The following is a 144,179-nucleotide window of genomic DNA, read 5'->3' on the forward strand; positions in this document are numbered from 1 at the left end:
ACCGTGAACAAATTTCTTGATCTCTCTGTGCCCCCTTAGTTTTCTCATCTCTAAAATGGGGATAGAAGATGGCGGAAGAGTAAGACGCGGAGATCGCCTTCCTCCCCACGGATACACCAGAAATACATCTACACGTGGAACAACTCCTACAGAACACCTACTGAAGGCTGCCAGAAGACCTCAGACCTCCCAAAAGGCAAGAAACTCCCCACGTACCTGGGTAGGGCAAAAGAAAAAACAGAGACAAAAGAATAAGGACGGCACCTGCACCAGTGGGAGGGAGCTGTGAAGGAGGAACAGTTTCCACACACTAGGAAGCCCCTCCGCGGGCGGAGACTGCGGGAGGCCGAGGGGGGAGCTTCGGGACCGCGGAGTAGTGCACAGCGACGGGTGCAGAGGGCAAAGCGGGGAGATTCCCGCACAGAGGATCAGTGCCGACCGGCACTCACCAGCCCGAGAGGCTTGTCTGCTCACCCGCCGGGGCAGGCGGGGCTGCGAGCTGAGGCTCGGGTTTCGGACGGAGCGCAGGGAGAGGACTGGGGTTGGCGGCTTGAACATAGCCTGAAAGGGTTAGTGCACCACGACTAGCCGGGAGGGAGTTCGGGGAAAAGCCTGCACCTGCCGAAGAGGCAAGAGACTTTTTCTTCCCTCTTTGTTTCCTGGTGCGCGAGGAGAGGGGATTAAGAGCGCTGCTTAAAGGAACTCCAGAGACGGGCGCGAGCCGCGGCTAAAAGCGCGAACCCCAGAGACGGGCGCGAGCCGCGGCTAAAAGCGCGGACCCCAGAGACGCGCACGAGCCGCGGCTAAAAGCGCGGACCCCAGAGACGCGCACGAGCCGCGGCTAAAAGCGCGGACCCCAGAGACGGGCGGGAGACGCTAAGGCTGCTGCTGCCGCCACCAAGGGGCCTGTGTGCGAGCACAGGTCACTCTCCACACCCCTCTTCCGCGGAGCCTGTGCAGCCCGCCACTGCCAGGTTCCCGGGATCCAGGGACAACTTCCCCGGGAGAACGCACGGCAGGCCTCAGGCTGGTGCAACGTCACGCCGGCCTCTGCCGCAACGTTACGCCGCCTCTGATGCCGCAGGCCCGCCCCGCACGCAGTGCCCCTCCTTCCCCCACCCCCCACCCCCGGCCTGAGTGAGCCGGAGCCCCCGAATCAGCGGCTCCTTTAACCCCGTCCTGTCTGAGCAAAAAACAGACGCCCTCCAGCGACCTACGCGCAGAGGCAGGGCCAAATCCAAAGCTGAGATCCTGTGAGCTGTGAGAACAAAGAAGAGAAAGGGAAATCTCTCCCAGCAGCCTCAGAAGCAGCGGATTAAAGCTCCACAATCAACTTGATATACCCTGCATCTGTGGAATACCTGAATAGACAAGGAATGATCCCAAATTGAAGAGGTGGACTTTGGGAGCGAGATCTATGATTTTTTTCCCTTTTCCTCCTTTTGTGAATGTGTACGTGTATGCTTCTGTGTGAGATCTTGTCTGTATAGTCTTGCTTCCACCATTTGTCCTAGGGCTCTATCCGTCCATGGTTTGTTTTTTTTATAATTTTTTTCTTAATAATTAATTTTAATTGTAATAACTTTATTATACTTTACCTTCGTTCTTTCTTTCTTTCCTTCCTTCCTTCCCTCCTTTAGACAACGAATCACCCCAAATTGAGGAGGTGGTCTCTGAGAGCAAGATTTATGATTTTTCCCCCTTTACCTCTTTTTGTGAAGGTGTATGTGTATGCTTCTGTGTAAGATTTTCTCTGTATAGCTTTGCTTCCAACATTTGTCCTAAGGTTCTATCCGTCCCTTTTTTTTTTTCTAAATATTTTTTAATTCAATAACTATATTATACTTTATTTTATTTTTACTGTATCTTCTTTCTTTCTGTCTTTTTTCCTTCTTTCCCTCCTTCCTTCCTTCCTTCCTCCCTCCCTCCCTCCCTCCTTTCTTTCCTACTTTGCTTCTTTCTTCCTTCCTTCCTTTCCTCCTTTCCTTCTTTCTTTCCTCATACTTCTACTAATTCTCTCTACTTTTTCTCCATTTTATTCTGAGCCGTGTGGATGAAAGGCTCTTGGTGCTCCAGCCAGGAGTCAGGGCTCTGCCTCTGAGGTAGGAGAGCCAACTTCAGGACACTGGTCAACAAGAGACCTCCCAGCTCCACATAATATTAAACGGCGGAAATCTCCCAGAGACCTCCATCTTAACACCAGCACCCAGCTTCACTCAACGACCAGCAAGCCACAGTGCTGGACAACCTATGCCAAACAACTAGCAAAACAGGAACACAACCCCACCCATTAGCAGAGAGGCTGCCTAAAATCATAATAAGGCCACAGACACCCCAAAACACACCACCAGACGTGAACCTGCCCACTAGAGAGACAAGATTCAGCCTCATCCACCACAACACAGGCACTAGTCCCCTCCACCAGGAAGCCTACACAACCCACTGAAACAACCTTAGCCACTGGAGACAGACATCAAAAACAACGGGAACTACGAACATGCAGCCTGCAAAAAGGAGACCCCAAACACAGTAAGATAAGCAAAATGAGAAGACAGAAAAACAAACAGCAGATGAAGGAGCAAGATAAAAATGCACCAGACCTAACAAATGAAGAGGAAATAGGCAGTCTACCTGAAAAAGAATTCAGAATAATGATAGTAAGGATGATCCGAAATCTTGGAAGTAGAATGGACAAAATGCAAGAAACAGTTAACAAGCACCTAGAAGAAATAAAGATGAAACAAGCAATGATGAACAACGCAATAAATGAAATTAAAAGTACTCTAGATGGGATCAATAACAGAATAACTGAGGCAGAAGAACGGATAAGTGACCTGGAAGATAAAATAGTGGGAATAACTACCACAGAGAAGAATAAAGAAAAAAGAATGAAAAGAACTGAGGACAGTCTCAGAGACCTCTGGGACAACATTAAACGCACCAACATTCGAATTATAGGGGTTCCAGAAGAAGAAGAGAAAAAGAAAGGGACTGAGAAAATATTTGAAGAGATTATAGTTGAAAACTTCCCTAATATGGGAAAGGAAATAGTTAATCCAGTCCAGGAAGCACAGAGAGTCCCATACAGGATAAATACAAGGAGAAATACGCCAAGACACATATTAATCAAACTGTCAAAAATTAAATACAAAGAAAGCATATTAAAAGCAGCAAGGGAAAAACAACAAATAACACACAAGGGAATCCCCATAAGGTTAACAGCTGATCTCTCAGCAGAAACCCTACAAGCCAGAAGGGAGTGGCAGGACATACTGAAAGTGATGAAGGAGAAAAACCTGCAACCAAGACTACTCTACCCAGCAAGGATCTCATTCAGATTTGATGGAGAAATTAAAACCTTTACAGACAAGCAAAAGCTGAGAGAGTTCAGCACCACCAAACCAGCATTACAACAAATGCTAAAGGAACTTCTCTAGACAAGAAACACAAGAGAAGGAAAAGACCTATAATAACGAACCCAAAACAATATAGAAAATGGGAATAGGAACATACACATCGATAATTACCTTAAATGTAAATGGACTAAATGCTCCCACCAAAAGACACAGATTGGCTGAATGGATACAAAAACAAGACCCTTATATATGCTGTCTACAAGAGACTCACTTCAGACCTAGAGACACATACAGACTGAAAGTAAGGGGATGGAAAAAGATATTCCATGCAAATGGAAACCAAAAGAAAGCTGGAGTAGCAATTCTCATATCAGACGAAATAGACTTTAAAATAAGGACTATTAAAAGAGACAAGGACACTACATAATGATCAAGGGATCGATCCAAGAAGAAGATATAACAATTGTAAATATTTATGCACCCAACATAGGAGCACCTCAATACATAAGGCAAATACTAACAGCCATAAAAGGGGAGATCGACAGTAACACATTCATAGTAGGGGACTTTAACACCCCACTTTCACCCATGGACAGATCATCCAAAATGAAAATAAATAAGGAAACACAAGCTTTAAATGATACATTAAACAAGATGGACTTAATTGATATTTATAGGACACTCCATCCAAAAACAACAGAATACACATTTTTCTCAAGTGCTCATGGAACATTCTCCAGGATAGATCATATCTTGGGTCACAAATCAAGCCTTGGTAAATTTAAGAAAAATGAAATTGTATCAAGTATCTTTTCTGACCACAACGCTATGAGACTAGATATCAATTACAGGAAAAGATCTGTAAAAAATACAAACACATGGAGGCTAAACAATACACTACTTAATAATGAAGTGATCACTGAAGAAATCAAAGAGGAAATAAAAAGATACCTAGAAACAAATGACAATGGAGACACAACGACCCAAAACCTATGGGATGCAGCAAAAGCAGTTCTAAGGGGGAAGTTTATAGCAATACAAGCCCACCTTAAGAAGCAGGAAACATCTCGAATAAAAAACCTAACCTTGCACCTCAAGCAATTAGAGAAAGAAGAACAAAAAAACCCCAAAGCTAGCAGAAAGAAAGAAATCATAAAAATCAGATCAGAAATAAATGAAAAAGAAATGAAGGAAACGATAGCAAAGATCAATAAAACTAAAAGCTGGTTCTTTGAGAAGATAAACAAAATAGATAAACCACTAGCCAGACTCATCAAGAAAAAAAGGGAGAAGACTCAAATCAATAGAATTAGAAATGAAAAAGGAGAAGTAACAACTAACACTGCAGAAATAAAAAAAATCATGAGAGATTACTACAAGCAACTCTATGCCAATAAAATGGACAATCTGGAAGAAATGGACAAATTCTTAGAAATGCACAACCTGCCAAGACTGAATCAGGAAGAAATAGAAAATATGAACAGACCAATCACAGGCACTGAAATTGAAACTGTGATTAAAAATCTTCCAACAAACAAAAGCCCAGCACCAGATGGCTTCACAGGTGAATTCTATCAAACGTTTAGAGAAGCTAATACCTGTCCCTCTCGAACTCTTCCAAAATATAGCAGAGGGAGGAACACTCCCAAATTCCTTCTACGAGGCCACCATCACCTTGATACCAAAACCAGACAAGGATGTCACAAAGAAAGAAAACTACAGGCCAATATCACTGATGAACATAGATGCAAAAATCCTCAACAAAATACTAGCAAACAGAATCCAACAGCACATTAAAAGGATCATACACCATGATCAAGTGGGGTTTATTCCAGGAATGCAAGGATTCTTCAATATACGCAAATCTATCAATGTGATAAACCATATTAACAAATTGAAGGAGAAAAACCATATGATCATCTCAATAGATGCAGAGAAAGCTTTCGACAAAATTCAACACCCATTCATGATAAAAACCCTGCAGAAAGTAGGCATAGAGGGAACTTTCCTCAACATAATAAAGGCCATATATGACAAGCCCACAGCAAACATCATCCTCAATGGTGAAAAACTGAAAGCATTTCCACTAAGATCAGGAACAAGACAAGGTTGCCCACTCTCACCACTCTTATTCAACATAGTTTTGGAAGTTTTCGCCACAGCAATCAGAGAAGAAAAGGAAATAAAAGGAATCCAAATCGGAAAAGAAGAAGTAAAGATGTCACTGTTTGCAGATGACATGATACTATACATAGAGAATCCTAAACATGCTACCAGAAAACTACTAGAGCTAATCAATGAATTTGGTAAAGTAGCAGGATATAAAATTAATGCACAGAAATCCCTGGCATTCCTATATACTAATGATGAAAAATCTGAAAGTGAAATCAAGAAAACACTCCCATTTACCATTGCAACAAAAAGAATAAAATATCTAGGAATAAACCTACCTAAGGAGACGAAAGACCTGTATGCAGAAAATTATAAGACACTGAAGAAAGAAATTAAAGATGATACAAATAGATGGAGAGATATACCATGTTCTTGGATGGGAAGAATCAACATTGTGAAAATGACTCTACTACCCAAAACAATCTACAGATTCAATGCAATCCCTATCAAACTGCCACTGGCATTTTTCACAGAACTAGAACAAAAAATTTCGCAATTTGTATGGAAACACAAAAGACCCCGAATAGCCAAAGCAATCTTGAGAACGAAAAAAGGAGCTGGAGGAATCAGGCTCCCTGACTTCAGACTATACTACAAAGCTACAGTAATCAAGACAGTATGGTACTGGCACAAAAACAGAAAGATAGATCAATGGAACAGGATAGAAAGCCCAGAGATAAACCCACGCACATATGGACACCTTATCTTTGATAAAGGTGGCAGGAATGTACAGTGGAGAAAGGACAGCCTCTTCAATAAATGGTGCTGGGAAAACTGGACAGGTACATGTAAAAGTATGAGATTAGATCACTCCCTAACACCATACACGAAAATAAGCTCAAAATGGATTAAAGACCTAAATGTAAGGCCAGAAACTATCAAACTCTTAGAGGAAAACATAGGCAGAACACTCTATGACATAAATCACAGCAAGATCCTTTCTGACCCACCTCCTAGAGTAATGGAAATAAAAACAAACAAATGGGACCTAATGAAACTTCAAAGCTTTTGCACAGCAAAGGAAACCATAAACAAGACCAAAAGACAACCCTCAGAATGGGAGAAAATATTTGCAAATGAAGCAACTGACAAAGGATTAATCTCCAAAATTTACAAGCAGCTCATGCAGCTCAATAACAAAAAAACAAACAAGCCAATCCAAAAATGGGCAGAAGACCTAAAGAGACATTTCTCCAAAGAAGATATACAGAATGCCAACAAACACATGAAAGAATGCTCAACATCATTAATCATTAGAGAAATGCAAATCAACACTACAATGAGATATCATCTCACACCAGTCAGAATGGCCATCATCAAAAAATCTAGAAACAATAAATGCTGGAGAGGGTGTGGAGAAAAGGGAACACTCTTGCACTGCTGGTGGGAATGTGAATTGGTTCAGCCACTATGGAGAACAGTATGGAGGTTCCTTAAAAAACTACAAATAGAATTACCATATGACCCAGCAATCCCACTACTGGGGATATACCCTGAGAAAACCAAAATTCAAAAAGAGTCATGTACCAAAATGTTCATTGCAGCTCTATTTACAATAGCCCAGAGATGGAAACAACCTAAGCGCCCATCATCGGATGAATGGATAAAGAAGATGTTGCACATATATACAATGGAATATTACTCAGCCTTAAAAAGAAATGAAATTGAACTATTTGTAATGAGATGGATAGACCTAGAGTCTGTCATACAGAGTGAAGTAAGTCAGAAAGAAAAAGACAAATACCGTATGCTAACACATATATATGGAATTTAAGGGGAAAAAATGTCATGAAGAACCTAGGGGTAAGACAGGAATAAAGACGCAGACCTACTGGAGAACGGACTTGAGGATATGGGGAGGGGGAAGGGTGAGCTTTGACAGGGCGAGAGAGAGTCATGGACATATACACACTAACAAACGTAGTAAGGTAGATAGCTAGGGGGAAGCAGCCGCAAGGCACAGGGATATTAGCTCCGTGCTTTGTGACAGCCTGGAGGGGTGGGATAGGGAGAGTGGGAGGGAGGGAGACGCAAGAGGGAAGACATATGGGAACATATGTATATGTATAACTGATTCACTTTGTTATAAAGCAGAAACTAACACACCATTGTAAAACAATTATACCCCAATAAAGATGTTTAAAAAAACAAAAAACAAAAAAACAAACATCCATACCATGGAATGCTACTCAGCAATAAAAAGGAATGGACTATTGACACACAACTTCAATGGATCTCAAAGGTATTATGCTGAGTTAGACAAGGCAATTTCAAGGGTTTTATATTGTTTGTTTCTGTTTATATGACATTCTCAAAAAGACATAACTATAGTGGTTTCCAGGGGTTGGGTGGGATGACCATAAAGAGACACCATGAGAAAAATTTTGGGAGTGGTGGAACTGTTCCGCATCCTGATTGTGGTGGTGGTTATATGAATTTATACATATGTTGCAATGCATTGAATTATGCAATTTTACTGGATGGTAATTTTTTAAATAAAATAATACTTTCAAAATTAAAAAAAAAGTTGATCCTAAAACTGACATTGAAGGGCAAAGGTCCAACTTCAATTTATGAAGATAAAGAATAAAATGGGGGATTTGCATTATCACATATCAAAATTTGATATAAACTATAGTAATTAAGAGAACTTGATTTTGATGCAAAGTAGGATAGCCATACATGGAATAGACCAATATAATAGAGTCATCATAAATTATCTCCAAAAAACTCTGTATAGAACACAGAAGCCAGGTAGACAGAGTTTAGTTTTTTGTAGAACAATTCTTCAAGCTAACCAGTTCTTGAAGAACTTGACTTTTTTTCTTTTACTTAAGTTTTATATAGGAGTGCTATGCAGTTGAAAATTATACCTTTCTCAACATATCTGCTGTCAGTTTCCCATTGTCTTTCTCCACAAATTTCAACAAAAAGTAAACTGAATGTGCTTAGGAATTTCATAAAGTGTTCTTTGTGGTATTACCTTTAACATCTCATTTAAGGTCTCCACTCAGTTGGTAAAGTAGGCAAGAACTTACAAGGGGAACACTAAAATAAATACATGGAAATATTTTAACATCATACAATGGGTATAGTTTCTAGTTACCTGCTCTATGACACTGAGATCTACCATAACCATACTGGTTCACAAGACTGTGTCCACTGGACTGATTAAAATACAGAAAGTAAACTAGCCACAAGGCTTTAGGAGTCACTTCCCATGGAAAAAAAAGTAAGGCCTTATTTTGGAGTCCCATGAATGAGAGGACTGTAAGACTGAAGCCTGACTTATACATAAGGATTGGGAAGGATGTCCTGTATAAACTAGGCACAAAAATCTCAAATCGTGAAGGAAAAGATTGATCATCACTGACTATATAAAAATTGAGAACTTCTGTATATTAGAATACACCATAAAGGGAGTGAAAAGACAAACAACAAGCTAGGAGATATTTGTAACCCTTATAACCAAGTAGGCATTAATATCTATAATACAAATAGGACTCCCATAAATCATAAGAATAGGCAAACAACCCAACAGAAAAATAGGCAAAGCCACTAGGAAGAGTCATTTCAAAAAAAAAAAAAAAATGGAAGAAGAAAATGGCCAATAAATATAAATATGTACTCAGTTCATTGGTAATCTGGAAAATACTAACTAAAGCCCAAATGGAAAAAAGAAATGTCCAATAATTCCAAATATCTGCAAAGTGGTAGATAAGTGTAAGTGTGTAAACTGGCACAAACATTTAGGAAAGCAATTTGGAATTACCTAGTGAAAGACACATACCTGACAACCCAGCAATTACACTCCTAAGTATATACCCTGGAAAAATTCTTACACATTTATATCAGGACATATGTACAGAATTGTTCATAAGCAGCATTTTTTATAACAGCAAAATTCCGTACACAGCCAAAATGCCCACTGACAACAGAACAGAGAAATAAAGTGTTGTATTTGCATATAAAAGAATACTATGTAATTAACCACTGCTAGGTGCAACAAAATGAATGAAAATTTTAAACGCAATATTGTGTGAAAGAAGAAAAACACAGCAGAATGCATATAGTATGATTCCATTTATAGAAATATCAAAAGTAAAAAATTAAATCATGGGAATAATTAACACAAAATTCAGGATAGTGGGAACCTCCAGTGGTAGAGCAAGGAGTTGGGATTAGATGAAAATAGTGTCAAATAGAGGTTTTAAGATACCAGTAATGTTCTATTTTTTAACCTAGGTGTGGATATAATCTACATAACAACAAAGTATTTTTAAGAACATGTTTATATATTCCATCTTCAAAAGCAGACTTACATGAACTTTTGGGCAACATATAAAGTAAATAAAGCATATAAAAAAGAATGGGAGTACAGACCGCCCTGACTTGGTAACTGTTGAAGTGAGGTAGTGGTTCATACGTACACAGGAGTTCTTTTTATTTTCTCTTCTTTTTCTATGTTTGAAATTTTCCATAATAAAAATGCTTTAAATAGTCAGCACTTAAAATTCTTAATGAGCATTTCTTGCCTCAAGAGTAAAAAACAGATGGCGGAGTAGAAGGACATGTGCACACTCCCTCTTGTGAGAGCACTGGAATCACAACTAACTGCTGAACAATCATCGACAGGAAGACACTGGAGCTCACCAAAAAAATACCCCACATCCAAAGACAAAGGAGAAGCCGCAATAAGACAGTAGGAGAGGCGCAATCACAATAAAATCAAATCCCATAACCACTGGGTGGGTGACTCACAAACTGGAGAACACTTATACCACAGAAGTCCACCCACTGGAATAAAGGTTCTGAGCCCCATGTCAGGCTTCCCAACCTGGGGGTCTGGCGATAGGAGGAGGAATTCCAAGAGAATCAGATTTTGAAGGCTAGCAGGATTTGATTGCAGGACTTTGACAGGTCTGGGGGAAACAGAGACTCCACTCTAGGAGGGCACACACAAGGTAAGTGTGTGCAACAGGACCCAGGGGGAAGGAGCAATGACCCCATAGAAGACTGAACCAGACCTACCTGCTAGGGTTGGAGGGTCTCCTGCAGAGGTGGGGGATGGCTGTGCTCACCATGGGGACAAGGATACTGGCAGCAGAAATTCTAGGAAGTACTCCTTGGTATAACCGCTCCCAGTCAGCCATTAGCCCCACCAAAAGGCCTGTAGGTTCCAGTGCTGGGTAGCCTCAGGCCAAACAACCAACAGGGAGGGAACTCAGCTCCACCCCTCATCAGACAAGCTGATTAAAGTTTTACTGAGCTCTGCCCACCAGAGCAACACCCAGCTCTTCCCACCACCAGTCCCTCCCAACAGGAAGCTTGCAGAGCATCTTAGATAGCAGACAGCAGAAGAACTACAATCCTGCAGCCTGTGGAACAAAAACCACATTCACAGAAAGACAAAATGAAAAGGCAGAGGACTATGTACCAGATGTAGGAACAAGATAAAACCCCAGAAAAACAACTAAATGAAGTGGAGATAGGCAACCTTCCAGAAAAACAATTCAGAATAATGATAGTGAGATGATCCAAGACCTTGGAAAAAATAATGGAGGCAAAGATCGAGAAGATACAAGAAATGTTAACAAAGCCCTAGAAGAATTAAAGAACAAACACCTAGAATAATTAAAGAACAAACAAACAGAGATGAACAATACAATAACTGAAATGAAAAATACACTAGGAAGAACCAATAGCAGAAGAACGGATAAGTGACCTGAAAGACAGAATGGTGGAATTCACTGCCACAGAACAGAATAAAGAAAAAAGAATGAAAATAAATGAAGACAGCCTATGAGACCTCTGGGATAACGTTAAAAGCACCAACATTTACATTATAAGGGTCCCAGAAGGAGAAGAGAGAGAAAGGACCTGAGAAAATATATGAACAGATTATAGTCGAAAACTTCCCTAACTGGGGGAAGGAAATAGCCACCAAGCCCAGGAATTACAGAGTCTCAGGCAGGATAAACCCAAGGAGAAACATGCTAAGACACACAGTAATCAAACTGACAAAAATTAAAGACAAAGAAAAATTATTAAAAACAATAAGGGAAAACGATAAGTAACATACAAGGAAACTCCCATAAGGTTAACAGCTGATTTCTCAGCAGAAACTCTACAAGCCAAAAGGGAGTGGCACAATATATTTAAAGTGATGAAAGGGAAGAACCAAAAACCAAGATTACTCTACCCAGCAAGGATCTCATTCAGATGTGACAGAGAAATCAAAAGCTTTACAGACAAGCAAACGCTAAGAGAACTCAACACCACCAAACCAGCTCTACAACAAATGCTAAAGGAACTTCTCTAAGTGGGAAACACAAGAGAAGAAAGGATCTACAAAAATGAACACAAAACAATTAAGAAAATGGTAAAAGGAATATACATATCGATAAGTACCTTATATGTGAATGGATTAAATGCTCCAACCAAAAGACACAGGCTCACTGAATGGATACAAAAACAAGACCCAGGGCTTCCCTGGTGGCGCAGTGGTTGACAGTCCGCCTGCTGATGCAGGGGACACGGGTTCATGCCCCAGTTCAGGAAGATCCCACATGCCGTGGAGCAGCTAGGCCTGTGAGCCATGGCTGCTGAGCCTGCGCGTCCGGAGCCTGTACTCCGCAACGGGAGAGGCCACGACAGTGAGAGGCCCGCGTACCGCAAAAAAAAAAAAGAAACAAAAACAAGACCCATATATATGCTGTTTACAAGAGACCCACTTCAGACCTAGAGACAGATACAGACTGAAACTGTAGGGGATGGAGAAAGATATTCAATGCAAATGGAAATCAAAAGAAAGTTGGAGTAGCAATACTCTTAAGAGATAAAATAGACTTTAAAATCATGTTACAAGAGACAAGGAAGGACACTACATAATGATCAAGGGATCAATCCAAGAAGAAGATATAACAATTATATATATATATATATGCACCCAACATAGGAGTACCTCAATCCATAAGGCAAATGCTAACAGCTCTAAAAGAGGAAATTGCCAGTAACACAATAATAGTGGGGGACTTTAACACCTCACTTACATCAATGGACAGATCATCCAGACAGAAAATTAATAAGAAAACACACGCTTTAAATGTCACAATAGACCAGATAGATTTAATTGATATTTACAGGACACTGCATCCGAAAACAGCAGATTACACTTTCTTCTCGAGGGCACACGGAACATTCTCCAGGATAGATCACATCTTGGATCACAAATCAAGCCTCAGTAAATTTTTAAAAATTGAACACATCAAGCATCTTTTCCTACCACAATGCTATGAGATTAGAAATCAATTACAGGGAAAAAAACGTAAAAAACACAAACACATGGAGGCTAAACTATACGTTACTAAATAACCAAGAGATCACTGAAGAAATCAAAGAGGAAATAAAAAAATACCTAGAGACAAATGACAATGAAATATGACAATCCAAAACCTATGGGATGCAGCAAAAGCAGTTCTATGAGGAAAGTTTATAGCGATACAATCCTACCTCAAAAAACAAGAAAAATCTCAAATAAACAATCTAACCTTACACCTAAAGGAACTAGAGAAAGAAGAACAAACAAAACCCAAAGTTAGTAGAAGGAAAGAAATCATAAAGATCAGAGCAGAAATAAATGAAATAAAAACAAAACAATAGCAAAGATCAATAAAACTAAAAGCTGGTTCTTTGAGAAGATAAACAAAATTGATAAACCTTTAGCCAGACACATCAAGAAAAAGAGGGAGAGGACTCAAATGAATAAAATTAGAAAAGAAAAAGGAGTAACAATGGACACCGCAGAAATACAAAGCATCCTAAAAGACTACTACAAGCAACTCTATGCCAATAAAATGGACAACCTGGAAGAAATGGACAAATTCTTAAAAAGGTTTAACCTTCCAAGACTGAACCAGGAAGAAACAGAAAATATGAACAGACTAATCACACATAATGAAACTGTGATTTAAAATCTTCCGACAAACAAAAGTCCAGGACCAGATGGCTTCACAGGTGAATTCTATCAAACATTCAGAGAAGAGCTAACACCCATCCTTCTCAAATTCTTCCAAAAAATTGCAGAGGAAGGAACACTCCCAAACTCATTCTACAAGGCCACCATCACCCTGAAACCAAAACCAGAGATACTACAAAAAAAATTACAGACCAATATCACTGATGAATATAGATGCAAAAATCCTCAACAAAACACTAGCAAACAGAATCCAACAACACATTAAAAGGATCGTTGACCATGATCAAGTGGGATTTACCCCAGGGATGCAAGGATTCTTCAATATATGCAAATCAATCAATGTGATACACCATATTAACTAATTGAAGAATAAAAACCATATGATCATCTCAATAGATGCAGAAAAAGCTTTTGACAAAATTCAACACCCATTTATGATAAAAACTCTCCAGAAAGTGGGCAGAGAGGGAAGCTACCTCAACATAATAAAGGCCATATATGACAAACCCACAGAAAACATCATTCTCAATGGTTAAAAACTGAAATCATTTCCTCTAAGATCAGGAACAAGACAAGGTTGTCCACTCTCACCACTATTATTCAACATAGTTTTGGAAGTCCTAGCCACAGCAATCAGAGAAGAAATAGAAATAAAAGGAATACAAACTGGAAAAGAAGAAGTAAAACTGTCACTTGTGCAGATGACATGATACTATACATAGATAATCCTAAAGATGCCGCCAGAAAACTACTAGAGCTAATCAATGAATTTGGTAAAGTTGCAGGATAAAAAATTAATGCACAGAAATCTCTTGCATTCCTATACACTAACAACGAAAGATCGAAAAGAGAAATTAAGGAAACAATCCCATTCACCATTGCAACAAAAAGAATAAAATACCTAGGAATAGACCTACCTAAGGAGGTAAAAGACCTATACTCAGAAAACTATAAGACACTGATGAAAGAAATCAAAGATGACATGAACAGATGGAGAGATATACCATGTTCATGGATTGGAAGAATCAATATTCTGAAAATGACTATACTACCCAAAGCAATCTACAGATTCAATGCAACCCCTATCAAATTACCAATGGCATTTTTTACAGAACAAGAACAAAAAATCTTAAAATTTGTATGGAGACACAAAAGACCCTGAATAGCCAAAGCAATCTTGAGGGGAAAAAAACGGAACTGGATGAATCAGACTCCCTGACTTCAGACTTACTACAAAGCTACAGTAATCAAGACAATATGGTACTGGCACAAAAACAGAAATACAGATAAATGGAACAGGATAGAAAGCCCAGAGATAAACCCACATACGTATAGTCAACTAATGTATGACAAAGGAGGCAAGGATATACAATGAAGACAGCCCCTTCAATAACAGGGAAAACTGGACAGCTACATAAAAAAGAATAAAATTAGAACACTCCCTAACACCATAACACAAAAATAAACTCAAAATGGATTATAAAGACCTAAATGTAAGACCGGACACCATAAAACTCTTAGTGGAAAACATAGGAAGAACACTCTTCGACATAAATCACAGCAAGATCTTTTTTGACCCACCTCCTAGAGTAATGGAAATAAAAACAAAAATAAACAAATGGGACCTAATGAAACTTAAAAGCTTTTGCACAGCAAAGGAAACTATAACCAAGACGAAAAGACAACCCTCAGAATGGGAGAAAATATTCGCAAACAAATCAACGGACAAAGGATTAATCTCCAAAATATATAAATGGCTGACGCAGCTCAATATTAAAAAAAAACAAACAACCCAATCAAAAAATGGGCAGAAGACCTAAATATACATCTATCCAAAGAAGAGATACAGATGGTCAAGAGGCACATGAAAAGCTGCTCAACATCACTAATTATTAGAGAAATGCAAATCAAAACTACAATGAGGTATCACCTCACACTGGTTAGAATGGGCATCATCCAAAAATCTACAAACAACAAATGCTGGAGAGGGTGTGGAGAAAAGGGAACCCTCTTGCACTGTTGGTGGGAATGTAAATTGATACAGCCACTATGGAGAACAGGATGGAGGTTCCTTAAAAAACTAAAAATAAAATTACCATATGACCCAGCAATCCCACTACTGGGCATATACCCAGAGAAAACCGTAATTCAAAAAGACACATGCACCCCAATGTTCATTGCAGCACTATTTACAACAGCCAGGACATGGAAGCAACCTAAATACCCATCGACAGATGAATGGATAAAGAAGATGTGGCACATATATAAAATGGAATATTACTCAGCCATAAATAAGAAAACTGGGTCATTTGTAGAGATGTGGATGGACCTAGAGACTCATAGAGACTGAAGTCAGAAAGAGAAATACAAATATATATTAACGCATATATGTGGAATCTAGAAAAATGGTACAGATGAACCCATTTGCAAAGCAGAAATAGAGACACAGATGTAGAGAACAAACGTATGGACAGGAAGGGGGGAAAACGGGGGGAGGGGTGGTGGGATGAATTGGGAGATTGGGATTGACATATATACACTAATATGTATAAAATAGATAAGAACCTGCTATATAAAAAATAAATAAAATTCAAAAAATAAAAAGCAACTCAGATTTCCCATTTTAGAATGTAGAATGGTAAAAAGAGCATTGCCCCCCCCCTTACAGTAATGATGAACACCATACAATCTGCAAATTCACCCTGGTTCTTGAACCCAGCAGAGAGTTGAGGTTGCAGGGCCAACTAACCCAAAATCTAAGGAGAAAAGGGACATAAGCACTTGCTTACCTGAGACAGACACTACTGGACAACAGCAAGAACTTAGCTAATATTTTAAACTAATGGCTAAAGGCTGAGTGTGAGCTAACAAAAGCCTATCAAAACCCTGGAGGCCACAAACGAAAAGAGGAATTCACATTTACTCACAGGGTCTTCTCGAAGGAACTCACAGGAAGTTCACCAAAAAAAAAAAAACAAAAAAAACCCAAACGGGAGACATGGTGGCAATCTGAGAAAGTGTCCCGTGTGGTTCCCTGGAGAGGAGAATAGCAGCAATTACAGGAAAGGCACAAAACCCCCACCTGGATCCTTCTTCCCTATTTCTCACATGAAACAAATATATCAACAAATCAGTTGTATATCCACATGCAAAAAACCTCCAGAAAACACTTAAGACTCTTACCTCACCCCATTAAAATTAACTCAATATGGATCACAGACTTAAATGATATAAGAGCTAAAACAATATAACTTCTAAAAGAAAACATGGAAGAAAATCTTTAGGACTTTGGATTAGGCAAAGATTTCTTAGATATAACAACAAAAGCATAATCCAGAAAGACTTGATAAACTGACTTCATCAAAATTAAAAATTTCTGCTCTCCCAAAGACACCATTGAGAAAACGAAAAGACAAGCCACAGACTGGGAGTAAAGCAGTATATACTATTTGAACACAGGCTCTGATTAAAGATATATATTGTAAACCATGGGTAATCACTATAAAAAAAATTAAGGTATAAATAATAAGCCAATAGCGGGGATAAAATGGCCTCATTTTAAAAAACACCTCAATCAATCCAAAAGAAAGAAGAAAGCATTAAAAGAAACATAGAATAAAAGCAAATAGAAAATATCTGGCACGATGATATATTTTAACCCATTTTCATCAATAATTACATTAAATGTTAACACCTTAAACAATTAAAAGAGAAACTGTCAGGTAATCCAAGATCCAATTCTAAGCTGTCTATAAGAAAGAAAAATTATTTTAAGTATGTAAGAAGGCTAAAAGAAAAATGATAAGATATATATAGACCTTGCAAACTTTAAAGAAAAACTGAGTAGCTATATCAAATAACTAAACTGAAATAACTAAATTAATATCAGACAAATAACTTCAGAGCAAGAAATATTACCAGGAATAAAGAAGGACAGTATATATCAATGAAGGGATCAATTTTTCAAGAAGAAATACTAATCCCAAATATATATATACCTAACAAAAGATCTTCAAAATGCATGAAGCAAACTGATAGAAATAAAAGGAGGGGAAAAAAAGCCATAATTCAACACTCCTCTCTCAGCAATGTAGAACAAGTAGGCAGAAAATTAATAAGGATATAAAAGACCTGAGCAACACTACCAATTAGATGAGCTTAACATATATAGAATTCTCCATACTATAACAGAAAAGTGCACACTCTTTTCAATTACACATGGAACATTCACCAAGATAAACCATATACTGGACCATAATGCAAATATTAACAAATTTAAACGAACTGAAATATAAAATATGTTCTAGAAATACAACAGAATTAAACTAGAAATCAATAATAGATACCTGGGAAATCCTCAAGTATTTTCAAATTAAAGAATACACTTACAAATAGCCCATGGGTCAAAGAAGAAATCACAAGGGAATTAGAAAATATTTTGAACCAAATGAAAATAAAAGCATGGCATTTCAAAATTCCCTCCAAGCAGTGCTTTGAGGGAAATTTTTAGCATTGATGCCTACATTAGAAAGGAAAGCTTTGAATCAGTCTATGCTTCTATATTTAAAAACTATAAAATGTAGAGCAAGTTAAACTCAAAGCAAGAAGGAAGGAAATAATAATAAGGGTAGAGAAGAAAATGAGAATAACAAAACTACAGAGAAAAATCAATGAAACCAAAAAGCTGGATTGGGGAGGGAGCTGATCAATAAAAATTGATAAACCTAGCACAGACTGACCAAGAAAAAGAGAAGATAAAAATTACAAATATGAAGAAGAAAAGAAGGGACATCACTACAGGTACTACAGAAAGGATAAAAATGGAATACCAAGAACAACTCTATGCCCATAAATTCAACAACTTAGAGAAAATAAATTCTTTGAAAGGCACATGCCAAAGCTCACTCAAGAAGAAACAGATGATCTGAATAGTCCTAAATTCATTAGGTAAATAAAAATGTTAAGCTTAAAATCTTCCAACAAAGAAACCTTCAGGCCTAGTTAGCTGCATCGGTAAATTCTACCAAACATTCAAGGAAGAAATAGTACCGAATCTAAACTCCAGAGTATAGAAGAGGAAGGAATACTTCCTAACTCATTTAATGAGACCAGCAATAACCTGATACCAAACCCAGAAAAAAGCATTACAAGAAAGCCAGAGACCAACATGCCACATAAATATGGAAACAAAAATCGTTAACAAAATACTAGGAAATCAAATCCAACAATATATAAAAAGAGTAATACATCATGACCATATGGGGTTTATCCCAGGAAACTAATGTTGATTCAACATTTGAAAATCAATTACATAACTCACCATTTCTATAGTCTAAAGGAAAAAATATATATAATCACCTCAACAGATATGGAAAAAGCTTCTGATAAAATACACCATTCATTCATGATTTAAACACACACACACACAAACTCTGAGCAAACCAGAAACAGAAATTTTCTCAACCTGATAAAGGGCAACTACAAAAACCTACAATTATACTTAATGGTGAAAGACTGAATACTTTCCTCCTGAGATCATGAATAAAGCAAAGACGTCCATTCTCACTACTCCTGTTCAGCACTGTACTGGAAGTCCTACTGCAATATGGCAAAACAAGCAAAAGGCATACCGATTATAAAGTATTAAATAAAATTATTTCTATTCACAGAAAACAAGACTAAGTAGAAATACTCAGACTGGGAATTCCCTGGCAGTCGGTGGTTAGGACTCTGTGCTTTCACTGCTGAGGGCCCAGGTTCAATCTCTGGTCAGGGAACTAAGATTTCACAAGCCAGCGTGGCCAAAAAAACGGAGAAATACCCAGAGATTCTACTACAGTCTTATGACAAATTCAATTACCATAATTTGATAAAAATGTAAAAAGAAATGAAAAATAGAAATCCGATCCCAATTCTTAGGAACTTAAAAATAGATTAGGAAAATATTTCTATCGATCTAGATATAATCAAACTTTTTAATACTTCCTTTTGACTCAATGAAATTTACAAATTATCTCATAAGAAGCAACTGGTTGTAATACTTTAAAACAAGAAAGTAAAATAAATGCAAAAAATTATATCATCTTAAATTTTACTTTAGAATGTAGTATCTTGAAATATCTCAATGTACAACTGCTTTTTACCCATTCTCACTAAACGACAATCATAAACAGTAAGAAAACTACTTGTTATTCATCAAAAAAGTATCAAAATATATTAGTCTCTTAGATTGACATATTTTATAATTTCTCCTTTTCCTGGATTTAGGGTTCCAAATGAATTAATACAGTATCTACTCATCCAACATTCAAATCAATTAAAAAAGTAACAAGTTGGGCTTCTAAAGGGTTTTATAGAAGATACAGTTGACCCTCCATATCTGCAATTTCCACATCGGCAGATTCAACCGTGTACCTAAAATATTAAAAAAAAAACAAAACAAAACAGGAAGTTCCAAAAAAGCAAAACTTGAATTTGCCTCGCACCAGCAACTATTTACATTGTGTTTACAACTATTTACATGGCATTTACAAGTCATCTAGAGATGATTTAAAGTATATGGGAGAATGTCTGTAGGTTATTGCAAATACTGTACCATTTTATATGAGTGACTTAAGCATCCAAAGATTTTGATATTTGTGGGAGGTCCTGGATGACTGTAGTTATTTTAAACCCAACAATGTACATCATTCAGAAGTCATCAAATGACAGGGTAGACTATACCCATCTTGATTTAAAGTTTCTCACTACTTATGACTTAAATTTTAATTTAAATAAGGAATCATGCTACTTACTTTAAAATTCAGTACACACCTAAGTGTTCTGGCAGCAAAGCCTTTAACTCTTTGGTCAGCAAACTAGCTTTTCAGTGGTAATTTTTAGCTACTGTGACTTGGTTTATGGACCCAAATTTAAAATATAAAAGCAGGTATTAAATAACCATAACTGAATGTCAAGTTTTCTACTTTTTAAGACATTCTGTTTTGAGGGTGATTCACTCAACACTAGAGAAAAACAAGACCTCTATCAAAGAGATCCATAGTCAGTAAGTCTTAAATAAGAGTAAATATCTCAACTTGGAATAAACCACCATTGTCTGCCAAAGTTTCTCATATTAAGATAATACAGCCAGCTGTAATGATTAAGATTAAAATATCAGAGCCCATGTTGTTGTAATATCTTTATATCCAAAAAGCTCGAAGAAAAAAGTCTAGATTTTATATACTGAGTAGAGAAGGTACTTGTTCTATGAAATAAACGTTATGGCATTTTTTTTTTTTCTTTTGCGGTACGCGGGCCTCTCACTGTTGTGACCTCTCCCATTGCGGAGCACAGGCTCCGGACGCGCAGGCTCAGCGGCCATGGCTCACGGGCCCAGCTGCTCCGCGGCATGTGGGATCTTCCCGGACCAGGGTACGAACCCGTGTCCCCTGCATCGGCAGGCGGACTCTCAACCACTGTGCCACCAGGGAAGCCCTATGACATTATGAAAAGAGCATCATTCAGTATAAAACAAGCATACAAAAATACATACCAAAAAAAAAAAAAAACTGTCATAAAAATTGTACAAAAGCACAGGTAACTTGGAATTTTTTATTTTAATAATAAAACAAATTACAAAATTAGTTCAGGAAAATAATAAATAGCACTATAGTCAAAAGGGAGCACCCAAAGTTTATGTGGGACTTGGGCTAAGGAGAACCTAATACATCCCTTATAAGGTATAAATCTATAATCTTAAAAAAAAAAAAAAATGTAGTGTTCCTTAAAAGCCAAACAGATGCCAGATGCCTAGGTTTGAATTCCAACTCTACCATTTACTAACCCTATGACCTTGGGCAAGGTATTACCCATTTTGTGTCTCCATTTCCTCTTCTGTGAACTGGGAATAATAACCTTCATAGTTTTTGTAAGGATTAAATGCATTAAAATGTCTGGTACATAAAAAGGAATATAGAAGTACTACTATTCTAGACATTTTCAAGAAATTACTTGTACATCTGACTTTTATAGCATCCCTAGATTTACATAAAATATTAGAAAACTTGAAAGAAATACAGCATATAATCTTTTATGCTTATGTACAAATTGATACCTCTGTGAAATCTATCCTCCCTTCCCCACAAAAGGAATAAAACAGCATTATTAAAATATTATTTTCTCCAAAAAGAAGTTTCAAAAAAATAAGGTCCTTGAAACTTATCCCTTTATCAAATGTAAATTATAGCTGCTCTGATAAAATGTTATTAAGTACAATAAAGTTTAGATAAGAAAAATGCTCTTAAATGGTAATCTGTTCCAGGATTTAATCACTTTGTAATCATGCGCATTTTCTAAGTGCTCACTGTTAAGAACATTCTTCCCATGACCAGGTTTACCATGCATTACATCTAGCAAAGTAATCTTGGGAGTATGGAATACAAATTATTGCCTTAGAAAAGACACTGTTTAGTCCATGTATAAAGCTCAGAGAGTAGCTTTCAGAAAGATGGAAAGAAAGTAAATACACCGGCCACACAGTTGTTTGAGCTTTATTTTTATATGCATACATGTGTCAAAGAAACCAAAAATTTCAAGATATAGAGTACAACATATCAAATGAAATCATTCAAAATTATTTTAATGTATACACAAATAGCAGTATAAGGTATACGATACATTACGTAATTTGTTTTGAGGTTGTGAAAAGCAGTATTTTTGGTTTTAAAATTCTGATACCATTATCTATTACATCATTCAAGTAACATATATTTCAAAAGTTAAACTTTTTAAAAATAATAACTAAATTAACACATAACTCTAAGACAATCTGATGGATGAGCTGACTTTACCAAAATAGTGTTGTTCGATTCTTCTACAGAAAGCAAGGAGGTTGCTATAGTTTTTCACCTTCTCAGAAAGTTCATCGTTGGTCAACTGTGTGGTAAGAATGGTGTACAGATGGCCAAATACCAGTGCATCTAGTTCAGTAGGCCTAAGACAAAAGCAGAAATGAGAGTAACATGAACAGTGTTTAACTTGTATGGTAGACTATATACTATTTTTTAAACACTTTATTCATCTATTTAAAAGAAAAAAAGTCATGTAAGCAATAAATCCTACCCCAACTTGATAGAATTTATTCTATTTTATTGGAGTTTCTAAGATATGAAAGAAAAAAAGATCTTTTAAACTACGATTTGCTAGTTGTGTGACTTGCTTTTTTAAATAGCATCATTTAAATGTGTTAAAATAATATTGGTGTAAAAAAAAAGAATGTCATACAAATGGAATTATACAGTATGTAACCTTAAAATAATAATAATATTGGTGTAAATGATCATATTCATTTTATTCATTAATTTATTCACTAAATATATACAACAGGTCTCCAGTGTGCCAGGAACTATGCCAGATGCTAAAGATATAAAAGCAAGAAAGATATTCTAAGACATGGACACAAAACATAAATTACCACAACACAATTTAGTAAGTGCTTTTGTAGATGCATAACCAAAATGCTGTCAAAGCAGAGAATTTCACTGTGGTGCTAGGAAAACAGAATGATACCTGATTACCTGATCATCATATCACAACATGATTTAATTTTAATTTTACCATTTTAAAAGTAAACTTAGATTTCTGAAGGAGATGTAAGAATGGCTTCAACAAAATTTTTTCTATGTTTTCTTTCCCTTTAATTATATATTACTAACAAAAGATGAAATTTATCTACCTTGCTACTAACGGTCTATAAATGGGACATCACCAATCTATACTACATTAAAATAATTACAGTAGACCCTTGAACAACACTGGTTTGAGGGCTTCCCTGGTGGCGCAGCGGTTAAGAATCCACCTGCCAATGCAGGGGACAAGTGTTCGAGCCCTTGTCTGGGAGGATCTCACATGCCGCGGAGCAACTAAGCCCGTGAGCCACAACTAAGCCCATGCACCACACCTCTCTGAGCCTGTGCTCTAGAGCCCTGAGCCACAACTACTGAGCCCGTGCTCCGCAGCAAGAGAAGCCACTGCAATGAGAAGCCCGCGCACTGCAACAAAGAGAAGCCCCCACTCGCTGCAACTAGAGAAAGCCCGTGCGTAGCGACAAAGACCCAACGCAGCCAAAAATTAATTAATTAATTAATTTAAAAAAAATACTGGTTTGAACTGTGAAGGTCCACTTACACGCAGGTTTTTTTTCAATAAATACGTACTACAATACTACACAATCCAGGGTTGACTGAATCTGCAGATGTAGAACCACAGATGCAGAGGTCTGACTGTAAAGTTATACATGGATTTTCAGCTGCAGCAAAGGGTCAGCACCCTGAGCCCCCTCATTGTACTGTACTAGTACAATATTACTAAAAGGAGAAAATACCATCATTATTATGAACTAATTATTGCTGTCAGCCCTACAGTGAAAAAGTTACTGAGAAAACATATTAGTCGACCTAAACTGTAAAAATATGTTGCAGTAATCCGGTTTGGCAAAACAGATTTGGGGGTCCGTCAAATCCTAATTCTGTCACTTACTAGCTATGTGGCCTTGATCGCCACTGATGAATGACTTCTTTTAATAGTTGCATGGCTTTGTATCTCTTCATGCCACTAATTCCTAAAATATTTATCTCCAATCTGAATCTCTCCCCTAAAGTCCAGAATCATACATTCAAAGGCCTATATAACAATTCCACTTGAATGTTGAATGAGCATCTCAAACCTGCTTGTCCCCTCATCTTCCCAAAATAAAAGTCACCACTACCCACCACCTGTTCAAGCCAAAAATCTGAGTTACTCTTCAGTCCTCTCTTTCTCTTACCCTCCCATATCCATTAGCAAGCCTGGTGAGACACAACCACCAAAATATGTCCTGAATGCCACCACTTACCTATATCTCCTCCAAGCATAAAACATTGGAATGAATTTCCACTCCACTTACACTAACATGCCAAACTCGTTATCCAAAACATACAAATCTTAGAAGATCTGGCTCCTGTTTACCTCTTCAGCCTCATCTCCTACCATTCTCTACACACAACCATAAATGGTTTTGCTTCTTCCATTTGAACATAAACTCTAGCCAATCTTAGGGCCTTGACCCAACTATTCCTGCTGCCTGGAACACCCTGCCCTTGACTTCATACTGCTGGCTCCTCCTTGTTTTTCAGAATACAACTTAAATATCACATCTTAGTTTGAGTGGTCAGCGTCCCCTGACCACTCAAACTAAAGTGGACATATAGCTGCTTATTGTGATGTGATTCTATTTTAATTCTCTATATGGCACTTAAAACTATCTAATATTTGTTGTTAACTGTCTATCTCTTTCTACCAGGACATAGTCTACTTGTTTCCTGCTGTGTCCCCAACACCTGCAACAATGCTTGGCCCAAAGTAGGTTCTCAATAAATATGTGTTTAATGAATCGATGAAAAGGTGAAGTACTTCTCATACCATACTATAACTGTTTACTTAATGTTTCCCCCATTATACTCTAAGTTCTCTAAAGATAACACTGCATATATCTTTATAACCCCAGTTCTTGGCAAAGTATCTAAGGAACTGAATGGTTATTTGCTGAATGAATACACGAAAGAGAAAGAAAGCATCCTGCCTAAGTTGTATAGGATATTTAATTTTTCAATAGTAGTTATTCACATTCTTCCAAAGCCTTCCCTCTTTTGACACATTCATGAAGTATTAATCAAAGTCAAATGTGCAATTTATGGCCATGTTTAAGAGGGTAGTCAATAGGATAGTTTAAAAAAATCACAAGTGTCCTGGGACTTAATAGCACCATGATCCTAGCATTACAGATGAAGAATCAATAACAAATGGATACCTGAAAAAACCCAAGGATGTAGAAGGTGGATAAATATTGAGCTGAGGCACTTTGTGAGAAGTAATATAAACACCAACTCTTCCAGATCCCTAAACATATTTCTTAAAACGTGTATCTTACCAATTTAGGTTTTATTTTCCTAATCCTTATTTAGGATTAACTACCCTCTGCTTCTTGTACTAGAGCCTAAAAAAAGGTGAATATATTCTCTGATGCAACTTCCAGTAGGGTAGATGGGCATCTTTTATCAATAAGGGAAGGCTCTGAATGAGCTCAGGTATGAAGGTATGTTCAAGCCAGAGTAGTCTAGAAGTACCCCTGAAGTGGTCAAAATATTATTTGCTTCAAATACACATCCACATAACTCAAAAGGTGCTGAATTATGTAGGGTAATGAGCATACAAAAACTGATCTGATGTTGCCTAAAGATAGCAACTTCGTGACAAATTACTTTTAGAACATCTAACAGGAAGTAGAATACACTATACTAAATCAAACAAAACACACACATAACTTAATGCATATTTTTTGTAATCCTTACAAATTTCAGCAACTACTTATATTAGTTGACTCTGACATATATGTTATCAATTCCCACAATTCTTTCTTTTTAAAAAGTAAACTGTGGGCTTCCCTGATGGCGCAGTGGTTAAGAATCCGCCTGCCAATGCAGGGGACACGGGTTCGAGCCCTGGTCCGGGAGGATCCCACATGCCGTGGAGCAACTAAGCCCATGAGCCAGAACTACTGAGCCTGCGCTCTAAAGCCCATGAGGCACAACTACTGAGCCCGCATGCCACAACTACTGAAGCCCACGTGCCTAGAGCCCGTGCTCCACAACAAGAGAAACCACTGCAATGAGAAGCCCACGCACCGCAACAAAGAGTAGCCCCCGATCGCCCCAACTAGAGAAAGCCTGTGCGCAGCAACAAAGACCCAACACAGCCAAAAATATATTAAAAAAAAAAAAAAGTACACTGTGGTAATGGGGACACAACTGTATACCACTGCTAAAACTCACAGAACTATGCACATAAAAGCGTCAATTTTACTTTTGTAAATTATGCCACGATAAACCTGACTTTTAAAAAAGGCAATAAGCTCAGAAAAATATTTGCAACTCCTGAGAGACAAGGACAAAAAATTACACTTTAGCCAATACTTCCACTGAATTGTTTAATCAAGCCAAGATTTCATGTACCTCCAGTTTTAATTACCTTTTCTATATAATATGGAGAGAAAACATAACATTTCCACCCTTCTGCTTACTAAGTAGTTTGTAGATTGTAATTTGGATATAGATAGCAACTCTCCTCCTAAGACCTTCAACAACTTTCACATTGTTGCCTTCTCATCTTGCATTATCATTCTTTCCACATTTCTGTTGGTTACCTACTATTCTTATTTTTTCCAGTTTTATTGACAAATAATTAACATACTATTCTTATTTTTTCCAGTTTTATTGACAAATAATTAACATACATCACTGTATAAGTTTAAGGTGTACAACATGATGGTTTGATTTACATAAGTATATAGTAAAATCGTTGCCACAACAGGTTCAGCTAACATCCACCGATTATCTACTATTCTTTCATTTGAATATCAAAATAAAAACGGTACCATAAAATGCGAATGTTTTCCTAACCTTTCCCACTAAAAATTTTTTTGTACTTATCTTTTCCTTCAATTATTATGGTTCCATATTTATTTCTCTCTTTCTGATACGTTTCACAGTCTAGTTTCAAAGACATTAATTTTGTCTGAATGTTCCCCAATTTTTCTTTCCCGTTATACTATTAACTTGTCATTTCTTCATACTAACAGAAATAATCTACATATCCTTTCTTTATGTATCAATCACTGATCTTTAGGACTATCATTCAAATTTGTAAATCAAGCCCCTTGCCATCAACTTTGCTATATTTTGCTTTTGGACATTTTTGAGCAATTTCCCCTTAATTTTCTTAACTAGTGATTTCTCAATTGAACAAACTTCAATGAAATCCCATTACCCCCTGAAATTTTTCTTAAGGTTCCCAAGTATAATTTTTGCATCATTTCTTCAAAATACTTTCCTATCAGTATATGAAGGTATATTTTCAAATTTTACCATTTACTTAATGGTTAATAGCAGTATTTTTTCTTTTTCAAACCTAACTCCTTTTCCAATTTCTCATTCAATTTAATCTAGTCTTAACCAACATTTACTGAGCTTCCTCTAATAGGTTTTGTTTGGAAAACACAAACCCTCAAGGAGCTCATAAATGCTTTGGAGTAGTATTAACTCTTTCTATTCTGATTACATTTAGAAAAATTATTTTTTTCTTCTTCTTCCCCTTTACTAAAAAGGTAACATGAAAATATCACTTCAAGAACAGTTCTGGTTTTTTATTCCAAATCCACTCACCAGGTGAAAGGGAATAAATTACCCAGTCTTTGTGTAGGTGTCTTAACAGATATCACATCAGCAAGATCACAGATACAACAGATAACACAGATTTTGTTTTGAGTTGCATTTTAGAAATATGATTTAAATATTTAAAAGCTACCAACTATATATTATGAAAGATAAAAAGGACAATTGTTAGTATCTACTTTGTATTATTTCTAATTTTTTTCAAATTCGCTTTCCTTTTTCCTTTCCACCATTTAGCTTCTTTGCCCTCTTTTCCCAATTACTATTCTTGCTGCAAGATCTCCCTCAACTATCTTTCCCTTTCTCACATCAAGTAAAGCTACTGAGTTTCTTTCATGAGGCCTCTCAACATGTCTAGCAGGTAAGCTAGAAGAAAAGCTGATTCTAATTTTAGAGGGTAAGGAGAGGATACACAGGGAAATAAATTTTAATATTAAACAACTGGGTAAAATTAAAACTAAAAATTAAAACTATTCTATACTTCAATCATAAAAATGTTTATCTAAGTCTCATATAAGGTAAAATTATTTCAAAAACCTACATCTTAATACCAGTTAAACAGTTTCTCATTTGTTTTTGTACCTATTCTAAATTTTGAATTTTTCATTACAAGTTTAAAAATAATTATACCCGAGCTTATCTCCCTGGGCTATGCAGCTGCTTCCTACTAGCTATCTATTTTACATTTGGTAGTGTAAAATAGCTCGGTGTTTTGTGACCACCGAGAGGGGTGGGATAGGGAAGATGCGAGGGAGATGCAATAGTGAGGAGATATGGGGATATATGTATATGTATAGCTGATTCACTTTGTTATAAAGCAGAAACTAACACGCCATTGTAAAGCAATTATACTCCAATAAAGTTGTTAAAAATAATAATAATTATACCCTTATGAAGAAAAATATTTTTTGATATTTCCACTGAATCACATGCCAAATGATACCTGGTTACTAACTCTCTGACACTGAGTTTCAATGAGGAGAAAAATAAGTTAGATCTATTATCCTGGCTTCCCATGGAGACAGGGTGCATAACAAAACTAACTCCTAAAACAGAGTGATGCACTTCAAACAATAAAATGCACCCCTTCTGAGCTTTTCAGCTCCTAAGAATTCCTATATCAGAAAGAAAGGGGACTACATAATACTAACATTTTGATACCTTTCTTTTGTATTAGAGACTAAACAACTAGAATCAGCATAGCAAACATCACTAGAAATAAGAACATAGCTGTAGAAACTTTACCTACCAGTATTTCATGGTTTGAACTCTATGACCTTTCTGCTTCAAAGATCAACAGAACCCAATTTTATTTTAATATCAGTTGTATAGCACATACATTAATATAACTTTAATATTTCCAAGCTATCACCATAGTCATTTTTGCTACAAATATTAACATCTCTACCAAAAGATGTGTGATATAGCTATAGATGAATGCCTATGAAGATGTAATAAATAATAACAAATAAACCTTTTTAAAAATTATCAATCTAGGGCTTCCCTGGTGGCGCAGTGGTTGAGAGTCCACCTGCCAATGCAGGGGACACGGGTTCGTGACCCGGTCCGGGAAGATCCCACATGCCGCGGAGCGGCTGGGCCCGTGAGCCATGGCCGCTGAGTCTGCGCGTCCGGAGCCTGTGCTCCGCAACGGGAGAGGCCACAGCAGTGAGAGGCCCGTGTACCCCAAAACATGAAAAATAAGAAAAATTTTTTTTTAATTATCAATCTAAAAGTCAAGAGATTTTTATTAAAAAGCCAAGAAAAGATTAGAATTCTAAGCAAAGCAATGAGGTTAAAATGCTAATTTAAACCCATCTTAAACTGGATCACAGGATAGCTGATTCTGATATACTAAAATTGTAACTTTAAAAAAAAAAGGAAAATTCATTCTTTGCCTACGTTAGATATTATTTTCCAAATTACAAAAAAATTCTGTCTTAATAAAACATGAATTACTCAATTTACATATATACACATACATATATTTAATCTACATCCTTCACAATTATTTCTATGCTTTACAAATATTTTCATTAAATTTTAAAAGAAAAGTTCATAATAATGCTTGTCCATCCAACAATATTGTTTACAGTTTAGTTTTATTCACTTTTCTAGTCCTCAGGGTATCATCCTATACAGACAAGTATGGCTACACTTCACGTTTTAATAGTAGTTTGCAAGCTCAGATTTTGTTAAGATGTCATAGTTCCATACAAAGCACCTTGAACTACCTCTAGTAGAACCTCTATCATATCACACAATAATGACTGGTTTACATTGTCTACCCTCAGGAGAAAATTCTTAATAGCTAGCAGTGCATTTTAGAAATCTTGGTCTCCCAGAAGCTAGTGCTATGCCTGACACCCAAGAAATTAAATGGTTAATGAATGCAAAAATGAACTTTAATATAACTAAATCTTTTCATAAATATTTCTTGATAAAACAATTCCTCTATGATAAAATGTTTGATACGACATGTATGATAAAATAATAATATAGAAAAGAAACTAACTAAAAAGAATAAATTCTTACTGCTTATTGAAGAAATACGGTTGTGTTCCCAGTCTTTGAGAAAGAGCTTGACAGCACTGGTCTACATCTTCTAAGACCTAACACAAGCAACAGACCCCAGAGAAAAATATTTAAATTAGCAAAGCAATAAAATGTGTCTAAAACTTAATATGTATCATAGTTTATAATAAAAATATAAATTTAGGTAACCATTTATAGTATATTTAAATCAGACCATAGACCACATAGAGAACATACGTAATAATTTCTATACAAGAAACAGGAAGAAAATTTGAGAGCAAATTTCCTTTAAATACAAGTACATTTAAGTTACTTATAAGGATTATGATCAAGAAAGTTTTTATCTCAAAACTCTACTCCCTACAAAAATGTTTTCCTGAATCCATATAATCAAATGACTTCACATATATTAAAAAATCTGCTTCATAAAGATGACACTGCTGACCTACCATGAGTAAAAATCATTTGAATTGTTTTCCCACTAGTGGAAATAGATTTTATTTACTCCATCCCTATTCATTTACCCAATCCCCCTTGTGGCCAATGGCACACATCAATGAGCTGGCTGACTAGGACTAGGGGTATCCTTGAAAATGAGACATTAATTAGCTCAATGATGCTCAAACTCATGACCTTGACAAGATATATATTTTTATAATTTTGCTACTTCAGTAAATTTAAGACCAAAGAAAAGCAGGTATATTAAGCACTACATCTAACAGGGTTGGGTTTTTCTTTTTAAGCCCTGATGCAGCAGATCTATATTTATTGGCATAAAAAAATGTCCACAATGTATTGCTGAATGGATAAAAAAAATTAGGTTATAGAGTGGCAGTTTTACTATGACCTCATTTAAAGAACATGTTATTAAGAGACACCTAGAAGAATGTTCTCCATATAGTTAACAGTGGCAATTTCTAGATGGTAGGATTCCAGCCAACTTTTATTCCGTTTTTGAAGTTTTCGGTATTACATAATTTGTTTTACAATAAGCCTGTGTGATTTTTATAAAACAAAAAAGTACTTCATGTCAGAGAAAATAAGAGCAAATGTTTTGTTAATTTTTTTTTATTATGTTGGGAGTTTGTTTTTTTTTTTGGCTGCGCCGCGCAGCATGTGGGATCTTAGCTCCCCAACCTGGGATGGAACTGGCACCCCCTGCATTGGAAGCGCAGAGTCTTAACCACTGGACCGCCAGGAAGTCCCCTGGGATTTTTTTAAAGGACCAACAATTAAAAATCTTTTTTCTTTATGTATTAAAGTTGAGGGTTTTACCAACTTCAATCTGAACTGACCTGGTCCAGAGTCTTGTTACCCCATCCAATAGCTTTCATCTTACGTTTGACTTCCCACTGTTTCTGATAGGCCAAAATATGATTCAGAGGCCAAGGGTAAGGAGATCCATACCTAGCATGAGTGATCTAAAGCAAAAAGATTATGTTAAAAACATGATTCTAAAGACACAGCCTGTTTTCACAAATAAAATTCTAAGGGAAATATATTTCCAGAGACCACAAACAGAGCAATCTGAAAAAATAAAACAAAACATAGCTTGCAATCTAAAAATTAAAATTTTAAACCATTCTCTTTAAAAATATATAAACTTTCACATACTCTGCAACCAGTTATATCAAACAATGACACACAGCTTCCCTAAAATGTACGTGCAAGCAAAATTAAAGTGAAAAACTATATCACTAATGGTATAAACCACAATGTTTCATTTATGAGCAGGGACTTACGATTCTGAGCAAAAGTGTTTTTTCATTAAATTTTAATTAAGATAAATGTTGCAGAACCACTCACCTCCCCTACAGTAGCTTCATCACACCACTGAAGATACAACTAGGAAAAAAAAAACAGTCACCAAAACTTTAAAGTATCAAAGAGAAAATGGATAAAGAAAGTTACTTCTTGCCAGGGTAATTTTTTATAAGCCAATGTCATAAAAGTCACATATGTGAGGGTTGTTTTTGTTTTTTCTTGGCTAATGTTGCTACATAGAATTATTAAACTTAATGGTGGTGCCTATAAAAATATTTCTTATTCATAGAATACATCCATAAATGCCATTAAAGTATTTTACAGATGCCATTTAAGTGAATTTCACAAGACCAAAATAAAATAATGAGTGGGCAAGAGTCACTCCTGTTTACAAACAGAAAAACTAGAAATGATAATATCAGGCAACTTGTTCAATGATAATGATCAAATTATTTGGGTAACGACACTAGCCCTAGAAGTGGCTTGACTGTTTTCCTATTTTTCAGTAACTTTAACATAACCCATAAGAAAGATGATCTTTTATGAGAGAAAAAGCTTATTTTCAAGGCCTATTATCTTCTATTATACCTCTGCAGTCAACAGCATATTGTTGACTAATTCCATGTAGGCTTTCATTTCTGCTTTTTGGACTTCATCCAGCCCATCACTAAGAGAATGGCCCTAAAGGGAATTTAAAAAACTTTAAAAGAGCATCATATTAAATATACAAAAACTTTCAGTTATCTTACTACCAAGTAATACAACGTCAATGTTTTACTGCAAATGTCCAATGGATTCATTTCCAAAATGCCCCCTAAAACATAATTATTTTATGTAAAAAAATAATACTTTGCTATCACTACAAAATATTAATAAGAAGTATTTACTTGTCATTATAAAAATGTATCTTTCAAGAGACAAAATTACATTATTATTTCACAAAAGAAGGAAAGAGCGATGGTCGGTAAACCTTGTTGTTTTTAAGAGACTAACCTTTGTAGTAATAAAATAAATTCCAAAGATTGACATGTGTTACTTATGAAGTGGCCAAAGATTTTTTTAAATGTTATTAGTAAAGGATAGGGAAATAGACACTAATTTTTAAATTCTAATACAGTATAGTAATGAGTAGATGCATAAAATAGTATAAGCTTTAGTTGTAAGATTTTTAAAATGCATACCCTATAACACTGTATTATCACTCTTAGGAATTTATCCTAAGGAGATAATTTAACGAGTGTACAAAGGTGTATGTACAAGAATATTTGTATTAGCACTCAATAACAGCAGAAAATTGGCAACAACTTCAGTGTCCATCAATAAAGACTTAAATAAATTATAATACATCCATATGATAGAATATTATACAACAATTTAAAAGGATAACATATATCTATAGTCATTAAATGGAAGAATTTCAAAACAAACTGATGATTTTAAAAGGCAGGTTGCAAAATAATACATAACAGTATGACCTGTATTTTTCTACATATGCAAAAAAAAATTCTGGAAGCATGTTCCCCAAAATGTTAATGGAGGTTGTTCTTTGATAACTATTAAAATCTAAACTGAATAATAATTCAAATGGGTAAATTAGCATTGATACATTCAACTTTTTAAACATATTCTATAACTCCCTTCTCAAAGGTTAACCTGATATTTTACAACAATGAAGAGTTTTCATTTGTGACCAAAATTCTCTTAAGCATGAGTTAGAAAATTATCTATCACTTTGTAAAGATCAAATGGCCTCTTCTGCCACTGACTTACATTATGAGGGGAAAAAAACTTACTCTTTAGAAATATTTCTCTGGTAGTTTATATCAGCATTTTTTAAAACTAGGTTAAAATCAACGTAAATGTTACAACACCCTAAAGAATGATGAATGACTTACTTAAAAGTAACTGTGATCAAATGCATTTAATATCTTTTTTATTACCTTGGCTTTAACGAATTGGACTATTGGACCAAGTTCCGATACTACTTGATTTCCTACGTGAATAAAAGGTACTTTACCTGTTGAGGGGGAAAAAAATGTGAAAACACTCTCCATAAATTAAAGTTTGTGCTAAAAAGGAAATGAACACAAAACTGGGATATGTTTTATTAATACACACAGTTTCCTAACACTATGACTTTTGAAAATTATAGCTAAATGTGTACGTTAAATTCTAAAAATTTTTAAACATTAATTACTAATTTTAAAACAAAAGAAAAAAAACAAGGAGATTCATTTCTAGAGTTCTTATATGTAATAACAGATCAAAATATTCCCTTTTCAGAGCTAACACTAATAAATCACTATATAGCAGTAAATACTAATTATTCAAATTATATGAACCAAGCCTAGTCATTGGTACATGACCACTGATAGATCCGAAAAAATTAAACTGAGCCTTCTCTTCAGAGTACAATGAATCAATCTATATTTAAGCTACATTTATGAAGCTTATTTTTTTTTTTTTACATCTACTACTTTCAAATCTCAGGTACCCATTCAGATCAATTGTTTAAGCACATAATGGTGCATTAATAAATGTATCTGACTCAAAAATTTCAGGAATTAAGACAATAACAATCTTTGAAGGTATGCTAGCTTATGAATTATAATACAAAGTATGCTCCCAACACATGTGGGGAAAAAAGCATTAGTATGCTTACAAAAACTGGTTTCCCTAAATAAATGCCACATTAAAAAAGTAATATTTCATTTTTTTAAATACTAATAATAGATGAAATTATCAGAGATGACGATCTCCAAATAGCAATAAAGTCTACCTCAAATGCTAGAGGATGAAACTTTGTCAGACCTAGTTCAAATAGAGTTCACACTAACAGCTGGCTTCTTCGTGGTCCTTTTCAAGAGATTCACTCCTCTCTGGCTTAGACAGCCTGAGGGTAATGGATGAGGTGCACAGCACCAACAAAAGCTTCATCTGCGTCCACAGGACATTACAAAGGAAAGGCAGGCCTTTTGGATACAACTCAACAGAGGTATTTAGAAGACATTTCCATTTACCAATATAAAAACACTGAATTCTGCATTCCTTTTTTCTACCGCTTTATAAATCTTTCAAAAAAGAAAAAAATTTCTTATCTGCATTAAGAATTAGATCATACTCTTTTTTAACTTGGGATAATATCTTTGTAACTACTATACTGATAGAAATAGTGCAGGTCCTCTGAGATAATATGACCAGAGAATGAAAACGATTTGTGAATGAATGTCTAGACTGAAGAGTATTTTGTGGTGGTACATTTTGAGATCAAAGTATATTTCTCATTTTCATTATCCAGTCTGGAGTTCTTGGAAGACAGAGTTTATACTGGCATGCCTTGCCTTATTGTACTTTGCCTTATTGTGCTTTGCAGATATTGCGTGTTTTTACAAACTGAAGGTATGTGGCAACCCCGAATTGAGTAAGTGTATTGGTGCCATTTTTCCAACAGCATTTGCTTACTTTATGTCTCTGTATCACATTTTGGTAATTTTCACAATACTTCAAACATTTTCATTATTATTATATTTGTTATAAATATAAAACTTTAAAGGATGAGGAGTTGCTTCTTATGGATGAGCAAAGAAAGTGGTTTCTTGAAATAAAATCTACTCTTAGTGAAGATGCTGTGAAGACTGTTGAAATGACAACAAAGGATTTAGAATATTACATAAACTTAGTTTATAAAACAGCACCAGGGCTTGAGAGGATTGACTCCAATTCTGAAAGACGTTCTACTGTGGGTAAAATGCTATCAAACAGCATTCCATGCTACACAGAAATCGTTTGTGAAAGGAAGAGTCAATCGAAAAAGCAAACTTCAATGCTGTCTTATTTTAAGAAATGGCCAGGGACTTCCCTGGTGGCACAGTGGTTGAGAATCCGCCTGCCAATGCACGGGACACGGGTTCGAGACCTGGTCCAGGAAGATCCCACATACTGCGGAGCAACTGAGCCCGTGCGCCACAGCTACTGAGCCTACACTCTACAGACCGCAAGCCACAACTACTGATGCCATGTGCCACAACTACTGAAGCCCACACACCTAGAGCCCGTGCTCCGCAACAAGGGAAGCCACTGCAATGAGAAGCCCACACACCACAACGAAGAGCGGCCCCCACTGACCGCAACTGGAGGGGGTCCGCGCACAGCAACGAAGACCCAACGCAGCAATCAATCAATCAATCAATGAGTGAATGAATGAATGAATGAAAGAAACAATAAGAAATGGCCAGAGCCACCCCAACCTTCAGCAACCACCACCCTGATCAGCCAGCAGCCATCAATATGGAGGTAAGGCCCTCCGCCAGCAAAAAGGTTTTGACTCACTGAAGGCTCAGATGATGGTTAGCATTTTTTAGCGATAAAATATTCCTAATGGAGATATGTATAGTGTTTTTTTAGCCACAATGTTATTTCACATTTAACAGACTACAGTACAGTGTAAACATAACTTTTATATGCATCGGGAAACCAAAAATATCCATGTGACTCACTTTATTGCGATATTCGCTTTACTGTGGTGGTCTGGAACCAAACCCCACAGTATCTCAAGGTATGCCTGTATTTTATTTCTTTTCTTAAAAATACTTTGAGCATTGTAGATTCTGAAGCAGGGAAGCAGTGTGGGTAGCCGATTGAACACTCATATATCTCTAAATACAAAGAAATAAATAAAAATCAAGGCAACAAGGGACTTACCTGGTGGTGCAGTGGATAAGAATCCACCTGCCAATGCAGGGGACACGGGTTTGCGCCCTGGTCCAGGAAGATCTCACATGCCATGGAGCAACTAAGCCCGCATTCCACAACTACTGAGCTTGCGCTCTAGAGCCCGCAAACCACAAATACTGAGCCCAAGTGCCACAACTACTGAAGCTCAGGCGCCTAAAGCCCATGCTCCGCAACAAGAGAAGCCACCACAATGAGAAGCCCGTGCACCGCAATGAAGAGTAGCCCCTGCTCACCACAACTAGAGAAAGCCCGTGCACAGCAACGAAGACCCAACGCAGCCAAAAAATTAACTAATTAATTAATTTTTTAAAAAAATCAAGGCAACAAATTAGAAGTAAATAATGTTTTCTGTCACTAGCCTGACTTAAGGTGGAGCCAGTGTTATATCCTTATTATTGGAGGTGATCAGGCAAAAGCAGAGTGAGACAGTTATTCTCTGGCACCAATCAAAGGTCATAAAAAAAACCCCAAAGGCCCTGCTTCTCATTTTAGGCAGAATAATCATTTTTGGAACTTTTATATTTAAAGAAAGCAAGATGCTTCCAAGCAAGTTTATTTATTCAGAGAATATCAGAAATAGAAAGGACCTTGGATGTCATCTAATGCAACCACCTCATATTACAGATGAAGCCACTGAGGCTCAAAGAAAAGAAGTGAATTTCCCAAGAAAACTGTTAACATGTGACAAAGTCACAGAAGGGTTAGACTAAAAATTTCCTAACTCTTAGCCAAGTGGTCTTCTGACTATTCCATGATGTTCTCTGCTTTAAAAATCTACCAACAACCAGATCAAACAAGCAAATAAAATATAACACATTCCCATGGTCACCCAAATCATATGATAAAAGAAATACTAGAGACGATGAAATTTAACTACCTTAATAGAAAGTGCCATTTTCATCTACCTATGGGAGACTTCTCCTATGCATATATGTATATATGCATGTATTGTAGTCTCTATACTATTTATGTTTGTCTTTCCTAGAATCTATAAAGATGGATAACTACCTAGGTAATACTACATATAGTACAGTCATTTTAGGAAATAGGTGGATAAGCTATATGGCTTCTCCTTGATTTGTCAAAGATATTAACTTTAGTATTAGATTACTAACCTTTTTATATGTATATCTACACTCTTTGTATGACTACACAGAGGAAAAAGGTGGACAGAACCCAATATAATTCATTTCACCAGAAGTCAATAAAGTTTATAAAACCTATGTATAAACTTAAAACAAAATGATTCAATTAATAGCCTTCAAGGATCTAAAAGATGTATATGTTTATAAGTCTAAAAATTCATTTATTGAAACGTTTTTAAAATGTATATTCATAAACCTATAAATGTAATGGTATTCATATAGAATTTTCAGTGTGTATAGAGAGGGTGTCTTCACAGCTGTTGACAATTATTACCACCCTTAAGAGTTTATGATGAAAAAAATGTCATTCCTAATGATCCAAGTCATTCCTAAATTATCACCACAATAAAGAGATCGATAAATGTCTCCCTAAAAAGCAACGTAACACACTTGTACCAATCAGTTATATTCAACGAATTTATCCATAAAGCAGTGGTTCTATGTGTTATTATTGCTCCAGCAAAACCATAATTATAATAACCCATACCAATTCTATTTATTTATCAGATTTGGTGGCACTATATTTTTATATTAAAAATTACCTGAATCATGTTTATTTAAAACTGTACCTTAATCTACTAATACATGATACACAGAAAAGGCAATACTGATTATAAAAAATAGCAGAAAGGCTAAAACCTTAATAAGAAAAAGTAACTTAAAAACTTAAAATGAAACAAAAGGAATCAGAAACCAAAGACATTCAGATCTATGACATGTTAATTTAATTATTCCACAATCTCTCTTCTTCCATTGGCATAATGGGAGAATACAATTTAGAGAAGTGTATTTAATAATAAATGGATTCACATATTAAAATTTGTTTTCTGAAGAAGGAACAGTCTTATGTAAATAAGACTGGGGGAATTCTGAGATTATATATTTTCTTAACATTTAATATTTGAAACAATTCCCCTAACTTTCCAGTAATCATCTCTGACCACAGAGTTGAAATGAGTAGACATGTCACCCCAAGACTGTCAGGTTTGCAACTGTTACTTTATAGAATGGGAAAATTCTTCAAAGGGTAAACAAAAAATATAGGCATTTTAAAAATCTAGGTACAAACTGGACTATCACTGCAATTTTATCAATGCAGAATATTAACAGAGAAGAAAAACAAAACTAAAAAACACTTACCAGATGGAGACATATATTCTGCATTTGCCCTGCAAACCACTTTGACGGGCAGATTACACATCTGCAAAAAGGCCTGTCAACCAAGAGAAGTCTACAGTAAGTCTAGTGAAAGTATATGCATATTCGAACACAAATTTTTATTTATTTCTTTTCCAAACTTAATAGCTCAGGAAAAGAAAAAGAATGAATCAACTTAGTGAAAGATTTGTACTCTAAAACAAAATGTCATTTCAATACTAAAAGTCAATATGACTTAGACACCAGTAAATGTATAAAACTTAAAGCATTTATACATACAAATGTAAATTATCCACTTATTTTACTGCATTAGTTTATGTAAGTCAGCAATACTGTGTATTTATTTAATTTTCTTTAACAGATGACTAAAGTCCAAACTTTATAAGCTATTACTAAGTTCCACTACTCTTTTTTTTTTTTTTTTTTTTTTTCTTTTTTTTTTTTTCACTACTCTTTACAGAATCCTTATCTTTCCTGTCTTAGGGGAAAACTCTCAAAATGTTATTTTTACTACTTCAAAGTTCTCTCCAATAATACTCAACATCCTAATGTGTAGCTTTCATGCTTATTAACTCACTTTTTAAAGATATAGAATTGTTTATTTTTACTTTGTTTATAGCAACAAAAATTTTATAAGTCTAACAATAGGGAACTGTTAAATTATTTATGGTAAATGCAAACCATATAATTTTATACAATTTTTAAAAATCATTAATTATATCGTCACACATGACTGCCTGAAATAAGAACTTTATTTCCAAAGCTTCCTTCCAACTGGGTGTGACCAATGTCTAAATTCTGGCCAACGGGACTCAAAGTTCCGGGCAACTGCTCGGGAAGTTTCTTTAAAAAGAAGAGATATGACCTCTCCTCTTTTTCCTTCTTGCTGACTAGAATGTAAAAAAGATGACTTACAGCCACCATAGCCAAACTGAATCACAGTAGAAGCTGAGTGTTGAAGATGGTAGAGCAACAAGAAGAGGCAGGAAGCCTAAGTTTTTGATAATCATTCAGTCCCAAACCTGGATTACTTGTGTTAAAAAAAGAAAGAAAGAAAAGAAATAAACTTCTATCTTTTTAAGCCACTGCTATTTTGGGTTTTCCATAACTCACAGCCAAACCTAATCCTGACTAAGTTACCAACAATTACTGTTTCTAGGTTTAAACAGCACCTCACCCAAACAAAAGTTGACTCTTCTATGTCTACGTAAGTATAACTAACAGTCCTCTAAATACTATAACCCATGCTCCCAATTTATAACAATAATACTGAGCTTCTTGGTTGGCCCACAAGTATGAACTCCAGGTAGTGGTTCTCAAGCTTCAGTGTACCATCAAAGTCATGTGGAAGGCTTGTTAAAACACGGATTGCTAAGAAGGGAAGAATTAGAATAAGTATAAAGAGACCTTTCAAGAAGACTGAGAAGGAAGAAGGGAATTAAGAAGGGTCAGCTCCCTTCTATTATATATGTATCTGTACCCAATGATGGAAAAAGGTTGAGCTCATTAAAACATATATAGGAAATAGGCTGAAATGACAAGAACCAGGCAGAATAACTGACATACAAGATCCATGAGAAGATAAAAAGGAATGAAATAAGAGCACAGGTGGAAGCATCTGTTTTTTTCAGGAAACAGGACACTTTTTCCACTGTACTTGCAAGGGGTGGTCAGCATCAGTGATGATGACTGCAAGCTGATAAGTGAGAAGGACAAGAAAATGAGGGAGTGCTCATATTCTGTGCAATGGGAGAAAAAACCGTCTGCCGAGAACATAGGACCAAGAGGGGGTTTAGGCCTTCAGAAGAACAAAAAGAATTTGAAAGAACTGCTTAATGCATCTTCTCAAAGGTCAGAATAATACTCAGCTGTTAGTTAACAATCACAGTACTATATAAAATAGTAAATATGGCATATTTTGCTAACCTCCATGTATATTGGTAACTGTACTAATCATTGTTCCAAAAAGCTGTGTTTCACTAAAAGAGATTAAGCAAAATTGTAACGTTCTACAATCAAAGCCGTGTTTCCAGTCCTGTGAATTTTTTACTTCTTTACTAACAAATAACTGGCTTAATTTTAACCAATTTAACAACATTCAACTTACCACAGACCTCAATTGATGGCACAATTCTACTTAGCCAAAGATTAATTTTATGGCATTTACTGCAATTATTCTTCATCCCTGATTCAAAAGAAATTTTCTGAATTAATCTGAATTAATCACAAAGAAGTCTGATGTCACAAACACAGTATTTTCATCCAAACATTAAAAATGCAAACTAAAACCTTACCATTACTGTCTTCAAGAATATAAAAATTCCAAATCCAAAACAGACTTTGATTCAACAGTATTTCTCCTTTCTCTTGTAGCACAGGAGAAAAATCTCTGAGGCTCCAGAACAGGACTTTCACCTTTCACTTGCATTTTCAATCTCTTATCAGCACCTCAAATACTCTAATTAAAACAGGTATGATACACCAACCTAAAACACATTTTATTTTCAATTCTGAATAGCAATCTGCATACTTTTATTCTTATGTAAATACAAAGAAAAATGTAGTTCTAATCATAATAAGGAAAGTTAGGAAAATTCAGCCAACTCCTATTCCTCTGTTGGATACATTATTCCAAACTAATTCAAGTGATTGACAACATAAAATAATTTAAATAAAAAATTTAGCACATCCTATGAGGACAATGATTTATAACTGTGCTGTCCAGTATGGTAGCCACTAGTCACCTGTGGCTATTTAACTTAAATTTAAATTGATTAAATTTGAATAAAATTTTTAATTCAGTTCCCCAGTCACACTAGCCATTTCACATGCTCAATAGCCATTTCACATGCTCAATAGCCATATGTGGCTAGTGGCTACCATATTTATTGGCCAGTACAAATAACAGAACATTTCCATCATCTGGACATCATCTACTAGACATTGTGGGTCTATTGCAATAGCAATGATAATAGCAATAGCAATGGTAATCAGTGCATAAAAGGTACCTTAGCAAAACAGGCTGACGTCATCTGAAAGAGATTAGGCTAAATATTATAAAAACAACCTGCATAGTATTACAGTGATGACTGTGAGACATTAAACACCATAATATTTTCAATTTTCAGAAAGAACTAATACAGTTTACTCATTTGCTGAGCAACCCCAATTGACAAAATGGGTCAGGTAAGTTTATTAAAATGTGAAAACTAAGAACTTCAGAATGAATAAATTAAAGCACAGCCAATCAATATATTCTTTGAATATAAATTTACTGAGTACCTAAACATATGACATGGTAGGACTTTTTTAAACACACACACACACACATGCACACAGAACATAATACCCAGTACCTAAAGTCTAAGACCCTGAAATTTAATCAGCTTCATGTAGTTTCAACATATTGAGTGAATTAATTAAGTTCATAGCATCAAAAAAATTCATTGAAGGGTATGTCTGTATATTTTCTTATTTCCACAAAAAAATTCAAAGGAAAAAAGTAATACTAGATCATCGAGAACCAGTTAAACATGAAGGATTGAACTTACACATTTATCTCTGCAACCTTTCAAAAAATCCAATGAAGTAACAGTGAAGAAGCAGAAAATGTGTAAACCCAGAAAAACACAAAGAATGGAAGAGGAAACCAAAGCAGACCAGAGATGTCAACCCATTTTTAAAGATAAAAAGCAGACTTAGCAGGGCAGAGGAAGCTGAAACCTAAGGGCATGCAGAGGAGAAAATCAATACATTTGCAACACAGAAACTGGGAAGATTCCGAAACTGGAGGCACCAAGTACCACAGAAGGCAGAGGTGAGGTAAAGGACTAAAAATAGGAGAATTGGATGAAAGTCTGTAAAAGCATCAGACAACTAGCCCGCCCCCAATCTGGCAGGAGACAGGGGTTCATTCTCTGGAGAAACCCAACCAGAGAGGCTCCTGACTCGGGACCCAAGCACAGCAGAGGGCCCTGGGTAGAGGGTCACACTGGAAGGAAGGTTAAGGGAAAGTATGTACACTGTAGAGAGCCACAGTACCCTCTCCCTCTCAGCTCCCAAACACTGGCAGCCACATTAAGTACTCCAGAGTACCACTCCATAGAAAACACCTTCCAATACTGAGGATTTTAGTGAGGGGTAGGGACAGTGGCCAAAAAATGGCCACTGTGCAATCAGTCTATAGTGAAGCCCGCATGCCAAAAAGTTCCTCAATGCCCCATCACCTTTTTAGTGCCTCACTCTTAAATATAAATTGTTAGCAGAGATCAACAGATATTTGAGGAAAGCCTCAAACATACAGAGCCAAAACAAACTACAAAAAAAAGTAGTTGAGGGGAAACAGAAAATGCAGACAGCAACTTCAAAGAAAAATTATAATGGCTAATATTCATTGAGCACTTACTATGTGCCAGGTACTTGCATAAGAGCTTAACTCTATGAGGTAGGTACAAAAAAAAAATCCCTATTTTAAGATGAGAAAACAGAAGTACAGGGAGGTCAAGGAATCTATTCAAGGCATATAGGAAGAAAGGAAAGGAGGGAGGGAAGAATGGAGAGAAAAAGGGAAAGAAAGGAAAAAAAGAAAGAAAGAAAAAGGGAAAAAAGGAAAATGAAAAGAAGCAAAGCATACAAAGGACTGAGATGACACTGAATGTCTCAAAAGAAGCTCCAAAAGCTAAAGGATGACAAAAGGCTTTCAAAATTCTAACAAAAAATCTTGCCAACCTAAAATTCTACATGTGGCCAAGGAATCAATCAGGTGCGAAGATAGAATTTTAAAAAAACATAACACAAGCAAGGTCTTCTTTAAAAGCCTAAAATAAAAATAATAAACCAAGAAAAAAAGAACATAGGATGCAGAAAATTAGGGAATCCAACATAAAAGGAAGGCAAGAAGAATTTCCTGAATGATGATGAACAGCAGTCTTAACAACGAGCTATGACACCAACCAAGAAAGAAACTGTCCCAATTAAAGTAGAAGGAACAGGGCTTTCAAAGGTAATAGTTCCAAGAAATAAATAAATAAAGGACCTGACGTGTTTGACCATTGTGAGGGGGAGTTTTACAGTTCAGTCAAAGAGTTTAGGAGAGAAAACTACCCAAATGAATTAAATAAAGCAATTATTTACTCAATGGAAAAAAATCATATAGAAAGAATATGTTCATTGTACACTAAGCCACTCAGCTGGGGTCAATATTTACATTCTAATTATAATATAAACACTGAATATTAATTTAACAAAAGTTAAAGAACTATTGGGAAGATGGGGAAGGAGAAGCGGAAGAGAGCTGCAAATGGTAAATTTCATAGTGGAATTCAATAGATATATTTAAATTAAAAAATGAAACAGCAACACAAGCATCTTACTTAGAAATATAGAGGTAAATACCATGGGAAAAAAAATACAGCTGAAAGAACAGAAAGTGGTTGTTTCTGGGTATCAGGATTTGGGGTGAGGTAAGGGTGGGACAGTCCACTGTTCTCTGTGTGTGATAAGACTCCCATATATTGATGGTGGGAGTGGTAAACGAGCCAACCACTTTGAACTGTTTGGTAATATTGACTATTAAGCAGATGCCTACTCTGTCAGCCAACAATTCCCCTCCCAGAAATACATCAAAAAGAAACGAGGCATACAGCCACTAACATACAAGAATGCTCCTAGCAACTTCATCCAAATAATCAAATAAAGGAACTCAAATGTCCGTTAACATGAGCAGCAACACTAAAATTCCTAATTCCAAGCTAAAAAGGATATATAATGTTACCAATTGCTATTATAAAAAAGCAAAAAATATAAAAAGATTACACATTTTTCTTAACTCTAAATTCTTTAGAAATAGCATACTTGGACAACTTTTAAATCAGAGAAATTCTAGAAACAATCCCAGAAGGTAACACCTATGATAATCCATGAAGATTCTAAATTCTATTTCTTCAGTAATTACTTCTGAATCATATCTTCTGGGAACTACAGCTCAAATATTTTGTAAAAACTAGTTTTGAGAAACAGAATATATTTCATTTACATATAATTAAAACTAAGGCCAGGAGTCTAAAGAAATAAGAACAATCTGTTACCAATCAATTTGACCCTTACAAATACTTTAAATCCTATATTCTAAAGTTATTTTAGATAACAGTGCCACTCCTTTTATTAGATCATAAAACTAGCATCTTAAATGTTGGGGGAAAACCTAACACATGTTGCAGATAAAGGAATGTCTTGTGATTGCTGGGGTCAGGTGGGGTGGGGGTGGCCTCAGTGGGAGGGATGAATGAACTGGGAGTGTGGGGTTAGCAGAAACAAACTACTATATACAGGATGGATAAACAACAAGGTCCTACTGTAGAGCACAGGGAACTACATTCGGTATCCTGTGATAGACCAGAATGGGAAAGAATATGAGAAATAATGTATATATATGTATAACTGAATCACTTTCCTGTACAGTAGAAATTAACACAACATTGTCAATCAACTAAACATCAATAAAATAAATTTTTAAAAAAAGAATGTCAGAAATATAGACAGGGATCCTGTAACAGCAATCCTTCAGTAACACGGTGGCAAGGCTTCTGATTCCTCTTTCTTCTAATTTCAGAACCCTCTGTCTTCTAAAACTAACTTTTACTGCTGTAATTCCCAGTTATGTGCCTGGTACATAACAGATAATAATTATCAGCTCAATGAATAAATGAACAAACACACAAAAATCTGAACAATACATAAACCACAAAATAAACAAAGAGTAGAGAATCCAAAACTCAGTACACCTAGTTCTAGTCATACATGAACGTTTCTAAATGAAACAACAGAAACTTCTGATAATAAAAACACAGGGGGAAAAAAAAGGCTGCTTTTGTCAAAATTCAAAACAAAATTTATACTCAACCACTGGTCGGGGTATAAATCAATGTAATCTTTTTAAAGGGTACTTTGGTAACATCTACCAAAATTCTAAATATACATAGCCTTTGACCCAGTAATTGTATTGCTAGAAATATATCATATGGGCATATTTACATAAGATTATATAAGATATATATAAGGATATTCACACCTAAGCCCTATTTATAGTAGCAAAGTAATAATTATAACAATAGCCTAATATCCATCAATAAGAGACTGGTTCAATAAACTGTGGTGAATCTGTTAATGGAATATTTGTAGCCTTCAAAAAAGAACGGGGTTGCCCCTCAACTGAACTTCTCACACTAAACTCCAAAGACATTTCTCATCTGGGCTACTGAATGACATAAGACAGTATACACCAAATGCAGAATTCCTTTTTGTATTATTTTTCTTCTAAAGGCCTGGAGCAAATCACTTAAACCATAGCTTAATAAGGCCTGCAAAAAGCTAATTTATTTGGTCCATTGCATAGCTTCCTGTGAACTAACTTGGTAGGAGGATATAATTTTGAATATCTAGAAGAATGAACGGAAAGCAATTATTCACTCATTCACTCACTCACTCAATATTATTGAGCACGTGCTATATATCAGAAACTGTTCTTGACACTGGGAATAGAGTGGTCCCAGACCTCATGGAGTTTACATTCTAATGGAGACAGATGATAAGCAAATAAACAAGAATAGATCCACTGTGATTCCTGCTACTTAGAAATACAAAGCAGTGTGAGGGTACTGCCACTATATGTAGGATGGTCAGATAAGGGTTCACCGGTAACATAACATTTGAGCATAAACCTGAAGAAAGTTAGGGAGCAAGCCATGTAGGTTTCTAGGAGAAAAGCAGTCCAAGTTCAAAGCAGTTCTGTGCTTCAACTGGAGTGTTTGAGGAACAGCAACAAGACCTGTGTGACAATGCAGACTAAGGAAGTGAGTGGTAAGAGACGAGCTCAGAGAGACAACCAGGAGATCATGTAGGACATATAGATAATTGCAAGGATTGTGGCTTTTAATCTGAGTGAGACGAACAATCATTACAGGGGCTTGAGCTGAGGATTGCTGGAATCTGACTGACATTTTAAAGGATTACAAACCACTATACAGAGATTAGATTGTAAAGAGTAGAAGGGTGGAAACACAAGAACTAGTTAAGAAAATTTTGCACTAATCCAGGCAAGAAATGATGGCAGCCCAGGCCAGGACAGGAGAGCTGGAGGTGGTAAGAAGTCAGATTCTGGCTATGTTTTCAAGGTAGGGCCAAAAAGATTTGCTGGTAACTGGATGTGGACATAGCAAAAAAAGAGAGGACTCCAAAGATGACTCAAAGTTTCTCACATAAACAATAAGAAAGACGGAATTGCCATTTACCAAAATAGGAAAAACTGTGGGATGAGCAGGTTTTGGTGGGAGGAGGAGGATTCAGGGGTCTTTAGATGGTCTTCTCTAATTACCGCTTCTCCGTTAGACTTCTGACAGGCAATGAATAGCAGAAAACTCTGCTCTCTTTTCAAAGGCCTGGAGTTGCAAATGGCACAGTTATGTGCTTTGAAACCAGATAAACAGATTCTAATGAAACGTCAAGAAGCCCAATCTCAAAGGCCACCCCATCTCTTTTATGAGCAAAGGTGACAGAAATACCTACAAATCAGTATCATCTTTGTCAACACTTTCCTGCAAGTATGGTAATATCAAGGTGTGAAGAAATGGGTAGAGCTACAGATATTATGCAGAATAAAAACACAATCAAGGACAGTTTTAATCTTTGATCTTTTCTGCATCTATAGCCCACCACACTTAAAAACTGAAAAGTCAATTTAACACCTGGTTAAACAAGAAGCTTTAAGAAGCTAAGAAACCACCTGATAAGAACAGTATTATCTTCTGAAAATTTACTGAGAAGTAACACATGAAGGAGCCACTGTCAGCCAGAGTCCTTTAAAATCTCAGCAACTATGTCCCAGTTGTCAGAAAATTTAAAATAAGCATGCAAGTCTCACAATTAATATAAGCAGGTAAGCAGAATAACATTAATGAGCAAATCAAACAAAACAAAACATCTCAAATAGTGTTCCAGAAATAATCTAGAGGGAAATCAGTGGAATTAAATTTAAGCCAAAAAGTCATCAATTTCTTTTACAGAAAACAATAATTATGATGGTCCCTGACAGAAGGAAATAGAATCTACAACCTTAAAAACCTTAAAATATCAAATATCCTTTGTTTTAATTGCATTATGTTAACAACAACCAAAAAGGTAATTAAAAATATTCAGTTCATGAAATGGTGTAAAGGGCTCAACCCTGGTTGAATGGAAACACAGCCAGCCAACAACAGGCCCACCCTGGTCACTGCATTTGCACATGGAGGATGCTGCCTCATTGAGATGCTGTCCTTACCATCATTTAGAGTAATTGACTTTCTGTTGCTGACTCATAAGCCATACCACTCTTATGACTGGGCTACTATTAGCACACTCTCACTCCTTATTTGTCACTGGTTAAGTGCCCTAGCAGAACCTAATGGATCCTAACAGTGTAGAGATTTAAGAAGCAAACTGTTTAAGTGGGAGACTATAGTGTCTTTTGAAAAATGGGAATCCCCTGCATCAGTCTTAAAAGTCAATATAGAACAAAAAAAAGTTAATAGAGCAGTAAGACAGCTCTGGGTGGAATCTTGGTGATGACTGTGTTAAGCTGAGAAAGTTTCTTTACCTTGTAAGCTTTCCCATTTCTAAAATGAAGACACCTTATTATGCAAATTAACTGAAGTGTTGTATGTAAAACACTTTACATACTGTCTGGCACATAGTATTTCAATAAATATAAGGTATTATTATTAAAATTAGTAGTAATAATATTAGTAATAATAAATACTCATAAAGCTATCTGCAAAAGAAGAAAGACTATTTAACCTTGGTGATTTCAAAAGAAAACGTCACTTATTTTATTACCTATTAAACACCTCCTTAAGAGAACAGGGCAAATAATAATTATATACTGTAACTTAGTTATATTTATTTATAATCAAAATAGAAAAATTGTGCACTAAGACAGAAATCTCTAAGTAGATATTAAAAGAATAAATAAGGGAACATAACCAAAAGCTTATACAATATAAAATCTTCTCAACAAGGCAAAAACAACTGAAGACATTTTGATATTGACATAAACTTTTACTTTACAAATAATTTTTCAAAGTCAGACACACTGATGAAACTGATAAAAGGCCTCCCCCTCCAGAACATAAGTTCCATTAGTACGTGATGACCACGCCTATCTTGTTCACTACTTTATCCTCAGCACACCACAGGTTCTCAATAAACGATTGCTTAATGAATAAGACACAGATATTCACAATAATAAATACAAACATACCTAAGTTCATAGAAAACGAGTAAGCTACAACAAAGATTAGCATTTTGTTATTTTATGTTACCAAAGCTCACTGCATTAAAAAGATCAATGTAACTCCTGTTAAATTCAGAGGTATTTAAGTAGGTATGTTTTAGAAAAACAATAACAGGAATTCAACTTCTTAAAAAATTAGCTATGCAGAAATCATCAGAAACCACAATTCAATATGCACAAAAAGCTCTAAATAGAGCAAATTTGTTACCAAAAACATGAAATGCTATTGAGAGCACATACGAAACATCACATCAGAAAATAGGACCTTCCTAATTAACACAACTCTCACCTGAAAACCACTCTTGGAATATATGACTCAAGTTTAAATATATCAATATCTGACAGCTGTAGAAAAAAATCAAGTGCAGAAAGAAAGCAACAAAAAAGATAACCAGAATAGGAAAAGATATAAGCTTTCCCTGTTAGAATTAAATATAAATAAAAGTAAATCATAGGGTCAAAATTAAGTAAAAGAGTTATAAAATAGTCAAAGACACAGAAAGAATAATTCTTGTAACCCAAGAACCTAATACAGTACCAGTCACAGAGCTGGCACTCAATGAACAATTTGGGAGTAATGACAGGAAACTACTTTTTTTCTGAGTTCCTATAATGAATGTTGTAAAGTTTTGTGATTTACAGATTAAATATTCCCAACTGAGAAAAATAACAATAACAACAACAACAAAACCCACTAAATTTAAAATTCTTAGTATAAGTTAAATAGTAGATGGCAGCAATAAAAAATGTATTCATTTCATTTTAATAGCCTAATGGTAACTCGATACTGAATCATTTACCAATGAACAACACCAATTAACTTCTTTTCTTTATTCCAAAAATAAAATGAACATTTATCTTATAAGTTAAATACATAACAATACTCTTTAATTGCACTTAAGCAATAAAATCAACATTGCTTGCCAATAAAAATATTAAAAGAACTCAAAATTTTAAAGAATTGTCCTCAATAACCTTTTAAAAGATTGAGTGCTTTAAATTGATTAACGCTGTAGAATTTAAGGGATTATAAACATAGTTTCTAAATGTATGTAAACTTAACATTAACAAAATTATCCAAATTCTAAATAGAAAAAAATCTATTTTCAGTCCAACCATTACCAGTTATCCTTAGACAGCAGGCCTCAGGTTTTCTTCTTTAGGACAAAGCTTCTATTCATTTCATAATTAAATTTGAAATATTTTAGGTAAGAACTCACTAAGAACTATTCTAAAGCACGCAATACCATTTTCAGGGCACAAAATAAAAATGGTTCTGAATTTTAATTCATATCTTGTTCTACCCAAACACAAAGGAAAATCTGTGACAACAACTGAAGGATTATTTTCCACCTTACTGAAGAGACATGTTTTAAAATTAAAAACCATGAACAAATCTATCTACAAAATAATTCATTTTTTATATCAAACAGCTGCAGACCCTGTAATTGAAATAATGTATCTAAGGTTACAAATGAAGAGTGTTAGGTATCGTTCTTGAAGTGACAGATTAAGTTCCTAATCCAGTTAAAGTAATAGCCATATTTGTAGTTTAACATAAATTAAGAGCTTAATTATATTTGTGACTATTTTAAACAAAATAACAAATTCCTTTGTACCTGGCAATGTAATTTATATCAAAGCCAGGTTCATTTTCCAAACCAATCTATTTCACACTGCAGAAATACTCTGGTATAATGGTATAATGTAATTCTTGTTGTAGAATGTTGAAAGAGTAGATTCACTAAAAGCACAGAAGAGGTTTGAAGATAAATGAAGATGCTATTCATTCAAGGGTAATTTCATCTTAGAACTATATGAAAGATGTTTCGCTCACACAGGGTAGTGTATGGTCTCAAATTTAAGTGCATTTTCAGCTCAAATATAATGCTGCTAGATTGATTACGTTGATACTGTATATCTAATCATGAAGAATTCTAGCCTTTTTCTGTTTAAAAAATAGACTGTCATTTTTTTCATCTTACTGCTATGTCTTTATTGTTCTGTTTAACAGCAACAAATTTTAAAATCCTGCTTGCTATTTACTTTTTAAACAGAAAAGTATACGGTTGATACTCTAACTTACAATCTCTCAGAACTACAGAAATGTAAATTTCTGCTAAGTTAAATAGATATTTATATTAGCAAACCATTATCCTGTATAACCATTTTACATTATTTCACTAATTACTAAAAATGACAACTCTAATAGCCACCTAATTCTATTTTGAATATACTTCATTTTCACAAATCTGTAAGATTAATTTAAACGTTTTATATACACCATACCATTTATGTGTTGAGGGATTAATATTAATACTGAGAATTTTTTTAATCTGCTAAATTCTATTTGCACTTTAAGTTCACAATCATCCCTCCTAAAGGTCACATTTTATACATTTAAATCATTCCAGGTGTTATATGCACATATCACCAAAATGCTTTATAATACTTCTGATATAAAAAAAGGTAATGTAATGTAACACATTCAATCTGAAGAATTTAAATTCAGTGATATCAAGGAAACATCTGCAGCCTTTATTTTGCTCATTTTAGAACACTGAAAAGGATCCACTAAATTCTCTCTATCCCTTAGCTTTCCTTCTCCAAATCCTGAAAGTGAACACAGAAGCCTCATCTTGCAGAAAATGATCAAGTGGAAGGGATAAACATACTTTAAAAAAACTAAAATTTTACACTTTATAAAACTTTAAGAAAGTTATATCAATTTAAAAATGTTTTACATAAAATAGTATTCATTAATTCTCTATTAAAATAAATGTATCACTGCATTCCCACCTATTGTATTTATATCAGGTTTAAACTGACACTTAGAAACTACATACAACCATAAACAAGTTGTTTAAAGTAGAAAATGTATTAAACCAAACTGAAAATTCAAAATCATTTCCTCTAAAGTTCTATAGGTAAGTTGTCCACTGTGACCATCTGAATGACACAACAAGTTTACAACAGCTGTAATATCATAATCACAGTTCTTTCTCCAATGCAACAATTGACCTGCAGTCCTGAAGGAAAGAGAGATACTCCTCTTTCCTGTTCTTCCCCAATCACTACATTAGGATGTTATCATTTAACTTCAAATTAATATGTCCACCTAAAAAGCATCAATTGTGAAAAGGAAAAAGCAAGGGTCAGCTAACTGCTTATCAGCAGATCTGACATGTTAGTGTTCATGGCCCAGTATTAATGGGGCCTATAAAAATGCTGACATTTTTAATGATTAAACTTGGGGGAGCATACAGAGAGGCAGGCTCTCAATGGAATAGCTTAAACTATATTTCCCTACTGTTAAAATAGGACTTCGGTCTCCCAGTTTATTTCCTTTTGTACCAATAGTAAGTAATTCTTTTGGGTTATATGACTAGATATAATTTTAAAAAAGCAAAACAAATTTTTTATAACAGCCTGTGTTAATAAAAACAACAAAACCTGAAGGAAAAAAAACAACATATTCAACAGAAAGAACATAGTTTTTTTCTGTTGTGTTCCCTTTCATTTTTAGAGATTAAGTATTTATTCACAAAGGATAGGAAAAAATAAGAATATTATTTCCCTTAACCTGAGCTTAAATGTTATTCTTACTTGAAGTAACTAAAAAATGAAGAAGTAAAAAGTAAGACTACTTTTTCATTCAGCATTCTAATAATCATCAGTTTGAGACACTCTAAAAAATAAATTCAATAACTAAACTTTTACAATATTTAGATTAAGCCATACAAAAAAGGAAAACAGGTTTCTTTTTAAATTGGCTTCATATATAATAAACAAAAATCCTTTCTAAAACTTACTAGAAGTAACATTTTATTATATAAAGACATTCACAAAATATGTATATAAATCTTTGAAGCAAAAATAGGCACTAATTCAGCATTCAACATCATCTTGTAGTTCTATTGCTTTCACTTTTTTCAAAAGAATTTCCCATTTATTACCTAACTTGAACTTCCTAATAACCCATAACATAGGTAATACTACCTTTATCACATCTCAGAGATCCAAAAGCTGCAACATATCTATCTCTCACATCTTAATGTAATCCGTAAATTGTAAGATATAATTTGCTAGGAAATGTCAGAAATGATTTTTGAATTAAGTGTCTACTTATTTTTGGATAAAACTCCAAAGGTCTGTATCACTGGACTGGACTGGTATGCAGCAAAGTGTTACAAGGGTGGACTCTAGACCCAGACTCCCTGGATTTGCATTCCAACTCTGTCAAGTACTAATTATATAAGTTTGGACCAATTGCTTAACCTCTCTGCCTCAACTTCCTAATCTGCAAAATGGAAATAACAATGCTACCTACCTCATACGGTGCCTGTGTGTAAACATTATCTATGATACCTAAAGTATCACAGAACAAGACCTGGCGCATGGAGTAAGTGCTGTGTAAATTTTAGCTTCAGTTATTACTGTTGTTCTTATTAATATTATCTGCAGAATGGGGATTATAACAGCACTGACCTCATAGAGTTATTATAAGGATTAAATGAGTTCATAAGAATTAAGTGCTCAGCACAGTGATGAGTATATAGTAGACATTCCACCAATGCTGTTGGTGTCTGTTTACCTCCTCAATTTGTGGGCTCTATGACCTTGGCCAGAGCTTTCCTGAGCTTCAGTTTCCACATCTTTAAAATGAGCTTAATAATAGTGCCCTACACTAGGGTTACGGTAAGGACTGAATGAGATAACGCACATAAAAGCTCTCAATAAGGTGCCTTAGACAATAAAAGCATTCAATAAATACTCAACTTTAAAACAAACCTTATTTAGTATTATTAAAATAATGGTTTGTTTGAATCCAAGCACTCTATATTAACAACTTTTAGTTACGGAATGAAACAATGAATATAAAAATTATTAATGTTCATACAGCTTTAAATATGTCCAAAAATAATTCTTACACCTAACATTTATTTTAGTTACTTTAGGCATTACAAAGCCTGCAAGTTTCCATTCCTGATGCTGACACTGATTATGTATATTTCTGTCAAAGAATCAGGAAAGAAGGAAGTAATAACCAATATTCATTGCATGTTTACAATATGCCAGGTGCTTTTCTAAATGCTTTAATTTTTATATATTTTACATATTTTTTAACACATTCAGTCTTCATGACACCCAGTAGGATAGCTTCTATTATATCTCCATTTTACAGATGAGGAAACTTGAAACAAAGAGTAATGTTTAAGGTATTTGCAACAGAGACCAACCACCCATTTTCATTTGTGGAATCTGCTATAAAAAACAACATATACTGAATCAGTAAAGACATAAACTTCTTGAAGAAAAATCAAATGAAACATTTTCTGCAGAAAACTTTGAAGTCCATATGCATTTGCTCATACAGTATTTCTGGACATGTGCTGCCCAATACAAGAGCCACCAGCTACATACAGAGTACTTGAAATGTGGTTGGCAGAAATTGAGATGTGCTGTAAGTGTGAAATACACAACAGATTTTGAACTTAATATAAAAAAACCAAAAAAATCACGTTAATAAATTATGTACTGATTACATGTTAAAATGATAATATTAAATAAAATATATTATTAAAATTAATTTCACCTGTTTCTTTTTACTTCTTTTAGTGGGGCTACTTCAAAATTTTAAATTACATATATGGGCAACATTATATACATTATGTATTTACTGGACAGTTGATTTAGGTTTAGGGGATGGGAGGATAGCAACAGAGAATTGTTATCAAAATTCTTTTACCAACCATTACAAGCTTCAAAGTGGAAGTAATATTATGAAATAGAAGATTTCTCTCCCCCATGTTTGTGTATGTAATACTGTGTATGTGCACCTTGCCATATATATGTGTGTGTGTATATATATTTATACACACACACACTGCTCATGAGAACCAGAGGAACACGCTACTCTAATACTTCAAAATATTCAACATACAAGATTATTTTATGACTAGGCAGACACTTCAGGTAATACCAATACTTTGTGGATGAAAGAAGGAAAGCAAATCTAAGAGGAAATAACAGCCATGGGGAAAAAAAAAATTATTTTCTTTTAAACTGAAATCATAAAAGTTCCTTTAACAAACAAACAAAAAAATCTAACCACTTAGTTCCAGGAATATAATAAATGCCAATTCTATGTGGTAAGTAAAATTTAAATTTCCTGATGGCTTAACTGGCAGACTACTAAAATATCCAATGCTTGATATCTGATATCTTCTAGAAAATAACCAGTTTATGGATACCCATCACATTGTTTTGATCAATTTTATACATTTAACTGATTCTTCTAAACGGATACTGGTCCACTATATAGAAGAAAATTACTCCATAAAGTTTACATCAGATATCTGGAAAAGTCACATTTATAGTCATGGCTACTATCAGCTGTCAAGTCAAAGAATATTGAAGAAAACCAAGAATTTTTAATATATGCTGGTTAATTTATCATCTAAGTGACATATGTAGGATAACAAAAAAAATTAAAACAGTTATGCAAAATTCTGCATTTTAAAAGGTTCTTATTTTCTGGTTTTAATTGCAACTGTGATTTGAGATGCCATGGTGAGAAAGGAAATTAATAAGAACCATAAAAACAGAATTACTAGATAAGGTACACACTAAGATTTCTTTTTTCTTTCCTTCCCCAGATTATTTAAAATGTTAATTTTTTTTAACAGTAATATAATGATATCTTGGTTTGGCCTGAAAACTAGTTAAACCATCTATTCTAGGGTTTCTCAACATTGACACCATTTACATTTGGGGCTGGATAATTCTTTCTGTGGAGGGACTATCTCACGCACTGTTTCACAGCATCCCTGGTGTCTACCCAACAGATGCCAAAAGCAGCCTCCCTAACAGTTGTGACAATCAAAAATGTCTAAACACTGTCAAGTGTCCTCTTTGGGGTAGTAATCCTCCCTCAGTTAAGAACTACTGGTCTATTCCTACCCAAAATACAAATGGGACCTAATGAAACTTAAAAGCTTTTGCACAGCAAAGGAAACCATAAACAAGACGGAAAGACAACCCTCAGAATGGGAGAAAATATATGCAAATGAAGCAACAGACAAAGGATTAATCTCCAAAATACGCAAGCAGCTCATGCAGCTCCAGATCAAAAAAACAAACCCAAACCAATAATGGACGGAAGACCTAAATAGACATTTCTCCAGAGAAGGCATACAGATTGCCAACAAATACATGAAAAGATGCTCAGCATCGCTAATCATTAGAGAAATGCAAATCAAAACTACAATGAGAAAAAAAAAAAAAAAAAACTACAATGAGGTATCACCTCACACCCGTCAGAATGGCCATCATCAAAAAATCTACAAACCATAAATGCTGGAGAGGGTGTGGAGAAAAGGGAACCCTCTTGCACTGTTGGTGGGAATGTAAATTGATACAGAACTACCATATGACCCAGCGATCCCACTACTGGGCATATATCCTGAGAAAATCATAATCAAAAAAGAGTCATGTACCACAATGTTCATTGCAGCTCTATTTACAATAGCCAGGACACGGAAGTAACCTAAGTGTCCACTGACAGATGAATGGATAAAGAAGATGTGGCACGTATATACAATGGAATATTACTTGGCCATAAAAAGAAACGAAATTGAGTTATTTGTAGTGAGGTGGATGGACCTAGAATCTGTCATACAGGGTGAAGTAAGTCAGAAAGAGAAAAACAAATACTGTATGCTAACACATATATATGGAATCTAAAAAAAGAAAAGAAAAAGCATGGTTCTCATGAAACTAGGGGCAGGACAGGAATAAAGATGCAGATGTAGAGAATGGACTTGAGGACACGGGGACGGGGAAGGGTAAACTGGGATGAAGTGAGAGAGTAACACTGACATATACAGTACCAAATGTAAAATGGATGGCTAGTGGGAAGCAGCTGCATAGCACAGGGAGATCAGCTCGGTGCTTTGTAACCACCTAGAGGGCTGGGATAGGGAGGGTGGGAGGGAGATGCAAGAGGGGGGGGATATGGGGATATATGTATGCATATAGCTGATTCACTTTGTTATACAGCAGAAACTAACACAAGTTTGTAAAGCAATTATACTCCAATAAAGATGTTAAAAAAAAAAATAAATGTCTAAACACTGTCAAATGTCCTCTGTGGGGTAGTAATCCTCCCTCAGTTAAGAACTACTGGTCTATTCCTACCCAAAATAACCTTCCTATTGGTGAAAATTACTTCAGTACTTCCTAAACTACTATTCTTTAGTTTTAGAGGCTCTTAACAAGGGACTCCCAGATACCTTCAGTAGGGATATCAGTAAGCCTCCTGAAACCACATGCAGAATTGCCTGGGTATGTTTATACTTCTATACGCACTGGAATGTTTCCTAGAGAAACATTCCATAGTAGCTCTCATGAGATCCTGAAAGAGTTATCCCAAAAATGGCAACTAAAAAAGGGTTAAGAGGGGGCTTCCCTGGTGGCGCAGTGGTTGAGAATCTGCCTGCTAATGCAGGGGACACGGGTTCGAGCCCTGGTCTGGGAAGATCCCACATGCCGCGGAGCAACTTGGCCCGTGAGCCACAACTACTGAGCCCGCACGTCTGGAGCCTGTGCTCCGCAACAAGAGAGGCCGCAACAGTGAGAGGCCTACGCACCGTGATGAAGAGTGGCCCCCACTTGCCACAACTAGAGAAAGCCCTCGCACAGAAACGAAGACTCAACACAGCCAAAAATAAATAAATAAATATATTTTTTTAAAAAGGGTTAAGAATTAGTGCTTGAGCTAAAATATTCACTGTGCCCTCATATGGTCACCTGAGTTTTGATAAAGGAGGCAAGAATATAAAATGGAGAAAAGACAGCCCCTTCAATAAGTGGTGCTGAGAAAACTGGACAGCTATATGTAAAAGAATGAAATTAGAACACTCCCTAACGCCATACACAAAAATAAACTCAAAATGGATTAAAGACCTAAATGTAAGGCCAGACACTATAAAACTTAGAGGAAAACATAGGCAGAACACTCTATGACATAAATCACAGCAAGATCCTTTTTGACCCACTTCCTAAAGAAATGGAAATAAAAACAAAAATAAACAAATGGGACCTAATGAAACTCAAAAGCTTTTGTGCAGCAAAGGAAACCACAAACAAGACGAAAAGACAACCCTCAGAACGGGAGAAAATATTTGCAAATGAAGCAACTGACAAAGGATTCATCTCCAAAATTTACAAGCAGCTCATGCAGCTCAATATCAAAAAAACAAACAACCCAATCCAAAAATGGGCAGAAGACCTAAACAGACATTTCTCCAAAGAAGATATACAGATTGCCAACAAACACATGAAAGGATGCTCAACATCACTAATCATTAGAAAAATGCAAATCAATACTACAATGAGGTATCACCTCACACCAGTCAGAATGGCCATCATCAAAAAATCCACAAACCATAAATGCTGGAGAGGGTGTGGAGAAAAGGGAACCCTCCTGCACTGTTGGTGGGAATGTAAATTGATACAGCCACTATGGAGAACAGGATGGAGGTTCCTTAAAAAACTAAAAATGGAATTACCATATGACCCAGCAATCCCACTACTGGGCATATACTCTGAGAAAACCATAATTCAAAAAGAGTCATGTACCACAATGTTCATTGCAGCTCTATTTACAATAGCCAGGACATGGAAGCAACCTAAGTGTCCATCGACAGATGAATGGATAAAGAAGATGTGGCACATATATACAATGGAATATTACTCAGCCATAAAAAGAAACGAAATTGAGTTATTTGTAATGAGGTGGATGAACCTAGAGTCTGTCATACAGAGTGAAGTAAGTCAGAAAGAGAAAAACAAATACAGTATGCTAACACATATATATGGAATCTAAAAAAAAAAAAAAAATGGTCATGAAGAACCTAGAAGCAGGACGGGAATAAAGATGCAGACGTACTAGAGAATGGACTTGAGGACACAGGGAGGGGGAAAGGTAAGCTGGGACAAAGTGAGAGAGTGGCATGGACATATATACACTACCAAATGTAAAATCGATAGCTGGTGGGAAACAGCCGCATAGCACAGGGAGATCAGCTCGGTGCTTTGTGACCACCTAGAGGGGTGAGATAGGGAGGGTGGGAGAGAGGGAGACACAAGAGGGAAGAGATATGGGGATATATGTATATGTATAGCTGATTCACTTTGTTATAAAGCAGAAACTAACACACCACTGTAAAGCAATTATACTCCAATAAAGATGTTAAAAAAATATATATTCACTGTGCCCTGAAGCTATATTTTCAAAAGTATAAAGATTGAAGACACTATTTCACACACAGCAAATAATTTACTTGTGCTATCAGTTATCAAGCAAGATTGCTTCTACCACACTTATATAAACCCTTCATTCAACAAATATTTATTGAGTACATTTTATAAGCTAGGCACTGTGTCATTAGTATTTGAAAACTAAACTTAAATTTCAACTTCCTTATCCCCCCTGCCAAAAAGGCAGTATAAAGTCCATATTTATTCAATATAACCAACTAAGAAGTTCTGCCTCTCAAAGATTACCGTAAGAAAGAAAATACACTAGTTATAGTACTAGTGCCTAAAGATAAAATAAAGGTAAGTAAATAAAATAAACAAAATTTATATTCTTGGTAAAAATATATAAATCTTCTAAAAGAAAGAAACTTAAAAAAGCTCATACTCATACAAATAAATTATTGTCCAAACACATTTCTTTCTGTCTTTTCCTTCTTTCCCTGCCTTAAACAAAATTAAAATGTACTGAATGACAAACTATGTATCAGACATAGTTATTAAGCCCAGATGATTATCAAGTTGAATTTAAAAAAAACAAGATGACCAAGCGCCTAGCATCATGCCTAGAACGCAGCAAAAGCAGTCCCTCTTCTTCCTTTTCTTTCTGTCCTCAAGAAGCTCACAGTCTCATCTCCAACAAATGTCACGTCTTAGATTTCTCTTTTAAGTGCTACACAATAAAATCCTCTTTGTGATTCAAACTATGTGGGCTAACCAAACAGCAACTAAATATGTAAAATGTTTCAATAATTATAATTCCATAATCTATATAAACACTTCTCTTTTTTTTTAAGGCAAACAATTCCCAAGTATCCTATTCTTCCTATAGTGCAGTTTAAAGTTTACAGGGCCACTAATCTTTTGGATTACACAACTGTGATATACAACTTGAAGAGTTATTATATTCAGTAAGTGGTCTGGGGATAACAGACACTAATGTAATCGATAAATATATAAGGAATGGCTGGAGAAGAATATGTTTGCTTCATGATTACCAAATGGATTAAGGCTAGAATGAGAGAATGATGCTTAAAAATATGTAGTGAATAAAACTTTACAAATAAGTTAGAAAATAGTTTTGTGCCTATAAATGAACATATCACCCCAACTAATCAATACCATCATATCTAGCCAAAAGCAAAACAGCAAATAAAGAAAATGCACCCACAACATAAGTGATGTTCATAAAAAGAATGAATAATGAAGATTTTTATGTTCATTTTACATACTGGCAACAATTACCTGAATAATATTACATAATAAAATTATACTTCACAAAGAGATGTTATATTGATAATGATAAATCATAAAAAATTCTAAACATACAGTATCAGACTGGAGAGGAAAAAAATTTGCAACTCAAAATTTAAAAAATTACATTATTTACATACTTACCTGCACAGCAAGAGAAGCTGCATTGTCAGAAAGCAAAATTTGCTCCCCTGTGGAAATACAATGAAAGGTCTGAGTCAAAAGCATAACTGCTAAACAAGTAAAATACATTTATAAGTGTTTTTATTTTTAAAAACTATTCCTATTTCTAAAAGGAAAATGTAATCATGAAGTTCTATATCAATGCTGTTGTGTCTATATGTCTATATCAATGTGTGATTATAATTTTGATTATATTATCATAGTATGTAAATAACAATGAAACAAAACTATTTACTCAGAAACTATTTGATCACTTATTGTATTTTATCAACAATTTCCTCTAAAACTAATTGATCACTTACTGTATTTTATCAACAATATATAATGAAAATCGCTCACTTAAAAACAAATTCGTTTTCCAAGTTTTCAAGAAACTCCTTTTCATTAAAATTAAGTAAAATAGTATCTCTACTCAAACCTCTCTAGTTAAAAGTAAAAGCATTCAAAATCATATAAAACCAGCTTACAGTTAATATTACACAGTGTGTCTAGATGTGTCACACAAAAGAAAGATGACAAGTTCGCTGCAATAAAAATTCCATGCTTAGAAGACTAGGGCTGCTGCCTATTAGTCTTCATTACTTTGCAGTCTTCTGACAACTGTAGCAGGCTGCTGAGCCCCAAATGGGGTCCATAATGTGACCTGATGATATATGAAGAGCTGCTAAAGGGAGCCTGAACCATCCTAGCCTATACATTTTAACAGTTCCTTTTTACTGAGAGCCCACTTTACCACAGGACTTCAAAAATCTGCTGTGTCAGCTATTGGCACAGTAAATCTGCCAACTGCTCCTGCAACTACATCATTTTACACTGCCTACAGCAGCCAATATAATGAGTCAATAATAAACTAAGGACCTTATAGGCCATGAATAGTTGGTTTACACTGGCAGATATAAATTTAGGTAAAATCTCCTAGACAAATTATACAAGGGAATCCCTTCTTTATATTTTATGTTCTCTTTGCGAAGGGTTATATTATTGAAGGGTGTTTTTGGTAATAAATATATTTTGATACAAAGCCATTTTTAACTGAGAACAAGTACCTACCTTTCAGCTGCTGATATAATGTAGCATTTTCAGGCCAAGGTTCTGCAGCTGTGGAAACACAGCAGTGATAATTAGGCACATAGGGTAAAAACATATCAATAACCAACCAAATTAATAATCACATACATTTGCCTAGAGCATTTAAAGTCAATTGCCAAGGATACCTTAAATATGGCAACTAGTCACACTGCTTTAGATTCTATGGGAACCTATATAAGCAGGTTAGATAATTTCTTTTAAGTGAATGTTTGGTGGCAGTTTCATTTTTTATGGGGAGGAGGTGGAAGACATCTTGCCCAATCAAAAGGGAAAATTTAAAAAATAAAACAGCCTAAATGCTACTATTCCTTTAGCCTCCTTCAAACACAGACATATCCAAAATGTTACTCATGCATATAAAAAGATACTGAATTTCAGTTCACTATCAAAAAGAAAAGTAGTGAAGCAATATTTATAATATTTTACTGTAAACTTTTAACAAAGTAAATTTTCAAAAGACAACACTGTATGAAAGAATCAAATACATCTGTATCAGGCTGTGCATCTTTCCTCATAAGCTGGTAGTATTTAAACAGACAGAGGAATCCTGTTGTTCTCTACATTTCATTGCCTTGACCTCACCAATACCATCTCACAGAAACAAAGGGAAGTAACATGATGAAGCAGTTAAGTACCTACAATGTGAAATAGAGCTACTAAAGCTAATTTTAGGCCTGAAGCCAGGCTTGACCTTGACTCAATCTCTCATCCAGAGAAGACTCCAACTACAAAGAGAATATTAGCAACCTACCAGTGCTTGGAAAAAGCACTAGGATTGAATTTGTCTAATCAACTGCACTTAAGAAGCAATGCCTCCACTGACAGAATATACAGTATATCATTTGTTGAATTCTTCTTTACAAAAGCCATAAAACATCAGAATCACCAATTCTAACATTCTAACTATATTTGCTGTCAGCAAGAAAGTCAAATATGAAATTTGATAATAATTGGTATTTTTCTTACTGTGTTTAAATTAATACAGTCTCTGTGATACAGTAACAAATTATTTTTTAATATATACTTCCAGCTGGTTTTTTAAAAAAGAAATTTATACACATGAAGCATTTTTTTCTTAAGACTGATCATTTCAGGTGCACTAAAACAGTCTTAGGAGTGGGGGGGAGGGGTGGACACCTTAATTTCCTTTTACTTCCACTTTAGAATGAAAAGAAAAACATTGTATCATTATAAATTATAAATTTTGGTTTGGTCTGGGCTACACAAAACTAAATTCATACTTAGGGATAATACATGAAGTCACCAAGCAAATAATGGACCATACACAGTTTTGCACACTGTTATCCACAGTATTACAGACCTCCCTTGACCTACCATGGGTTTACATCCCGATAAACCCACTGTAAGTTGAAAGTGCATTTAATATACCTCACCTACCAAACATCACAGCCTAGCCTAGCCCACATTAAACGTGCTCAAAACACTTACATTAGCTTACAGTTGGGCAAAATCATCTAACACAAAGCCTGTTTTATAATAAAGTGTTGAATTACAATGAATCTCATGTAATTTATGGAATACTGTACTGAAAGTGAAAAACAGGATGGTTTTATGGGTACAGAATGGTGGTAAGCGTATCAGTTGTTCACCCTTTTGATTTTGTGATTTCGTGGCTGACTGGGAGCTGTGACTCCCTGCTGCTGCCCAGCATCAAGAGTATCTAGTTACATATCGCTAGCCCAAGCAAAGATCAAAATTCACAACTTGAAATACAGCTTCTACTGAATGCGTATTGCTTTTGCTCTATCGTAAAGTCGAAAAATCGTAAGTCAAACCGTTTTAAGTTAGGGACTGTTTAAGTTAAGGAAGACCCAACGCAGCCTAAAAAAAAAAAAAAAGAAATACTTGAGTATGCAGACCCAAATAGATTTGGAAATCATATGGCTGGTATTCCTAGGCTAATAAATCATGCACAATATAAAACATACACTAAAAAAGAAAACAGTTAAAAATAAATTGAAACCTAAGTTCCAATATTTTCTTCCTGTACTTCAAAGGATTGTCCTGCATAAAACAGGGTGTATATATACCTCACCCTACCTTGGAAAACATTGTTCTAATTAAATAACTACTTACTTGAAGTTTCAACAGGGAACCCAGCCATTCACGTACCCTTGAACAAAGAAGAGTCCTCCTCTATTCTAGTGAAATCACCTTTTTTGACCACGAAAAAAGCTTGGAAAAAACACACACAAATTAATGGGGGGGAGGGAATACCTGCCTACCCATCTACCTAATAATAGTACCCTTGTATCCTACCAGAGTACTTAAAATTTCCCCCATATACTTCATACTTCCTCACCTTAGTGACTTTGCTCAAATTGTTCCCCTCTCTCCAGAATATTCCTTCCCCAACACATACCCAAATCCTACACCTTTTTCAAGACCAAGCTTAAAATGCTACCTCTATCAAGAAGGCTTTTGTAACTAAACAAATCTAATTTCTCCTTTATCTATATTGCTCATAGCAGTTTGTACTTGTCTTATATCATATATTGCTTCCTTCTCTATTCTATTATTATGTCAATATCTTATCTCCATTTCTAGGCAGTAAGTTCCTAGAATGTGAAAATTCCTACGGTCCTGAGATTATTTATTAAAGACCAGGCTTCTCAATTGCTCCAAACTTGAATATGGCATTTATAATAATACGTACAATACATGCCAAAATATGAAATTCAAATTAAGCAATATTTAAATTTTTTGGTCTAAGTATCATTTAAAACTAATCTTTATCACAAGAGTTCCAAAGTAAAACTACCCACCTTTCAGAAATTAATTCTTTCACAATCAGAAACTACTATATCATTTTCACACCAAAGCAATAACTTACTCCAAGATACTCTTAGTGACCTACATTCATTCTTGAAAATTAGAATGACTTCTTATTCCCTAGCAAAAGGTCCATGAAAGTGTTTATCATTTTTATAAAGAAGAAATATATTCCTATTTTACAGGTATAAATAAAAAACATCTAGAAATAAAGCAAATATCAGAACACCGCATAACTTTCTATCCAAATAACATTATTAAAGGTCTTTTAACCCCTTTATCCTTTACTTTCTTTCCAATTTTGCCCAGGTAAAACTGCCCTGAGTATTTTACACTAGTGTCTCTTTTACCAGGAGCAAAGGTGATTCCTCTTAAAGTCTCAGCCTTTAGTGATAGTTTTTTTTATGCAAAGGAATGTTTTTAAATTTTTCAAAGATATTTTCTACCTCCCACAAGTATTTATATTGGAGGAGAAAAAAGCTTAGAAAGAGAACACATACTTTTGGACTTTTGAAAGCCCTAATATAAAATAAACAATACAGGGCTTCCCTGGTGGCGCAGTGGTTGAGAGTCCGCCTGCCGAAGCAGGGGACGCGGGTTCGTGCCCCGGTCCGGGAGGGTCCCACATGCCGCGGAGCAGCTGGGCCCGTGGGCCATGGCCACTGAGCCTGCGCGTCCGGAGCCTGTTGCTCCGCAGCGGGAGAGGCCACATCGGTGAGAGGCCCGTGTACCGCAAAAAAATAAATAAATAAAATAAAATAAACAATACATAAATAAATGAATTTGTGCTAGAAATACACACGTGATAAAGCAAAACCCATAGCCCCCAGAAATACATACTTGATTCTCATTTAATTATCTTTAAGGTACCTATTATTTTTTTTTATTTTTTTTTGTGTGGTACGCGGGCCTCTCACTGTTGCGGCCTCTCCTGTTGTGGAGCACAGGCTCCGGACGCACAGGCTCAGTGGCCATGGCCCACGGGCCCAGCCGCTCCGTGGCATGTGGTATCTTCCCGGACCGGGGCACAAACCCGTGTCCCCTGCATCGACAGGCGGACGGACTCTCAACCACTGCGCCACCAGGGAAGCCCCAGGTACCTATTATTTTTAAGCTTTATCAACCAATATAACAAAAACATCAATATTCTTTACTACAAATCCATTACAATTTTTAGAGAAATGACTACTGGCCAACAAATTCACATATGTATATACCTAGGTTTCTTAAAGACTCCATTTTACCTGCAGTATTCTCTATAGTATCAAGTTGGGTGATAAGTCATTCTGGTGGCAAATGATCTATCTATTCCATTCAATTCAGGGTATTTCACAGTATGAAAGTGCTATGACCTAATAAACAAGTCTAATTCTAAAGTCCATCTCTTGATGATCTAATCTAAAAGGACAAGAGAAGGGCCATAAAAAGAGATGCCCTCTGTTGTCGGGGTTTTTTTTTTAATTCTTCATTCTTAATGTACAACATGACTCCTCTGGCATATGAATGTAGGTGAAGACATAATTTGTAGGATAACAGGCACTAATATTACATGCTGCTTCAGTACTGTCATATTTCCAATCCATCAAGTAGATTAATGCTATAATAACTGTACACAAAACTATCATTTGTGCACTAATGAAGTCAAACCCAGTTTATCCTTAGGCAACTAGATTCCAAAAGCTCATAGATGTCATCTCTTCCGCTTCCAAAGACTATTTAGACAGTCTAAAGGAATAAGAAACGCATGCAACCTATCTCCAAATTTGGATGTCGTTCTGCCAAAGGTGTAAATGCAAATACGGCTAATATAACAAAATGCTCAAAGAACATTTGACAGCTCTTAAACATGGGCAAGTTACTGCAAGACACACAGAGAAAGGAAGGAAATAAATTCACTGTTTGACATAAATACTATACTGATGATCTCAGTGATATCAACATAGACACTAAGTTCAACACCTGTCAAGTTTTAGGCAGTTATGATATGAAGCCTTCATTTAAAGTAGATTTTTAAGATGTTCAGAGTTAAAATATGATGACATGTGACTTTATCAAAGCTAGAATTTTAAGAGCTATATATTAGATTCAACAATTCAGCCTGCAAACTATAGTACAATTCAAAGATGTGTAAGCAGGACATGACTCTTCACACAATAAGAATTTAAAATCATTCTCAGACTTCCCTGGTGGTGCAGTGATTAAGAATCCACCTGCCAATGCAGGGAACATGGGTTCGAGCCCTGGTCCGGGAAGATCCCACATGCCGCGGAGCAACTAAGCCCGTGCTCCACAACTACTGAGCCTGCGCTCTAGAGCCCGCGAGCCACAACTGAGCCCACATGACACAACTACTGAAGCCCACGCACCTAAAGTCCGTGCTCTGCAACAAAGAGAAGCCAACGCCGTGAGAAGCCCGAGCAACGCATCGAAGAGTAGCCCCCACTGGCTGCAACTAGAGAAAGACTGCGCACAGCAACGGACACCCAACTCAGCCAAAAATAAATAAATAAATTTATTAAAAAAAAAAAACATTCTCCCATCACCTCAACAGTTGGAGATCAATGTTCATGTCAGAAAGTGGCTCATGTATCGTACAACCCAGGGAATATACCCAATATTTCATAATAACTATAAATGGAATATAACCTTTAAAAATTGTGAATCACTATATTGTACACTCATAACTTATACAATATTGTACATCAACTATACTTCAATTTTTAAAAATTTTAAAGAAAGTGGCTCATGTTAGAGAATGGAGAGGTGTAGTGCCATGCTGTCATTTCCATAAACTTAAAATAGTTCCAATATTTAAAATACTGACAGGTAGTATTTTGTAACACAGTGGTAAGGCTACTCTCTGTCTTAGTCCACTTGGGCTACTATAACAAAATACCACAGATTGGGTGGCTTATAAACAACAGAAATTTGTTTCTCACAGTTCTGGAAGCTCAAAGTCCAACATCAGGGTGCCAGCATGGTTGGGTTCTGGTAGGAGACCTCTTCCAGGTCACTGACTGCGACTTCTTGCTGGGTTCTCACATGGTGGAAGGGGCTAGGGAGCTCTCTGGGATCTCTTGGCACTAAGTCCAATCATGAGGGTTCTGCCCTCATTACCCAATCACCTCCCAACGGTCCCCACCTTCTAATACCATCACCTTGGGATTAGGGTTTCAATGCATAAATTTGGAGGGGACACAAACATTCAGATCACAGGAGCCACTTAAAATATATACTGCAAGGAAGTGTAGATAGAAAGATTAAAGTATACCTTAGGGCTTCCCTGGTGGTGCAGTGGTTAGGAATCTGCCTGCCAATGCAGGGGACATGGGTTCGTGCCCTGGTCCAGAAAGATCCCACATGCCGCGGAGCAGCTGGGCCCGTGAGCCATGGCCGCTGAGCCTGCGCGTCTGGAGCCTGTGCTCCGCAATGGGAGAGGCCGCAACAGTGAGAGGCCCGCGTACCGCAAAAAAAAAAAAAAAAAAAAAGAACACCTCAGATTGAAATAAGGGTCCTGAAGCAAGGAGCAGACATTCTAAGACAGACTAGAGAAGTGTAAGACAAAAATACAAAGGGATTGCCAAACTTTGGAAGAAGATTCACACTAGAACCATTCCCTTGGCTACAAGTTATCACCAGTCCTTAAAAACTTGTTGATTGACATCAGAATCCACTGCATATTCTTTATTGCTTGTTGCATATAAGTACGTGTAGTAAACTGTACATAGCTCTCATTTTAGAAAGTAAATTAAGCCACATTCTACAAATCCGTTTTATCAGTCATTCAATAAATATTCACAGAACACACACACACACACACACACACACCCTGAATATAATGTGCCAGGTACCATTCTAAGCACTAGGGATAAAATTATAAAGAAAATCAAGTAACTGCCTTTAAGGCACTTAGACTTTAGTGGTACCATATGGCCCATCTCCCTATCTGTTATCTTTATAATGTTTCAAGTTTAAAACTCTGACGAATACTGGAGCCTATCTGAAAATAACAATAAAGATCATCTGATACACCCATAACAAGGCTTAATTCTGTCTACATGTTACACAGAGCTAAGAAAAAAAATTACATAAAACAGTGCACAATCTCCAGAATGCCAAATGAGTGCCAATTTACTGAGCCCATGGCAGACAAATCATCAACCCCACAAATCCCTCATCAATATCTTCAACCACCTATTCATTTGTAACAACGTGGTAAACAAAGGACTAAAATGATTCAAAGTGAGGGCACATGAATGAATGATACATCAGAATTAATATCCAAGGCAAATTCAGGAGGCAGAAGAAGGAAAGCAAAACAGATTGAAAATTCAGGAAAACTTGTAAAGGGCAGAACTTCTCTCTTACAACCAAAGCTGGTGCCCAAATGAAACTAGAGAATAATGAGAATCTACCTCTTTCTGGTCAAAAACTACCTAGACTGCTACTGAGGCAGATGATAATGGTGGGGGGCGGAGGGCATGGTGACAGCAGTTAAGAGTCCCTTAAGACCCTTATAGCTAGTATCTAGAATATATAAAAAACTTACAACTCAATAACAAAGATGACAAATAACTCAGTCCTTTCAATGGGCATAGGATATGAATAGATACTTCTCCAAAGGAGATACATGAATGGCCAAACAAGCACATGAAAAGATACTCAGTATCATGAGTCGTTAGAGAAATGCAAATCAAAACCACAATGAGATGCCACCACCTCACACCCACTAGAATGGCTTTAATCAACAAGACAGACAATAACAAATGTTCAGAGGATGTACAGCATTTGGAACTCTCACACATTGCTGGTGGGAATATAAAATGTTTGGAGGTTTCTCAAAATGTTAAACACAGAATTGCCATCATGACTCAGCAATTCCACTCCTAGGTATTCACCCAGGAGAAGTGGAAAAACATATCCACACAAAGATTTGTACAAGAATGTTCACAGCAGTGTTATTCACAGTAAACAAAAGGTGGAAACAACCTAAATGACCATCAACTGATGAGTCGATAAACTAAACGTGGTATATCCATACCATAGAATACTATTTGGCAATAAAAAAAGAGCCAAGCATTAATACCTGTTACAACATAGATGAACTTCAAAAGCATTATTCCCAGTGAAAAAAGCCAGTCACTAAAGAAAACACATTGTATGATTCCATTTATATGAAATGTTCAGAATAGGCAAATCTACAGAAACAGAAAGTAGGTTAGTGGTTGATTCAGGCTGGGATGGGAATGGGAATGACTGTAACAGGCAAGAAATTTCTTTTGGGGGTGATGAAAATGTTTCTTCTACAACTGGATTGTGGTAATAACCACAACTCTGCAAATATATTTTAAAAATTAATTGTACACTTTAAAAGGGTATATAAATTATACCTCAGTAAAACTGAAATAGATTTTAAAAGACTTATTGCATTTATTGTGCACTTAAATGCCTGACATAGTAACTACCTCACAACAACTTTATGAGGTAGACACTACTATTATTATCCCTATTTTACAATAAGAAAATTAAGGAACAACCATAAGTAATTTGCCAAAGTCACAGTGACTAATAAGTGACAAGAGCCAGGGTTTGAACCCAGGTAGTCTGACTCCAGATTCAATGAACACTGAACTGAATTAGCTAACTTCTTACAAAGCCCACAAATAAACGTTCTTAGGTAATAATTATAATAATTAATTAATTATAATTAAAGAAATTACAATCATCCTACAACAATGGTTCTCAACCATTAATGTATATGAATCCGCTAAGGAACTCTGTAAAATTGCATATTTCCACCAAACCCTAAACTCAGATATTCTGATACTGTAGAAACGAGGGCCAAGAATCCAAACTTGCCACACACACTCCCAGTAAATCTGATGCAGATGGTCTGCGACCACCATCACAAAAAAAAAAAAGTACTGTCCACAGGACATGGAGTACACTTCAAATAAGATTAAGTTCTTTTCACCCCTTTTATTCATTTGCCTCATAGAATGTGGCAGTAAGGATCTATGTAGATTAATTTTATTCAAGAAGATTTTTACCCATCTTATTCTACTTAAGTATTTGTGGATATGGCTTAAAGCCATGTTTTAAAACATGCTTTAGTAACATGTTGCAATTTAATAGTGTTCCAGAATAAGCTTTTAAGACTAATGAACTGAGGCTGCACTTGCTTTGGAACCAAAAAGTGGTTAAATGATAGTTTTTCCATTAGATGTAATCAATAAGGAAAGTAAAATTAAGTTAGTAGTTATGAGACTTGAACGTGAGCCATCTGAACCTATCTATGTGACACTAGAGATCAATTTCAAAATGGTATTCAAGGATCAATTTCATAAAACTGACAAACTTCTGGAGGTTAACAAGGGTGAAGAAAAGAAATTCACAGCATCAGCAAGCCAATAACTCAGGCTAAAATGAATACAAGTTAAACTGAAAACCTTCCATTCTTAGTAAGGATTCATGTGTCATCCTCTCAAATGGTTATATTTAGACTTCACCCCATTATAAAAAAGATCCACCATTTTTCATTAATTTCCAATAAACAGCAGGCCAACTCCAGGTGACTATGAACAGATATGAACCTTGTAGCTAGTACTCAAAATTTGAATTCTCTTTTTAAAAATGGTAATCTGTAATTCATAAAAGAGGAAACACTGACACTGTGTCTGAACTTTTCTCAGAAATAGAGATGAATATGAGATCGATAGCAGAACTATGCAAAAACAGCTGGTTAAGATTAAAAGTGCAGTATCTGGCCGAAAAACAGAGAGAAGACAAACAGTCCCACACAAGTATCAGACCTCAACATTGTTAACAGTGTTAACCTTCAAGATTTAATGGTTCTCTAAATCTAATCCTAGAAAATGGAAAATAAATGTCCCTCCAACTAAGAAACAACCCTCTCCACTACTCTAAACCAGTTACAATCACTGTAACAATAGTACCTATTATTTTAAGTGTCTGCCCTTTTCTAGTACGTGACATATACTCACTCTCTCATATCAAGCTAGGTAACCAAAGAACTCTCTATTCCTCCTCCCTCACTCCTCTCAGCTAGCCATGAAACAGATGACTCCCTACAGAGGATTTGATCTGTTGTTATACCTGCAGAAGTCTTGGCAGAATTGCCAGATTCCCCAAGAACAACAAAAAAAAAAAAGGAAAAAACAAACAAGAAATAAGATAACATAGACTAACCATCACAGAATCCCTTCATGAACAGAAGCACAGGGATAGAAAATCCTCAGAGAGGCTGAAAAAAATATATTAAAGCACTTAACTAAACAACCATAGGTTATTAAACTTGGAAAATGTACCAGGGACTATGATAAATGGACAAAGATGAATATAAAACTGCCATTGCTCTCTAAGATCTAATTTTATTGAGCGGGTGGGGGGCATGGAGCAGAGGGAGTGAGAAGAGGTGACTGAGATGCACATAACCATTTACAATACAATAAATGAATACAGGTGGTGTAGGGAAAAAACATAAGTCTTGAAGTGAGACATGCCTGGGTTCCCCTCCCAACTCTACAACTTATTGCCTAAGTGACCTTAGCCAAGTTGCATAACCTCTTCTTGCCTCATTTACTTCATCTGTAAAAACGGGAAATATCATCTACCTTGTAAGGTTCTTGGAAGAATAAAATTAGATAAACTACGTAAATGCCATATACAGTCTCTAAGCTCACAGAATGTACTCAGTAACAGTTATTAATATAAGCATCAGACCAGAGAGATGTATAAAGCACTACAGGAATCCTCTTGAAGAAATAACAATCAGCTTGAGGAAGACAGGAAAGAATTCACGAGAGGAGACGAAATATGAACTGGGTAAAAAAAATAATCACAAGTGCGCTAGACAGAAGGTGAGGGGCAGGGAGAGGAGTTGAGATGTTCACTAAATATCTAACACCCCTAATTCAGTTTGAGAGAAGGGAGGTAAAAGGCTCAGTAAATTAGCATTTCTATTACAGGATACACCACTTTGTATTTGTTTCAATGGATCTGACCAACACAAGAATATAAGTTCACCAAAGGCAACAACTGTTACTCATTTTTGTACCCCAGCACTTAGCAGAGCACCTAATGCAAATTAGATACTCAACCTAAAAATATATTCTGTGGAAAATACAAGCAGGTCTTTTGCTATCTAAAGCCTAAAAGATATCTGACAGCAAAAAATTGCTCTAAGTCTGGAAATAAAACCATCTAACCAAATTAGGAACGATAACATCTCAGGTTAAGCCATGAAGAAACTTCTCTGGTTTATAAAAGTTCTTAGAGATAAAAATATATAATCAATGTATATGTATAACTGATTCACTTTGTTATAAAGCAGAAACTAACACACCATTGTAAAGCAATTATACCCCAATAAAGATGCTAAAAAAAATATATATATATATATATAATCAGTACAAAAACATAGCTAAGTGTACAAGCATAATGAAATGCTTTTTATGGTTTCTATTTTGCTAATGCAGTTACAGTTAATGGGAATTGCCATGACAAAATGATTGTTTTTATGAAAAGAACCTTCTTTATTACTAACCAATCAAATTTCATTTTTATTACTGATGTAGGAAAGTTCAAAACCATGATTCATTTATAGAGCGTACAAAAATAAGAAGTGTTCAAGAATAGAGTACAGGATCATTTACAAAGCAATAAAAAATTAAAATGTGCATTTCTCTTACTGGCAAGGCAGAAACTTCTACACATAAATGTCTGTGGCTGGATTTGCTGAATATTATAACTTCTGTCTTTGAACAAAAAATGAGAAGCCTGAATTTAATATCTCATCTTCATGTGATATCTTCAGCCCATCTGAAAACTGCTTATCAAGAAATATCAAAAATGTTTGAAAAATGTTAAGAAGTTTGATGTTTTCTTTCAATTTTCACTCATATATGAAAGGCTTGAGCTAACATTAATAACTCAGAAGTCTTCACAGGAGGGGCTTCCCTGGTGGCGCTTCCCTGGTGGCGCAGTGGTTGAGAGTCCACCTGCCGATGCAGGGGACACGGGTTCGTGCCCCGGTCGGGGAATATCCCACATGCTGCGTAGCGGCTGGGCCCGTGAGCCATGGGCGCTGAACCTGCGCGTCCGGAGCCTGTGCTCTGGAATGGGAGAGGCCACAACAGTGAGAGGCCTGCGTACCGCCAAAAAAAAAAAAAAAAAAAAAGTCTTCACAGAAGAAAGACTGACAAATTTTATGGGGCATACATCACCAAAATCTTTTAAGTTAAAAATGAAAAATCATGTAATTTCAGAGTACAGAATGTTAATGAAGCACACAAGAAAATCAAAACTCACATTATGCTTAATATGGACTATTATACGAGATCAAAAACAAGCTTTCCAAGTGATCTTAACAGCATACCAAAGTTTTCTAAAAGGAAATAAACATTGTCTTTAAGAATTTGGTTTTCAACCTGTTCATATGATAAAAGAAAATAGGTCACACTGCTGTCAATAAACTGTATTTTGCCTCTAATCTAAAGTATAACCTATTTTGTCTTTGTTTTGCTTCTCCATCTGCCCCTTCAATATCAACTTTACATGTGCCAAGGTGATAAGCACTACGGTATGAGTCTATTCATACAACTAACACAAATGAAAAAAGATTCTCTGAAATGTAATGGCCACTTCAATAACTTCTCAATAATTCCTCCGTGCCTCCCTCAATACTGGAGAATCCTCAGAATGTGGACTACAAATAACTAACAAAATATCTTTATTTTCAAGAGCAAAAGAATTGAACGCATTGTATTTTTTCAAATATCTGTTGCAATTATTAGATATTAGATATACAGATGTAAGAGCCTTGACTATCATTTTCTTCACTCTTAATAAATCTTGTGAGCAATAGCATCACTTCTATCTTACAAAGGACCTTTAACCCATAGTTTCCACTTTGGGCCTCTAAGACGCTTCTGAGATGCTTTCAAAGTCCAAATTTCCCACTATTCATGTGGAAGAAAGATGGGATAAAAAGCACTTTATTATTGATATAAAAACAAAATTTTTTAAACATGCCTATATTGATTATACTTACTTTCAAAATGCTTACATATCGGTGCCATGGAACCTATAAAGCTACTTTCCTAGATCATACCATAAATTAATGCAACTGCGAGAATGAAATTAATAATAAATTTAAATAATTAAGCACCTGCATGCCCACAATGAGATAAATGAAATATTCCAAGTCTTCTTTTTCATCCTTTACATAGTTAACAGAGCTTCTAAATAAAGAACAGAACAGATATTGTCCTGATTTCAAAAGATTAATAATCATAGTATGACGAAATTAACTAATATGCTTAAACTATATCAACACATTAGTGAAGTAATAAGATCATTCAGAAACAATGGTATAGAAATTAATAAAAATAAAGACACTTTGGATATTTTGCTGACCAAAATGGTAAAGGGATACCAGTACAAAGGTAACATCCTCAGAGGCACCTAGGGAACAAAAGCAGTAACAAACTACCACATACTGAACATACCATGTACTACCCTAGGTGATTAGAATACATTATAAAATATACTATCCCCTTTTCACAAATAAGGAAACTGTGGCCTAGAAAGCTCTGCCCAAGATCATAAAACAGAAAGCAGAACTGAGCTTAGAATTCAGTTGTCTCACTCCAGTGGCCTTGTTCCTAACCTTTATACTCTATTACCTAACAGAGTTTCAATTTCCTCATCCATAAAACAAGAAAAATGCCTAACATGATCAAATTGTTAATACTAGCAACTATGTATCAATATATCATCTAGCACAGTGGGTCAAAAATGGACGCTTAGGGGCTTCCCTGGTGGCGGCGCAGTGGTTGAGAGTCCGCCTGCCGATGCAGGGGGCACAGATTCGTGCCCCGGTCTAGGAGGATCCCACATGCCGCAGAGCGGCTGGGCCCGTGAGCCATGGCCGCTGGGCCTGCGCGTCCGGAGCCTGTGCTCCGCAACTGGAGAGGCCACAGCAGTGAGAGGCCTGCGTACCGCAGAAAAGGAAAAAAAAAAAGGACTCTTACTCTTATCATCAACCAGATACTTAGCAGCTAAGTTTTTAAGGCTAAAAACTTTTGGCAATGCTAACAAACAAATCACCACTGAAAAAGTCTCAGAGTATTTATACCTATGACCTATACTGAAGATCCAATTATATAATGAAGATAAATATGGCTGGAACTTATCAAAGGTATAATCTTGAAACAAATATCTTAGAATAATTTATTACAGGAGTAATTTTAATAAAAGTAACTGTTTACAGATGTTTTATATTATTGAAATAAATTATGTATTCTATTTATAGGTAATTTTAAAAGCTTTACCAAACTTATATCTTCACACAGGAAGACAGAAGCAAAGTCCAGTAAAAGAGAAAAACTGATAGGTAAATGAGCTAAAAATAATATTAATGAACACTTATTGAGTGCTTACTATGTCCCAGACACAATGCCAAGCATTTTCTATCCTTTGTCATCTATTCCTTAAATAATCTATAATTATCTTTACCACTTTGCAAATAAGAAACCTGAGGCTTAAAAAGGCAAGTAATTTGCCCAAGGTCACACATTTAGCAAGTAGCTGAATAAGAACCCAGGTCTGACTCTCACTTCCAAGTCCACAGGAAGAAAGCAAGGTGAAGGAAGTGATCAACACTGTAGGAGATTCCTGCAGTTTAGCGCTCAGCACCTCTCTAGCTTTTTGCGTGTATCTGGTGGCACTGTGGAGCCCTAAAAACTGGAGTCACTCCTGGTAAAGAGATGGGCAAGTGAGTCAGGCCTGTCCATCACAGTACTCTGTCCTTTCGGCTACAGTGACTACTCCAAATATGGTCATACAACCCAAATGGGAATACTCAATCCTTCCCCGGGATATGTGCCTACCCAACTATCTGAAAAAAATAATTTTTTTTAACCTGAAACTCAACTAATGTATTGGAAAATTTTGCCAGTTAAAAAAACAAGTTAAAATTTAAAATACATAGGCTATTACAAAAGATTTTGAAAACCACTCAATATCCAGGACTATTTTCATCCTCTTTTTAAAGTTCTTAATCTAGCATATCATTATCTAGAGATTCAAGCTATTAATTCAAAGTCATAAGTTACCATTTATTTCCATGTCACTGAGTTAAAAGAAAAATTCAAAATTCTCTCCCACTTTAATAAATTTATCCAAAGAAACTACTCAGATACACAAATATGTATTTGTAAGCACTGTTTACAAAGTCATATACACCTGTGATGGTTTTGAGGTGCATGAAACTGGCTAGACTGAACTACATCTGCCAGAATACCCTTTCTACTGTTTATTAGGGTGAGCTACAAGGGGCATCCTCCAGCAGGTGTTGGGAAGACAGAAGGGAGGCAACAGCCATTTTGTAGCAAACACCTCCCAGTTATTCAAATACTAATATAGGCGTTGCTGTGAAGGGATTTTGCTGATATAAAGTCCAGGATCAGCTGACCTTGTGTTAATCAAAAGGGAGATTATCCTGGGTGGGCCCAACTTACCAACAGAGGACCTAAGTCCTCCCTGAGCTCGGGCCCTGCAAGCAGCACCTGCGGCACGTGCTCCCTCCTCTTCCTGGACCCCCTTCAGGGCTGTCTGCCTTTGGACTTAGCATTTGCTTGGCCAACCCCACAACAACAGCATAAGTCAGTTCCACGTGCGTGCGTGCATGAGGTGTGTGTGTGTGTGTGTGTATACAGAGCTAGAAGTAGCGCTAGAGCTCCTACCACTTCTGCTTCTCAGGCCTAATTAATACAACACCCAAATACCCATCATAATAAGACTAGATAAGCTAATTACGATTTCTTCATTACCGTGAAATACTAATACAACCATTTAACAATGATGATATATATGTCAGTCCATTCACAGACACGGAAGGAGATCTCGATATGCTACATGACTAAACAGATTACAAAAAAGTAATCATATTATATATTATTTATGTTCATTTTTTTTATTTGTAGGGAGAGTAAATGAGGTAGCTTTGTTCACCAAAGTTTTAATGATGAGGATGAGATTTTAAATTTATGATTTTAGGTGATTTTTACTTTGTATTCTTTTGGATCGTTTTCATTTTCTACAGTAGTAATTTATCATTTTTATTATGAGAAAAAAAGAAAAAAAACAATAAACCTTTCTTATTACACAGGAAAAAAATGTCAGGTAGACTTACAGGCTAAAATGTGCTCGGAGTCTTAAAGGACAGACAGGAGTTATCCAAGCAAAGTGGACAGTTCAGGGAAAAGGCAACATTTGCCAAAAATGGACACTACTAAGAGTTTATTTAGCTACTAATAGTTTAGAAAGGCAAGAGTTCAAGGAAAGGGGTGATGAGAGATGAGGCTGGAGAGACAGATTTGGAATAACTCACGGAGGCTCTTGTATGCCTCACTCCAGTCTACTGACAGTGGGGAACCAATGAGGTGTTAAAACAAGAGGAGTTAAATCTGCATTTTAGGAAAATAAAAATAAAACAACACAAACAGACAAAAACCCACAGAGGCTTTGCAGTGTAGAGGCTGTACTAGAAAGAGAACAGGCTGAAAGCAGGAAAACCTATTCAGACACTACTACAGTAATCCAAGCAAGAAATAACAAAGCTGTAAACTAAGGTAATAATATAGCAGTGGAGATGGAGAGAATAGCTACTGAGTCATAATAAGTAGTAAGAACTGAGAGGACTTGGTGAGGGATACACTAGTGGTAAAGAGACAGAAGGTTCATTTAAATGGGGGAGTTCAGAGAAGGCTTTCAAAAAGATGTCCTTATGAATGAGGTTCTCAAGGAAGGCACTTCATGAATAGCACAGATAGATATAAGATGTCGTTAAATGTTTCCAAAAGAAATACCAGTTTGTTGGCCCACTGAAAGAAAGAATAATAAGCAAAGTGTTAAACACATTAAAAAAAGAGCTCTCAACTACAAAAACAGATTCACATTTACTTATTAAGTTATAACGGGACTATGTAGATATATATCCCTAATCTCTTGAGGTTGATCTCTTCCAAGAAAACCGTTATTACTGCCAGAAGCAGACTGCTGTGATTAGTTGTTAGATTTGAGTCACACTTACAAGTCAAATACAAGGTTTCATATAAATTATTGGTATAGCCACCCTTTTTTTGCTGTTGCCAAAATATAATCTTTCAAATTTTTTAAATTAGAACCATTTAAATTCAAAAGTAAAATATTCTCACTCCACCAACATCCTATCCTTATTACCCTGACATTACTAGTTAAAATTAGTTGAATATTCTTCTACATTTTTCTTTGCTTACATATACATGTTTATACAGGGTTCATTTATTTAACAACAGTGGGTTCATGCTATATACATATATACACATACACTATTCTATAACTTGTTTTTACTTAAGATAATCAGAGTTTTCAAGCCAATACATTTAACAGATATACCTCTTCATTTTTAGTATCTGTAATAATGTGGGCATGCCATAACTTAGGACATTTCTGGGTTTTTGCTATTACAAATAATACTACAATTATTACTGTTGTATATTTCTTTAAATACTGGTCCTTCTATTTCTATCAGATAAATCTCATTAAGAAGAATTTCTGGGTCAAGTAACAGCATTTAAATAAATATTGCTATGTTAAGTTCCCAAAAGGCAGTGATTTCTTACAGACTCACCAATACTTTGAGGGTCCAACTGAGTGGAAATTAGTGGAGAGCACCTTTTCATACCTTCACTGCTGATTTGCATTTCCCCTTTTGTGAACTGCCTGTTCCTGTCCTTTATCTTTGATTCTGTTGGACTGTCTTTTTCTTAATTTGTAGAAACTTATGTCTCTTATTGTACAAAGCTTTTTAAATTTATGTGCAATAAAATCCATAATTTTTTTCTTCCATGAACTCTGAATTCTGTGTCTTGCTTGGGCCTCCTACGCTATATCTCCTATATTTTTTCCTAATTATTTTATTACAATTTGGTTTTTGTTCTTATTTTACACTTAAATCTTTAATTCATCTGGAATTTATTCTAGCAATGTTATGACTTAGGAGTTGTCCCAACACCATTTATTGAATTATCCATCTATAAACGCCTCCTCCTAGAGTGACCACTCCAAAAAGCTAAGATGACAGACTGATAAAATTCCTAGAAATTCTTAAATTTCACTAATGGAAGCAAAGTTCCAAACTTATTAAAAGCTTACTAAAAGATATTCATCATTTTTTCTTTAAAAGAAATCACACATTAGGGAATACAGTATACTAATATCAGCATACATTAAAATGTTTTAACATAGCAGCAATCTAAATTAAATTAATGATCTAATTTTTTTAAACATAAATGGTATAAATAGAAATAATCGTTGTTTGAAATCTCAAGATTATTCATTGATTCAGGTCATGAATATTTACTGAGCACCAACTGACAGGTCCTCAAGATACTAGAGACAAGGACTTTCCTGGTGGTGCAGTGGTTAAGAATCCACCTGCCAATGCAGGGGACAGGGGCTCTAGCCCTGGTCCGGGAAGATGCCACATGCTGCGGAGCAACGAAGCCCGTGCGCCACAACTACTGAGCCTGCGCTCTAGAGCCCACGAGCCACAACTACTGAGCCCACGTACCACAACTACTGAAGCTCACATGCCTAGAGCCCGTGCTCTGCAACAAGAGAAGCCACTGCAATGAGAAGCCTGCGCACCGCTACAAAGAGTAGGCCCTGCTCACCGCAACTAGAGAGAAGCCCTCACGCAGCAATGAAGACCCAAGGGAGCCAAAAATAAATAAACAAATTTTAAAAAGAAAAAAGGATACTAGAGACAAAGTAAGTATTATCCCAGCTTTCATGAAGCTTGCAATCTAGTGGGAGCTTCCCTCTCCTTTAGAAAACAGTCTTTAAGTGAAAAAAGGAAAAAAAGAAGTGTATGTTCACACAAATGCAATGAAAAACATTTTGGCAAATTCTGTAACACATTCAGTACTTTCCATTTCAAAAATACTACCTTATTGTAAATGTACCTATTTATCCTCGTGACTGAATATTTACCATACTCACCGTGAGAATACTGCTAGGCTGTTTAAGATTAACTCCATTTAAAGATTAACTATGACCCATCAACCTACACCTACAATAGTCTCCTCACTTTCTCAACAATATGTAATTTCTTTCACTACAGTAAATAAGAACCTCGATAACAGAAATGCATTATAAATCTATTTACATCAGTCATGTTCAGTCCGTCAAGTCAAAGGTGTTTCAAAAAATTCATGTAGACTTAAAAATGTGTCAATGAATCCTAGAGACGTAGCAAATGATAATACTGTGCTGCTCGGAGAGGAAACTTCGGTGGCCACTCAAATGACAATGGCGACTCACTAGTGACAATCACGTTAAACTTCAGGTCCCACACCGAGGTTGCCCCCATACTTAATCACTGAAGCCTTCGGAAGCCCTGCCCCTGTGGCCACGCCCCTACCTTAATTCCAACCCACGGCGTTCTCCACGCACCCCAACACGTCCAGACCCAGTGGGCAGCTGGACAAAGCAGTGCCCAGGAAAGACAGATGGAACTCCCAGTCCTACCGGGTGACCTTGGCCAAATTTCTCCCCCTCCGTTTTCTCATCTATGAGATGCGGCTGGTAGTCAGTGCCCACCTCCATCCCCAGGCCTGGGTTCAGCGTCTAATGCTGCAAGGCTGGAGGAAACCTGCAGTCCTAAAGCCCACAGTGCTCCCCACGACTGCCCCACGCCGGTCCCCGCCTCCGTCCGGGTCCGCGGCCACGCACGCTACCTGCAATCTGCGAGACGAAGGCTTCTGCCACTAGAGACATGTCGGCTGGGCGGCCCTGCGCCCGCGGTTCCTACTCCCCGGGAACCTCAGCGAACTCCTGCGCACCCCGGCGATTCCTGGCACCTAACAGACCTGGCACCGGCTGAGGATCGGACTAGCAAAGCCCACCCCCGCGGCGGCCGTGCCTGCTCCTGCGGCTAAGACCCTAAGGTTACCTCCAGGCCAGGCCAGGAACTTCCGGCGCAGCTGACAGCGGCGAGCAAGCACTTCCGTCGGCCCCGCCTCTGACTCCTCCCGGCGGTGCTGTTCCGGGCTCAAGGCCGCTGGGGGCCGCCGGTGGGCGGGGGGAGGGGAGGGAGAGGGGAGAAGGGTGTTTGATTCCCGACTCCAGCCTACCCGGAAGGCGGGGGTACCCCAGAGGTTTTCAGTTTCCTTTCTAAGCGAGGATTTTGTAAGCAAGTAACTTTTTTTTAAAGTCGTTTCAAACAACAAGCATTTGCTTGCTCTTAATTGTATAGGTTGGTGATTTTTTTTTAATTCTATTTTTTATATAAGTTTTAAAGGTTAAACTCTACAGTTATTACGAAATATTGGCTATATTCCCCGTGTTGTATTGATACAGTACATCCCTGTAGCTAATCTTACACCCCGTAGTTTGTACCTCCCACTCCGCCACCCCTGTATTGCCTCTACCCCCCGCCACTGGTAACCATTAATTTGTTCTCTATATCCGTGAGTCTGTTTCCTTTTTGTTATATTCACAAATACAATATTTGTTGTATTTTTTAGATTCCACAAATAAGGGATATCATCAAGACAAGTAACAGTTTTAAGTGTCCACTGGATACTAGGCACTTAAAAAATATGTACAGTATTCTATTTCATGTCATCCTCTAGATGACCAATAAGATGATGTTATTGCCATTTTACAGATAAAGAAACAGGCTTAGGGATTTTAAACTGCCTGCGCAGGGAGTCCACTCAAGCCCAGATTCAAACCCACATTAATTTCCTCTGTTCAACTATACTGTTAGGTTGATTAGTCCATGGACAGACGTTAGTGTCTATTTCTTTATTCAAACATGCTTGCCAGAGAGAAGGCGGCTTGAGCAGCACCTAAGCTAAAAGTTTGCCCTTCATCTCTGTACACCTGAAATGAAGCTCATCTTGGAGAATAAAATACTCTAGTCACACACTTCAGTTCATCCCTTTCAGGGGTAAGAGGGGCAGGAAGTGGAGACACCTAAATCCTATAGGTGACTTTTTACCCCTTAACCTAATAACTTTTTAAATTATACATAAACAATTCAAGAAAACTCAGACTATATTACAGATTTAGAGGAATGAAATATTACAAGTGAAACAGACTTCAGAGATCATCTGGAGGGCCAAAGCCCCTCTTTCACTGATGATAAACAGGTTCAGAGTGATGAGGTGACTCATTTTAAATCACACAGTAATTGGAAATCCAAGCCATAGCAATTAGGCAAGAAAAGGAAATAATAGAAATTCAGTTTGGAAATGAAGAAGAAAAACTGTCACTATTTGCAGATGCTATGATATTAAATGTAGAAAACCCTAAAGGCCACCAAAAACACTTTAAACTAATAAATGAATTCAGTGAAGTTTCAGGATACAAAATAAATACATAGAAATCTGTTGTTTCCATACAGTAACAACAAAATGTCATAAAGAAAAATTAAGAAAACAATCCCATTTACAATTCCATCAGAAATAATAAAATAGGGACTTCCCTGGTGGCGCTACCTTACACCATACACCAAAATTAACTCAAAATGGATTAAAGACTTGAATATAAGACCTAAAACCATAAATCTCCTAGAAGAAAACATGGGCAGTAAGCAACTTGACATCGATCTTGGTGATGATTTTTTTGGATTTGATACCAAAAGCAAAGGCAACAAAAGTGAAAATAGGCCTTCCCTGGTGGCGCAGTGGTTGAGAGTCCGCCTGCTGATGCAGGGGACACGGGTTCGTGCCCCGGTCCGGGAAGATCCCACATGCCGCGAAGCGGCTGGGCCCATGAGCCATGGCCGCTGAGCCTGCGCGTCCGGAGCCTGTGCTCCGCGACGGGAGAGGCCACAACAGTGAGAGGCCTCCGTACCGCAGAAAGAAAAAAAAAAGTGAAAATAAACAAGTGAGACTACATCAAACTAAGAAGCTCTGCACAGCAAAGGAAACAATCAACAAAATGAAAAGGCAACCTACTGAATGGGATAAAATATTTGCAAATCATATAGCTGTTAAGGGGTTAATATCTATAATACATAAAGAACTCATACAACTCAGTATTTTTTAAAATATTATTTTAAAATGGGCAGAGGGAATTCCCTGGCTGTCCAGTATTTAGGGCTCTGTGCTTTCACTGCTCAGGGCCCGGGCTCAATCCCTGGTCAGGGAACTAAGATCCCACAAGCTGTGCAGTGCAGCCAAAATAAAGTAAAATAGAAATGGTCAGACAACTTGAAAAACTTCTTTTTTCCAAAGAAGACATACAGATGGCCAACATGAAAAGATGTTCAACATCACAAATCATCAGGGAAATGCAATTCGAAATCACAATGAGATACACCTCACACCTGTTGGAACAGCTATCATCAAAAAGTCAAGAAATAACACTGTTGGTGAGGATTTGAAGAAAAGGGAAGCTTGTGCACTGTAGATGAGAATGTAAGTTGGTGTAGCCACTATGGAAAACAGTATAAAGTTTCCTCAAAATAATTAAAAATAGAACTACCATACAAACCAACAATTCCAATCCTGAGTGTTCATTTGAAGAAAGCAAAACGCTAACTCGAAAAGATATATGCACCCCCATGTTCACAGCATTATTTACAATAGCCAAGATTTGGAAGCAACCTAAGTGTCCATCAACAGATGAATGGATAAAGAAGATGTGGTATTCGTTTATACATGCAATGGGGTATTATTCAGCCATACAAAATAATGAAATCTTGCCATTTGCAACAACATGGATGGACCTTGAGGGCATTATGCTAACTGAAATAAGTCAGAGAAAGACAAATAACATATGATCTCATTTATAAGTGAAATCTAAAAAAAAGAAAGAAAGAAAAGTAAAGAAAAAAAGTTTATAGATACAGAGAACAGATTGGTGGTTGCCAGAGGCGGGGTGTAAGTATTGGGTGAAATGGCTGAAGGGAGTCAAAAGGTACAAACTTCCAGTTATAAAATAAGTCAAGGAGATATAATGTACGTCATGCTGACCATAGCTAACAATAATGTATTGCATATTTTAAAATTGCTAAATCTTAAAAGTTCACATCACAAGAAAAAATAGAATAAATATTAAAAGTTCTCATCACAAGAAAAAACTTCTGTAACTATGTATAGTGACAGACTGTTAACTAGACTTATTGTGGTGATCATTTTGCAACTGTACATACAAACATGGAATCATTTAGCTGTACATCTGAAACTCATATAATGTTGTATGTCAATCATACCTCAATAAAAAAAGAATCACACAGTACATTTAAAAGTCAGATAGCTTACTAAGTTTCTGCAAAGAAACCTGATGTTCCAAAAATTATTGCCCATGACATTAAGAAAGCAATGTCTCCTTTCTTTATGCTTCCATAGGTCTCTAAAACTGTGTGACAGTTTATTGTTCATATTTCTGCCTCCTTAACTAGTGCAGTAGTTTCATAACAGACAACCACAAACTGAGTGGCTAAAAACAGTAGAAATTTATTCTCTCAAAAATGCGGAAGCTAGAAGTCTGAAACCAAGGTGTCAACAGAGCCATGCTTTCTCTCCAAGCTGCAGGGAAGAATTCTTAGGGAATTCCTCTTTGTAGCTTTCGGAGGTTGCCAGCAATTGGTCCTTGGCCTTCTTTGGCTTATAGACACATCACTCAAACCTCTGCCTCCGTCATCACACGGTGTTCTCCCTCTGTGACTATGTGGGCACATTTCCCTCTTCTTATAAGGCACCAGTCATTGGCTTAGGGCCCACCCTAATCCAGTATGACCTCATCTTAAACTGGTTTCATCTGCAAAGACCCTATTTACAACTAAGGTCACATTCACAGGTACCAGGGTTTAGAAATGTGTACATATCTTATTGGGGGTGGGGGGTAGGGAACGCAGTTCTACCCACTGTACTAGATAATAAATTTTTAAGGATAAGGCATCAATATTTGTATCACCCTCTACAACTAGGAAACTTGTTAAACTAAATTTAAATTTACCAAAATCTCACGGAGACATAAACATAGTAGTGTTTAAGAAGCAGCATCGAGCTTCCCTGGTGGCGCAGTGGTTGAGAGTCTGCCTGCTGATGCAGGGGACACGGGTTCGTGCCCCGGTCTGGGAAGATCCCACATGCTGCGGAGCGGCTGGGCCCGTGAGCCATGGCCGCTGAGCCTGCGCGTATGGAGCCTGTGCTCCGCAACGGGAAAGGCCGCAACAGTGAGAGGCCTGCGTACCGGAAAAAAAAAAAAAAAGCAGCATCTTCTCTCTGGCTGAGATTAAGAGTTGCCAAGAGGCAGAGATAATAGGTTTTTCCTTGTGCTGAAGGACTTAATACTGATAGTAAAGTGTATGCATGCTATGCCCAGTTTCCTCCTCATCCCATAGATGACGTTGACCAAGGGAAATGAACTGTTCCGGGTACTTTGGTGCCAACTGAAAGAAAAACTTTCAGTTCCTGTCTGTTCTCTCACAACAAGGAATTATATATAACTTTTAAAAGTGAAGAATAGCCATCATCTGTTCAAGTTCTATTACCAAGTTTAGTTTGTCACCTTTAAAAAGCTGAAGATAGAATGTTTTGACTGCTTTTTGATACAAGCAGGTTTTTTAAAAAGATTTCTCCATATCATAGACCCTGTGTGGGAACCTGAACCAAAGCCCTGAGAAAATGCTGAGGATTTGGACTGGCAAAAACAAAACAAGTCCAAAGGGCAGAGGTGAGCCCCAAAATGGAAGAGAATGGCAAGAGCCAGGGACTGGGCACACATGTAAGAGAAACAGAACAAGATTAGAAGAAAAGGAGAATTCACCCTCGATATTTCAGTTGAGCGTCTATGACTTGATGCGTGGTACATGGATGAGCTGGGCTGGCTGAAAGGTACTGCGTTGGGACTGACACCAATCCTGTTCTAGCAAGCTTTTGAGAAAAAAACAAAGATCTGCTAGGGGAAACTATCTACGCTCAACTCTTTCTTCATTGTAGCCAGGGAAACAGAATCATTGGCACCATATGGATTCACTTTTTCTCCCTGACTGATGGTTCTTTGCTTCCCACACAGGCTAATTTGTGCTGGAAAGAATCTATAAATGTGGGAGGTCTTTATTACTAAAAATTAAATCCAATAAAATGCAGATGTCCTGACGGTGCCCACAAACAAGCTGTCTTTGTAATAAATAGCCAACTGGAGAAAATATATTTATGCATCTGTATTAGAACAACTGGCAGATTTAAAACTGAAGATCTGTTTAAGATCACCACAGTTAGGGAACATACAAGAAAACAAGCCACTGGAATTTCTAAGAATGAGGTCATAAAACAAAAGTGCTAGGGAATTCATATGTTACTAAAAGGATAATCACACAATTATTTAATATAAAATATTAATGCATGACGCTAACAGCCTTACTGTTTGCCCTAACAAAATCACTTTTCTTGCAAAACTGTTCTGTCAATGTCATTTTCAAGTCTTAATCTGGATTTTATATTACCATGTTAAATTAAAAATATATAGTGATCATGATGAATATATGCTTTATTAAGCTTAAAGTACTAAGGCATTTTATCTTCATTTAGTTTTTCTGTAGCAGAATGTTAATATTTTAAATGTAAATATTTTCTTTTTTCAAAAATGCCTGCAAGAGAAAATTTGAGGCTGAGATTTCTTCAAAATTATACAATTTACTTAACAATGATATAATAAATTCAGATCTTTTTTATCAAATTAGTTCCCCCCAACTCCCATCAACAGAATTAACTATGATTAATTCAATCAATCCAAATAGAGTGTTAATATAGTTTAAAACACTAAGGTAACCATGTTATGCACCAGAGCTTTTCTGTTCACCTGTTAACAGTTTTTACTTCTTTAAAAACAACGGAACTGTAGGCAACTATAAGCAATCTAATATATTACAGAGATTTTTTTTTTAAAGGGTACAGAAATGTGACAGCCGTTGGTTCTTATCTCTCTCAACCCTTCTTTCCCGCATTTTGTTTAATTCCTAAGAAATCATGGTCAATCCAGGACTATTAGGTTCTTACCTCTTTCTCACTTTCTGATCCCACCCTCCTGCATTTTAGGTTAGCACACCCTCATATGAACTGCAAGTCTATTGGCCTACACTTTGGGAACTATCTACATTATCGATTCTAGTGGGCCTAGATTCGTCAAACATTAACTGGTTATCAAAAGAAGTGAAAATGCTTAATTTCCAAAATATTCTGCAGAATATGTATGTCACCTCATTTTCACAGCTTTACATTATTATTGGGAGCTGAGTCTCTTAACCGTATCTACTGAGGGTGCTCTTCACTGGTGGTGGATAAATGTCTTATCTACAGTTACAGGAACTGAATGAGTTAGGACTTCTCTGGTTGCAAGTTATAAAAACACAATTAAACCTAACAGAAGAAAGTTTAAGTTTTTTTGCCTCATAGTGGCAGAAAAGACACGAGAGTAATTCCCAGAACTGAATGAAGAGCTCTAGGAACCAGGACCTTAGTGCTTCAGCTCTCTGTCTCACCACCTCTCATCTCTGTTCAGCTTTTTTTATTTTTTTTTTATTGAAGACACACCTTCTCCCAGATGGCAGGAAAAGTAGCTGCCAGCAGCACCGACTTAACATCTTCCTAGTTGGGCAACCCCAACTTCCTTAAATCAATCCCAGGGAAGAATGATAATTGCTTGGATGTTCTCACCTCTGGATTCATATTTTGTCCAAGTGAATGGGTTCAGTGATCAACCAGGCCAGGGAGAAATGGGACGTGTTATAAGAAGTAAAAATGGAAGAAAAGATGCTAGGAGCCAAAACCATAGTACCACAGTCTACAGTAAGACTCAGGAGTGCTACACTGTGGCTGCCACTTGTTTTAAAACTAGAAAAGCCATTTAAGCTCTTTGGTATTTTTTATTTCTACAAAGGGGATAATAAAATGCAATGACGTCTTAACTACAGTCTCTGAGGTGGGGGAAAGAGAGAGAAATTCTGATGATTGTGTTAACTAAAAGGAAGAGCTGAAGATACCTTCAACAAGTTATATTTATTATTTATATATATTTATTATGACATTATTATACTTACGGAAAAGTAATTACCTTTACATAAATGTAATAAGCTAACTCAGTCCTAAATCACTAGAGCAGTAAACTTACAGGTTTGCAAAACAAAAAGAAAAACCCACACACAATTGTCTCATCCCTTGGTGTATATATTATCCTTCCAGAGCTGGCTAACAAGGATATACGCTTTCTGAAGCTATAAATAATATGGGTGAATATAACAACATGGAAACATGGAAAATATGAATGATGCAATGTTAAGTAATAACAGCAGAATGTGAAACGTATTTTATTGTGAATACCACTATGTAAAAATGTGTACAAAAAAAACTGGGTGGGATTTCTCAAATATGGTAAAACTGTCACAACAAAGGGATGGGATTTTGATCTTTTTTCTTTTGGCTGTCTTCTAAACTTTCTGTCATATTTTCTACCGCTTTTACGACTTAGGAAAAAAGTGTTTTTATCACACTGAGTAGAACTTTTTAGAAGGTGACTAAGAGGACAAGCACGCTGGCCTGTCTACATGCAGGCCTCACAGTACAGGTCTCCATGGCCTTAATTATACTCTTGAGAACCTGCCTTAACCAGTTGCATGTTCCATAGCAGAGATTCACTGCTACGGTAACGAGAGAAGAACACGTGCAGACAGAACAACAACCAGAATACATTACTGCTTGATTGCATGTCCTTAGTCAATGCTGCACACACCTGGACGAGACATATCTCAATGCATGACTCCTATCGTCAAATACTGATTGGTGCATTGAATGGGGAGAAACTGGCGAACTTTGTAGACTGGTTATAGAGACTCTTGCTTTTGATGACGGTTTGGCATTGACTTTAAACTTTGTCTGAGTTTTCATATTTTACCTTATAACCCTTAAACAAAGCTGAAGAGGGAAGTGGTTAAGGAACCTGAAGCAAGAGTGTCTACAACATGTGTGTCACCAACAACTGGTAAAGAATGGGCCTAAGAAAGCAGAAATTTGAAAGGACCCCTGAACACTTGGAGACACTTCGAGGAAAAGGTTCTCATTATGGAAAAATAGGTCACCTCTGATATAAAGTTGGCATCTATAAGATTATGTCCATCAACATGGCCACCACTGTTTTCCTTTGCCCTTTTTTCAAATCAGAATCTGTATTAGAGCATGAGATTTATTCACTCATTCATCAGGTAATTATTGGACCCCATTTTGTAATGCTAGGCCCTTAACATGATCATGGAGATACTATGGTGAACAAAATTCAGTGTCTGCTCTGAATTACCATCTAATTGAGATGGACCCAGTTGAGAAGATGGACAAGCAAACAAGCCATTTCAACAGTGTAACAAGCGTTATGAGTGTCCAAACCCATTCAAAGTCACAGGCAATGTGACCTAAGAAATATTTTAAGTTGCTGTGTTGCCATAACTACCACAACTCTTCAGGGTAAGTGAAATGCCCTTGCCAGGACACCAAATGCCTTCCTGAAATTAGATGTCTGAAAATTAACTCCTTAGGCTGGTACATAGTGCACCTTCAGTAACCTGAAAACTCATCAAATATCTTAGCCTTCACAGGGGTAATGAGCAACCTTATTTTGGCACATGTGTGAACCTCACAGTCTCTCAGGGGCACAACGTGCTTCTGTTCATGGCAATTCATTATTTTTTTCCTTTCTAGATAAAATGAAAATATCTCACCATATACTCTTCAAAATTAAAAGCAACGATTTTAAGCTGTTGGTCAGCTCAAATTTCAGCATGAAACATTTGGTATCTTACCAGCTTCCCTTTTTTTAAAACAGTATCCCAGAAATAAAACACAGGAACTCAAAAGGAATAGAAGCAACTAATATTGGAAAGCAGCACTTCTCACCAATCACAGCAATGTTTCCCATTTTCTTCCTGGAAAGTTTTCAGTAAGTGACTGAATATTCCTCTCTTTGCTGTTGAACCCGGTCATTCACATGAGCCCACATGAACTTTACTGAGATCTTCTATTTAGTTTTGTCTGTATATTACTGTCAGTAAAGAACCTAATTCCAACTATAAAAGTCACAAAGAATAACTGCCTTTGCTTTGTTTAAAGTCGTACTTATAACACCAGTAGTGTTGTTAGGCTACTACTCCAAAATCATGAGAAAAAGTACTGTATGAGGAGCACTCGAAGCACATCACTTGCGTCTCAACTGTAAGGCTGAAGTATTAAAAACTCAAATAGGAAGGCCTTTCACTAGCTAAGGAGGGATAAGAGAATTTTGTTTCTTGGCACAGGACTCCCTCATCCAGTTTTCTCCAGAGGATTTGTAGCTAAACTCCCCCATATCTGAGAAAGAGAACCTGCCTATATAATGTATCTAGAAAGATGTAGTTTCACACATACATAAACACAAGTGTGAAAAACGACGAATCTCAGTATCTTAAGATGCGATGAAGACAGAATGAAAAAAGATGATACCTAAGAGAACTTTTTTTAATAATAATAAATTTACTGTGGTATCTAACAACTTAAAGGTCATATAAGTAGCCAATATATTCCTATGATAAGCTAAAAATATATCTTTCAACTTTTCTTTAATGTCCATCATGTTGAAGTGTATGTTAACAGCAAGATATAAGGCTTTTAGAAAAAGAATGGCACACTGGAAAACACTTTAAGCTTACCAGCACTGCCTGATCATTTTGTGGTAAGAAAGCATATTAAGGAAAGTGTAAGTTGGATTAAAACACACAATAACAAGCCTAAAATTAAAATTAGTATCATAGCCTTCCCAGTATTTTTTAAAATTTCCATTCCTGAGTATTGAAGTATATCTTCCTAGTAGCTGTAGTTAAGTCCTTTTATCTAATTGTTTTTAACTATTGTCTTGAATAATTTTAGACTCATAGAAAAGTGACAAAAACTGTACAGAGTTCCCATATAAACTTTATTCAGCTCTATCTAATGTTAATATCTTAGAGAAAAATATAATTTTATATTTTATGTAAATACAAAATTGTATTTGTAAATGTAATATAGTTGTAAAATGTATGTGCATTTGTAAATGTAAAATAAAACATGATAAAATTACTGAAACCAGGAAATTAACAGTGCTATAATACCATTAGCGAATCTACAGACCTATACTAATTTCTCCAGTTTTCCTACTAACTTACTTTTTCTGGTCCAGGCTCTCACATGCATTTAGTTGTCATGTCTCTAGTCTCCTCCAATATGTGACAGTTTCTCCGGTTTTCTTTTTCTTTGTTTTCCATGACATTGACACTTTTGAAAAATACTGCTCAGTTATCTTGTAGAATGTCTCTCAATTTGAATTGCTCTGATATTTCCATGATAAATTGAGGTTATGAGTTTTTGGCAAGAGTCCCCCAGAAGTGATGTTGTGTCTTTTTCAATACATCATATGAGGGGTAGACATCAATACATCTTATTACTGGTCATGTTCAATCTGATCATTGGTTAAGATACTGAGTTTTCTCCACTGCACAGTTACATTTTATTTTGTAATTGATAAGTACATTGTGGAAGACACTTTGAGACTATACAAAATCCTGTCTCTGATCATACTTCTGTCCACTAATTTTGATATCCGTTGATGGTTCTTGCCTGTAACAATTACTACTTTGATGTTTGCCTAATGGTGATTTTCTACTTTTGTCTTTCCTGTCACATTTATAAATAGAATCCTACTTCGAGAAAGGGCTGTGCTTTCTCCTCTTTTTTAAATTTATTTATTTATTCATTCGATTTTTCATTTATATCAGTATGGATCCATGAATATTAATTTTATTCTATTGGTTATAAACCAAAGCTATCATAGTTTATTTTGTTGCTCAAATTTCCCCAGATTTGGCTATTGGTAGATCTTTCAAGTTGATTCCTGTGTCTTTTCAAACTGGCTCTATCATTTTTTGAGCATTTCCTTATTTTCTAGCACTAGAAGATGTTCCAGGCTCATTTTGTATTTTCCCTGCTCCAGCCATGGAATCAATCATTTTCTAAGGAAGCCTGATTTCTTTTAGTGGAGTGGTAGTTAGAAACCAAGATCTGGTTGCTAGGTATGCCCAATGCTACTGGGTTTTTATTGCTTTCAGACCCACTCAGTGAACAAAGGTAGGAAATAAATGTGTGTATGGTAACGCATGCACACATACACACCTATATTTATTTCTAAAACTATTCATCCGTGTGTGTGGATATATCAACACATATATATGTATGTATATATATATATATATCTCAACATATATAAAACAAAAGGGTAAGTGGTTTAGCTAGCAAAATTAAGTTTACTCAGGAATAGCAGAGGAATTGCAGTTCGGGACATGCAAACCATGGTGAACCATACATAGACAAATCTAGAGAACAGAGGAGAAGCCATCTTCTTTTACAGAGAAAAGGAGGAGGTTAGGAGGGGCTGTCTGCCACAAAAGTTTATTGGAGGGGAGCAGGAGTTCAGGGTGGTGGTAGCTTCTGGTTGGCTGAGTGTAGTGGTTTCTCATTGGCTAGGGAAGGAGAAAAATCTTTCCACCTTCTGCAGAGGTGTAAAGCAAGCTTCTTCCTGCTGGAGTCTGCAAGGAGTGGCAAGTGGTAGTATATGAGAGCTCCTCCTTCAGGACTTCCCCACTCCAGTTCAAATGAGGTTTCCTTTATTTTCACAATACATATATGTATACATTATATAAAATATACACTATAAATATATAAAACCATGAGTTCATACTGATACCTTCAATTTTAATCCAACACCACAAAATTCATTTTAGCCTCCCCCCCTTTCCTTATTTGTAACTTCTTTCTCTGACAGTGAGAAGCCTGGCTCGCATTATCCACAATATATTTTCTTATTTGTTCAATCATAGTGTACACATAAAGTAGTTTCAGAATTGCAAAGCCATATCCCCATGGGAAACAAATTTACTAAGTAGAGTACAATATTTCTGTGCAGGATTTTTGGCTTTAGCCTTATAGTTTATAGCTAAAAAACTATTTTTCCAAGGTTAGTTAAGTTAGCTCTTTTCTTCCCCACACATTTCAGTGTGACCATGTTATTCATTTAATACATTTAGGTTCATTTATGGCTCTTCATGTTCTAGTTGAGGTTACCCCCAAGTCCTGGCTTATTTCAATTATTTGTTTTGGGGAGGGGGGAGCAAGTGAAACACTACCATGGTTCTAAGAGTCAAAGCAATATAAAAAGACAGTCACAGAGAAATGTCAGTCTCCCTCATTCATAGTACACATTCTTTCTACCCATTCTCATCCACTCCCTATAAGTAACCAATCTCATTATTTCTGGTTTATTGTTCCTGCATTTCTTTTGTAGAAGTTAGCAGATAAATGTTTCTTTTCTTAAAACCTCCTTCCTTTTTACATGAAGTAACTTATCTTCTTCAGTGTCTTTCTCTTCTCATAAATTTTGAATGTTATCCTGTACATTCTTGCATGTTTATTTTTACACATGAACTTCAGTATCAACTTATATTGCTCCATAAAAAAAAGCTTGTTGGTATTTTTATTGGAATTGCATTAAATCTATACACTGATTTAAGGAGAACTGACATCTTTATAATGTTGACTCATCCTATCCAGGAATAGAGAATGCCTTTCCATTTGTTCAAGTCTACATTTTTGGCTTTCAGGAGTGTTTTAAATTTTTCACATCTAGGTTTTTCACATTTCTTATTATGTTTATTCCTGAGTATTTAATCTTCTTTATTGCTATTAAAATGGGGTTTTCTCCAAATTTATAAACTGTAACTGGTTATTGTTTGTGTATATACACAGAAAGGGGCACATATTGTGGGAAGAGAAGTGTAGACATGTCGAATTTGAGGTGGCAGTGAAAATGTTTTGGAGGCATTTTGAGATGCAGGACTCAAGCTAGGAGAAGTATTAGGGACTGATCTTTTTTCTTTTAATCTAGGTATGGATGATAATTGAAACCAGGAGAGGGAATGTAATACCAAAGGGAGAGAGTTTTAAAAAAGAAGATGAAAACTGGAAGCTGAGGCCTGAACCTTGAAGAACACCCAGGCCTAGGACACACAGTGGTAGGAGGAACATCAGACTAAGGGAAGTCACAGAGGCCAAGAAAGAAGAAAGATCCAGAGAGTAAAAGTGAGCCTCTATGCAGAAGCTGCAAAGTCAGTGAGGCCTGAGCAAACGCCATTGAATGCAGGTAATTCTGGTGTTTCCCAAAGCTCAGTTCCCAGCATTCTAGTTCCTTCAGGATGATAACAGGTATTATTCAAAAAATGTTAATGGAGAGCAAAAAGTTTTGAAAAACATTGGATTAATCAAAATTAAACAGGATTTCTCAGAGCTATTAACATGCTTCCATGGATTATGAATTCCCATAAGAGAGAACAGTACGCAGATCTCTACACTTTTTTTTTAACCAACTAAAAGTTAAAGAAATTATAGTAACAGTGGAAGCCAGATAACAAAGAGTTGGATGGATTTCTCAAAAATCTGTTCATTGAGTTGTAGCATTCATTTTAATAGAGGTCATACTATGTGCAAAAAGAAATATTTTGCATATGTTTTGTAGTAAATTAACCTAATGATGACTTTTTTTTTTTTTTTTTTGGCTGCGCCGGGTCTTAGTTGCAGCATGTGGGATCTTCACTACAGCATGTTTAGTTGTGGCATGCGGGATATTTAGTTCTTAGTTGTGGCCTGCAGACTTCTTAGTTGAGGCGTGCATGTGGGATCTAGTTCCCCGACTAGGGATGAAACCCGGGCGCCTGCATTGGGAGAACGGAGTCTTACCCACTGGACCACCAGGGAAGTCCCACCTAATGATGCCCTAACCAATCTTTTTTTCCAAAGGGATTCTCAGGACAAGATGTATCTTGGAATACACTTTGGAAATTTTAGAGCACACTGTAAACCAATTTTCTTCAGCCTCCTCTCTGCCCTCAAAGTCAAACACAGAATCTAGGAATTTTATTTTTATTTTACAGGAAACAGAACTTTCCTACCCTGGAAGATTGCCACAGAGTACTCCTAGTGTTGACACACCGCAGCCCCAGCTGAACAGCATGCTGAGAATTACTCTAAAGCGGGCACCTGTGAGCTCGGGGGGAGCAGGAGGGTGCTCTGAAGACGAGAGGGACGCTGTTGAGGGTTAGGGAGAACACCAAACCAATGGAATCAAAAAGCCCAGGAGGGGCTTCCCTGGTGGCGCAGTGGTTGAGAGTCCACCTGCCGACGCAGGGAGCGCGGGTTCGTGCCCCGGTCCGGGAAGATTCCACATGCCGCGGAGCGGCTAGGCCCGTGAGCCATGGCCGCTGAGCCTGCGCGTCCGGAGCCTGTGCTCCGCAACGGGAGAGGCCACAACAGTGAGAGGCCCGCGTACCGCAAAAAAAAAAAAAAAAAAAAAAAAAAGGCCCAGGAGTATTTGGAAACTCACATGCAGTGTAGCAGCACAGTTCCGGAGAACTTTGGTTCTCAGAAGCAGACCCGCAACCCAGGTCGCTCAGCAGCTGCAGGCTCTTTCCAGAAGGGAGCAGCTCCTAACAGGGCCTGTCCAGACGGAATCTATAGGTGGGCACCAACCCAGCAGGCAGTTAGGGTGGAAACAGGGCTGATTGGGATTCCCCCTCCCAAACGAAATATTCTAAACTCAGTCATTTAAATTTTTATTTTAAATTTTCTAAAATGAAAAATCACTCCTCAAAAAATACTTTATCAGCAAAGGAAAAACTGCTTCTCTTAATAAACACCTAAAAAGAAATTCTAGTGACAGTGGAAACCATACAAGAAAGAGTTGGATGAATTTATCATAAATCTGTTCATCGAGATGTAACATTCATTTAAATAGAGGCCATACTGTGTGCAAAAGGAAATATTTTGTATGATATTTTGTAGTAAACTAAAGAGGATGACAATTGCTTTATTACCCAATACTAATGTGAGATTCTTCATTTTTTAAGTCCCAAAGGCATTGCACAGTCAAGAGATAAGTGGATATATAAATACAGTTAGACGTATCAGTGCCTGTCTCATGGAACTTGACCCAAATTTAGGTTTTAAATTTGCTCAACTTCTTACCAAGTCCTAACCAAGCCTGGCAACGTATTGGAAACCCCATTCCCATCAGTATGTGGGGTCTGGAATTAGTCTTGTTTTTCGAAGTCTGGTACCCAGGGTACCTGTAGTTCAAATCCTGAATGAACTATGTCTTCACTGCTCCCTATCTTCTTTATGCACGCCTAATCTGCATTATGGGACTTCTTTCACAATTTGTTTTGTAACCCATTTCTCTCCTAGGATATACGTCTACCCTAAACTCAAGCCCTCTTGACTAGAGTCTCGACAATCACCCTAGTGTCAGCAGCTATCCTCCATCTCTCTCCCCCTACCCCCTGTAACCACCGCCATCACTACCACCACTACCCCTATATTCTACCTGGTGGCTGGGGTCTTGCTTCCAAATGGACAGAACTGTTCTTTCATCATTTGACTTAAATAATCGCTACTTCATGGAGATCCCTGCCACTAAGCCTCACCCCAAAATGTCTCACATTTTAAATATCAACATTAAATGAATAAGATGGAAGTTCACATCATCCCATGGACATTATGACAACTCCTAACCACTAGTCTTAGCCCTGCTTATGCCCAAATTGCTCCCCTTTCCCAAGCAATCTGCCCAGAATGAGGCTCCAAAATACTTCTTTAAAATTTTAATAACTTTTTTTCTTATATTCTGAATTTCTTCTTTGAGGACTACAGTTGTATAAATCAGATATTTTAACCAACACTTTCATTAACTGAAGTTCTTGGGGTCTCATCATCCTGTTGGATGTATGTATTTTCTGACCCTCACTCACAGTAGATTATTTCCCTGTGTATTTTGTAATTTTAATCTGTGTAGCTTCCTCTGGGGCAATTATGTGCAACTAGGGTTAAGGATATAACCACCACCACCCCCGGCAGGTTTTGCATTTGCCTCTACCAAGCACTCCGGAAATAATACCAGCCTAGCCTAGACCACCTTTTATTTTTGGTTGATTTCTCAGTGTGGGGGAGTTCCTGGACCCCTACAGATAGTGTTAATTCAAATGACAAATCCATATGAGGGCTTGTGGTTATTAACCTCAGGTGGATACTCTTTTGGTCGACCCACTGCACAGGTGGAAAGCATCAAGCTCCTGGTTGCCTCCACATGTTGGTAGGCACATTTTTGTTATCCTGTCCTTTCTCTGAGGCCACAGCCTTTCGGGGTTCCAGCATTATGGGGTCATCTAACCTGATACCAGCCCAAGGCCTCTTGTGTTCTTGCATGGGATAATAAACCCAGGGCTCTAGGTTAACAAGACCAGCAAACTCTCCAGGGCACCATAAGAGTATCTTCTACCACACCATTTTCGTTTTCAATTCCCTCTTCACTTTTGATGTATGGGGATGTTGTATATTCCCTGATTTCCAAGTGGTTTGTAATGAGAGACTTTTTCATGTTATCTGATTCACAGTTTTGCTGGGAATAGAAGTTTCAGTGTGCCTTTAAAAAAATTTTTTTTAATTAATTTATTTATTTTTGTCTGTGTTGGGTCTTCATTTCTGTGCGAGGGCTTTCTCTAGTTGCGGCGAGCGGGGGCCACTTTTCAACGTGGTGCGCGGGCCTCTCACTGTCACGGCCTCTCTTGTTGAGGAGCACAGGCTCCAGACCCGCAGGATCGGTAGTTGTGGCTCACGGGCCTAGTTGCTCCGCGGCATGTGGGATCTTCCCAGACCAGGGCTCGAACCCGTGTCCCCTGCATTGGCAGGCAGATTCTCAACCACTCTGCCACCAGGGAAGCCCCTAAAAATTTTTTTTATTTTATTGATGTATAGTTGATTCAGTGTGCCTTTTTAATAACAAAAAATTCACCTGGTCGCTCTAAGAGAGTAATTATGTATCATTTAATATGATTTTTACATAAACAAAAAGTACCTTCAGGGCTTCCCTGGTGGCACAGTGGTTAAGAATCCGCCTGCCAGTGCAAGGGACACGGGTTCGAGCCCTGGTCCAGGAAGATCCCACATGCCGTGGAGCAACTAAGCCTGTGAGCCACAACTACTGAGCCCTTGTGCCACAACTACTGAAGCCCGCACACCTAGGGCCCGTGCTCCGCAACAAGAGAAGCCACGAGAATGGGAAGCCCGTGCACTGCAACGAAGACCCACCACAGCCAAAAGAAACAAACAAACATATAAATAATTTTTTTTAAAGTACCTTCAAGAAAAATAAAACAAGATCTTACAGTGATGTATTTCAGAGAATGTCTCACTATAGTTTATATATTAGTTATAAATCAGAAGGCTTAGGATATAATTTCTGCTCTGTGAAATAATAAAATATCATTCATTTCCTATTATCTTTTTTCATATTCCTTGTACATCCACTATCACCCTGGCTCAGGCCAGTACCTCATACCAGGATTTATAAAATAGACTCAACCAATTTTACCATTTCCAGTCTCTCTCAATTCCAAATCATGCCGCAGGTAACCACCAGATTCATCTTCCTAAAAAGCTGCTCTTGGAGTGGCGTGCTTTCTACATTTCTCTCATACTTCCCTACACAACTTAGACATTTACTCACTATCCACCTGTACTCCTTGTTAATTCTTGCTTTTGTTCATAACTTTACTCTCATCTAGAATGCCCGTCCTCCTTCTCTATTACTTTTCAATCCCTGCCCATTTTTTAAAGTTTCTATTCAAATCTTTCAACTTGAAAAGCTCTCTCACCTACCCACTGGAAGGAATCTTGCCCCTCTGAGTATACCATTAGGTTCTAGCATCTCAAATATTCACTCATCATTGTCACATAGAGTACAAAGAATCCCCAATTTACAAACAAGTTGTATTCCAAAGATATCTTTATGAATTGGCTGCTTGAAATGCTGAATACGATCTCCCTCAGAAGTCAGATTATAAATGCTGGTTGGATTTTTTTTCACTTTTTATTTTATATTGGAGTATAGTTGATTAGCAATGTTGTGTTAGTTTCAGGTGTACAGTAAAGTGATTCATTTACACATATACATGTATCTATTCTTTTTCAAATTCTTTTCCCATTTAGGTTGTTACATAATATTGAGCAGAGTTCCCTGTGCTGTACAGTAGGTCCTTGTTTTTTATCCATTTTAGATAGATCAGTGTGTGCACGTCAATCCCAAACTCCCTAACTATCCCTCCCCACTACCCTTCCCCGCTGGTAACCATAAATTCGTTCTCTAAAGTCTGTGAGTCTATTTCTGTTTTGTAAATAAGTTCATTTTTATCTGCGTAGATTTTGAAGCTAGCTCACAGAAGTCTACTTAACCTTTAAGGAAACTGAACCCAAGAGCTCAGGACCAGTTTAAGAATCTGTGGGTCAAACTTTTATGCTGTCCAAAAAAAGCAAAAAGATGAATAACAATTTACTCCTCCCTTTTGATAAAGCAATAATTTCTGCTCTTGGGCAACTTTCTACTTAATTTAACAAACATTTATTGGACAATTACTAAGTGACAGATTCTGTAGAAATACAGTGATTAAGACAGGCACATCCCTTGGCCTCATAATGGTTCCTTATCCCTACCCCCTTCGTGTATGCCATACTCCCTCATCTCATCATGCCCTTCTTCCAGGGTCCAAAATTTCTGACCTAGTGACTGGGTTATTGGAAGTAGTGCCATTCACCAAGGTGGGAATTGCCAGAGAAAGGATGGGTTTTGATTTGTTTGGTTTGGAGTTTTTTAGTGGCTGCTTTTTTATGATGGTAGTGGCAACGGAAGTGGTTTCTGCTTTTGTTATATTTTGTTTGGGAGACAGATGTTGTGTTGGGGAGAGAAGAGTATGTCAAAATCTATTGGAGCTTAAAGTTTGGCATGCTTGTGAGATACCAGGTAGAGATCTGCAGAAAAAAATAAAGGAAATGCTGTTTCAGAGCTTATGAGGATAAGAAGTGACTTGGGGGAATTCCCTGGCAGTCCAGTGGTTAGGACTCCTCACTTTCACTGCCGAGGTCCTGGGTTCAACCCCTGGCCAGGGAACTAAGATTCCGCAAGCCATGTAGCACAGCCAAAAAAAAAAAAAAAAAAAGTGACTTGGACCAGAGCTAGAGGTTTAGACCGATCAGCATACCAAGATAATCATTCGCATCATGGGTATGAGTAAGATCATTTTTGTAAGTATAGGTGGCTTGAAGGTTTATTTTTTAAGGTGCTAAACTGGCTATATTGTCTTGTATTTTATTTTGCTCTTCCTCGAGGGCATTTTATAACAGCAGCTAGTGTTCTCCCTTAGGGCCAGAACCTTTCCAATCCAGCTTTAGGCCCCATAAAGACTTGCACACTATATGGATTCAATAAATATTTGTCGATTGTTCCATTGTGTCAATGTTAGATTTTGAGACACATTAATAATTTCCCTAGGGTTAATAAAAGTAATTGTAAACAGTTGGATAGTCTGATGCACCACAGGCTGGCTAAACATAGCAATAATAACTACCACATTTGCTAAAATAACAACTAAGCTGCTGTACACAATTTGGGATTAAAGACTCATTAAATAATAACACAATTCTTTCCAGCTGAACTGGCCTACGCATTATTCCAAGACAGACATTAAATATTCCTGCTCCTATGTTCCCAGTGACTCTGTTTATCCCACCTAGAAAGGTCCTTCGCACAGGTCCACCCTCTTCTACCTTGTTAACTCTTTCCAGTCCGATCTGTGAAGGCCTTCCTCAACGCTCTGGTCCTAGAGCATCATTCCCAACCAGTACACACTATTCTGTTCCCTTAATTTTATCTATCTAACCTATCTTCCCAATCAGACTGAAGAGGAATCTTTTAAACTTTTTAGTACCCTCCTTGCCTAGCCCAATAACACCCATAACACATTGTTGTTGAAGACGATTGAAAGATAGCCACCAAATAAGTCATAGGATCATAGACGGTTAGAGATGGAAGGAAACTTTGAAAACCCCATCATCCTAGCCTAACATCAAACAGACATTGTGCATTTGTCCTCAGATTGACTACATAAGCTAATTGGAAGTTCCCAACTAGGACACCTCTGACAACTGCTGAAATGAGGTACTCTGATGATAAAGCTAACTTCATCAGTCTAACCTAACTTTCTTATTTTGAAGATAAAGAAACATAGTTCCAAAGAGCTAAAATTACTTTTCCAATGTTGTACAACTGCCCACTGTTAGAGTTTAGAAACCTCGTTTACTGATTTATACCTTGAAGGTTTTTGCATAATGCCAGAATAGTTGGAGACTGGTACATTAGCTATATTACTTTTATGAAGGACAACTTGATAACTTTCCCTTTCTGCTTTCTATAATGATATTTTGAGTTCAAAATCTATTGAATAATTGAATGAGACAGTGACTGGATAAAAATTTTCCTTTGGGTTAACCAAAATAACTTTGCACTTAAAAATGTTCTTTGTGGTTATTATCACTGAATCTCAACTCCGGATGGAGTTAAGTAGTAGAAAGTTTCGAGAATGAAACTGCTTTTACTATTCTATCGTCGCTACCAACTCCCACAAGGGCAAGGATGTTATGAATTCTCCAAAATACTTCTGTAATATAGGTGTGGCTTTTTGATGTTGTGAAATCACCATGCTTTGTTTTGTTTTGAACATCTTAGATAGAATTCAATCAATTGTCTTAAAATATAGGAAGCTTTAAAAATGGAGTATACTATAACACGGTCAATACCTCAACAAGAGAGTTTATTAAGTAAATGAGCATATTTACTTTCCATTACTTCCTCCTGAAGATCTGTAATAGGAATATTCAATGCCAAAATTAAAAACTATTCATTTCACATCTATGCTTATTAAGAATTTGCTTATAATTTTGATAAGAAAAATATATTGTTTAATAGCGGAATTAGCTCTCTTGCTCTTTCCCCCCCATCTTTCAAACTAACAATAAAAAAGAAACATGAATTTTACTTTTCAGACAATTTATTCAGTCTTGCTATTGTTATATCTCCAGGGACTAGATTTACATTTTGAAAAAATACCACAGTGTACATGTGGTACAGGGTATTCAAATACCCTACTCAGCCAGCATATCACAGATACTGTATAATAACATCTGGGAATATTAAACTTTGCCCTTACTGGCAACCCAATTGGCATCTTTAACTTACAATGCAGATGTTTTATACTGATGTGTTTTGAAAATATTTGAAGTATTCTCAAGACAGTATTCTGAGGTTTCTGCAGTGGTCTACTTTAGTCTTTTGAAGTTTTCTATACAATAGGATACATGCATAGATTTTCCAAAACATGCTTTGGTGGGAAAAAGAAAAAAAAAAATCAAGGTGGCATTATACAAAGCTTCCCTGAGTGGTCTGTACCTAATTCCTTTCGGGCACCGTTGTTTTGGCAGTTCATGAACTTTATGACACGCATCTGATAAAGCCGTTCCTGTTCCCACACTGCTTTGTGAAATCTAAATCATTTTAATGCCTTGTATTTATGAAATACTTATATTTATAAAGTACAGATATAAAATTTTAATTTTACCTCTGAGCACATCGTGTTTTGGCTGTGCGTTATCCAGAGGTGATGCCCCATGATAGCAATTACTGCCTGTGTGTGCAGAGATGGCTGAGGAATCCGATGTATGTTGGTGAGTCCTTCAGCAGTGTTCCCACTGAGCAGTGTTCTTTCATTAAAGGCCTCGGTCACTTCTCCTGGAGCTTGCTCTGGTTCACAGCACTGGCTTCTCAACTTGAGCACAGTCTGGCTTTTGTCTACAAGAACCTGCCTTAACTGTCTGTTGCTAGTGTTTGCCAGCGGTCTGCTACTGTGCCACATGCTTAAATGTGGACCTCAGAACATTTTAAAAACAGAACTGACATCTCCCCTATTGCAGTGTGATGGGGTTAGCATGTAGAAAGCACATACACTTTGGAGACACGTTTGCTTTGATATAATTCCCAGCTCCATTGCTTACCAGCTATATGACTGGATAAGAATACTCTCTGGCTAACAACAAGGACCTACTGTATAGCACAGGGAACTATATTCACTATCTTGTAATAACCTATATTATATAAACATACTTTTTCAGATTCTTTTATATATATTTTATGTGTGTGTGTGTGTATATATATATATACATACGACTGGTCACTTTGCTGAAACTAACACATTATAAATCAACTAAAACAGAAAAGAAACAAACAAACAAAAAAAGGAACACTCCCTGGCTCTCTGTTTTCCTTCTTCTGTGATGAAGATAGTTATGCTTCCCTGATGAGGCTGAGTGAGGATTAAACAAAAGGAACTGAATAGAATACTTTCCACAGCATTAGACCCCTATTAGTGTGTGCAACTGACATTCTGTGAGCTCACTTGGGTTAGCAAGTGTTAAAATGCACACTGCTTCCATTTTTTTATTGTGGTAAAAAATAAATGACATAAACGGTACCATTTTTAAGTGTGCAGTTCAGTGGCATGAAGTACATGCACATCGTCGTGCAACCATCACCAGCACCACCATCTATCTCCGGAATTTTCTCATCTTCTCAAACTGAGACTCTCTACCCAGTAAACACTAACTCCCCTCCTTCCTCCCTTGGCCCTTGGCAGCCACCATTCTTTCTGTCTCTACGAATCTGACTACTCTAGGTATCTTAGGTAAGTGGAATCATACAATATTTGTCCTTTTTCTTCAATTCTTATAAATCAGCTACAATTTGGGACTTCATTATTGATTACTTGGCCTTGGCATTAAATTATTAAGTTAACATTGCCACATGTATATCACATTTAAGATGTTAGGGTCCAACCCAATGCATCTATATGTATATGTATCCCTACTAGTCTTCTAATAGGCTGTTAGACTACATGGCGATGACAACAATGATGATGACGATGATGGTGATGACATAACCTCCCAGTGTTACCTCCTGAGTCTTCTCCTTTGTGCCCTCTGAACAGTAATTCTAATGTTAGCAAATTCCTCTCATCCTCAGTCTCTTTACAAAATCTGACTCATCTCTTGCCTGTGGAGAATCTGGGAACATTCTGTGCCCCAGCAACGCTCTGCAGCCCTCTGGAATGGAGGCTGCTCATTTTCCATCCCCATATTCAATGGGCACAGAAGCTATATTGGTATTCTCCTAGTATTTCTGTTTTAAAAAGTATTACTCTTCAATCTTTCTGCAAAAACTCTTCATCATTTGGATAAACTGAGATACCTAACAAGAATCGCTGAGGGATTAGATGTGGTGTGTGAGAAAGAGAAATGCCAATGATGATGCCAAAGTTTTAGGGCTTTGGAAGGATGGAGTTGCTATTAACTAAAATACAGAGGACTGAGACAGCATTTGGGGGCAGAAGGAAGTATCTGGAGCCATGCTTGAACATGTTAAGTTTGAAATGCTCAGTTGCTCACTAGACACCCAATGAGAGATATAAGCAGGTGATCTGGGGTTCAGGGGAGAGGTTCCGAGAACCTCAGATTCATCAGCCTATTTAAAGTCATGAAGTTGACTAAGATCATGTAGAGAATAAATGGAGACAGGAAAAAAGGAGAAATCCAAGGATTGGGTACTCAAACATTTCCAAAGGAAAGGCCAGAAAAGTCGGAGGAAAAGCAAACTAGAGTGGTGTCCTGGAAGACAGTAGAAAGTGTTCTAAGAAACAGGATCCACTGTCAAATGTTGCCAATTGGTCAAGGAAGATGAGGACTAAGAAATGACTACTGGTTTGGAAATGCGAATGCCTTTGGTGACATTAAAAAAAGCACTTTCAATGCAGTGCTGGGGGTGAAAATCTGTCTAAAGTGCGTCGAAGAGAGAATTAGGGAGAGAAATTGGAGAGGGCTGGTATAAACAACTAATTCATAGAGTTTTTGCAGGAAAGGGACAGAGAGGTAAGTGTGTAGCTGGACAGGAAGGGAGGTTTTCTAAGATGGGAGCAATAACAACATGATTGTATGCTGATGAGAATGATATGTAGAGATAGGGAGGGGGAACAATGATGCAGAAGAGACGGGGGAGAATTGCCGTTGCAACATCCTTGAGTTCAGAGAGTGTGACGCTGTAAATGGATGAAAGGATTGGCCTTTTCAAGGAATGTGGCACTTCATCCACAGTAACATGAGAAAGGACAGCGCATATGGACGCGGATACAGGTAGATGGTGAGAGCTGTGAAAATTCTCTTCTGATTCATTCAAGTGTCTTGGTGAAGGGAAGTCATCAACTGAGTAAAAAAAGGCAAGGAGGTGGTGGCAGTTTGAGGAGAGAAGGCACAAAATGGTCTAGACACTTAAAGTAGTGCTACTCAAAGGGTAGCACGCAGACCAGTGCTTTCTTGCAAATTCTCTGTTACCTGTCCATGAAAGGATAAATACAGAAATTAAGAGTAAGCATTTAGAATCTTTTATAGCAATTTGACAGAGTAATTTTTAGACAAATTTAGAATTTGCATTTTGCATGTCTTTATTTCATTTTTCTTGTAACCCATTTCAGTTGTATTTTATAAAAGTATTATTCTAGGGCTTCCCTGGTGGCGCAGTGGTTGAGAGTCCGCCTGTCGATGCAGGGGACACGGGTTCGTGCCCCGGTCCAGGAGGATCCCACATGCCGCGGAGTGGCGGGGCCCGTGAGCCATGGCCGCTGAGCCTGCGCATCCAGAGCCTGTGCTCTGCAACAGGAGAGGCCACAGCAGTGAGAGGCTCGCGTACCGAAAAAAAAAAAAAAAAGTATTATTCTAAAATGAATTTTAAATTATAAGACACTGGCCCTTCACCACAGATAGTTTGAAAAACACTTGTTTAAAATGTGGGAGAAACTGACTAAGCAAACAGTATAACTGCTAGGAAGCATGAAGCCCCCACTTGATGCTAGTAATCATGAATTTAAAACACACAGTCAACATAGTTGTTTCTGTCTCATCTCATTCAGCATCACAGGTAAGTTTTTATTGGTTGGAGAGCTGGATTTAAGCAGAGTTTTGGTTTCTCCAGCTGAGTACAATAAACAGAGAAGGGACAGAAGAGTTGGGGTGTAGAAAGTGATCAATTATAGAGTGACTAGTTTGTCAAAACTCAACAAACGTAAACTTAAGATTTGTGCATTCCCTTATATGTAAATTTCACACCAAAAGAAGAAAACTGCAAACAAATGTTGAACTCAACTTAATGATATGCGTACTGAAGAACTTAGAAAGTAGGGATGTCTAATTTACTTTGAAATGCACTTTTAAAAATTTATTTAATTTTATTTATTTTTGGCTGTGTTGGGTCTTTGTTGCGGTGTGCAGGCTTCTCATTGCGGTGGCTTCTTTTGTTGCAGAGCACGGGCTCTAGGTGCATGGGCTTCAGTAGTTGCGGCTTGAGGGCTCAGTAGTTGTGGCTCACGGGCTTAGTTTCTCCGTGGCATGTGGGATCTTCCCAGACCAGGGCTCGAACCCTTGTCCCATGCATTGGCAGGTGGATTCTTAACCACTGTGCCACCAGGGAAGCCCTGAAATGCATTTTTAAAGAGATGAATTGATAGATGAATAGAGGAATTACTAAGTGCATAAATATGTGATAAAACTTAATGGTAGAATTCAAGTGAAGGAGATATGGGTGGTCACTATAAAACTCTCCCCTTTTCACTGTTTGTCTAACAGTTTTCATAATAAATGTTGGGAAAATTTTGCCTTGAATTTTTGTGAGCGTTCATTTTAACTTTCCAGCCAGATTACTGTCCAAAAGACAGAGGACGTTATGTAAAGAAGGTTATTGAGTCCATTATTCTTTTTTCCACAGATGGAGAAACTGAGTCCTGAAGATGATGAATGACTTCACCAAGATCAGATGGCAAGTTAGGGGAATATCTGGCTCCTACTTAGTTTCTTCCCAGTGCACTAGGGGCAGCTGAAGTCCATAACTCACCCCAAGAGGATCCATGAAAGGGCTTCTGGAAAGCCCACTAAACTCCCCAAAACCAAATGTAAAATTTGGAGTGTATGTTCAGACGTGCATTTTCCTGAGGAGACAATTCATAGCTTTCAAATGATCCTTAAGTAGTCTATGACTCAAAAGAGGTTACTGTCTCTTTAAAAAGTTATGAGGGCCAATTTCTTTTCATCTGCCTTCCCTGGAAGTACCAAACACAGTGTTAAGACATTCAAGAAATATTTTTAAACTGAGAGTGTTTTATTGATCAGTGTTAAACTGATAATATTTTTAACTGATTCGTCATAATGGTATTCCAGAAGGCTTTTTGAAGTTCCCAGATTGTAAGGTTGTTTATAACGTAAGACACTCAAGCCCTTTCTCATTTTTAATTATTGTTGAGCTTGTCCCTTAGGGTCCACATAAGGCTGGCTAAGCTCTGAAAAAAGAGTTGCTTTTCTTTTTCTTTTCCACTTCTTTAGCATTCACAGATCACTGTGTTGTTTAGCAAAATCCATCCAAGGCTTTCAATTCTTAATTTCCAGCAAAATACTTTCTTACGCAACATCCTTCAAGTTCAGGCTGTAAGTTACCTGCTTTTGCATATGGGGTGAGTAAGGGGTTGCCTGTAAGCATAGAGTTAGGCTTGTGTGCTCTCGCCTCTGCCATGAGCTAGAGGAAAGCCATCTTCCTGAGCTTTAGGGTCTTTTTTTTTTTTTTGCCTCTGAATTAATACTTCCTGAAGTATGACACAAGGTTTTGTCACTAGGAAGTGAATTATTACTTTTAAAATTGTTTGAAGAGTATGAAGCAACAAATAAGATATATTTGGTCAAGCCAAGGGGGCAAAAATAGATATAGATATAGTTTTTATACTCTAAGAGGCCCAAGAAGTTGTAAATTATTGAAGAAATGAATGATTTGGCAGAGCTGCTTCCAACATTGGGGGGGAAAATATTCCTCATCTCATATAAGCATCATACCAGAGTGACTCTCCCCTCTACCTGTGCCTGAGTTTGCCATCCCACTATTTATCTTATTTGTCAACTCAGTCAATGCCTACCTTGATCTCCTAAAGGCCACATTTGTTAAGTAAATATCACAGAAGCTTATAAGCTAACTGCAACAGGTTTCACCTGAATCTCCTAAGGATAAATTGAATAAACAGACCGGCACAGCTAAAACAGGAATGTCTGTAAATCTGCTTGGGCTTCCAAAAGAAAAAGAATTGTTCAGGAAGTAAAAGAGTCAATGAGACAAATTAAAGGAAATAAAGAATTCTGGTGTGGACTGAACTGACAAGCTCAAGAATAAAATGATAAAGACCTTTGATCACGTCGGAAAGTCTATAAAACTATGTAAGTACAAGAACAAGAAAACGTTAATGATAAAGCTTATCCTGTTACATAAGAAACAAAATGAACTGCCAAAACTTCAGAAAGGTCAGCTCTATCAGATAGTATATCTGTATTGAATGCTCATATTGAAAACTAACTGGAAGCATAATGAAGAATTTTCTAAGAAAGTTTGCTCTTTTTAATGACTCAGATTATATCAAATATCGAAAGCTCTTGGACCTTTGTAATTACCCATGAGAACATGCTTGGGCTCAACCCATCCCACTGGAGGCCACCTTAGATCAGACTGCTAGTTGACCAACTAGTGTGTGAGCCCTAGATGAGCCCAGAAAAATCACCCAGCCAAGCCCAGCCGACCCACAGAGATCAGTAGAATCACCCAACCAACCTACAGCTCAGTCTCCCCAGAAAATACCCCTTATGGAGTGGGAGCAAGGGCAAAGTGGGGAGACCAGTGAGGAGGATACTACAGTACACTCTACTGACAGCCCCTAAGCTGCCGGTCAATGCTAACCTCACACAGAGAGAGACATCCAGGCATTATGCAGCTTCCGAGGTAATGTAGCAGGGAGTACACAGTACCACTTATGAAGTAGTCTTCCCCAATAATAGGAGATGCTCTGACCAAGCATCCAGATCTAACTACTAATTTACAAGAAACACAGGGGACAGAAAACGTGTTGATAACAGGGGGATGCAATCAGCAAAATTGAAGCTACAGAAAACTCTGTGGGACAAAGTACCTGGTTTCTTCAACAAATAAAGGGTAAGGAAAAAAACAGAGACACAAGTCAACCATAAAAAACATTTATGAGACAATCAGGGAAATTTCAAGAGTAACTGTATACTTAACAATAGTAAGGAATTCCTGAGAATTTTCTTAGATGTGATAATGTATTGTGGTTATTTTTTTTATAGTCCTCGTAGGAATACATACTGAAATATTTATGGATGAAAAGATAGGATATTTGGATTTGCTCCAAAATAATTCAGTTGGGAGGGGGGGATGGGTGGGAGTATAAACAAAACAAGATTGTGCATAAGTTGACCATGGCTGAAGTTGGATGATGGATACGTGGGGCCTCGTTTCTCTCTACCTTTGTATATATCTGAATTTTTCCATTTAAAAAATGTTTTAAAAGTATGAGAGAATATCATTTACATACAATATATGACAGGAAAAGGTTCATGGATAGTGCTCTTCCTCATGATTGACAATTAAGCCTTTCCATTGCAAGAAGTGCCTCTCCTTTGCAGACGCTTGTTTCTCTGGGGACCCCCAATGACATTATTAATGCAAAGATGCCCCCCTGGCTAGAGACTGGCTGCAACCAACTTAAGAAAGAAATGAAGGCAAGGTAGAAACATGTATCTTCCTTGTGTGCCTGTAGACTGTGTTTTAGTGTATACACACTGAATGACTACCTTTGTTAATTAACCAGTTTTTAAATTATTAAAACAAAATCAAGTTCATGACAAAAAATCCAAATAGCATAGAAGATAGGGAAAAGGTGAAAAGTAAAAGTCTTTCTCTCAACACCCAATCTCACTCCCAGAGGTGTGGAACCACCTAATTACACATTCTTGAATGTTCTTTTAGAAATATTCAATGCATAGTCAAGTGTGTGTGTGTGTGGGTGTGGGTGTGTGCACGTGCACGCATGCGTATGTGTTTGGAAGAGTTATTTTTAAGGAATATTTGATTAAGCACAAGAACAATCTGGCTTTTGGTTAATTTTATTATAAAATATTATTAGTAAGTGTATAATACATCTTTATTTGGCAGCAACACTTTAATACTCACAGAGCTGTATATTCATACAACTTAATCATGGCCCTCTTGTCACAAATGATTTTCTGTATCATTCTAATATAGCTATTTCTATTTTTATTGATCATTTGAAAATATAGCTGAATTTTTCACCCTAATATAAAACAAGATATATTAAAATGAAAACAAATTAATGGCTTCTTTATCATTGTTTCTTTAAATTCTTCAAGTTGAAAATGTTTAGATGGATTTTCCTTTGGGGCTATTATGGCGCTGACTCTCATCAACAAAGTTATACAAAATTTGAGTGCATGAAAAGAACAAGACTGTTTATTCTTAAGTCATCTCCCTGATTTAGGAGTAAACATGGTTATGTTAGAGATATATGCAACAGATTTTTCAAAATATATTAAAATTGTGAGTAGTTTTTCAATACGACCACTCTGTAATTTTTAAACTTTAGTTCTTAAAAGTTGTAAGGTTTGCAGCAATAAACAAAAATGTTTAATTCTTTAAAAATTTTTAATCCACTAATTTTCCACGCAACTATTATTGCACTTCAGATGTCTCTCAATTGGACTTTGCCTTCAGATTCTTTTTTTCCTATTAACTCTTTTAAATATTTCAAGATTCACCTCATGCTTGAGTTACCCATTACAGTACTATTTTTTAATATTGCCCCTATTGGCATGTGCTCATTTTGTTTGTGCTCCTCCCATGATTACACATTTTTCAAATTATTGAAAAAGAAAGAGTAACTCTTACTTTGGTTACTTGCAGGACTGGCTTCATGGATGTGTGACCTGGGCAGTCACATAGCCCCACATTCAGAAGGGCCCCACACTTGGTTTAATGTGCTACTGTCACTGCGTTGAAATTCATAATAATTTTATCTTTGAACTTGTGTTTTGTAAGTGAAGTCCAAAGGCACAACATAGTGCAGCATAAGCAGATATGCACAATATATGTGTGTCCATAGTTCCTTGCCAGCCCATTTGCATGTAACGTTCCTGGTGCTGCATGAGCACAGAATTCTAGTGGACTCAGCGTGGGAGTTCAGCAGGACTCAAAGCAAGTACAAAGTAAGCATTTATGGAAGACACTGGCTTCTGTGGAGTGTTGGTAGAATGTGCATGCATCGAGAAGTGAAATAGAAAACAGTTGAGGGCTTCCCCGGTGGCGCAGTGGTTGAGAGTCCGCCTGCCGATGCAGGGGACGCGGGTTCGTGCCCCGGTCCCGGAAGATCCCACGTGCCGCGGAGCGGCTAGGCCCGTGAGCCATGGCCGCTAAGCCTCTGCATCTGGAGCCTGTGCTCCGCAACAGGAGAGGCTACAACGGTGAGAGGCCCTAGTACCGGAAAACAAAAAACAAAAAACAAAAAAAAAAACTGGAATTCCACGATAAAAATATGAATGGTAAAAATCATACCAGTAATTTAAACTGTCTAATTCTTCTTTACTTAAAGCAAAACTAAGTAATAATAAAAAGCAATGTGACAAGTCAAGAGAGAGGCGGTGGAAGAAAGGAAAAAGCTTTATATTTTAGTAACTTTAATGGCACTTTTTTCCTGACTTTTGAACAAAGGGCCCCAACATCTTCATTTTGCCCTGAGCCTCACAAACTCTATAACTGGTCCTAGTTACATGTTTTTTGTCTTCCCTGGGAATCCTCCTGCAGGAAGCATGTTTTCCATTCTTAAGTCATTAGTTCACTCTCACAGCTGAGGTTTGGCTGGAGAAAGGACGTCTTTATTTTGGCAAATGGGCAGAACTGGCAAACAGAAGTAGCAAAAGGAATAATCATGTATCCTGAAATGTAGTATGGAAAAATGCTTAAGCTCTTATAGATTAGGTTTTCTTTGCTTCGTTGTGGTTTACAGCTGTGGATTTTTCACACAGAAGAGCAGTTGTCAAATAAATATTTTTCCTTCATCACTTCTTTACAAAAGCTCAAGACTTCCCAGGGCCGTCTTGCTGTGAATTTTCTTTTCTCTTAGAAGTACTAAAAACAACCCAAGACTAACTAAGAGCTGTGTTGTTAATTTTGATTCTGTGCTTTTCTGTCAATGTCTCTGATGAACCATCTTCAGACTATTTCAACAAATGTTTATGGAGAGCTAGCTCTGTGAAAGCCACTGTGCTAGGCACTTGGGATACCAAGCGAAATAGAAAGATTCCCTAGCCTCAAGAGATTTTGATCTGAAAGCCCTCCAGAGGGAACAAATGAGGCCAAATGTGATGGTAAGTGATCTGGTGGTTCCTAGGGAACATTCTTTTGGGTTTTTTCCCCACACTCAAACTAGTGAACTCTATTTTTCAGGGTACATGAATCATTCCCTCATAACAAATTAAGCACATTAAGTTAACTTGGAGTACACTGGATAAATATATTATTGCTTCAGGAAATGGCAAGAAGGGACTTTAATTGACTCATTTGGAAGGAAAATGCTACTTTGAAAATAATTGGTATCCTCTGGAGTTGAGATTTCAGTTTCTCTGATTTGAAAATCTAAGTACAGAAATGCTTCCCTTGAGAACCTGACCCAAATAAAACTCTGCAAGTCCCAAATCTGCAATTCAGAGGTACTCCTCTGACAATGATCAAAATCATTCCTCACGTTGTGACAGGCTGCTGTTACACTTCTGGTGTCCCTTCATCCGAAAGTCTCTGAGGTCTTTGTTTTCAACAGTCACTCACTCTTCTTCATTCTCAGCACCTACATTAAGAGTTATAATTTGTCATGTGCTTTTACTACCGGGCTCTTGAGAGTTGTGCTGTAGTTCTATTATAAAAATGTTCCAGAAAATGATTTCACATCTATTTTAAATTATTTGCTTAATGTTAGAAGGCAGAAATTCTTTGGCAGTTGTTTTCATAGAATGCTCATGGATCCTTTTACCCCCAACGGTCCCCAGTTACATCATATTTATCTATTCCCCAACATCTTTCCTTCTTCCTTGCAATAGTACTGATTTTTAGCTGGGCATGTGGCCACTTGGTAAAAGACATTTCCCAGCTTCCCTAGCAGCTAGGTATGGCCATATGACTAAGTTATATCTAATGTGATAAAGCAATATATATATGTAATAGCCTTCTTTCCTGTTGGCTGGAATGCAAAGCCACTTTGGGCCAGGAAATGGAACACTAGAGACAGTAAAGCCAAAAGACGGGGGAGCCTGAATCCCTGATGGCTTTAAGGACTGCCTACAGAAGTAGAAATCTAGAAATCGAGAAATATTTTTACATGGAGAGAAATAAAGCTCCACTTAGGTAAAGCCACTATTATTTTGGGTTCCTGTTACTTGCTACAAGGTCTAAACCTAACTGATGTATTTTCTTATAGATTCCTGGTTTATTCCATCTTAGATGAATTCATTCTTAATACTTATACTTTTTTCTCTACCTTGAAAATCATTACTCCTTCTCCTAGAGATTCCTTGAGAAAAATTATGCTTTTCACAGCTCTGGTTAATTCATCCTAGTTATAAAAAGGATTTAAACAGCAGAATAGCTGTAAATATTAAAGTAATAGCTGAAAATACCAGTTATTGGCTTTCTGCCATATTCTAATTCTGCTAAAGCGTGCTATATTCTAATTCTATCTAAAGCATTCAGCCCTAAGCCCACCTCTAGGTTGATTTCTGATCCAATCCATCCCACCAGTTTCCACAATTCAACATTTAATTAGCAAAAAAAAAAAATTTTTTTAAGGAACAGGGCATCTGGGTTCCATCTCAAGCCTGGGACAAGTCTGATGGAAGCATCATTTCCCTTCCAATGTGGAGGTTGGGAGAACATTTCCTGTGGTAGCCATTGAAGTTGTTGCTGGAATGGGGAAGTTAGGAGATGCTGAAGTTGTAAGCCAGAAGACAACTGGAGCACTTCCAGTCAGAAGGACAAGGTAAGAACTAGATGGATAAATGAACTATATGGATAAATGAGTTATAGTCACCTGTGGAGGAAGTCTCAGTGGGATCGGCGAGCACCAGATTGGGTCTAGAAGAGTAGTTTAGGATTTAGTCTAGCAGCAGAGTAAACAGCAGAGGAGCCTTTTACCTCGTTCCCTGCAGACAGTGATAGAAGAAGTTCCAGTGGCCTCAAAATTAGAAATAAGTCTAACCCAGAAGACCAGAATGGGCATTCTTCCAAAGAAGACATACAGATGGCCAGCAGGCACATGAAAAAATGCTCAATATCACTATTCACCAGAGAAATGCAAATCAAAACTACGAGACATCACCTCACACCTGTCAGAATAGCTATCATCTAAAAGACCACAAATAACAAATGTTGACCAGAATGTGGAGAAGAGGGAACCCTCGTACACTGTTGATGGGAATGTAAATTAGTGTAGCAACTGTGAAAAACAGTACAAAGTTTCCTCAAAAAACTAAAAATAGAACTGTTATTTGATCCAGCAATTCCACTCCTGGGTATATATCCAAAGAAAACAAAAACACTAATTCAAAAAGATACATGCACCCCAATGTTCGTAACAGCATTATTTACAATAGCCAAGATATGTAAGAAACCTAAATGTCCATCAGCAGATAAATGGATAAAGAAGATACAGCATATGTGTGTGTGTGTGTGTGTATATAATGGAATACTATTCAGTTGTAAAAAAGAATGAAATTTTGCCATTTGCAACAGCACAGATGGACCTTGAAGGCACTTTGCTAAGTGAAATAAGTCAGACAGAGAAAGACAAATACTATGTGATCTCATTTACATGGGAAATCTAAAAAAAAGAAAAATCCAAGCTCACAGAAAAGAGATCAGACTTGTGAGGGGAAATTGAAGGAAAATTTTCAAAAGGTACAAACTTCCAGTTATAAGATAAATAAATACTAGGGACGTAATGTACATGATGACTATAGCAAACACTGCTGTATGATAGGCAGGAAAGTTAAGACAGTAAATGCTAAGAGTTCTCATCACAAGGAGAAAATTTTTTTTCCGTTATTCTTTTTTTCTTTCTTTTCTTTTTATTGTGTCTATATGAGAAGATGGATGTTAGCTGAACCTATTCACAATATATGTAAATCAAACCGTTATGCTATATGCCTTAAACTTATACAGTGTTATATGTCAATCATTTCTCAATAAAACTGTAAATATATACATACATACAAAAGCCTAAGATCATGAACAAATTACTACAAATATAAGATGGACGTGCTGGCAGGTTAAGGTAACAATCTTAAATAAAAATCATAACTGGTTAGGATGAATGAAAATTAAGTTACATAAGTGGGTAACTTCATAAAAATAAAAATTTGAAGAAATTTATGAATGTAATTATAACTATAATTGATTTAACTCTTGAATTTGCATTTGATTTAAGTCTTTAATTTGATCTAGATGGAAAGGCTGGTATTAATACTAAATGATAGTGACCAATATAAGGGCTACTGTCCATTTAAAACCACTCAGTTTAAAAAGAACCTCGCAAAGAACCATTTCCATCATGCAAATCCTGATGCATTTAACAAATTCATCTTAATTAAAAGTCTTAAAATGTCAAGAATGTTGGAAATTAAATTAAAAACTGAAACTAACCATTCCCAAACAATATTAGAATATATTAGTTGGAATAACTGGGCTTTAGTTCCTAAAAGAGCAATAGTAAAATATATCAAGCAGTGGCAGTACATATCCAGAACGTAGCAAGAAAACCAAAGTAAGAGATAGTGGCTGAACTCCAGTGAGCCTCAGATAGACTCCTTTCCCATTCCCTACAATGAAGTCATTTGGAGAACAGCTTCTTATCCCTGAGAGATGAAACTGGTTTAGCTACAGAGCTTTCTGTTCTTTCCTCTTTTTTTCTTTTCCTTACTGTAAAATAGTTCTTCCCAGTGCGGCGGGCAGGCTCATCTGTGAGGGAGCACGGGTACCTCCAGGAAGAAGGCTTAGAATGGGGGAGCTGGCCAGGTCTAGCAGACACCCGAAGCGAGCTAGTCTGCTTTGACCGCTGTCCCGGAGTGTAGAGAGAGGGCTGAGCAAGCATCAGTTTGCAATCTGATTTCCTTCCTTGCCTAGAGGCCAGATCTGATGCCTTTGACACCAAAGAATACACAGAGTAACAAACTTTGAACTATTAACAGGAAATGTATAAAACAAAGTATTTACTGAATGTTACTATGTACTTGGTACTTGACGGATACAAAGCAGTAGGTATGAATTCTGCCTCTTGCTTACAATAAAGTTGGCAAAAGAAGGAACAAGCATGTGTAATTATCTTTCCATGTATCTGTATCTTCCACTAGACTATAAATTCTAGGACAGCAGAGATTATATTCATCATATTCACAGTTGCCCATTATAGCCCAGTCCCTGCCCACTCAATAAATAATTGAATAAATAAATGAACATACACCTTTGAAGTAACAACAAAAGGTAGCCTCTACACAGTCAGCTACCAAAGTGAGGGGTAGAAAATTAAAGCCTGAAGCAGTTAGAGAAGCGAAGATAGCTAAATGATAGTCAAGGGGTTTGGAGGTAAGGTTAGAATTGGGCTTTCCCATTTCGTACAGAATAGAAGAAGCTCTCCCTGTTGGCTAGAGCCTGGCAGCCTATCAAATGTGTAAAGCATTCCCAAGAGAGGACATAAAGCAGCAACTCCAACGTCAAAGCTGCTGTCCCCATATGGGACAACATTGGTCTTGTGGTAGGGCTTGCCAGGATAATCTCTTCTCAGGAGTCTAGAGACCTCCAAACAAATGACTTTATTTGGTCACTAAACTGTTCCTTAAAGTATCCAAAGCCTGAAAGCCTTAGATATAAAGCTTGATTATAATACTGGGATATTATATTGATTATATATACTAGGGATTCCCTGACAGTCCAGTGGTTAGGACTCCACACTTCCACTGCAGGGGGCATGGGTTCAATCCCTGGTGAGGAAAATAAGATCCTGCATGCTGCACAGTGAGGCCAAAAAAATCACTGTAATTTAGGTGCCAATGATAGGTCTGAAATGTAAGGATTCGGCTGCCTCTTAGCTCTATGACTTTTAAGAATCAGTAAATGCCTGGGCTGTCCAGCTCCAGATTGCCTGGCCACTCTAGACAAAAGGCTATACCCAGGGGAGGGGCCTCATGGCCAACTCTACAGGACAGCCCAGGGCAACAGGACACCACCCAATCCAGGTCTCTCTTCTTGTCCTGGTGAGACCCCATCAATGTAAATGTCATAGCCCCTTTGACTGGAAGAGGAAGGATCCAGTTTTCTGGAGGACTCATAGCTATTGGAATAACTCCACTCACGTTCTTTTCCCATCAGCATGGGCCAAACCCAGCCTGGAGTGGTAAGCATCTAGATCCCTCTTAGGCTAGGTCACCTCCTCTTTCTTCCCCAAAAGTTCTGGTTAGCAGCAATAAAGCTTGTGTATCAGTTGGAGTCTCAGCAGAAAGCTGATAATATGGGGACTGTTTGAGGAGATTTTGGTAAAAGGACTATTTACAAGGTTATGATCAAGGTATAAGGAATGAACAAGGAACAATACGATAGTGCACTGGGGCTATTTTTACCCTGCACTAACAAGAGTGTAGAGAAGTTACCAGAACCTGAAGACTGAGGGGTTGTGCCCAGAGGGCTGCCAGACAGAAGCCAGGACACAGCCAGCCTGACCCAAGCCCGCAGGGAGGAGACAAGAAGGATAAAACTCTCCTCCCTCCAGTCTCCTTGGCCAAAACCAGCAGAAAGTTGGAGGGCAAGAGAGCCCTTTAGAACCTAGGGGCAGGACAGGAATAAAGACACAGACGTAGAGAATGGACTTGAGGACACGGGGAGGGGTAAGGGTAAGCTGGGATGAAGTAAGAGAGTGGCATGGACTTATATACACTACCAAATGTAAAATAGATAGCTAGTGGGAAGCAGCCGCATAGCACAGGGAGATCAGCTCGGTGCTTTGTGTCCACCTAGAGGGGTGGGACAGGGAGAAAGAGAGGGAGACGCAAGAGGGAGGGGATATGGGGATATATGTATGCATATAGCTGATTCACTCTGTTATACAGCAGAAACTAACACACCATTGTAAAGCAATTATACTCCAATAAAGATATTAAAAAAAAAAAAGAGAGAGTCCTTTAGTGCAACTTCTGCCTGCCAATTCTGATGCAGGGAGCAAGGTGGAGAAGGGTAGGCAGGGATCTCATAGGACAAATGTCAGCTCTGCCGCTCAGCTGTGCTCTGTCTATTCTCCATGAGTCTGTGTCTGTGTAAAGACCCACTTGTTCCAAGTAAAAAGGACCTCCTTCTAAAATCAGTCCTTAATCAGTGAGCCACAGGCAAATGGAATCATGGGATTGGGAACCTAAATTCTAATCAGCCAATGAATGGCTGTGTGAGGCTGCGAATAGTAAGCTTTCCTGTATTTAGGCTTAGACACTCTTCACCGTCTCACGAGTGTATTGTGAGGATATTTGCAGAACTTGATTATACGTTGATCCCCTTTTTTTCTACAATTGCTTTCCTTAATGGATTAATAACTAGGAGCTTCCCTAGTTATTGATTTTTTCAAAATCAATCTATTTCCCTCTCTCTCTGTCTCTCTCTTTCATTGTTTTATATTCTTTCCCACTGCACTTCATCTGACATTGAAATCTGCCTTGTGGTGTGCTGTGAATACTCCTGTGGTTTAATTCCGTGTTCTGTAAAAAGGTGATCCTTCAAGCCTAACAAGAATCACCCCAATGACACCTTACATAATCCTGATACTATCACAGCTTGTTCAAAATGCAAATATTGTTTAAAATATCCTTACAATATGGAGGTAAAATGCCAAAGCCACGGTATTCAAAGAATAATTGATTCTATATGATTGTGAATATGATGATAATAATGATAATGATAAATAATAGGTTTACATACTACATATGTTTACATATTATTAAATAAATAATGGGTGTTTCCTATGTGCCAGGCACCATACTACGTACTTTATATATATCATTTCAGACAGATTATTATTAGGTATTAATAGGTCCCATTATTACCGCCCCTTTGGAGAAGAAGAAAGTGAGATTTAGTGAGGTTAGATAACTTCCCCAATGTTGTAAAATATTACTCAGATTCAAGACTCAAATCTAGGTTTGTCTAACGCTATAATCCATGTGCTTGACTCTACAATATTATTGAATTTCAAAGCAGGCAGGTGACTCAAACCCTCTAACCACATAATCACACCTATAATAAATTCCTAATCCAGAAGGAAGATAACACCAATCGGAGATAGATAGTAGTGATGGTTGCACAACAATGTAAATGTACTAATGCCACTGAACTGTACACTTAAAAATTGTCAAAATGGTAAATTTTATGTTATGTATATTCTACCACAACAAAAATATTAAAGAATTCAACAAGAAAAAAGAAAGCAGTATTTCAAACAAGAACAAGTGATTTTTTTAATATGCTGTTTTAAATGCTCGTGTTATGAAATTAAAGATAAAGTTCAATATTATAAATATACATTACCTATTTTGCTTGCATGTATAAAATTGTATATTCAATTTTAGCAGAAAACTTTTAAATTATCTTCTTATTGAGGAGATGGAGTTTCTCTTGTTTGATATTGCCATATATTTGCGTGTGGCAATTTTCAACCCAAAATCAATAGCCATCTAAATTAATATTTAATGAAGAGAAAAACAAAGATAACTTTGGACATGAAGTGACTCAGAAATTTTGCCATCCACTGACCACTGAGGATTACCTGAGGAGTTACTACAACAAACGGAGAACTGTACCAAGGAAGAGAATGGCATGGGAAAAACCAAAGTGGTGAAAGAAGAAAAGAAGACAGCACCAGATACACAAGATGATATTTGCTGTTATTTTCAACTGCAAATTGAAATAACAAAATAGGAAGTAACCAACATGCCCAAAGAGAACGAGGAAATCAGGTAAGTTACTGTACTTCCACTTACGAGAATATTATGCAGCCAATAAAAGTTGTAAGTACAAGGCTTCCCTGGTGGCACAGTGGTTGAGAATCTGCCTGCCAATGCAGGGGTACGTGGGTTCGAGTCCTGGTCTGGGATGATCCCACATGCCGCGGAGCAACGAAGCCCGTGCGCCACAACTACTGAGCCTGCGCGTCTGGAGCCTGTGCTCCGCAGCAAGAGAGGCCGCGATAGTGAGAGGCCCGCGCACCGCGATGAAGAGTGGCCCTCGCTCGCCGCAACTAGAGAAAGCCCTCGCACAGAAACGAAGAGCCAACACACCCAAAAATAAGTAAATAAATAAAAAGTTGTAAGTACAAAGATTTTTTATAGTAATATGGAAATACTTTGAATCTTTTGACTTGGGAAAGATCCTTTATATCACATTTTTTAAACGGTCAGAGGAAGAATGAGAAGGCAATAGAGAAAAACCAAGCCCAATCTGGTGATTTGCCTCAGTTACATAGGACTCTGCTGTTAAAACTTCACACATTTCACAGAATGATAACTTATACCCTTCCATTTGCGAGGTGCTGGGTAAAGACACAATCAGGCAGAAATGAGGGGTGGGAGGGAGAAGAGGAAATAAAGATGACTCCCTCCCCCCAAATTATCAGAAAAAGACAGAGAAAGATGTATCAATTATGGAATGATAGTAAGTATCTAATTATGCGCCAGCTGCCAATCAAAGCCATTCTCTACAAAATTGCCCACCCTGGATTGCCAGTATGGTAGTCAGGGTCTTCACACCTAGTACAGGAACTTGTAATGTAAGCTTTTAGGAAAGGGGAGACATCTAGCTCTCTCAGCCCAGTTCAGATTAGAATGATACATATTTAAACTGTTTCCTCCAGACACCCGTAAGAAAGTAATTGTTTACTCCAGTTTACTGTTTGAAACAGGAGGTGAAGCCCCAGAGGACTCAGAACTTTATTTTAGCTGCGACTGTCACTAGTTTGGGAACTCCTCCAGCTCGACAAGGCTCACTCGGGGTTTGTGATTCAAACATAGTTGCTCCCAAGGCTCCAACCAAATGACAAATGTCTTCATCTGAAAAGGGTTTTTATTCTACTCTTCTGAAAAAGGGAAATGTATTGCCTTTTTGTTGTTGCTTGTTTTTATTTGTTTTGAGAGGAGGTTTTATTTAGCCCGTGGCAGACAAAGATGTCTGTGTCCTAATCCCCAGAAACTGTGGATATATGTTCCAGAGCAAAGAAGAATTCAGGTTACAGATGGAGTTAATGTTGCTAGTCAGCTGAGCTTAAAATAAAAAGATTATCCTGGGTTATCCAGTATTCACAAGGGTCTTTAAAAGTGGAAGCAGGAAGCAGAAGAAGAATCAGTGTCGAGTGATATGATATGACAAAGACTCACCCTACTATTGCTTGCTTTGAGGATTCTGAACCAAGGAATACAGAGCCTCTGGAACCTGGATGTGCCGGGAAACATGTTCTCCCCTAAGGCCCCTAGAAAGGAATATAGCATTGCCGACACCTTGACTTTAGGCCAGTGAGACCCACATCAGATTTCTGACCTCCAGAATTGTGAGATAATCAGTTTGGATTGTTTTAAACCACTAAGTTTGTGCTACTCTGCTAAGGCAGTTACAGAAAACTAATACCAGCCACAAGCCAAACAACAAATTGCTAAAGGATACCTTTTTCAGTCTCATTTAGATTAAAATGGTTGTTTTACTAGGAAGGATTGCACAGAGATATAAGGATTCTTTGGGGCCTGGCTTATAGGACTACTGTGTAGGCAGTCTAAGCCTGCTGTCATAATCATTACAAGTGGTGGCAGAAACAGCAGTCTTAAATTTCTCATTGATTTTTCACACTCAGTTGTGATAGTAACTTTCATCCACCGCAGAAATTGATTCCAGTTAGTGAAGAAACTGGAAAATATAGGCTTGTTTATTTCAAGGGAAATGAATGGAAAAATAAAGACATTTAACTTCTCCTGACACTCTGAGAGCATAAAGCCTGTTTTCAGCTTTAAGTCTAAGAATTCAGAGACATTTTGACCAAGGCAAAAAAAAAAAAAAGTGCTTTACAGTCCATCTAAATCAGAGGGGCCTGGCTTTTTAAACCTTGTCCTTCATGTGGGTAAGTGAGATGAAACCCATTAATCTATTCTAGAAAGGTAAAGGGCCAAGCCCATCCTCCAGAGATGAGAACACGTGACTCTAAACAGTTCAACCATTTTAAAGCTAAGGCTATGTTGTGATGAACTGGTAAGTGCAAAGAGATGGACTCTTACCTGAAAATTCCATGGGATTTTCTTTCCTTTTTCACCCCCCTTCAAGAGTCTGTGAATGGAGCTTGAGCGACGAACATGGATGTTAAGAGGTAGATTCTCTTCTGAGGATGCACTTGCTGAGCTTCCATTTACACTTCGGGGAATTATGTGGGAGAATATATCCCTAATATTCTATGTTTAATTTTTTTTTTTCAATTAACAGTTATGTTTAGTCAATCCCCAGCAGGATTGTTGGTGAGATTGCTGGCTTCCTAATGCAAGTTTCTTTTCAGTTAGATGAGCTAATGTTGATGACCTGTTTTCACTTGGTGATGCACTGTTAGATATATCCACTGTCTACCTAAATGCATTTGAGAATTAAATTTTGTCTGGGAAGGTTTGCTCATTCAACCTAGGGATTAGAAATTATATTGACCCAAGGAGCAAGATGTGCTATATTTAGTCTGGGACCAGTGCCAAGCATGCACAGCCAGACCAAGAAATTAGGGGTCCCCAACATCATTTTTACTCCAGTAACTTATAAAACATCAAGGTTAGCAGTTAAGCTACATCGTTTGAAAGTTATAATTCCCAGGTTTCAAATTATTTTAATTTTTTTTGTTTGGAGCCTTGTTTTCAGATCAGTGATATTCAGTGCTTGAAGGGAAAGGAAGGGACTAGAAGGGGAAAGAACTGGCTTTTAGCAAGGACCAACCTATATTTCTATTCCCATTCTGCAATGAAGAAAGCAATCTACGAGGAGGCTAGTTAAGTAAATTACAGAAAGGCACAATCCAACTGGTAGCAGGGTTAGTATTCCAGCCCATACCTTCCTGACTCCAGAACCCATGCCCTTTTCTTGTTACTATTCATCCTCCCTTTGCATGAGAGAAAAGGAATGTGTATGTTTCATTTCAGTTGGAGAACTGAGACCATTCTAATAATGGAATGAGTTCAGGCTTCTGACTCAAGCTTCCATTCCTATTTTAGACAATCATTTTCCTCCTCTTCTGCCTTTCCTTCCTAATAAAAGCACAAAAGAAATTAAACATTAAAACTCCAACAGGAAAAAAATCTCTAGGAGGGCACAGATTGTCATTTATCTTTGTATCTCTAGTGCCTTGTACCTTACCTGGCCCGGATTAGGTGCTTGTCACTGGCTTGTCTTAGGAAAGAATGAATTAATAAACCAATGAAGATCATTCTATTTATAATGCCTGTTGGAACTGCTGTTTCACTTTCAAATGTCGAAAAGTATCTTCTTATTTTAAGCCAGCTGTTTTGATTATGTTAACTATTCCAAATTTCTGAAGTGTCTTACTAAAGACTGATTCTGGACATGGAACTATTTTTCCTCTCTCACTATACACAGACACACATATGCATATATATTTAGTACTATATTTTTATTGTGCTTCCTAAAATGACTTGAAACAGTTTATATTCAGAGGCGTAAGCACTCTGAGCTCCCAAGTAACATTCTCTGAAAGGGTCTTTTTAAATTTCACTAATTAAAAATTAGCTCTCTAAAAACGAGAGCATTCATAAGTCTCTCTAAAACATAGGTATCTCTTGGGCAGGATTTATAAATCGTCCAGCTGCATGTAAAACAGTTTCAAAAACTTGGGTAGATGTGGATGATGAACCATTAACAAGGAATTAAGAAAAGAAACAGTAGTTCATATTTAAAATCTGGCTGCATTTGAAGCAGTGGTTATAGCTATATCTATGCAAACCCAGACAGCACTCAAACTTTCCAAAAGTAATATGTAATGATTCTCTGAGAATTATTCTCAAAATGTACACCTAATGTTTCCCACGTTATACTTTTCTTTAGAATAAAATATAGCATCTTAAATGTCTTTACAGCAAAAAGCAAATACATTTTGGAATTTTTCTTACATAGCATTCCATGAAATGCTTTATTTCCAAGTAAAAAAAAATCCTATTTGTAATTAATTAAACATAAGTTTTGCTTCAGGAAAAAAAACATTTCCAGAACTTGAAATAAAGTGGGACATTTTCTATGAAAGACTTTAGTTCATATCCTTAAGAAGAGAGGTTTTTTTTCATAATATCACCTTTGCAGGATGTTTTGGTATAATGAAATTGTCAATACACGTATAGGTCATACATGAGGTGTGTTTGGATTGATTATGTGTTCTAATAGCCTGAAATCTAAATGAAGAGGTTTTCTAATAAGAAGGTAATAGGACTATAGAGATCCTTGTATCACATAAAAATACATGGGGAGGAGTGTTAAAATGTGAATGAGACTAATTGATCATCTTACTGGAGAAACGCTTATCTCAAGATGAAAAATGGCCACATTGTTGTTTGACATTTGCATTGTCGATGGCTTGACCAGAAGAAACCTTAGTCAGACACTCCAGAGACGTGAGCAGTTCAAGAGAGCAGGTGCCTGGCAAAGGTCACCGATAGAATAATAGGGTTTTTTCTTCACAGTCTTAAGAAAGTTATCTGATGCTGCTTATAGCTCAGTGAAAGGGGAATAAAATGATGGCCAAGAGTCATGCTTTTATTAAAAATAATACCATTCATATAACAACCACTATGAAAACTCCAAAATTTCTTCATAATAGAATCCCTAAGTAGCATACCGAGATATGATATTCTATTCTTTGCTCATCTGATGTACATCAAAAGCAAAATATTGAATATTTTTTTCAGAAAACATAAGCTAAGAAAATATTCAAGTTGCATCACTAGTTATCTAGCTTGAAAATCATCCAAGTGAACAGATAAGTTTAGACTGCATATTTGTTTTTATATTTCCATAATAAAAAGAGACTTTAGGTAAGCTTAAAAGTACTTTTAAAAAGAAATAAAAACAGAGCTTCCCTGGTGGCACAGTGGTTAAGAATCTGCCTGCCAATGCAGAGGACATGGGTTCGAGCCCTGGTCCGGGAAAATCCTACACGCTGCGGAGCAGCTAAGCCTGTGCACCACAACTACTGAGCCCACGTGCCTAGAGCCCATGAGCCACAACTACTGAGCCTGAGCTCTAGAGCCTGTGAGCCACAACTACTGAGCCCACGTGCCACAGCTACTGAAGCCCGCACGCCTAGACCTTGTGCTCCACAACAAGAGAAGACACCGCAATGAGAAGCCCATGCACCGCAACAAAGAGTAACCCCAGCTTGCTGCAACTAGAGAAAGCCCGCGTGCAGCAACGAAGACCCAACGCAGCTATAAATAAATAAATAAATAATAAAATTTAAAAAAAAAAAAAGAAAGAAAAACAAAGATCCAAGAGGCCTCTCTACTCTGGCATTAAGATTTTCAGGTAGAAGGGTTGGTGGATCTTCTTAGTCATTCCATGCCCCTCTGCTAATTTCAGCATATTCTGTCCCCTGAAGCTGCTCATGCTCAAAGCTTTAATTTTTTTTAATTGTTTGGAATTTTAATACCCACATTAGCAAATACCACACAACCGAGTTATTTAACAATGTGTTGGTAACAATGCTAAGGCTACTGGTGGACATGAGGCACTTCTAAACTTTGGACTCCTCACTCTTCAACAGGGAACAGATTTCACAAAACTGCAAATTTTAACCAAAGTAGTGCCACCCTGAGGGAGATACAAAAGCTAGCACCATGCCTGGGGAAGTTAAAATTTCCTCACTACCTCCCGCACCCCAGAATTTTTGCACAGTGGATTTCAAGTTAAAATACACAGTATGGGCAGACTTGAAAGCAAACAAAATGTCAAAACAATGCAATATGAATATATATGAATAATATGAATCATACTATATATAAATGCAATATGAATAATATGAAGCCTGAAATGTGTGTGGGGAAAGGGGGAAAGGCAGTTCCATTCCCTTTTACCTTGATAAGAGTTGGCCGTACATGATCTTCAGCCATCCTACCTCGACCCACCTCCCACACAACAAATGTACACTCCATCCTTGTCTGTCTTGGTCACTCTAGTAACAAAGGGCTGTCTCTAAGCATTATTTCCCCAATTCATGCTAACCCCATGGACTGTTCTGAAAATTATCTGATGGTGCTTATGAGTAACTAAACTAGCCACTGACCTTTTTTCTGCCCATAGCCATGTGAAACAAATTTTGAGTTTTTTAGGTATGAACAGTCTCATCTTTTTAACTAATGACGTTATTTATCCATAGGCTCTGACAAGTACAGCACAGTTTGGGCAGAATCAAAGGTTGACCTAATAACCAAATCACTGTGAGATTAAAATTCTCGCTAGCACTGCATCCATGGTGCCTAGGCCACCCCCATATAGCTCAAAGAGCATGGAAGAAGCTCAAAAACTACATCTTACCTGTCCTCTTCAATCAGGAATCCACACTTTTAAGTCCCAGAGGAAAATGTATAAATCTCTGAAATACCCGTTTCCAGGTGGCTACCAGTTCCATGAATTCAGTAAAATTAGCTTTTTGCCAACATTATTTTTGCAAAATTCTCTGCAGATCAAGGTATCCCTTGCAGCCAAAGATTGCCCAAACCTCACAGCTTCTTATGACCTATACATGGGAGATAACTCTAGGATCCTCTGTGCTCCAGAAACAGCCCTGAGTCTGGAGCTCCAACTACCTTTGGAAAGCTGACAGATTACTTGCAACCAAAGTATCATGAAGGACCAAGCTGAATTGTCATCTATAGAAAGACAGTAGCATCCAATCTTCTATCTGATTTTGAGGGTGGGTTGCATCCTAATCAAACCATTCAAGTGCTTGAAGAGTTTTATCACTGTCACCTCTGAATCACAAACCTTAAGCTAAGAATGGTGAACAAGGACTCCCAGAAGACACCCTGTCCACCACCATGGCCTTTGTCATTAACCTCTGTGATGTTTTCCACTACTCCTCAGGAAGGAGTCCATGTAAGTAATTCCAAAACTCTCTTTCTCTTTCTCTTGTCCCCTACTTTTTAAGGATGATAATAGTCACATTCTTTAATATTGAAGTCCTCTGAAACGTTTTGTTTCAGATTATCATGCAGCAGATTCTGGTGAAAATTCTGAATCTACCATTTCCTAGCTGTGTGGTCCTGGGAGAATGATTTACCCTCTCCTGGCTTGTTTTTTTCAAAATGGAGCTAATAATACCTGCCTCACTGGGTACGTTTTAAGGATTAAATGATTATAAAGTAACTAGAATGTCATACGCACATAAGAGATGTTAGATTCTTTTTAACAAAAATTCAAATTTATTTACATAGAAACTTGTAAATGGATGTGTTTTTCTTTTGTCAGTAATGTCTTTAGTGTTAAATTATCTAAAAAAGGGGAATACCCAAGCTTGTTTAAAATTTGCACATTAAGGACTGACTTTAAATGTTTATATACATACAATATTATGCATTCTGTTTCTATTGTTTAGTTAACTTTATATTTTAAATAAAATTTCATATAATTCCAGTCTTTATAATATTTGTTTTGTGCATGCAAAATTTCCATAGAGGGATGTATGATAATTATTTAATTCTATTATTGGATATATAGTTTGTTTCCAGTTCTTCAATATTATCATCAATAATGTTGTATGGGAGAGGAAACTTTGTGCACAAGGGCTTTCTCTCATTGGTTAATTTTTCATTTCTTAGGATACAGTTCTAGAAATGGTATTACTGGATCAAAGAGTATGAACACATTTTTATGGTTTTGATCTGTTTCGTTAATTTTAAGTACAGGATAAGAAGAAAGTACTGTGAGGCAGGGTTATCAGAGGTCTGAATATGGAGAACTGAAAGATGGGAAAAGGAATATTTCAGGAAGAAAAAAATGCCTGAAAAAATAAACAGAAGCAAGTAAAATCTTAATATGAATAAAAGACAAAAGGAAATTAACCTGAGAGAAGTGAAGGTTTTTTTGGCAGTAGTGGAAAACCAGGCTGGATGGGTTAAGCAAACTCTTACTAGAGGTGGCCCTTGAGAGTGAGATAAACTAGTTAAGCTTGGTGCAGTTTGCCTAGAGGCCAGGGGAGCAGCACAACTGAGAGAGAGAGAGAGAGAGAGGACACAGGAGTCACGGCAAATAGCTAGAATCAAAGCTTCCCATGCAATGTCAAATGAGAAGAACATGCAAAGTGAATCCAAACACTTGAAGAGAAAAGTGAGTAAAGGGACTTAGACATTAGTGTAAGACCACTGAAACTCAGAAAATCTCTGAAGAGCCAATAGGAATAGCTTTCAAGAAACTACACAATAGTGAAAATGTGGCAGGCCTCACACCTGACAAAGCCTACAGATGAGCTCCAACACACAGTCAGAATTCCAGATTCCTCTTTTAACTACAGAAAATTCCACACGAAGAATCTAATAATCCCCTGGGTCATCCAGAACCACTGAACACATACCCCATATTCTAAATATAACCCTTGGCGTTTCTCCTTGGAGGAATACTAATCACATGTGTGGGCCATATGTTGCATCTAATATCTCCCCAATCAGCAAGGAATTTCCTTGGATTTTTCACAGGATCCCTGAGGAACAAGAAATAGACAGCAGGCGAATCCAGTTCAAAGTAATCATCTTCGACGGAATTAAATATAATCGCATATGTAATGGTACCAGGATCTGCTGGAAAAATTGGGGTATGTTAAGTATACCTGAACTTATGTGTTTTATCTATTGATATTTTTAATTATCAGTTTTAAATTTATGGGGAAAATCTTCCCTTAAAATATTTTATAATTGAAGAATCATAAATAAGATTGTTGGTGTAAGGCCATGGTTAGTCACCTCCAAAAAATGCTCAGACTATCTGTGAGGTGAGTGAGGAAAGCCCCGGAATAACTCACAACGAGTGGGATTGCTTGTGGCTGCTGCACCCACCCTCACCCCACCCCCCCACCAGCCCCTGCCCCCCGCCAGTCCCTGGAAGATCTATCTGCTGAGCATTCTCAGACTGCAGAGGAGGAAGGCTCTGGAAAATTGCTGGTAGGGAGCAATTTTCTAAAGCCCTGTATCAGAATCAAACCAGGAGGGTGTTAGATACATCCATCTCCCAAGAGTCCTGAGCCACGGGTCTCGGGCCTTCTGAGTGTAGAAGATACTCTGGCCCAAGGTCTCCTGCTTTCTCAAGGTCAGTGGAGCTAAGGTGAATGAGCAGAGAAGGGAGCGAGAGGGAGAGTGAGGACATGAGGAAGCGTTCTCTTACCCCTTTCCAGGGGTTGTTTTGATTCCTTTAAATTGATAGAAGTTCACAGAATTATATATTTTTTCTTTTCCGTAACTCCAGTAAATATGTTCGTTGCAATTAAATAACATTTTGCAGTCCATTACCCTGTAATGGATGTAGCCTTTGGGCATTTTTGAAAACTAAAATTAAAAGAAAAATGAGCAAGTAAATGTGTTGATTAATGCATCTATGAGAATCTTTGTACTATCTTTTAAACATACTAATGAATTTTTTAAAGCAAAATGATAACATGAAAATAAGTATAATGTGTATTGGTAATAATAAACCTGTTCTTCAAAACAACCCCCAGTGAATTAATATTGTCAAACCCATTCTAGGGATGGAGACAGTAAGACATGAAGAGACTGACTTGATGCCACACACATTAGACTGGCAGAAGCGACAGCAGCTATCTCAAACTGCTGTCCAGCCAGGTGACAGTGAGTACCAGGACATTTGTCAAAAGCTTCAAAGTTCTAACTGCTTTGCTTCAAAGAGGAAACATTTTATTGGTACTTATCAGTGATGAGTGTGCTTCTGAGGTCTGTCGCCTCCTTCACGGGCTACGCCTTCGTGATTCAAGCTGCCTTTCGGGCCCTCTGTTAGGGCGGAGAAAGGTGAATGAAGCTTGCCTTCCTGTCTTCCTGCCTTCCCCCTCAGGGCCAATTTAAGGCCTCCCTCCAGACGCCACACCACCTCCATGTTTCTCCTATTCCTGGGTTAATTCACGACTGGGATTGGAGCTGAAGATGGGCGTGGTAGCCAGCCTCTGAGATCCTCACCTCCTGGTCTTCGTACCTTGCTGTCCCCTCGCACCCCGAGTGGAGTTGACTGTGTGACTGACAGAACATTCTGAAGTGATAGTGTGTCAGTTCAGAGGCTTCTTCAGAAAGACCTTGGCTTCTTGGACTGCTTGCTTTGGAGGGAGCCAGTAGCCATGTCAGGAGGCCACTCAAGCAGCCCCGCAGAGAGGCCCACGTGAGAGGATCGAGTTGCCAGCCACATGAGTGAGCCGGGTTGGGACTGAATCCTCAGACTCAGTCAGGCCCTCAGGCTGATGCAGCCCAGCTGACGTCTGGCCATAACCTGGTGAGAGACCCTGAGCCAGAGCCGTCCGGCCACGCCGCTCCAGAATTCCTGACTCCCAGAAACTGGGGGGTCTAATGAATGATTATTGTTGTTTTAAGCCACTAAGTCTGGGAGTGATTTGTTATACCACAATGGATAACTAATCCAGGAGGTTAATATATAACCCCTCTTGAGGGGCATTTATACTTTAACCAGAATCTCTCACTTAAAAAAAAAAATGCCGAAATAACAGGTAGGGGTGTGTGTGTGCGCGTGCGTGCATGTGCATGCACACGCGTAAGAGTCTCACTGGCAGACAGCCTCTGCGTCACCAGGCTCCCCCCGCCCCGTGCCTTCTTTCTATCGTGGGAAAATAAAATGCAGTGCTTTGGGCAGTAGGTCACCTTCTCCCTCAGACTTGGATAAAAACATTCTTGATTATGACCTGCTATTCTTCCTCCTCCTGGCTTTAAGAAACCCAGAGATGTAAAAACACTAAATCACTACGCTGTACACCTGAAACTAATATAACACTGTAAATCAACTATATTTCAATAGGAAAAAAAAAAAGAAACCCAGAGAGCTAATGGGCACATAAAGTTTCCTATTACTGTAGCTCCAACCCTGGCTCTACACTGGGCCGTCAGGGCAATACCTCTGGGCCTCAGTCTTTTTCAAGAGTAAAGTGAAGGATGGCTAACATAGATTTAGTGCTTACTATATACCAAAAACCATTCTTAAATACTCTTTAATAGATTGTCTTTATTTAATTCTTACAACAATCTTATGAGGTAGATACCATTTGTTCATTTCCCCACAAGGCAACTTGTGGGGAAAGCACAGAAGAGGTCAAATGACGTGCCCAAAATTAGGCACGAAGCCATGAAGCCAAAATTCAAACTCGGGCCCTCTAATTTCCAAGCCCATATTCTGGAACTGGACTAGGCAATCACTAATGCTCTTTCCAGCCCAAACAGTTAGGATTCTGTGCCGTGAGGGGCTCCTCCTCCACCCTACCTCGTGGCACCTAAAGCACCTCCACCTTTAGGTGTGTGCCGGGGCCATGCAGCCATCCTGGGTGCTCATCTGCATGGGAGGTTTGGGAGAGCCCCACGCCTGCCCTGGCCACATGAGTCTCACCTTCTTCTCCATCAGCTTGCCACTCTCCTGACATTTCCACTTCCACATTTTCTCCAGGATTCATTAAGGTCCATTAAAAATACTCCTGGTTAAAGTGTAAATATTTAACCTGGGAAATGCACACCAACCTGTTGTTACCCTCCTTGACCTATTAGCAGAGAACAGAGCCCAAAGGGAATAGGAGACTGGCCAGATACATTTGAATCTGGGGTGAGTCCAAGGAAGATCTGAAAATGTAGCATCTCCAGGTGTTGGAAGGCCTCCTGAGCAGTGGAGGAGCGCTTAGTAGGTGAGCAGAGAGTACCCCCTACACACACACACACACCCCACTCACACCCCAGACACACATAGAGAGAAAAGTTTGGCTTCAATTATCCAGAAGTTTGCAATCAGAAAACCCAGAAATAGGCTTTTTAAATTTAAGCATATACATAATGGATGTCATTTTGAAAAATATAACTTTATCTTTAAGTGACTTGTAATGGAGGTGAGGCACAGCAAACTCATTTGTTTTGAAAACTCTATGCTAATTTAAACAAGCCAGACACAAATGGACAGGTATTATGTTTCACTTATGTGAGGTGCCTAGAATAGGCAAATTCGCAGAGACAGAAAGTAGAGTAGAGGTTACCAGGGGCTGAGGGGAAGAGTAATGGCGAGTTAGTTAGTTTTTAATGGGTACAGAGTTTCAGTTTGGGAAGATGAAAAAGTTCTGGTGATGGATGGGGTGATGATTGCACAACAGTATGAATGTACTTCACACCACTGAATTGTACATTTAAAAATGGGTAAAATGGTAACTTTTAATTTATGTATATTACCGTGATAAAAAAAATTGTTTTAGTCATTTCTGTTTCTAGAGCTCTAAGGTCTGTATCTGGTCTTATCACTCCTCTTTTGCATCAGTCACTAACGCCTTCCCATTTTTCCTCCAAAGTGCCTGTTTCATGTTTTTGTCTTCTTTGCCTCAAGACTTCAACATCTCTCATCAAGGCTATGGAAATGAACCCTGAAATGGCCTGGCTGACTTCCATCTCTTCCCATCTAATCCATCTTACAACACTGCTTTCCATGTCATCTCAGAGCTTAATACTCTCAGTGTCTCGTTCTTGCCTCTAGAAGAAGCTTAAAATGTAGTAAAACAGTCTTCTCTCTCACACAGAGCGAAACCCAGTATATGTAGTGGTAGATACATGTCCTTTTTTTTTAATTCAAATTTAACTGGGCATCCCATCTTTTTTCTTTTTAATTGTTTATTTATTTATTTACTTATTTATTTTTGGCTGCATTGGGTCTTCATTGCTGCGCACGGGCTTTCTCTAGCTGCGGCGAGCGGAAGCTTCTCTTCCTTACGGTGCACGGGCTTCTCATGGCGGTGGCTTCTCTTGTTGCAGAGCATGGGCTCTAGGTGCATGGGCTTCAGTAGTTGTGGCACATGGGCTCCGTATTTGTGGCTCGTGGGCTCTAGAGCGCAGGCTTGGTAGTTGTGGCACATGGCCTTAGTTGCTCCGCGCCATGTGGGATCTTCCCGGACCAGGGATCAAACCCGTGTCCCCTGCATTGGCAGGCAGATTCTTAACCACTGCGCCATCAGGGAAGTCCCAAGATACATGTTCTTAATGTGCATTATTTCACTTATTTTGATTGGAGAAGGGCTCATTGAACTTTTGGGTACAGTTTAAAAAACAATAAAAGAGACCACTCATGTAACCAGGTTAAGACAGAACATTGCCAGTGAGTGCTTTAGAGCTGACTTAATCCACGACTGACTGGAAGGTGTGGGTAGACCCACAGGGGAGTTATGACAGAAGGAGCCTCAGAAAAAGAAGATACAGAGACAAACTTGTCTTACTTTATCATTCTAACCCAAGCACGGGAAGAAGCACCTTCTAAAAGGATCAGAGTGGAGCACATGGACAACTCTTTAAAAAAAAAAAAAAAAATCTCTCCAGTAATTATGGTACATAAAATCAGCATAACACCAAACATAGCAAAAATGGGTGTGGTGGAGAATCCAGAGTTAGGAAGATGAGCATATTACAGCTCCTGCCCTGGAGGAGAGAGACGTGGACGCAGATCATTGCAATAACCAGCAATTCGAATACAATAAAGATGCGTATGAAGTACAGAGTGGAGCACAGAAGGGTGTGGAAACAGAAGGAATTAAAATTAATCAAACTATGAAACCAAGCAAGAAGCAACTGGTAGTGAGAGCTTTGTTATCATTTAGTCCAAAATTCCCACTTTGAGCTGAGAAAGTTCTTCGGAACCAAAAGAGATGAAGGAAAAAACCCCACTCTTCTTCTCCATTGCCAGAGTCTGTGAAGCAATTCCCAGCAAGCTTCCAGTGGCAGTTGTAGGATCCCCTTCTCCAGAGATCTCATGATCCACCCTGCAGCCTTATGTATTCAATGGGCTGCCAAAATTATTAAATCAACTGGATGCATGCCCAACTGCCACTTCATTTTGTGCTGTGTAGACACCGTCCACAGCATGTGAAGCACCCCTAGAGCACTTAACGTTATTTTTGGACTCATCTGATCTCCCTTACTCCTGAGTTTATAAGTTCCTTGAGGGCAGTGCATCACACAGCGTTCTGAGAGACAAATATTGCACCCGTTCAAGCCAGTTTAAACAGAAAATAAAAAAGATTAATTTTAGTTATCTCCAGGAGGGCCATGGAACTAGGCTTGGAGGTGGCTCCACAGGTGGCTGAGAACACCCTGAAAGTAAGTCAGGCTCAGGCCCCAGAGCTGGCATCACCACCACGGCCACTAGAATCAACCATTCCTTTCCCCTAAGGAAAAGTGAAGGGCTGTTAGGGGAAGGAAGAGTGGATACTGGGCAACCCAGAACAACCAAACGACGGCAGCCATTGTAGTAAAGCAGGCGCTCCACAGAATTTTCACAATTTCAGGCAAATGGAGATATCCAACACAGTTAGAAAAACATAGGCATCTATTTTAAGTTTTCTCACACATACTTAGAGGTATCAAGTTGCTAATGAAATAAGCCAACTTCGAAATAAAACAGTGAAAGAACTAGCATTTTCTCATCATGGTTATCTAATTCCTAACTACCCTCTTAGAGGCTTAACTAGACTTGTTCTTTTGTGTGTTTATCTCACAGACCACTATGAAATTTTGTCTTTCTGCAACAGAAATGAAAGAAAGAAATTAAAGAATATTTTGGTGTTGCTCTCCAGGAAAATGCAAAGCTCATTAAAACTGTGCATTCATAGGGACTTTCCTGGTGGCACAGTGGTTAAGAATCCACCTGCCAGTGCAGGGGACACGGGTTTGAGCGCTGGTCCGGGAAGATACCACATGCCGTGGAGCAACTAAGCCCATGTGGAGCAACTAAGCCCGTGCTCTAGAGCCCACAAGCCACAACTACTAAGCCTGCGTGCTGCAACTACTGAAGCCTGCGTGCGTAGAGCCCGTGCTCCGCAACAAGAGAAGCCACCGCAATGAGAAGCCTGCGCACGGCAAGGAAGAGTAGCCCCCACTCTCTGCAACTAGAGAAAGTGCGCACGCAGCAACGAAGACCCAACGAAGCCAAAAAAAAAAAAAAAAAAAGAATACGCATCCTTATAAAAAGTTTGTTTGTATCTTTATAAACTTGCTTTTAAAATAAAAGGCAGGGTCTTCCCTGGTGGCGCAGTGGTTGAGAGTCCGCCTGCCGATGCAGGGGACACGGGTTCGTGCCCCAGTTCGGGAAGATCCCATGTGCCGCGGAGCGGCTGGGCCCGTGAGCCATGGCCCCGGAGCCTGTGCCCCACAACGGGAGAGGCCGCAACAGTGAGAGGCCCGCGTACCGCAAAAAAAAATAAAAATAAAATAAAAGGCAGTATTTCTTTAGTTTTGCTTTATAAGTACAGAAAAAATGATACTTTGAAGTGTAGTTTTCCATATTTCTTGGTTTTCCATTTTCCTTAGGCTAAAGGTATTCTTATTCTTTTGCTAGTCATGAATTCTGCTTTTATCAGCACAATTCAGAGCTGGTTTCCAACTGGTAGGATGAAAATTGAACATATGTGACACCCAAGTACTGAATTCCCTATTGAAGAAATGAATGATAGACCTTATCTATCATTTATTTGACTCGTGTGTACACCCATGTATATTACAGACATTTTTATTTAATTATTCAGGAATTGGCACATGAGATGCATTATCTAATTCCTCTGGGGTCTTCCACCGGCAAAAATAAATGCAAAGAATGTAGCTACCAAATGCATTTTTCCCTTTTTCATATATTTTAAAGTAACGACTTTATTATCTCTACATTTAATGATTCATTATTTGAAAATTTTAAGCAATATAGAAATGTACTACAGAGAAAACAAATCAACAAAATTCTACTATGTAGAAATAATCATCATTAATATTAACATCTCTCTATATACATAGATGTGAGGAATGATAGATGAACACATAGAGAGATAGTTTGGTGCACAGAAATAATTTTATAAAACTGGCTACATACCATGCATATTATTTTTTAAATAAAAATATTAAATTTAACAAAAGAGAGAAACAGATAAAACTAACAGTTAGATAACTGTTTCTTCTTCACTAAGAGAGCAGCCTCTAATAGAGCCTTCTGACATTAAGGGAAGAAAATATTTAAAAGTTTGGATTTTTTAGTGACCCAAATGTGTTTTTGAATTTTATTAAAGTGTCCCTAATACCACATAACCTTAATTGAGAAAGCTTTAAGTTAATTCTATTTGTCCTGAGTTCAAATGATAATTATGTTTTATAAATAAAATTGAAAGAGGACAGAATTGGAAAATATGAAACTGTTACTTATGAATAACCCGGGGCTAGCTTGCCTTTGTCCTTGTGATGCATACTGAGTTAGGGACAGGTATAAAACAATACTTTTATTATCTTTGATCATTCAGAATGAAGATTATTCAGTGCAGTGGTATAACAAAATATGTAACTTACAATAGCCTGTGTTTATGTGGGATGAGTTAAGGAACCTGTAACATTTTCTTATAAAATATATACATTTTCAAAATCGAGGGCCAAGGCAAAAATCACAAACCTTCCATAACAGTGGACTTAGTTCTTGGATAGTGTAAACATGTGACAAATTCCAAAGCATCTTCAGAGGTACAAACACAGCTGCTTTTGAAGTTTGCAAAGGAACCATATGCTGCTAGAAAAATAGATTATTCTGATTGCATGTGGGATTTTATTTGCAGTCAAAACAGAAGAATAAATTGGGCTTTTTGTCAGGTAAACTGAAGAAAGTGCAAATTGCTTTTAAAGTCAATTAAAGATGTTAGGGACAAATAGTATGCTATCTTTATCTGAATGAGAAATATTATAGTTTAATTTGTCCTTTGGAGCTCAGTTTATTTATTTACATTGAATCTATCTTTTCTACAATTCTTTCATAAGCTGATAATTTCTTTCTTGCCCCCTATAGTGAAGCCAACACAATTCATGAATTTGAAATGTAGCTCAGGGTTCAAATGGAAGAGAAGATATAAACATTTATATATGGTAGAATAATAACTCATACAAGCAATTGAATGCTAACACTATTTTGACAATTAGGTCCTAGGCATTTAGGAAAAATAAAATACTTCCTATTTATATAGGACTTTATATAAGACCTCAAAGTGTCCTTTTCGCAGCAAGTTGTTTTGTTTTGTTTTGTTGTTGTTGTTTTAGGTTAAGAGCAGGCTTTCTTAAACCCACAATGGAAATAGTTATAGGTTTAAGCACAGTTGAGAAATTCACAATTCCCCACTGGCAGAGTAGGTAAAGAGAGGAATTTCTCCCTTCTGCAGTAACAAAGGAAAAAACGTGGTTGATCATATTTTAACTTTGAAGTCAACAGAACACAGCAACCAGAGTCTATTTTTAAGGATGATCCATTCAACACAGGGAGGTGTCCCAATGTAGGAAAGTCATGTAAATCAGCACTTGGTTCTAATTTATGACACCTGACCCTTAAAATACCATGCATGTCAATTCACATGTCCTTTGGATAGAGAAAAATTGAGCAGAAGTGTGATGGATTTAAGTTTTCTGCGTCGCCTGGAATGATCCAGTAAATTGAAAGCAGTGTTTAATGGTCTAATGCCCCCTTTATTTTTATTTATTTATTTATTTATTTATTTTGCGGTACGCGGGCTCCTCACTGTTGTGGCCTCTCCTGTTGCGGAGCACAGGCTCCGGACGCGGCTCCGGACGCGCAGGCTCAGCAGCCATGGCTCACGGGCCCAGCTGCTCCGCGACACGTGGGATGCTCCCGGACCGGGGCACGAACCCGCAAACCCTGCATCGGCAGGCAGACTCTCAACCACTGCGCCACCAGGGAAGCCCTAATGCCCCTTTTGTTTTTTATTTCCCCCAGGCTTCTTCTAAGGTCCTGGGCTCTTACTTATTTCAGAGAGTTCTCAGCCACTGCTCTCATCAGGTATCCATTAACTGCCGTTTTACCTTAGTCTGTCATCATGTACCACCAAATTTTGCTAATTTTATCAATAACCCTAGGACTTTACTTATTCTCTCCAAACTGATTCTCTGCAATTCTTGTCTTCTTCTCAATATCTCTTCAATTCTGATTGTTAATATTCTGTGCCTGGCACCCAGGAGCTCAATAAATATTTGTTGTATATCTAAATTATTTCTCTCCTTTAGCCTGCATCTTTTCGTTCTGGCTGCCTATTACAACTCTCATAATTCATTCTGTGTTAGTAATTAGTGGTTGTTTATTAAGCCTCAGACATTGTGCTAAGCAGTCTGCATGTATTATCTCTGTTCATCTCCCAAAGTCAATGAAGTAAGGACGTTATCATTCCCATTCTTTTTTTCTTTCTTTTTCCTTTTTCTTTTTGTTCATTGTTCCTTTTGCTGTGCAGAAGCTTTTTATTTTATTTTATTTATTCTTATTTTATTTTTATGGTTACTTTGGGGGTTTTTTAGGCCACGCTGCGCGGCATTCGCGATCTTAGTTCCCCCACCAGGGATCGAACACATGCCCTCTACAGTGGAAGCCTGGAATTTTAACCACTGGACTGCCAGGGAAGTCCCGTTATTATTGCCATTCTTAAGGGAGGAATGTAGAAGCTAAGTGTTACTGAGTCATCTGTCCCAGCATTTGCTCCCAAGCTTATCTGCCTCCACTCTTGTAACCACTACATTTAATTGTTTCCAGACCTTTCTTAATAAACTCCACACTAGACCTTGTTTGGTTTCAACAATCCTCCTCTAAAGGTTCTGCTCCCATAAGGTCCTCAAGTAACTGTAACTATAGTAATTAACACAATATATTAGAAAGCCTCAAACAACAACCAAAGTGCATTATAAATTATAGTCTGAAAGGATAAAATGGATCGTTTTAGACAACATTCACACTCTTTGTTAGTTTACAATGTATTCAATCAAAAGAATGTGCCTCGAGGCACAATGAAAGAAGTCTATAGTTCTCCCTCCTTCACCTGCTGGCCTGCTATTGGTATTTTATCCTGTGGTCAAGAATAGCTTGTCTTCTACAGTAAATAATAAAATATAAAGAGTACTTAGCAAATAAGTGGTTATAGTGTTCTTCACCTGGTAGAAGAGGCACTTAACAAGTAGCACTGTACACTTCATCTGCTAAAACTGCCTTCAACTTTCAGCGAATAGTATAGAGAGAGAACTAATGAGGGAGGGGGAAGAGGGAGACAGTGGCAGGGAGGAAGAGGGAGAAGGAAAGAGAAAGTGAACGAGAAAGAGGTCTCATAAAATGGCAGGAGATTGTAAGTGCTGAACAAATAATACAAACAATAAATGCTACAGAAGCTCAGAGGAGCTCACTTTAAACTTGGATGATGCAAAAAGATTTTACAGAGGTGATAGGATTTGAGCTGTGCCATAAAGGATGACGTAGGATAGGCAAAGAGAAGGCGGGAGAAAATTACAAGAGAGGAATATAATGAGAAGTGGTTCAGAGGCAGAAAAGCATAAATTGCCTTGGGGAAAGAATGAACAGATCACACTACCTGGGGTTAAGTTTTTATGTCAGGCAATGGTATGAGATTAACATGGATGAATACAGATGTTGGGGGACTTGAGTCTCAGGCTAAAGACATTTGAGTTTCTCCCACTGACAACCAACCAGGAGCTACCAAGAATTTAAAAGTGGAACAACAGGATGGTCCATTGGGTAAGACTCCATGCTTCCAATGCAGGGGGCCCGAGTTCGATCCCTGGTCAGGGAAGTAGATCCCGCATGGATGCCACAACTAAGAGTCCGCATGCCGCAACTGAGACCCAGTGCAGCCTAAATAAATAAATAAATATTAAAAAAAAAAAAAACAGTGGAACAACATGGTGAAGAAGTGGCTTTAAAATGGATTGGCTGAGGAGACTGAAGGCAAGGAGACAAGGAAGGCATCCATTGCACAGATGAATGATGATGGAGCCCGTGAAGGAAAAATAGGCAGAACTTGGTGACTAATGGAAAGCAGGAGTGAGTTGGTTACCCATATCTCTTGTCTTCAACAGAACAAAGCATTTACTTTGGAGTCCCACATATCTTCAAAGAAGACAAATTCAAACTTACTTCTTTATTCTGAAAGCTTGAAATATGGACTTAAGAACAAGGAGATTGAGAATCTGAATGTAAAGCGCTGACACCCATTTGAAGTTTCCTAGTAGACCCTAATTTATCTGTTCAGAGCAAAGTGGTAACTTCAGGGGAGGGGGCTATCACCATTGTTCACTGTTAACTTTTTTGTGCATCAAGACCCATGAGAAACATTACCCAGTTCGCACACACCACACATACATTCTAAAGCTCCATAGGTTAACTTATCAAAGACTCAGATATTACTTCAATAAGTGCCTCTTGTTGATGCTAATCTTACAGAGCTACATTATAGTTAAATAAACTTTTCAGTAATAACCAGCAAAGGATTATGGAAGGATACTAAGATGATAAGAAAATGTAATGATCATCCAGACCAACCCCCTTCGTTTTATAGGAGAAACCGAGACCAGGGAAGTTATTTTCCCATTTAATCCGAAAATACAACTACTGCTAAAATCCAGGTCCCCTTCCTTAAGAACAGTGTTCTTATTTTCCCAGCCCTTTTCCTCAGCCTCAGTGATTCCACCCTTCCAGGAAATGCTTAGAAGTCAGCAGTGCAGCGGTGTCATCTTTAGCTCTACAATTCTCTTCTCTTTGTATCATTGAGAAGGAAACACACCAGAAAAGGACCTCCAGGATGAGACAGAGCTCCCACTCCAAGGCAGTGAAGTAATTCATCCAGCCGGCAGTCCAGAAGAACAGAGTGGGGTTGAGATGCTCAGAGAGCAGAACAGAGCCCCAGTCTGCCATTGTTCACATTACCTACTATTTGATACACTTGAAGAGGAGCAAACAGTAATTCTGGCTCCAAGATGTCGGAGAAAAGCAATTATTGATATCATCTTACAGGCAATGGCTGGGTAGTGGGAATAGAGCAACCATTTCAAGAAGGGACAGAGATGAAGCCAGAGAAACTTAAACTTCACTAACTTGGGCCCTACCAGGTCTAGGGAGGTGCCCTAGCAATTTTGTATTTATGATTTTGAGGGGTTTTTTTTTCTTAAAGAGTTTCCCTCAAATTGTAGTTTGGGCTGCACAAAACCCCTAAGAATGGGATGTGCTAAATAGTCTAGAGCCCTCTAGAAATGCCTCGAAGGTGTCAGTGACCTGCTTTATTAGCTATTACAAGTCCAAATGACCACTCTTTGGCTGTTCTTTATAGTTATTAAATATACCAATAAGACTATTAGAAATAGACAACATAGTGTTTAAAACTTTACAATCTAAATAATAGACCTTACTTTCATATCAGTATTTAGGATTTCTTTCCATTTGGCTTGAATTAAACAGTTTCTATTGAAATTATATCTCTGCATAACAAGTATAACTGCAGAAGCAGTTACAAGTGAGATGTTAAATAGAACTATTTTGTATATTTGTTGCATGTTCAGGCCCCAGAAATATGCTATAGAATTCAAAGCCATGAAAATCTTGATTTCTATTTAGATGGAGATTTATCATTAGTTGTGAGATATGTCCAGTATGGTTTCACTTTAAAACCACAAATAAAGTTTTAACAATGAGTATTTTTCTCGTTGAGAGGTCTGTGGTCAAGCTAAACATCTCTTAGAAGCTGATTAGGTCCTGATGTCTTCAAATTCAATATTCAGCAAATACAGAGCATTTGTTTGGCCGTAAGAAATAAGAACTTCGGAGTTAATGCAACTCTCCTGAGCCTGTTCCTCTTTTCTGAGGACATGATAATCAGACATAACCTCTTCTGGTCTTGGGCCTCACCTTATGTAAGATTGAGGCAGAATAAATCACATACAATTAATCTTTTGAGGATCTAGGTGACATTGCTTTTGGTTTTTACATCAGCAAGTCCTTTGTTTGCCAGTAGTCAGGAACAGTAATGAAAAGTTTTTATGTTATTAAATGCTTTATTTCTTCATCCTCACTCCCAGCTATCCTGAATCCAGAAAAATAGACACATGGTCATTCTGTAAAAACAAAAGAACACTGAATAGTTCATTATATAACAGATAGAGCTGTCCACTGTGTATTCATTCTTGTAGCGAGTTGCTAGAGGGTAAATTAGCATATTTAGTTCGAAATCTTATAAAATAGAAATGGGATGGATTGTTTTAGCAATTTCACAATTTGTGTGGTAACCATCATACTTCATCGAGGATCTGACTCAAAATAACACAAGGCTCTGAATAATGGGAAGGGGAATGTTCTACAAACAACCACATGGGCCAGGTTATCTCCAATGGTGAGATGTATTTAATAATGTCACATATGCACTTTTCCTGTATAAATACAGTATCACTGTAATCCTAGGGGCTGCATTCTCAGAACTGAACTCTTTCTTCCAATGATAGGCCTAAAATAAAATTGGCAGAAATCATTGAGTTGTTCCTGTAACATGTTCATTGCTGGAAGGGACCTCCAGAGGTCACCTAGTTCGTCCCAATCTCCAGCCAGGACTCTCCCTAATACTGAATATAGCTGTAGAGCGATATGCATTAAGAAAGCTTTTAAAGATCCCTGGGGTTGGTCAAAAAATAGCTAATATTGGCCTGATTCATAGAACAGCATTATACGTATGACAAAATAGCCACCTTCATCAGGGAAGACATCCATCAGGGCTAAGTGCTAGTAGTAGCTTCAAAAGGAAAAGCTTTATTTTCTCAGAGAAGAGGGTGGTAGATTAAGGAACTGACCAAGCGTGTTGGTATTTTTTTGTTTAGGTGCACTTTTGAATGCTTATCAAAAAAGAAACATTGTCTTGTCAAAGACCACTGCAGGGTAAGCCCAGAGATAGCTGTGAGCAAGCAGATCACAAGTCTTTAACAAGTCCTTTCAAATGGCTACAGAGCTCAGAGG

At 37.3% G+C, this 144,179-nt stretch overlaps 1 protein-coding gene across 11 annotated transcripts; it reads right to left on the reverse strand.

Annotated features, from left to right (window-relative positions):
- Positions 1-22,021: 22,021 nt before the first annotated feature.
- MTX2 (metaxin 2) lies at positions 22,022-82,123 on the reverse strand. 11 transcript variants are annotated; one of them, XM_089916629.1, is made up of 12 exons: positions 81,860-82,057; positions 64,395-64,457; positions 62,223-62,270; positions 61,134-61,180; positions 42,097-42,120; positions 39,071-39,143; positions 33,992-34,068; positions 32,640-32,732; positions 32,094-32,132; positions 31,583-31,708; positions 30,288-30,364; positions 22,022-22,480 (listed from the first exon to the last, which is right to left on the reverse strand). In XM_089916629.1, exons 1-12 carry the CDS (start codon positions 81,897-81,899, stop codon positions 22,306-22,308), a joined length of 882 nt encoding a protein of 293 aa, XP_089772755.1. In that variant the 5' UTR covers positions 81,900-82,057; the 3' UTR covers positions 22,022-22,305. The 11 variants fall into 11 exon arrangements, with proteins under 11 accessions (XP_089772755.1, XP_089772757.1, XP_089772756.1 ...); XM_089916631.1 differs by lacking the exon at positions 64,395-64,457 and having other exon boundaries at positions 81,860-82,054; XM_089916630.1 differs by lacking the exon at positions 42,097-42,120 and having other exon boundaries at positions 81,860-82,054.
- Positions 82,124-144,179: the final 62,056 nt, after the last annotated feature.

Source organism: Delphinapterus leucas, chromosome 8 (genome assembly GCF_059928025.1).
Source record: "Delphinapterus leucas isolate spDelLeu-1000000601 "Yukka" chromosome 8, BTC_Dleu_Yukka2, whole genome shotgun sequence".
Taxonomy (NCBI): domain Eukaryota; kingdom Metazoa; phylum Chordata; class Mammalia; order Artiodactyla; family Monodontidae; genus Delphinapterus; species Delphinapterus leucas.

Excerpts from the sequence above, each read along its gene's own strand:
- MTX2 (XM_089916629.1), bottom strand. The coding sequence starts at position 81,899 with ATGTCTCTAGTGGCAGAAGCCTTCGTCTCGCAGATTGCAG. Across the intron at positions 31,709-32,093 it reads ATGAAGCTACTGTAGGGGAG|ATCACTCATGCTAGGTATGG; the intron begins GTGAGTGGTTCT and ends TTTTTGCTTTAG. Across the intron at positions 22,481-30,287 it reads CCGTATTTCTTCAATAAGCA|GCCTACTGAACTAGATGCAC; the intron begins GTAAGAATTTAT and ends CTTTTGTCTTAG.